This window comes from Monodelphis domestica, chromosome 4 (assembly GCF_027887165.1).
Source record: "Monodelphis domestica isolate mMonDom1 chromosome 4, mMonDom1.pri, whole genome shotgun sequence".
Lineage (NCBI taxonomy): Eukaryota > Metazoa > Chordata > Mammalia > Didelphimorphia > Didelphidae > Monodelphis > Monodelphis domestica.
Genome location: NC_077230.1, coordinates 348,167,752 through 348,288,180, shown reverse-complemented (window position 1 = coordinate 348,288,180; position 120,429 = coordinate 348,167,752). Strand labels below are relative to the sequence as shown.

The 120,429-nt window shown below is 46.7% G+C and overlaps 1 protein-coding gene and 1 long non-coding RNA gene across 3 annotated transcripts; one reads left to right on the top strand and one right to left on the bottom strand.

Annotated features, from left to right (window-relative positions):
* Positions 1–9,705: 9,705 nt before the first annotated feature.
* ARAP1 (ArfGAP with RhoGAP domain, ankyrin repeat and PH domain 1) lies at positions 9,706–119,668 on the bottom strand. 2 transcript variants are annotated; one of them, XM_056795021.1, is made up of 34 exons: positions 119,463–119,612; positions 83,701–83,778; positions 81,231–81,988; positions 59,340–59,485; positions 57,596–57,669; positions 56,706–56,812; positions 56,376–56,531; positions 55,808–55,901; positions 54,886–55,006; positions 54,303–54,505; positions 53,727–53,833; positions 52,867–53,066; positions 50,323–50,408; positions 49,104–49,286; positions 45,574–45,748; positions 43,469–43,603; positions 41,485–41,620; positions 40,664–40,766; positions 39,878–40,073; positions 39,130–39,175; positions 38,360–38,523; positions 38,062–38,274; positions 36,993–37,098; positions 35,751–35,898; positions 34,808–34,894; positions 32,309–32,377; positions 31,219–31,336; positions 26,413–26,526; positions 25,953–26,098; positions 15,727–15,809; positions 14,370–14,420; positions 13,441–13,504; positions 13,102–13,251; positions 9,706–10,743 (listed from the first exon to the last, which is right to left on the bottom strand). In XM_056795021.1, exons 3-34 carry the CDS (start codon positions 81,923–81,925, stop codon positions 10,726–10,728), a joined length of 4,494 nt encoding a protein of 1,497 aa, XP_056650999.1. In that variant the 5' UTR covers positions 81,926–81,988; positions 83,701–83,778; positions 119,463–119,612; the 3' UTR covers positions 9,706–10,725. The 2 variants fall into 2 exon arrangements, 1 of the variants encoding a protein (XP_056650999.1); XR_008911445.1 differs by lacking the exons at positions 9,706–10,743; positions 13,102–13,251; positions 13,441–13,504; positions 14,370–14,420 and having other exon boundaries at positions 25,953–26,094; positions 119,463–119,668.
* LOC103096249 (uncharacterized) lies at positions 19,883–32,981 on the top strand. Its single transcript, XR_008911446.1, has 3 exons — positions 19,883–21,386; positions 29,699–29,888; positions 32,348–32,981. It is a non-coding gene; the product is annotated as an uncharacterized LOC103096249 (long non-coding RNA).
* Positions 119,669–120,429: the final 761 nt, after the last annotated feature.

The following is a 120,429-nucleotide window of genomic DNA, read 5'->3' as shown; positions in this document are numbered from 1 at the left end:
GAGCCAGGCAGAAATAGAGACATAAAATGAGAGATGGGGTGGAAGTAGAGGGAACACACAGCAAAGAGAATTAGAGGAAGATATAAAATAAGGAGAAGCAAAAGGCTGGAGAACCCAAGACTCCAACACAGAGATGTGGACCAAGAGAGACAAAGACAGGAGATGTTATGATAGAGGCAGACAAAAGCCCCTGGCAGTGAGTGGTAGAATTATCAAGACACCCTCTCATCTGTCTCCTTGTCTCTAGGAGGGGGGGGGGGGGAGAAGAGGAGGAAGAGGAAGAGGAGGAGGAGGAGGAGGAGAAAAACAAGGAGGTGGGGGAGAATGAGGAGAAAGAAGGGAGGGGAAGTAGAGGAAGATGAGAAGGGGAGGAAGAGGAAGAGAAAAGGGATAGATAATTGTTAGGGGGGAGGGGAACAAGATCCTTGGATCTCCTAGTACAGTACTTTGTGGGGTGTGTGTGTGTGTGTGTGTGTGAGAGAGAGAGAGAGAGAGAGAGAGAGAGAGAGAGAGAGAGAGAGAGAGAGAGAGAGGATGAGAGAGAGAGAGAGAGAGAAAGAGAGAGAGAGAGAGAGAGAGAGAGAGAGAGAGAGAGAGAGAGAGAGAGAGAGAGAGAGAGAGAGAGAGAGAGAGAGAGAGGGAGAGAGACAGAGACAGAGAGAAAGAGAAAGAGAACTCTAGTACATCTGTGTCTCCAGGGTGATAAGTACAACAGCAAGAAATGGTAACTGGAGCAGAGAAAGTACAGAAATTTCCATGGTCTCGGACATACCAGAGGAAGGAAGGGGTGGGAGTGGGGTTTGGGAAATAGTGTCCACTGCTTGGAGATTATAGTGTTCATAGCTAGAAGGGAGCCTAGAGATAAACCTCTTGGTACCCTCTGGATCAGAGAAAAAGGGGGGAACACTTCCTAGCTGTGTGACCCTGGGCAGGTCACTTAATCCCAGTTGACTATCCCTTAACACTCTTCTGTCTTAGAATTAATATGTAATATCAGTTCTAGGAAAGAAGGTAAGTATTTTTTTAATAAGACCTTTTGTTTGTCCTGAACTCCTTGGTAGTCAAGTGAAGCCTATGGACCCCTTCTCTATTTTGAGAATTTTTTTTTTTGAGAATCTATTTTTTAAATGATTAAAACAAAATACAGAGACTGACAAAGTAATATTAAAATATAGTTATCAAAATGTGTTTTTTAAAACCAAGTTCATAGACGACAAGTTAAGAATCTTTTATGGTATGTGAGAGGGGAAGGGGAGAGGAACAGGAGTTTCCTATTTTCATTTTTTATTCTGGGTAAGTAGGTGCCAGGTTTTGTTGTTTCTAGTTACTGAAGAATTTCAAGTGTTATTGAGTTGTTCCTGATTTGTCCGACTCTTCATGATTCCATTTGGGGTTTTCTTAAGCAAAGATACTGGAATAGTTTGCCATTTCCTTCTCTAACTTATTTTAGAGATGAAGAACAGAGGCAAATAGTTAGGTGACTTATCCAGGGTCACACAGCTAGTAGGTGTCTGAGGCCAGATTTGAACTCAGAAGATGAGTCTATCCACTGCTTCACCTAGCTGCCCTCAACTATTGTTTGTACCCTCTAAATTCAGAGCCCAAGACAGTTGCCCTGTCTCCATTGTCCCCCAGTGGTCTCCTGAAAGCAGAGGATGACCACAGAGAACCTATACTTAAGGACTGGAGTTGTGACTTCTCTTAACTTGGGCTGTGCTTCATGCTGCTTACACTGAATGTGGTTTGAGGTCCAAGACCCAGTTACAAAAATTTCCTAGTTATAGCCCGGAGGGTAGAGTGTATATGGATGAATGGATGGATGGATGGATGGATGGATGTACAGTTGGGTATCTAGGTGAGGTACCCCAGGGAAAAGGTCATGAAAATAGTCTGGGGGTGACTAAGACTCTTAGACCCAGAGAACCCCTAGAGCAGGACCTCTGTGAGTCTGTATTAGAATGGGAACCAACCCCTAGGTCAGTGCCTGACCCAAGAGTAGCCGAAAAGCTTCTTTAGACTCAGTAGGAGAGGCAGCTGGTATGGGGGAAAGTATATTTGACCTACCATTAGGAGAGCTTTGGGTTCAAATTCTGATTCAGCCAGTTACTTAACTATGTGACCAAGAGCAAGTCCTCTTCTGGGAGCCTCAGTTTCCTTAACTGTAATAGATAACACCACTCATTACTGACTTCTAGGGAATGTTGACAAAAATGTGAAGATATAAAGTTAGCAACTATTAAAATATTCTTTATTACTAACTGTATAGCAGAGGGGGCAAGTGCCCATGAACCCCCAAAGGCAAAGTTCCCAAACTACATTACTAAATGAGTTATAAATAGTAGCCTTCGATCCACAGCCAGAGAAAGAACTGTGGGAGTAGAAACACAGAAGAAAAACAACTGCCTGGTCACATGGGTTGAGGATATGATTGGGGATGGAGACTCTAAGCAATCATCCCTAGTGCAAATATCAATAATGTGGAAATCAGTCTAATGGCACATGTAAAACCCAGTGGAATCGTGCATTAGCTATGGAGTTGGAGGGAGGAGGGGAGGGAAAGAACATGAATCATGTAGGCATGGGAAAATTTTCTAAATTAATTAATTAAATAAAAATTTTCAACTAAGAAAAATAAATAAATGAATGAACAAACAAATAAATAGCCTTTGGAGGGGGAGATGGTTTTGTAGCCCCAGGGAGCCACTGTTCTTCTATGGTCCCATTCTAAGTTTATTCTCATCTCAAAGGCCAAGAGTTGTATAAGATTACTCCAGACACTAGATTCACACTAGAAGTCATACCGGGACAGGCTCAGGGCTGGTAGCCAGTGCTGTGGGTGTCTCCTCCTGGAAGGAGGAAGTCAGCTGAGGAAGTTGACAGCTGGAAGGAGTGGAGTGAAAGGGGAGTGAAGAGGAGTGATTGATCAATGGGAAATTTGCTGAGCAACCACCTGGAATCTTTTCATCTCCCAACCAGAGAGACTGGAAATAAGGGTGGATATTCCCTCCATTAATCATCCTGGAAGCAATTGGCTTGGTTTGGCAGCATACCCTAATCTCAATCAGGTCTCAGGCCCTAAGTCTGGTCTCCCCAGAGGCCCTATATGATGTCTCTGCACCAGGTCTCTTCTCATTCCCATAGCCCCCCAGCTCAGCCAAGGCCTCAGCCCCTCCTGCGTGTGAGGCAGACACTAGCCTCCCTGCCTCCAGGGTCACTATCCCTCCCGAATATGGGAAGCCAGTCATGAAACTTAAAGTTGCCTGCCTGTAACTTCCACCAATTGTTCTTCCTTCTGCCCTCTGGGGTCAAACAGAAAAAAGTCTAATTATTCTCCCATATGGAAACCTTTCAAATACTTGAAGACAGCTGAACATTCTCCCTTAATCTTCCCATCTTCAGGCTAAACATCCCCAGTTCTTTCAAATGACCCTCATATGGCAGGGACTCACAGCTGTTCACCAACCTTCTTGCCCTCCTTTGGACACTCTCCAATTTATCAATGTCTTCCCTAAAACTGTGATGTCCTGACCTGATCTTACCAGGGCAGAATCTCTATAACCTGGATACTGTGTCCCCTAGATCACAGCAGCTCCCTTGGATGCCGTATCACACTGTTGATTCCTAAAAAGCTTGCATTTCGCTCAAGCCCCCAGATGTTTCTGAAATGGATGTCTTGGTCATTCCCCTCCATCTTGTAAGCTAAGAGGTTGATTTTTCTGAACTCCTGGAGTAACACTTTGCATCATATTCTTATACGAGTTCACCTTATTAGATTTAACTCAATATTCTGGCCAGGCAAGCTCTGCTGGGACCTTGACTCTTTTCTCCAAAGGATTAACTATCCCTTCCAGCTTGGTGTCATTCAGCTGTTCTTTCTTCATTTTTTGAAAATGGACCAATGGTATCATGGAGTGATGTCTTGTGCTTGAATTGGAGTTAAGTGAGTCAGAGTTGCAGAAAGTCATCAGCCTCACTCTCTCTTCCAGAACCATCTAAGTCCAGTGGCAAAGCAGCAATTAGGATGACAGCAATGGCCCAGGATGCAATGTCTTTGATACCTGACCAAGCTCTGGGTGCTCTACTCTAGCCTGCTTTAGCTGCCTTCATGGTCTTTGGAATGGATTGTTCTCATCTGCCTACTCCATCCACCATTCCCTCCCGGCGTGGTGTCATCTACAATTTTGCTAAGCATACCATTTCTATATGCCTTTCTCTGCGGTCGATAACAATGTTCAGTGGCTCAGCTCCCTGGGCCACTCCTCTTAGGATCACATTAAAAAGGTGGAAATGGAGGCCCAGACAAGTTCAGTTAAGGTATTTTCCCAAGGTCAAACAGGCAGTAAATGGAAGAGTCAAGATTCTAATTCAAGTCCACAGATTATGAAGTCAATGTTTTTATCCAGTGCCTGACACTGCCTCCTCTGGAGCCCTCTTCAAATTTTAGATTAAACCATTAATGACTGCACTTTGGGTCCATTCAACTAGTTTAATTATGTAACAGGTTGGACTATTGTCCAGCTGCCAGTTCTCCATCTCTTCTGCAAGAATACTGAGATATCTCACCACCCAGGCTCTACCTCTCTTTTCAGTCTTTCAACACATTACTATCCTACACTCATTCTATAGTCCAACCATATTCATCTACTTGCTGTTTCTTATATTACACTTCGTGCCTTTGCTCTGACTATCCCCACCCCCACCCCCAGCCCCACCCCCACCCCATGCCTGGAATGCTTTCCTTTTCCCCTCCACATCTTGGAATATCTGATTCAGATTCTAAGACTCACCTCAAATACCACCTCTTGCAGGGTCTTTTCCTAGTCCTCTCAGAAGCCAGTTACATCCTCTCTAAGACTATCTCCCATTTATTCTGTATTTATCTTATATGTACAGATCTAAGGATGGCAAGGTGGCATAGGGGATGGAGTGCCAGATCTGGAGTCAGGAAGATTTATCTTCCTGAGTTCAAATCTGGCCTCAAACAATTAGCAGCTGTGTGACCCTGGGCAAGTCACTTAACTTTGTTAGCCTCAGTTTCTTCATCTGTAAAATGAACTAGAGAAGGAAATGGCAAACCACTCCAGTATCTTTACCAAGAAAACCCCAAGTGAGGTCACAAAGAATTGGACACAACTAAAATGACAACAAAAACAGATCTATACATAGTGGCTCTCCCATTAGGATATGAGCTTCTTGAAGAGAGCAACTGTTTGTTCTCTGTGTTGTTTAGCACAGTGCCTGACATATCGTCAATTGCTGATTATCCAATGCTTGCTAAAATCTAGAAAACAATTACAGCATTCCCTGGCTCTGGTAGCCCTCTTAAAAAAATAAAAATAAAAAAAGGAATCAAGATCATGGCCTGCTCTGAATGAAGCCAGAGGTGCTCTCTGGGATTATTACCCCATTTTCAGGGTTTCATCAGGCACCTTGCTAATGATCTGATCTAGAATCTTCTCAGGGATTGAAGTCAAGCATATTATTTGAAATATTGCAAACTCTCTTCTCTTCCCTTTTTTGAAAATTGGGACACTTACTTTTTCTGGTACCTCTCCTATTTCCCATCATCTTCCAAATATCTTTCAGCAGTGACAACTGATAGGTCTCTTTACAACTGAATATGTAGTCTTTCCAGGCCAGTTAAGTTTGACTAACTTCCTTCTACCAGTGCCCTGCTCCCAGCCGCCATTTTCTACCTCTGTAAATTCCAATTCATCCTTCCTAACCCAAAACAGTCATTGCCTTTTCCAGGAAGCCTTCCCTGAATGTTTAGTTGACAAAATGATTTCTTCTTCCTCTGAGCTCTCCTATTCCTATAAACGGCCCCCCACTTATGACCCTGGTGCCAGACTATCTGTTATTATTGCTATGTGTCACTTCATTAATTAGACTGGAAGGTTCCTTTGGACAGCTCTTAGGTTTACTCTTCTAGGTTTCCTTGAGGGTAAAACATGTCTATCTCTCTAATCCTAGCCCAACCTCTGCACTTAACAGGTATTATCAAATATTTGTTGAATGAATGTTTAGGCAGAGTGACTATGGGGACGGTCAAGACCTCTTCCTGGGTGATCTAGGAAGTCTCCCTGGAAAAGGAAGAATTTCAAGAGCTATTTGAATATAGGCAGGGAGAGAGCTGAGAAGAGAAGAGCTGATGCTTGGCTCTCTCCCTTCCTCCTCAATGGTGATGATAATCCTCCCACCTCTACAGTCAGAAAGGGGCTGGAGGTTAAAGACCGATCATTCACTTTGCCTCTTCCTCTGAGCCCTTTATCCATTTCCCGACACACCCAGGGCAGGCCCATCCTGAGCAATCAATAGATTGTCAAGAAAGAGGAGAAGGAGGAAGAGTCAGAGAGACAGGCATGGACACACTGACATGGAGACAGAGATAGAAACTGGCAGCATTAGACAGAGACACACAGAACAAGACATCGTCACAGGAAAAAGATAGAGACAGGGATAAAGACACACAGAAATGAGGAAACAAAACAGAGCCACAGATGGACAGAGACAGAATAAGAGAAAATGACAAACAAACAAGAGAATGAGGCACAGAGAAGCAGACATAGATATAGGCATATGTTTCCTCCTTTCCATCCTCATGGCCTCCACCCTGCCTAGAAGACCCCTCTTCTTCCTACCTGAAGACTGGAGTCACCTTACAGTCTCCCCCTCCATCCTTCCTTTCCTTGGGGCCAGAATTGCCTTTCCACAGTCCAGCTCCTACCTCATCCTGTTCTTGCTCAGGAACCTATCATGGATCCAACCATTCTGGGTGGCAATTTGGAAATTTGGAACTATGCCCAAAAGGTGCTAAAAGACTGTCTGCCCTTTGATCCAGCCATACCACTACTGGGTTTGTACCCCAAAGATAATAAAGAAAAAGACCTGAATATTCATAGCTGTGCTCTTTGTGGTGGCCAAAAATTGGAAAATGAGGGGATGCCCTTCAATTGGGGAATGGCTGAAGAAATTGTGGTATATGTTGGTGATGGAATACTATTGTGCTCAAAGGAATAATAAAGTGGAGGAATTCCATGTGAGCTGGAATGACCTCTAGGAAGTGATGCAGAGCGAGAGGAGCAGAACCAGGAGAACATTGTACACAGATACACTGTGGTACAATCGAATGTAATGGACTTCTCTACTAGCAGCAATGCAATGATCCAGGACAATTCTGAGGGACTTAAGAGAAAGAACATCATCCACATCCAGAGGAAGAACTGTGGGAGCAGAAACACAGAAGAAAAACAACTGCTTGATCACATGGGTTGATGGGGATATGATTGGGGATGTAGACTCATCCTAGTGCAAATATCAATAATAAGGAACTAGGTCTTGATCAATGACACATATAAAACCCAGTGGAATTGCACACCAGCTATGGGAAGGGGGATTGGAGGAGGGGAGGGAAAAAACACAAATCTTGTAACCATGGAAAAATATTCTAAATTAATTAAATTAAAATTTCCAAAATTGGGGGGGGTGGAGGGGGGAGAACCTACCATGGATCACCTAAAGTCCCCATGACAATGTCTAGATTCCCGAAGTCTGGCATATAAATCTCTCAGCAATCTGGCTCTTCTCTTCTTTCCCCCATTCCCATGCACCATTTCCACTGATTTGGCTAACCTGGAACTTTCCATCCCCCTAGCAATCTCCTGCCCGTCAAATGGTTTGCTCACATTTTGCCCCCTCCTCCACAACTAAAATTCAAGGCCTTCCTTGCATGCCACCTCTGATCCTCCTTTACCCCCACTACTAGAACTAGAAATGTTCTCTCCTTCCTAGAAGCCCGGCCACAATCTTGTCGCCCTTTTCCCTCTCCGATGGATGATCAAATCCCTTCCTGGTTCCCTAACTGGATTGAGTGCTCCTTGAGGATAGGACCCAGGTCAGCTCCTCTATATCCAAGGCCTGGATCTGAGCTGAACCTGGATGAGTCCCCCAAAAACTGGAGGTGAGCAAATAGGAACTTCGTCTACTGTCCCACATTGCCACCTAGTGGACAGCTGGACTCCATTTGGCTAGCTTGGCTTCTTGGGGACTGTAGGGAGGACCTGAACTGGGGCTCCCCAGATTGTGACCACTGCTGTTCTCCGCCACCCTGAAGAGCAGAGCCAGATTCTTCTCGATTTAGCAGAGGAATTCCACCCAGTAAATACTGCAAAGGATAAATACTGCCAAGGACTTCCAGAAGCTGCTTATCTTCCTATCAAGTCAGGGAGAGCTGAAAGGAGGGAATAAAAATCATCCCCCTTACCACATACTGAAGTCAAAACAGCCTGTGTTTGGTGACCTCCAGTGAGGAGCAGCCACGTTGGGAGAGCTCTCTCTAATCCAGTTCTTCCTTAAACCTTCCTCTCTGCAATCTCCACTCATCATTCATGGCTCTACCCTCCAGGGCTAAGCAGAATGAATCGAATCCCTCTTCCCCGTGATAGCCCTTCAAAAACACTTGATGACAGCTTTAATGCTCCACTTCTCTCCTCCAGGCTAACCATCCCCAATTGGGCCTGCCATTAAGGATGGGGAAAGAGCTCTATCCATCTAGAAGGGATCAGTCCATCACGGGCCCCAGGGAGCCCCTAGTCTTAGGGGCTCAATTGGTATAAATCAGGGAAAATGGCACGCCATCATTTCTGGCAAGCTGGGAATGGAACTCGGACCCACCCCCACCCCCCAGGCTCTCAGTCTTTCCCCAGTGGATACCAGACCTCACTCTTATAGGTCATGAAGCTTTGAGAGACCAGGTTTCCAAGGAGGGAGACCCAACACAAGGAGAAGAACAGAGCTGGGCGAGGCAGGGCAGCCTCGGTCCTCAGCTGGATTCCTGGGTCTAGACTCTCCCAGACGTAGGCAAGATCCGGCTGGCCAGGAGCAGTTGAAGGCTTCCTGGAGGAGGCAGAGCCATCACTGTGACATCACTTGATTTGCCCATTACCACCAGCTGAATCATGAGGCAGGTTGCTCCTGATTATTTCTAAGGTCCTCTGTAAATGCTGAGCAAAGAAAGACTCCACGAGGTAACATGGACGATGGAACAGGTGCTGGGTTCACATCCCACCTCTGGGACTTCATACCTGTAAGTAATCCCTCAGCTTCCCTGGCCCTCATTCCCCATCTTCAAAATGAGAGGATTATCCTAGATGGCCTCCATCACTTCCTGCTCTAAATCCAAGATCTCGATAACCCACTGTTTCTGGATTCCAGGTTTTAATGATGACTCTAAAACAACTCTTACCTTCTGTCTTGGGGTCAATTCTAAGGCTAGGTCATTGAAGTTGTGATTTGCCCAGGGTCACACAGCTAAGAACTATCTGAGGCCAGATTGGAACTCAGATCCTCCTGATTCCAGACCTGGTACCCTATCCATTGCCCCTGGCCCTATGACTCTTAAGGCTTGAAATAGTCTGTGCTTTGAAGACTGCACAGCCCTAAAGTAGTCCCAGTGGATATAAATTTGGCCTTGGAGAGAGAAAACTTTGATTCAAGTCCCATCTCTGACATACAATGGATGAGTGACCCTGGGTAAGTCACTTACTTTCGCAGTGCCCTAAGCAATCAGTTCTCTGAGAACTATAAATTGCTAGCAAGGGGCTGATCTGGATTGGTGGTAGGAGTTTTCACACTAGAAGTCCCCCAACCTCCCCACCACCACCACCACCTCCCTCAATGAAATAACAAGTCCAGACTATAAAAGAATGAATGAATCAATCAATCCATTAATAAGATGTTCTATGAGATTCTACAGTCCTGAGGTTCTGGGATACTGAGGTTCTTTGCCTCCATATTTCTAACATTTTCTGGTGTTAGAAGTTCTAAGATTCTCAGGTTTACGGTGGTGCTCTCAGAGCTGGAGGCAAGCAGCACAGGAGAGGGACAATGAAGCTCTGGGCCAGGCAGGCAAGCGGGCGCCTGTCTGACACCTTCCCAGGGAATTTCAGGGGTTTCTCAGAAAGGCTTATTATCCTTGCCTGTCTCCTGGGAAACGCTGAGCTGTATTGACTCAAGGAGTATAATAAGGTCCTTGCCAACGCCTGGAGGCTCAAAATGTCCAGATTAGCGCTGGGCTCTAATCCTAAACTCTGAGACCTTAAACAAATCCCTTTCCTCATTCTGGGCCTCAGTTTCCCCATCTAGAAAAATAGGGGGTTGGACTAGATCATATGTAAGGCCAATCCAGCTTTAATGTTCCACTCGATGGAAGCTGTGGGGGTTCAGTTGTGGGAAAGAGAAGGGTTAAGTCTATTTGCCTCAGTGAGGTGTCACTGATGTCCAAAATCCAGTCCATGGTTTCACTGTTCTCTATGAAACCCCTCTAGACTGTGTGAATCCCTTCCTCTTCCTGGTACTCCATGGTCCCCCAAAACCAGAGTATACCATGCCTAACCAAACACAAACCTCCTAGTCACAGGGTAAAATATACAGATATATTTATATTATTTTTTTAAAAAAGGTCCTGGATGGCAGGGAGAAGGTAGCTGGAGGGCAAAGTGGGAAAAATAGGGGTCTGCCCTCACCCATTCCAATGCCTCGTAGCTAACCCCTGCTACCCAGACACCTAGGAGACTCTTCTTCCCCAACACACACAAAGTCTAGGATAGAGTCTTGATGGAATGAGCAGCTCTAGCTGGGCCTCTCCATGAGGCCAAGCCTCTTTCTTGTAGAGACTGAGAAGATCTGGACCCCCTCATCTCAGGGATGCTAAGGAGAAGCACCTGGTCATGGTGGGCTTTGTGCCTGTGGGAAAGAAGAAACAGGTTATGAGTAGAGAAGGGAGAACTCAGGAAGTGCCCCTTCTTTTCCAAATTAGGGGGTTCAGGGAGACCTGACCATTTGGGAAGAGTCAGACCACAAAGCCTCTGGACTATCTGGAATAAAAGAAGCCTGGAAGACCTGGAAAAGTTAAGAAACCAAAGAACAGAGATAGGACAGGGGTGAGTGGGTATGACTCCCTCCCCTCAACTCTTTTACAAAGAGAGCAAAGTGGATTTTGTAGAGGGGAAGGAGCCTCCTAGTCAGGTAACCTGGGTTCTAGTCTAATTATTCACTCTGTGGTCTTAGCCAAGTCCTCTGGGCTTTGGAAAAATGAGGGATTGGGGGAAAGAGGTAAAGATGGAAAGTTCCAAAATTCCTTCTAGATCTGACATTCTGCATTCTGAAGCCCCTTCTAGTTTTGAAAAATCTATATTCCAGCTCCACTTATCTATGTTCTAAAGTCTCTTCCAGCCTTGACATTCTATGTCCTAAGCTCCCTCCAAGTTCCTCATTCTGTGTTCAAAGGCTCCTCCCAGCTCTGACATTCTATCTTCTAAAGCCCCTTCCAGATCTGGCATTCTCTATTCTAAGAGCCCCCCCAGCTCTAACATTCTCTATTCTAAGATCCCTTCCAGCTCTGACATTCTATCTTCTAAAGCCCCTTCCAGCTCTGACATTCTGTGTTCTAAAAGTCTCTTCCAGCTCTGACATTCTGTCCTAAATCTCCTGGCACCAACTAACTCTGTTCTAAGGTCCTTTTCATATCTTCGTTCTATGTTCTAAGATCTCTTCCAGCTCTAACAGTCTATTGTTAATGTTCGCTAAGGTTCCTTTTAGCATTATCAGGATATATTCTAATGTCCCTCTTGGCTCCAACAGTCTATGTTCTAATGTCCTTCCCAGCTCTGATAGTCTATGTTCTAAACCAGTGATGTCAAACCTTTTAGAGATCGAGTATCCAAACTGCAACCCTCACACTGCATGTGAGCTACCCTCCCTTACCCCAAAATAGGGGAGGGAGGAAGCACTCCCATTGGACTGCTGGGCAGAGGATCAGGTCATATGAGAAATGTCCTCAGGTGTATGTGGAGAGGAGGAAGGGAGCAGCTCCCCTTCAGTGCACACTCTGGCACACGTGCCATAGGTTCGACAACACAGTTCTAGACTATGGATTCATAATCTCTTTTGTATCATGGATTTCTCTTTTGGCAGTCTGAGAAAACCTTGGAACCCCTTCTTCAAATAATGTTTTTTAAATACATAAAATAATAAAATACATCAGATTCTAAAAGGAACCAATTACACTAGAATATGGTTACTCCCCCCAAAAAAATTGTTTTTAAACAAGTTTCTATATCCCAGATGAACCTAAGTTCTAAGGTGCTTCTGAGCTCTGACAGTATGTTTCTAGGACTCATACTTTCCTGTTCTAAATGATCTTTTTTGTCTTTTGATCTAGATCATGTAATCTAAACCCCTCATTTGCAGAGGAGGAAACTAAGGCCCACAGAGTTTAAGTGTCTTACCCACAGTCACACAGCTAGCTAGTAACTAGAGTCAAGTCAAAGAGCAGGGATGGCCATAAAAGATGACATAAATTTGGGGGAAGCACAGCTTAAAAGGACTGGAAAGGATTAAGCAGTTAAGAAAGGATATGGGAGACAAGCATGACCTAATATGGATATGACGACCCTCAATCTTTCCCTTCTTGTCCTTTATCTCTTTCAATACCCTTTACAAAGCAAAACTGCCCCAACTCAGGGTCCTGGTACTTGTCCATGAAACCCAAAAACCCTAGAAGAAAAAGGGGGCAAAATCTTGAGCAGAAACCTGGGGAACAGGCTATTCACACCATAAAGGAATCCACGCCTCATCCTGTCCCTTACTCTGGGCTTGGTTCCCTCCAAGTTGCTGTCAGAAGTTCCAGTGGAGCTAGAGGGACAAACAGGGACTCTACTCTCTCTGGTCTCCCGGGCAGGTGTTGGGGAAAGGGGGGGTCACAGAGGAAGGGACTTGTGAGCCCTGTGGGAATGGCTCCTTGGGCTCAAGGGAGGGGTGGAGAGGGAAGAGAGCTGCAGGTCTGGAAGAGATCCATTTCTTTTGGACCCAGCCCCTACTTTCCACCCAATTTCTTTTAAGGCCTCCTGCCTGATTTTATTTACTCCCAAAATATCTGATTCTTTTGGGCCTTTAGCATGAAGAGGACCTGCACTGGTTTCAGATATCAGGGGGAGAGAAAGAGAACAGATCAGGCCAGGTGAGGAAGGGATCCAAAGCAGCTGCCAGGCCTTTCCCTGGGAGAGGTGGGGAGGGGGCGAGGGGCAATGAGGTTTTACTTACAGACAGGGGATCAGAAGTGAAGGCAGCCACGCTCCTCCTCATCTCATTCTCGCTGCCCCTCAGGGGAATGAGCGACACGCTACCCAGCCTGGACTCAGGTACAGGTCGAACCACCCTTGAGGGCTCGGAAGGCCAGACAGTCCCGCCATGCTGGGGGCAGGCAAGCCAGTAAGGTAGGTCAGTGGACACCAGAAGCCTGCCATCAAACCCCTAGAACCCACGGGCCTGGCCCCTTGGGTCTCCTTTCCTTCCCAGACCTGACTCTATCGCCCTTCCCCAACCTCTCCAAGTTGTCTCCCTCCTGGATCCCCAGCAGCCTCTGCCCTCCTGGCCCAATACCTGCACAAGGAAGAAGGTAGCAAACCACTCTCTGAGCTCCATCTGGGTATCGCAGCAAAGGTACCTAAAGCAAGAAGGGTCTGAGTAGTACATGAGCATGTCTCACTGAAGCCTGGGAAATGGGCAAGCTGGACTCCCCATTCAGAGCCAGATCAAGTCCAAATGCTCTACTTTACAGATAAGCAAACTGAGGCTCATCAAGGAGAAAGAAATCACTCCCGGTCACAAGGGTAGTTAAGTGGCAGGGTCAGGATGTGAGCTTAACTTCTCTAAATCTGAATCTTAGGTTCATAGGATCATAGCTTTAGAGCTGGAAGGAACCTTAAAGGCCACCTAACCAAATCCACTTATATTACCTATGGAGGAAACGAAGGCAGACATGGGTTCAGTGACTTGTCCACAGATGCATTGCTAGTAAGAATCTGAAATTTGATGGGATCTGAATCCAGGCGCTCTGGCTCTAGAGTTTGTGCTCTTTCCATTTTGGCCACACTGTTGTTCCCCTCCCTCCTTAAGTAGACTTTATTTTTTCTATTTTTATTTATTTATTTTTTAGAATATCTTTCCATGTTTCCATAATTCATTTTCTTTCCCTCCCCCTCCCAGAATTGAAAAACAATTCCACTGGGTTGTACAAATGTTGTAATCACTTGATACCTATTTCCACATTATTCATTTTTGCTATAGAGTGATCTTTTAAGGCCAAAACCCCAATTCATATGTTCATATATACAAGTGATAAGTGGTAAGTCATATGGTTTGGGGGTTTTTTTGCATTTCTACTCCCATAGTTCTTTCTCTCAATGTGGATGGCATTGAGTAGGCTGTAGGAGCCAACTACCTTCTACACTCCCTGATCAATAATCTATTATAAGTGTTCCATCCCCATGACTCAGCCCAGGGACCACATCTACTGCCCCACTACTCACCACTGCTGCTTCTCATGCTTCTCTGTCTCATGCACCACAGTGAGACCCCAGCTGTAGGGGGGAGAAAACAGGTGAGGGATCCTGGGCAGGGGCAGGTCTCCCACACCCACGCCTTCATCGCTTAGCAACAGGCAGCATCCTTGCGTTGCCATGGAGATCTCTGGGGAACCCACAGGCAAGCAGATGGGGAACCGCATGCCTTCTCTTCCCTCCATCTGTCACATGTCGGGGGCTGGGAGCCAGGGGACCCACGAGCTATAAGCCCAGAAGTCCTTCCTTGCCAAGGGACACCCCAACCACTTCACCCTTCCTCACCAGGTTTCAAACTAAGCTCATTCTCTCATTCCTGCTTCTGTGATTTCCTCCAACACATCCCACTACCTAGAATGGGCTCCTTGCCCTTTACTGCTCCCCTCCAAATCTCCTCCTTTAGTATCTACCCCAGCCTCCCTATCTCCAAGAAGCCTTCCTCCATCATTCATCAGCCAACATGGATTTCTCCTCTCCTCTCCTCTCCTCTCCTCTCCTCTCCTCTCCTCTCCTCTCCTCTCCTCTCCTCTCCTCTCCTCTCCTCCTCTGACCTGAACTTTCAGACCAGGGATTCCCTGACCACCCCTCCATGCATTAGGAGCTCCAGATGACCGTGTCTCCCTGGCAAGGTGTGCCCTGGGAGGTGCTGAATCTTGTCATTTCTGTCTTCCTAATACCTTTCTCCACTCACACTGGTCACCCTCAGTCCTCATCACTTCATTCTTGGACATATTTAGCACAGTACCTGGTACATTCTAGGCTCCTGTTAATGTTTATTGACTGGCTGACCGGCCTGGACTATTGCAACAGCCCCCAAATTGATCTGATTGCCTGGAGCTTCTCCCCACTCCAATCTACCCTTTACTCACCTGCCAAAGAGCTTTCCCTTTATAAAGTAGAGGCCTGCCTTTGTCACCTCCTTGCCCCTAACACTCAATAACTCTATCAGTTCCCTCTTCCCTCTAGGACCAAATGCATGCACTGGTTTGTCTATCACGCCTGTACCACTCACTCTCCCTCCTTTCTCATCCATGTCTCTTAAAATCTCCTGGATCCTTTCAAGTCGCAGCTCAAATTCCAACCCTCCACCAAAGGCAGGAAGCCTTACCCAGTTCCCCCAGCTGTTAGTGTCTTCCATTCTAAAATCTCTCTCCATCTCTTCTGAATATAACTCGTATACACTTACTGATTTATTTCCATGTTGTCTTCCCAACTTGAATGAAAGCCCCTTGAAAGCAGGGAGTGTTTTTGCATCCCTTTGTAGCCCTGGTGCCCTGTCACACATGCTAAGTGCTTGGTTAATTGATTGACATTTTTCTGGACTTACCAGGTAGGTGGTCGTAACTTCTTCTTCACCCCCAAGTAGATTCTGAGGCTCTTCACAGGCCATTCCTTTTCTGGCTTGTGACTCTGTGAGCAGGGAAGCCAGATAGGGACAGAAGAGGAAAGGGAGAGGAGACAGTGAGAGGACTGCCTCTGGCTGGGCAAGGAAAGGTGAACAATCCATAACACGATTCCACTGGCCTCAAGGTGAAGCGTTCTCCCGCTCCCCCCTAACCAGGCTCCCACTGCACCTTTTCTTGCTTCTCAAATCTGACCTGACCTGAACCCCAAGAGGGCCCACACTGAAAAAGATGAGAACAGTCAGAGCTGGGGGACATCTGGAACATATACAGTCCGAGCTGGGAGGGAGTTTACAACAGGGAATGGCAGAGCTGGAAGGGTCCTTAGAACAGGGAATGTCAGAGCTGGAAGGGTCCTTAGAAAAGGGAATGTCAGAGCTGGAAGGGTCCTTAGAAAAGGGAATGTCAGAGCTGGAAGGGTCCTTAGAACAGGGAATGTCAGAGCTGGAAGGGTCCTTAGAACAGGGAATGTCAGAGCTGGAAGGGTCCTTAGAACAGGGAATGTCAGAGCTGGAAGGGTCCTTAGAACAGGGAATGTCAGAGCTGGGAGAGTCCTTACAACAGGCAATGTCAAAGCTGGAAGGGTCCTAAGAACAGGGAATGTCAGAGCTGGGAGAGTCCTTACAACAGGGAATGTCAGAGCTAGAAGGGTCCTTGGAACAGGGAATGTCAGAGCTGGAAGGGTCCTTAGAACAGGGAATGTCAGAGCTGGAAGGGTCCTTAGAACAGGGAATGTCAGAGCTGGGAGAGTCCTTACAACAGGCAATGTCAAAGCTGGAAGGGTCCTAAGAACAGGGAATGTCAGAGCTGGGAGAGTCCTTACAACAGGGAATGTCAGAGCTAGAAGGGTCCTTGGAACAAGGAATGTCAGAGCTGGAAGGGTCCTTAGAAAAGGGAATGTCAGAGCTGGAAGAGATCTTAGTACAGAGAATATAGAATGTCAGATCTGGAAGATCATTAAGCTTAGCTTCCTTATTTGTTACACCAAGGGGTAAACTAAGCCCCAAAGAAGGAGGGAGGGGGTATTTTATTCACAAATATCAAGTTGGGAGAAACCCAAGTCACCCAGTCAGGTCCCTGCTAAGTTCTGGGCCTGATCCCCTTATTACCTCACTAGTCTTTCCCAGTTCTTCTTGACTTCCAATCCCAAGCCTGCCCCCTCTTCCCTCCAAAACATTTGGCCATCTCCCCATGAAATCTTCTCTGATGAAACTCTGCTTTGTGTCCAGTTGAACACAGATTCCCTAATCAATGGGCTCTTGGCATCCCAGATGGCAACAACCACAGATCTCTGAGTTCTGTTCTTTCTTCTCCCAGGCCTCCCCCTTCCATCTAAGGTTAGGGAAACCTCACATATGGCACCATCAGACAGTCAACTCTCAATGACCTGCAGCCTAACACTCACAACAATGTTAGTGGCCATACTATCAGCTGAAAGAGTTAGTACAGCCATAATTCTAGGGGGAGAGAAGCAGGGGCCACGGCTAATTAAATTATGATAGCTGGCATTCCTACAACATTTTACTATGGTGTCTAAAGCGTACCAATTTAATAATCTTCAGTGACTGTGTGAAGTAGGCAGGGAATTCATGACTTTCCCCCTTTTACAGAAGGGAACACTGACCCCCCCCCCAATTAGGATGAAGTGACAAGCCATGAGGTAGAGGAGCCCTAAATACTCAGGTCTTCTGATTCCAGATTTAGGAACATACCCAATTACCTAATATCTGGATCCTTCCTTTCCCCACTTGGTCATTGTGGAGAATAAATAATGATGGCGACAATAACAATAGTTGGCATTTGTATAATGCTTTAAGGTTTGCAAAGTGCTTTACAAATCTCATTTGATCTTTTAAACTGCCTTGCAAGGTAGGCACCATTATGATCCCCATTTTACAGATGGGGAAACTTAGGCAAACAGAAGTTTAATGAACTTGCCCGGCATCACAGCTACTAAGGATTTGAGACAGAATTTGAACTCTTGTCATCCTAACTCCAGATCCAACATTCCATCTACTACACATCTAAGCCACCTAGAATTGAGGGCTGACTGTGTGAAGGGAAAGGCCCAGCTCTGAGCCTATGAGCAGGGCTCCCAGCTCCTCTTTAGCTCTGCTGGGAACCCATAACAAAAGGAGGGAGACACATCAAAGCTTGCGGTAGGCCAGGCACAGGTCAGGACTTCCTGATGGACAGGGTTGTCGGTTACAGGCTGACTGAAGGAGGCAAGGAGGGTTGGGGGGAGGGAGGAGAGGGGAGGGATGGGCCCCCTACTCTTGGGATCCAGAATGAGGAGAACACAAAGGCTCCCTTTGGCCTCCCCACCTCAATCTGAACTCCCCAAAGGCTGGCTGGTCCCTCCCTTTAGGCAACCTGTGGAAGAGCAGATAGGGCAGACCCACTGAGGTTGGGCAAGGGGAGATAAAACCACTTACAACCAGAAATTGGGGTCAGAGATCAATTTTGTCCCCCCACCCCCACCCCAGCAAGAGCACTTGGGTATGGCTTCTCCAAAGGGAAGAGAGGAAACGAAGAGAAGAAATGGGAGAAAACATTTATTTGGCACCTACTATGTGCTGGACACCATATGAGCACTCTATAAAACATTCTTTCATTTAAGCCTTATAAACACAACCCTGTGAGGTGGGTATTATTAGCATCCCCCCACACTTTTATCAGCTGGGGAAATTGAGGCAAAAGAGATTAAGTGACTTGCCTAGGGTCAAACAGCTAGTAAATGTCTAAGGCCATATTTGAACTCAGGCCCAGCAGCCCAACCAATGGGCCACCTAGTTGAATGGGAAATAATAATTCTCATTTCTGTGGCACTGGGCAGTTTAAGAGCACTTTTGATTTAAGAGCCCTGGGAGAAAAGGAGGGTAAGATTTATTATTCATTTTACAAAAGAGGAAGGTGGCATGGTTTCCCCTGGGTCAATGCAAGATAATCAAAAACAGCAGGGTTAATAGCTCCCATTTCTGTAAGCACTTTCAGGTTGGCACAGCCCTTCCCTGGCACATAAGTACCCTTGATAAATGCTCCTTGGTCCATATTTCTGTGAGGTAGATTGAGCAAACATCATGGAGCCATGGAATCAATCTCAGCTGGAAAGGACCAGCCGGGCCAGGCCAACATGACTCCTTTCTACACGATACCTGACGAGTGGCCTCCAGGCTTTGCCTAAATGCCTCCAGGAGGGAAGGAGAATCCTGCCTGCTGCCTCCCCAGCCCCTGACACTTGTGGGAGCCTCTAAATGAGAGGCACTTTTTCTAGACGTCCAGCCTAAATTGGCTCGCTTCCCCATTTCCGCTTAATGTCCCCAGGGCCCACCAGAACAAGTCTAATTAATCTCTTGTTCCCAAGGACAGCATGCCAAATACTAGAAGGGAGCCATCACGTCCCACCCAAGCCTTCTCTTCTCCTGGATCGGTGACTCGTTCCTTCTACTGACCCCTGTAGGACATGAACTCAAGGCTCTTCCCCCATTCTGAATGCCCTCCTCTCTGATGCTGTCCAGCTTAGTAATGCCCTTCAACCATTGTGATGCCCAGAGCTGAGTACCATACTCCAAATAAAAGGGCAGGTTTCCATCCCCAACTGTACAGTGGGGAAACTGAGGCTCTGAGGGTCATCCCTTGGGAGGGTGGGGGGGAGGCAGCTACTTGGCTTAGTGAACCTGGCTTAGAAAATCCTGACTTTGTCATTTATTCCCTCTGTGGCCCTTCTCCCTGGAGCTCTTTCCTCATCTGTAAAATGAACAGATGGAGGAGCAGCTAAGTGGCTCTGTGGATTAAAAACCCAGGCTCAGAGGGGGATGTCCTGGGTTCAAATGTGGTCCAAGACACTTCTGAGCTGGGTGACCCTGAGCAAGTCACTTGACCCTCATTGCCTGGCCCTTACCTGCCTTGGAATCAATACTCAGTGTTGATTCTAAGCCATAAATTCAGGATTTTTAAAAAGAAAATGAATAAAATGTGCCTTGGGGCTGGGGACAGGAGGAGGGAGATTGACAAGACAAGGGTTTCCAGGGATTGCCAGGTCCCCTTTGTGATATCACTATAGTATACAGAAAGAGCCCCATGCAGTGGGAGGAGCTGGACCCGGGGACCTTCTCCACCACCTTCCATACTTTTTACCATTAAAGGCAGTATATTCCACTTTTGGAGCCAGAGTTTTCCCCAGCCCGGAAAATGGGTTTGTCACTAACAAAGCCTATGTGAGATCTCACGTAGTAGCAAGCATGGAAGAAATTGGGCTGCAGGCTTGGGGAAAAAAATCAGGCCGTGCATTCAGGCCAAACTAGGCTGAGGGCACAGGCTGAAGCCAGACTGTGACCCTGAAAGAAGACAGTCCACACACTGCAACAAGCTGAGCTACAAGCATGGAGGAGGCTGAGCAGAAGGAATGGAGGAAACCCAGCACTGACTTCAGATCCTACTGGACTACCAACATGTCAGGGGCCAGACATCAGGGCTTGGAGAAATCAAATTTGGGGCATGGAAGGAACTCTTGGGGAATCCTGAGTGAAATCAGGCCCGAAGAGTATCTCAAGACTGTGCCAAAGCTTATTAGCAATGCTGGGCATGGAAGAATTCGAGTTTTAGAAGAAAAGAAAGTCGGCGGTATGCTGTCAGATTTCCAGAGGTTCCTTAATCCAACGCTCCTAGTCCACCTCGAGCCTCCAGACCCAAAATTGCTTGTCCAGAGGGAGGCTGAGGGGAAGCTAGATCCATAAATGAAAGCCCTATGCAGGGAGGCTGAAGCCGTATGTAAACCTTGATGTCCAAGTGTCATCACTGTCAACGAAGAGTTAGAAGGTTTGAGCTGGAAGGGTAAAGACAGACAGACGCAGACCCAGAGATGGAGACAGAGTGAGAGAGACAGACAGAAAGAGAGAGAAAAAGAGAGAGACAGGGAGAGCAACAGACCCAGAGATGGAGACACAGAGAGACAGGAAGGGAAGGAGGGAGGAAGGGAGAGAGGAAGAGAGAGAGAGAGACAGAGAGAGGGAGAAGGAAGCTAACTAATGTCCATAGGACAGTGAAAGACCCTTGCCTAAGGGAACAAAATGAGTCAGGGGCAGAGCTGGAAACCAGACCCCAGACTCCTGACTCCCAGCCCAGGATTCCTGCTTAAGCCCAGAAGGAGGACCTCAGAACCTGGGGAGGGGAGAGGTTTGGAGCAACTGTTACCGAGAGCACTTCATGCATAGAAAAGCTTTCTAGCACGGGGAGCTCCCCTAGTCTGGGATAGGCTGGGAAACATTAGTGTCCCAGAATAACTTCAGAAATTCAAGGGTGCCCTAGTCTAAAGATAGATAGATTTACTTTTATATGCATAGCTCAGGCCCCTTCTCTGGTACCCATTGTTTTCTCCCAGGTGAAAAAATGAAAACAAAACAAAACTAGAAAAGCCACATGGCAGAACAGTGGGAGGAACAAAAGAGCAGAAGGGAGCCAAATAGGCATTCAGTCATAATGGCAGGAGAAGAAGGGGAAGGTCATTAAGGAGCCAGTATGACAGACTCCTGAAAATGGGGACAAGGAAAGCTCCAGGGAGCCTAGCTGGGGGCCTTGCTTCGAGGTGAGCTTGGAAAACAGCAAAAATAGTGAAGAATAGAAAGTCGTTAAAGGTGTAATAGAGTCGTCCACTTTATAGAGGAGGAAACTGAGGCCTGGAATGGGGAAGACAGTTGCTCAAGGTGGCACAGTGATTCAAGAGCAGAGCCTATGACTCGAACCCAAGTTTCCTGACACCTCCCCCCCCCCAGCCCAGGGGAGTCTTATTTAGCCCCAGGGCTAAACAGAACAATTTGGTAGAAACCACCAAGATATTGGCTTCATATTTTTTTTTAATGCTTTCTAAGGATGCTCTCTGAAAAAAGCTAGGGAACATAAGCCACTTAAGGCAGAATGCCAAAGTCCAGTGGAGAAAAGGGAAGCTGGTCAGCCATTGAGCCAACTTCTGAGGTCTTGGGGTGGGAGCCTTCCAGAGCAGCTCCACAGGGCTGTGACCCATTGCTATTTCAATGGGACCCCAGAATAGGAAGAGGAGATGAACAGGAAATCAATTGAGAAAAGGAAAAGAAGGAACTTCTATAGACCTCTGGAAATAAGGAAAGCTTCTTTTTCTTTCTCTTTGGACTTTTCATAGTCTGGGGTTCACAGATCTAGAGCTAGAAAGGACCTCAGAGGCTAAGTAGTCTAAACCCCCTCATCCTCATGTGACACAGATAAGGAAACTGAGGCTCGAAGGGGTTAAGGGGGTTAACTCAAGGTCCTTTATAGGCAATAAGCAGCAGAGAAAGAATTTAAACTCAGACAGGTCTTCCTCATTCTTAACTCAGGGAAATGTGCTAATGCTAGCTCATTGTTAAAATTTTAAAATATTCAGTGTGAACATTTACACCTTGGAAATGTGCAAATGTGACAAATCAAGGCTTGATTTATTATTTTGTTGATTTCTAGACTTGAAAAAGGTAGAATTTAAACTCAGGTCTTCCTCACTTTTAACTCAGGGATGTGCTAGCACCAGCTTGAGCCAATTGTTAAATTTCATAATATTCATTATGAGCATCTTGGAAATGCACAAATGCAACAAATCGAGGCCTGATTTATTACTTTGTTGATTTCTAGACTTGAGAAAGTCGTGGAGGAAATATTAAGAATGCAAATTAAATATAAAAAGTGTGTCATGCATAAGACCAGCCGAGTGTTAAATATTTATCAGTATACCCTTGCTCTAATTCATTGCTTTCCAATATATCTGAGAAAATCTGGAATCCATAACCCCATCCTCCCCATCCCTAACCTGATCTGTTTTCAAGCACCCTGAATACTACCAGCCAGAAGTAGTGGGAGGTGATCCTTACTGATGAAAGACAGGAAGGCCCATAAATCAATCAATACACCCTGTTCATGAACCACCTCCCTCCCCTTACCTCTTATTATCTCCGAGTTACTCCAGAGTCATGGAATCTTAGGGTCAAGGACTCCATGGATTTGGAGTGAGGTGACCTCAGAAATATTTTTTAAATCTTTACTTCTATCTTAAAATCAATACTGAGTATTGATTCCAAGAAGGTAAGGGCTAGGCAGCTGGGGTTAAGTGACATACTCAGGGACATACTCAGCTAGGAAGTGTCTGAGATCATATCTGAACCCAGGACATCCTGTCTCCAAGACTGGCTTTCTATTCCACTGAGTCACCCAGCTGCCCCTCCACCTGTTCATTTTACAGACGAAGAAAGAGAACTCCAGGGAGAAGTGACTCGCCTAGCCTCACAAGGAGTAAATTTCAGGAGTCAGGACACTCTAAGCCTCTGACTCTAAATCCAGAACTCTTGAAATAATCATAATAGCAGACCACATTTCTATAGCTTTGCAAAAACACTCCACATAGCTTATTTGAGCCTCACAATAGCCCTATGAAGTAGGCAGCCTGAGTATTGTGATCCTCTCTTACAGATGAGGAAATGGGGGCCCAGAGATGTGCTCATGAGCACACACAAGTGTCATCGAGGTTTTGATTTCGGGTCTCTCGACTCCAAAAACAGCCCTCACACCAGTTACCCCAAGCAGTGGCTCAGAAATAAAAGAATCACAGAACCCTAGGTTTGGAAGAGGAAAAAGACAGAAAACTTTCTTCTTGGAAGAAGCAGAGGACTCTGGGTGTGGACCAGAGCAGACAGTATCAGAGCGTATTATTAATGTTTTAGCTAGCTTAGTTTGTACAAGCCAAAACTGAAGAGATCTTTTCTTTGTTCCAAGGGATGAGTAAGGGATGGGGAGGGATCTATTCGGAAAGGAGGAGGAGGATATAAAAACAAAAGATAGAAATAAGATACAATCATTTGAAAAAATAATCCTAGGCTTCTGGAATCTTCAAATCACAGAGTCTCCGACTGAAAGAATCTTGGATTCTTGGCTCTCAAAGCTAGAAGGGAGCCCTGAGGTCGTCTCCAGTCCATCTTCCCACACACTGTAGGAATGCCCTAGACATAAGCATCCACAGATGTAGCTATCAGTAATAAACATCCTTCAAAAACTGGAAAGGACTGTGTGCATTCTTAAGGGACGACTATATACAAAAAAGGGGGAAGAGAACAAATATTGGTCCAGATGTGCTGCTTGAAGTGGTCTACCTGGAAATGCTAAATTCAGCCTGGGACAATTTGTCCTTTGTGAAGAAGAGAGCTGATGGGGGAGGCGGGGGCAAGGGGCACTGAGAGACACTCACATTGCTAAGATTTTCTTGAAGATGGAGCCAAATCTGACTCCAAGCCTCTGGGAACCTGGAGATGCCACATTAACAGCTGTTTACTTTTGTACCGGTTTCGTGCTTAAGAGAAGTAAGCAAAAGGGAGACAGAACAGGGTTCTTCCTTAGGGGAAAGGAGGGCAGGAGGAGACTCAGGAGCTACACCTCCCAAGAAGAGCAATACCCAACTTTGACAATCAATGTAAGGGGCCTGGGACACCCCAGGAGGTTGGGAAGAATTGCTTTAGGGCCAGAGTAAATGAACTGGCTGACTGCCACTACATCAGGTGGAAACTGATTAAAAAAGACTGAGCAGTGGTTCTGAACACCGGCCCCAAGTCGGGGCTTAGCAAAATCAGCCGATGCTGTTGCTTCCTGGCAGCAGGAAGTCAAGGGAGAGAAAGGCAAGAGCTACAAGGACCAGGGAGTTCAGATGCCCTGGCCAAGGGGAAGAGAAACCACAACCACTTCCTCCTCTTTAAGTCTCCCGGAGAGAATCCCAGGACAATGGAACAAGAGACTCTGAATTCTGCTTATACAGAGAGGTAGGACAGAGGAAAAGAATAACCCCCAAGGGGCCAGGAGCCTGAAAACCAGGAGAAGTGAGGGAGCCTCCCCTCTCTGAAGGCCAACAAGAAGGAGAAAAGGCAGCCTGATGAATGAGAGGGCACCAGGCAGGAACCCAAGAAAGCTGTGCCTTAGAACCGATGAGGTGCCATGAAGAAAAAGCTGGATATAGCCTCAGGAAGACCTGGGTTCAAATCCCAGAAGTGATCCTTTCTGAATGACTTAATGCACTTACAAACTGTATAACCCTAGAGGAGCCATTTAAGCTCTCTAAGCCTCTGTTTCCTCATCTGTAAAATGGGCATGTCTATAATTTACACATATTCTATGTTCACATCACACAGACTGCCTCTGTCTTCATGTAGTAGTGCTGAGAAATGACAGGGAAGGAGGAGAACCAGAGGGCCCCCCACTCTCTGGATCTAGACCTTAGTAGGCAAAAGCCTAGCCAGAACCCAGGCATCTGAGTTGAGAGAGACCATACAGGGAAGAGGGAACTAACCAAGCTCTGACAGTAGGGAGGTAGCAGGCAAGAGGAGCTCTAAGAGCACCCCCTTCGTCTTAAAGATGGGGAAAGTGAGACCCAGAGAAAAGCAAGAGACTTGCCCAAGGTAACACGGTGAGTCTGGGGCAGAGCTGGGACTCAGGTGTCCCAAACTGGAGCTCTGTCCTCCAAACCCCAGCTATCTGAAGGCAGGGAAAATGATCCCAGGAGCCGCCAGGCACAGTTACCGACTGGTGCAAGAGGTGCCAGAGGCTAAGGGAGATATGGCTAAGATAGCTACGGGAAGGGAGATACCGGAAAGAAATAAAGACAGAACTTGGCCAATATCCCTGACAGAAGCTTTTTCCAACTGAGCTGAGCTTCGTGTCCCTGTGAGGCAGCCGAGAGGGAAGGGAGGGGGGTGCCAGGAGAAGCAAGGAGGGGAAGGGAAGAGAGGGAGAGGAGCCACGACCATCATGCTGTGCCCAGACCCTTCCCTGGCCGACTCTTCCCTACGGTGTGTAAGGCAGCACTGCCACAGCAACCGCCAGCCGCCGGAGCTGGCCTAAGGCTGGGTGGCTACTCCCGTTCTCAAGGCCCCCACTGCACAGCTTCCGGTTCTGCTTGACAGAGGAATGGGGGGTTATGGGAGCCGGGGGGGAGCATGCCTGGCCGGGCTTGAACAGACCAGGGGTGAAGGGGATGTGACACATCGGTAACACAGGAGAGCCAAAGGCACAAGGCAGACCTGACAAAACAGCAGCCTGGCCTGACTGAAAAGGAGCCAGTGTGGGGAGTCTGAGTGCAGGGGGCTGGGAGACGTGCTGGCCCATTACTCACTCTGATTTCCTTGAAGAGCCTTAGACAGCTGCCATTGAGCATGAAGTAACGGTCATGGAAGCTGCCTGTGGGGAGGCCCAGGCCCAAGAGGCTTCGATCCTCACGGAACTTCATCATGCCATGCTTGGTGTCCCCCACCTTGCTGGCTGGGGAGGGAGAATGGAGGGGGATGAGGGAAAAGGTTGCATACCCCCCCCAAGACCAGGGGCTCCCTGAGGCTGGAGTTATGACCTCACCCCTACCAAGAGCTGGCAACATGTCTCCCTGAGACTGGGAGCTTCCTGAGGGCAAGGCTATGTCTCCCCAGACATGGTGGCTCCTGAGAGTGAGCTGAATCTCTTCCATGGATGGGAATCACAATACACAGAAGGCCCAGAACCCAGGCCGTATCTGAGAGGGGAAGGGACAGGACCCTGGAGGAGAGGAGGAGAGAGGGTTAAGCAACTAAGGAGCTTCTTACCTAGATACATAAGCATGGCCTCCATGGAGAGGTACTTCTTTACCACCAGATGGCTATCGGTCCCCAGGCTGTGCAAGATAGGGAGAACCTTCTCAGTGTAGTGCAGGGGCCTCTCTGTGGAGAACATCATAATCATCACTGCCAACATCACCAACATGAAACTCTTCTAGCCTCCAACATCTCATGGCCATCACTGGCACAATCATGATCATCTCCATCCCCCCCAATCATGGTGGTCATCACCATTCTCACCACATCTTTGACCATCTCTATATCAATCACTGGCACCATCATTATCTTCTAGTCATCTCCATCACTACCACCATCACAGCAGTCATCATTATTGCAACTAGATCTTTGATCAGCACTTTTACCTCCATCATCTCCATATCAATGACCAGCACCAACACCGTCATCACCGGTGTCACTACTATCACCATCTCTAGCAAGACAATTAACCCCATGCTCATTGTTTCATTCTCGTGATCATCCATCAACATTGGAATCATCACCATCTTCCTCACGTGAAAATATCTAGGAACCATAGGAGGAAAGCCATAGTGGAGAGTATTTGGGTGGGAATCAGAAGAAATATAAGATCCAAAATTGTCATGGGATTCTATACTATAGATCACCCAGGCAGAAGGAAAGAAGAGATGAGGAGTGGGAAATAGATAATAAGCTTGACATGGGGGTATCATGTAGTGATGGGGAACTCTCACTTAGCCAGGAGTTCACTCTGAAGCTAATGAATTCTCGGTTTGTCTCAGTAATAATTTTATCCTTTGGAAGGTAGAAAAAGTAGGGGAAGAGGAACTTTTTTGGGGTCTAATTATAACCAATTAAGAGATGCTGGTTGCTGAAGAAGAAACCACAGGAATCTTGAGGGGAAGTGACCACTTGGTAGGAGAGCCCATCATAGAGAAGAGACAAAAGTTGACTTAAATGTACACCCACCCTAGATTTGGGGAGAGCAGATTTCAAAATCAGAAAAAAGGAGAGGTAGGATCCCATGGTTTAATATCCTTTGGAGAAGGCTGTCCCAGAGGAAGAAAGAAGAATTCAAAAATTAAATTCTAACTATAACAAAAATTAGGAAGTTCATTAAAGAACAATATGGATAGTTTCCATTTAAATTATTAATGTAGGGGGAGCTAGGTAGCTCAGTTGATAGAAAGCCAGGCCTAGAGATGGAGGTCCTGGGTTCAAATCTGGATTCAGACCCTTCTTAACTGTTTGACTCTGGGCAAGTTATTTAACCCCCATTGCCTAGCCCTTACCCAGTTCTGCCTTGGAACCAGTACTTAGTATCAATTCTAAGACAGAAGGTAAGAGTTTAAAAAATAAAACAAAATAAATTACTGAGGTAGGCACTTTCCTTTTAAATGCTGAAGTAGATTGATTGGGGCCAATGATACTAAACCTTGAATTACTAAATGGGATGTACAGTCACTCAAAAAAGTTCACTCTAACTATCTTCATAGAAAAACCAAGTAAATGAAGGAGTTGGATGAATAACTCAAAGAGCTGATCTAGCAATATATTAGACAAAGCAGTTAGAAAATCAATTGGGTCCAGAATTGATAAAGAAGAAGCAAAACAGGCTGAATGGTATATAGGAAATGGTTTAACTCTTCCCACAATCCCAAGCTAACCCCTGAAACAAAAATCCATCTTTTTAACACCAATTTTAACCCTCTCCTGGTGGTGCTATATGGCTTGAAGTCATGGTGTATGTAGACCACAATCTACAAAGCCTTAAAATGGCAGCACAGTCAAAGATCAATGGGAGAGATGTATGGCAGGCGTAAATAGGCTGGCAGCACATTTCCAATAATAACTTGCATATGAGATGTTGTGTAAGAGATACCCAGGAAACCAATGCAAAGTGAAGTCAGCAGAGCCAGGAAAACAATATTCACAATGACTACAGCGATATAAATGGAAAGAACAACCACCACAAAACAATCGAAACTGAATGTTGTGAAACTGAAGAACAAGTTTAGTTAGCCCCAGTGAAGAAATATGAGAAGATCCCCTTCCCCCACTCCTTTGCAGTGGTCCACAAGGGCAGAATGATGCATAAGTCAGATGTTTTTAGGGTGTCAATTGGTTTTGCTGAATTTCTTGTTTCCTTTTTTAATTTAAAAAAATTTATATCTTAAAGAATTTTTTTTAAAATTCTTCATTATAATGAGTCATGGCTCCGTGAATGCTAGTTAGAGGAATACAGGGGGATGTTCAAACAGGCAAAGCATAATAAGAAAGGGAAGTGAACTAGTCACATAGCAAGAGCAAGACAGATGGCCCTGTTCAGGTATCCTTGCAATATTAAAAAAGACCTACCGTAGTAGTTCTTAATGTGTTTTTTGGTGATACAGATTCCTTTGTCAGCCTGATGACCCCTTCTCAGAATAATGCTTTTAGTTACATCAAATAAAGTACATAGGATTACAAAGAAAACCAATTGTATTGAAATGAAAATGTAATTATATTGAAAAAAAGATGTAATTTTTCCCCATCCACGTTCATGGGGCCCCTGAAATCTACCACGGACCCCTTGAGGATTCTCTGTCCTGGAGAGGAAGGCCTCCAACACCATGCAAGTCCTGTTTGCAATATTTATGAGAAGCATGGAAAAGAATTGCAAAGGATGAGAAGGTACAGACAGCTTATGATTTGCAGCACCTCAAAGGCGCTTGAAAGCAAAATAGGTATCCTCAGAAAGCAGTGAGTACCCTCTCAATGGAAGTGCTTGTGATGATTAAGATTCTTTGGAGATTTTATCTTAATTTCATAATTATTTATTAAATAATAAAAGGTGGGCTAGAGAAAAGAGAAAAACCCAAGCCGCATGTGACTGACTGACTCTCTTAGCTACCTCCTCCTCGAGCCAGTGGCACCAGATCAGAGACAGACCCCACACCTCCTCAGTCTATGATTTCAAGGAAAGAACACCACTTCCTCTGCCCTCCACCAATTCATGCTCCTTGTGACCTCAGTGTGACCATGCCATGTTTAGAATGACTGCACAGCACATGTACCGCATCTTCTAGCGTGGTAGACAAGAAGAGGGAGAACTTAACCCATGGCCTCTGAGAAATATGATTCAGAGCTTCAGCCCTAAGGTTTTTTGCTTTAAAATCAAAAAGTTGTTTTAGGGATGCCCAAAAGGGGTTCAGATTAATATTAATTTTCCATGTGCTCAAAGAGAGAATGAATGACCCCTCTGGGAGATGTTGTAGGAAGGATTTTTGGCTCTAACTGTTTACCTTGTCTCTTGCAGGTCTAAGATTCTATGATAACCATCAGCACATATCAACACCCCTTTCCTCCTCTTCACCATCACACCATCACCATCACCATCACCACCATTCTTCATGACCCAGGACATGGTAGTAAGCTCTCCCATGTCTACAGCCCTCATCCCATCACCATCCCAATGCCACAGAGCCCTGTAAGCTGCAACTGCCAAGGTGCATTTTATGGTATCTAGTCTGTAGTTTCTAGGACCTTTCTGAAGATTTGTACAAAGATAGATGATTGCTTTCGAGAATTGTATAACCATTAAGTGTCATCCCTCTTCAGGGGAATGTAAATGCATTAACACCGCTTACCAGAGAATATATACATACATGCATATACATATTTATAGGCAGCTATATTAATAATTGAGGCTGCCCCACCCTGTGGAGAGCTTTATGTATTCTACCACTCCTCTATATAATCTGAATTAACATTCTTACATAAAGTGCCAGGGGAAAAGCTATAAGCACTTCCATCAAAGAGCTTTTGATCCTCACTTGAAAGAACAACCAGAGGCCATTCTCCTGGCAATAGCCAGGCAATTTTAAGACAGAATTCTCTGGGAAGCCTCATGCCCATATTAATTGATTAATCTCCTGTATAACTACATAATTTTAATTGCTTCTGTCTTTCTTTTGTTGTCACCCTAAAATCAGCTGAGATGTTCTTTCATCTCCCCAAGTATAACTCTATTTAAGGATTGAATTCAGCCCAATTGGCCTCATAGTACTTGAGGTCACAGATAAAGTACTCCATGTCTGTCTCCTTTGTTAGTCTACTTTGAGAAGGAGCATTGCAATTTCCTTTTCTCATTCCTCTTAACCAATTACTGTGCTCAATGATCCCAGAGACCAGATATGGAAACAGATAACATACTGGCAACATCTTGTTTGCCACCAGACAACATACGGAACCTCCTGAAAAGGGAAGGGAGGTTAGAGATGGGTCTTTTCCTGTGCAAAAGGGGAAAAACAGAGAGTTGCCATACCATCGCCCCATCCTAGATGAAGATTGGAGAACTCTAGTACCTACCCCACTCTCCTGTCTCTGGGCTTCCAGAGGCCTCAATTAGCTATACAGGATATTATTTAATTAATCTCATTTGCATATGTAAATCTTGTGCATGAGTGTTCTCCTTTTCACTCCTTAGTACAGATGTAGAGGTAACATATAATAACTCTTTAAAGAAGCCTTTGCTTTCCATTTTTTTTAAGTGAACTTACTTTAAAATTCAGACCTGTACTCATTTTATGAAGAATTGAAGGAATTGGAATTAGTGGGAGAAATTAATGAAGTCACCTCATTTTTCAACTCCCAGGTCTCACACTGAGAGCCCTCTTTCAAACTGCTGTACTGAGTGGCCCTGGTTCACACGACCACAGCATGAATCTCTGTAAATGTATGTTTATGTCACCTCTCGATGGTCTAATCCATCCATATTCCGTATGTTTATGTCACCTCTCGCTGGTCTAATCCATCCATATTCCAAAGACCACTTACCTGCCTCTTCCCTTTCATTGACTTCAAAACAAGTCCAATAGTCCTTCTCCTTTATCCTCACATTCCTACGATCTAGGATCTCCATGGTGAGCTCCTGGGCTGTCATGGATGCTGGGATCTGAGGGAAAGAAGCATAACATCAAGAGATAAGACTCTTCTTTCCTAATCCCAGAAGACTACTGTCCCCCAAAGTCTGTGCCACAGCTTGATCCCCGAAAAGAGGGCAAAGGGAAAGTCTAAATCAATCAGGATCCAGACTCCTGTTCAGGTGGCCCCTGATAAGATATAGTGGAAAGAAGATAGGGTGTGTAGTACAAAGTCATGGATTCAAATCCTGCCTCCAAAATTTACTAGCTGTGTGACCTCTCCGGGTCTTTATTTTTTCATCTTTAAAATGAGATAACTGGACAACTAAATAACCTTTAAAGTTATTTCCTGTTCCAAATCTGTGAACCTATCATTGTAGAATTTGACTGGGTCAAGTAGGCTACCTTATTTCATCTTTTTAGGGCCAACCTCCCCAAGGTCCCCTCAGGTATCAAGCATTCATGGGGCCTACAAATCAGATGGCCAGGTTTTGAGCTCCCTTTATTTCATCAACTACCTGCTGATTCTAAATAGGTCATTTCATTTTTGAGCCTCCCCCATCTCTAAAATGATAATATTTTTGCTATCTACTGCATTTTCAATCTTGCAGTGCTATAGAAATGGGAGTCGCCATTGTTGCTAGCTGTATGACTAGAGGTCACTCTGCAAGCCTCACTCATTTGCACCAAAAAAAAAAATGAAAATGCTCAACCTGAGCCTATCCTACCACCTCACCAATCTACTTTGAGAAAAGCACTTGTGTAAATGGAGTTCTCCTTACTATGACTATTTCTTTAAATTCCTCCAGTACCTGGTTCTACAGATGTCCTGTATCTGCTCTCAATACTGATCAGTTCTAGAAAAAAACAGTGTGGAGGTCCCTGGAAGATGGACCTGACAGAGAGGCATCCTGTTTGATAGGCTTGGGATGAATGGGCTCCAGCACCTAGGACAGCTCCAGGAGCAGAGGCCAAGGCTGGGCACTGAGGTTCCTGGGCCTCACCTTAACATGCTGTTCTGTTTCTGTGGCTTTCTTCTCCAGGTAGACGGTGCAGATGAAATCTCCAGCATGCTGTGGAGGGAAGAGAAGGAGTTAGAGAAGGTGAAAGAGGAAAAAAAGGGACAGAAGCCCCCCCTGGAGAACACTCCTCTGGCGACTTCTTTCTACCCTCTGAAACATATATGGAGCAATGAAAGGCTGAGGACAGGGTAGTGTATAGGACACAGCACTGGACTGAGCTGAAAGTCATCTCTCCCACATCAGAACTTCCTCAAGCCTTTCTTTCGGTCCTCTGCTGGCCGTTCTATGAATCGCCAGCACTTTAGCACAATGTCCAGCAAAAAGAATTTAATAGAAGTCTGTAGATAGACTCACTGAACCTTCTTACCCTCTACTGTGGTCCCAGTTACATCCCATTTGCACATGCCTTGATTGCCCCCCTCATTAGGTCCCTGAGGACAGCCTTTATGTCATTTTTCATCGTTCTAGCTCTAAAATCTATGCCCTGATAACCCCTAGGACTCTTCCCATAGGTCTCATCCCCTGAACTATCCCTCTATGGGAATTGCCTTCTCCTGGGAGAGGTCTGAATGGGTTGAGCATGTAGAGTCGAGGGGAAAAATTATAAAGTCGAGCAAAGGGAGATGCTAGTCAACGTGAGGGGAAACAGGGGCCTGGCCAGGACAAGAGGGAGACTGTAGATGAGGCATGATGAGAAATGGGAGTCTGACCAAGGTGAATCTAAGGAAGAGGGTCTGGCAAAGGTAAGGTCAGGAGAGGACAACACTGGGCTAGACACAGGCAGAGAAATTGCCTTGCAATTTGCAATCACCAGTGCAGAAAGCAGAAGGACTGGGGGCAGCTGGGTAGCTCAGTGGATTGAGAGCCGGGTCTAGAGAAAAGGTCCTGGGTTCAAATCTGGCCTCAAGATACTTCCCAGATGTGTGACCCTGGGCAAGTCACTTACCCCCCATTGCCTAGCCCATACCACTCTTCTGCCTTGGAACCAATACTGTATTGATTCCAAGATGGAAGGTATGGGTTTAAGGAAAAAAAAAAAGCAGAAGGATGCTTCCTCAGGTTGTTTGATGCCCCTCCAATTAATCTACCCCTCCCCCCATCTCTCAGCAGGTACTCAGCTTGAATTAGAGGAATGCCAAGTAAAAGAGAAATTGAATTTGTCCTATTTGGCTGCAGATAAGGAGTATTAGGGGAAAGCACAGAGAGGCAGATGTAAGGCACAGAGCACCAATGTCAAGAACAACTTCTTAATAATCAAAGATGTCAAGGGGGCATCTAGGTGGCTCAGTGGATTGAGAGCCAGGTCCAGAGACAAGGCCTTGGGTTCAAATCTGGATTCAGACACTTCCTCACTGTGTGACCACTTAATCCCTATTGCCTAGCCCTTATTACTACTCTCCCAACTTGCAACCAATGCCCAGTAATAATTCTAAGACAGAAAGGTAAGGGTTTAAAAATCATCATCATCATCATCAAAAATGTCCCAAAATAAAAGTGTTTCAGGAGAGGTAGTGAGCTCCCCATCTCTACAGGTCTTCATGACCACTTAGTGTTGGAAAGTTTGCAAACAGATTTGAGTTCAAAGCTTTATGACCAAAGGACAATAACAATATCTCTCTAAAACTGTTTCCTCCTCTGCAGAAGATTTATATTACCTATTTCAGTTTCTTTGTGAGAAAAGAGTAGTATCACTCTGAAGGTGAGTTACTCATTTAGTGTTGCTCTGCAGGGAGGGAGACTAGAGTGGATGCCCTCTGGGGTTCCTTTGAACTGGGAGGTTCAATGATTCCTGAGCTCTCTGCTGCATCTGAGGTTCTGGGTCCCTCCCTCTTTCCAACTCCAGGCCTCGGTGGCCTCTCTCTGGGTACCAGTGGACAGATCCCAGGCTCTGCTCTGGCCCCTCAGCATCTCTGCCACACGAAGTAGCTTGGGGGCTGGACTCCCAGTCAGAAGACCTGGCTTTGACACTACCCAATTCAAAATGCCCCTTCTGCAGCACGCACACAAATGGGGAGATTATTCCCCATTTGCATTGTTTCCATAGATTTCATTTGTGCGTAGTCACTTGCATGTGGCCTCTCCCGAGCTCCTTGAGGGCAGGGACTCCATTCTTGTCTTTTGTTGTATCCCCAGCACTTAGCTCAAAGCCTGGCCCATAAACCCTTCCTGAATGCAGGGTGACTATCAGTGAGCTGGCTGACTCAAAGGCAGGGTCTGCCTTTCATTTTGGTACTTCAGTAGCCCCCGTCCCTAACAAAGCATAGGCTCTACGAATGCTTATTCATGAAGGAAAGAAGGAAAGAACTTCAGGAACTAAAGGGACCAGTGGCAGCTGGCTAGACAGAAGGGTGTGTCCCTCTTCAGTGGTTGGACAGCCGGTGCCCAAAGGCCACGCCAGGCAGAAAGAGAATGAGGCCAAACCCAGGGAAGGATGGAGCTTGGTTGGAGCCAGTGGGCTGCTCAGGGCTCTGGCTGCCTTACCTGTGTGCCACTGGCCGAGCCCGCCACCCTCATCTTGACGATGGCTGTGATCTCCTCCCGCTGCTTTCTCAGCTCCTCCTCATCCACCTGAGGGGAGATGGGAGGGAACAAAGAATTAAGGGGGTAGGGGTGGGGGAGTATATTGCCTGTGATGGGGTAAGGTGGCTGTTCTAGCTACCTTCTCCCAAATTCCCCACCAGAATCTCATAGGAAGTTACTAGAGGGAGCCTTGGGGAGATCCTTTCCTTTTGTGGACCTCAGTTACCCCAGTTATGAAATGAAGAGTCTGGACTAGATTCTCTCTTTTTTTTTTCCTACAAAGGGCTCTATATGTGTATAATCTGGATGGAGCCGACTTTTCACAGCCATGCCATCTCGGATAGAAGACTAGAGTATGCCCAGGGTCCCAGCCAGGGATAATATTCCACAGTCTTAGTTTCTCATAGAAGATCATAGATTTAGAGCTAGGAGAGGCCTTCAGAGACCATCTAGCCCTCATTTTACCACAGGAGAGGGCACCCTGATTTGCCCATGGTCAGAGTTACTAAGAAGCAGAGCCAGGATGAGGACGTGGGACTCTAACCCCAAATGCTACACTCTCTCCGCTAATCCACACATGTTGCCTCCTCTTCTGTTCTAAGGTCTCTTCCAGCTCTGACATTTTATGTCCATGTTCTAAGGGGCTTGAGAAAACATCTCCTCTGATTCCCTCTTTTTATAAAGGGGAAAACCAAAGATAAAAGAAGGGAAGCGGCTTATACCAGGTCACCCAGTGAATCAAAAGTAGAACAAGCTCTAGAAATGAGGTCTCCTGACTCCCACTCCAGAGAAATCTCCATTATACAGGGCTAGTCCCTTTCTGGTCCTGGGCTTGGGACCCCTTGGGACATGAATTCCATGATTCCCAGGTTTTTCCATTGCCATCACCATTCCTGAAACATACACTGAACACTCGGACATAGTGATCGATGAGGTCCTCCACTACTCGGCCAGCCTTGTAGTCCTGACCATCTGTCTGGAAAAGCGTAGGTCCAAATACAATTGCCAAGTTGTGGGTATTCATCTGATTGGTTTCCGAGAAGCACTGTACACTGTAAAGGGTAGGAAGACCTTAATTCAGGGTCCCCCTTCCCCTAATCGAATAAGCCCCTTAGATCCCTTTTTCCCAGAATACCCAGGGATATTTAAAGACCCCTTAGATGAGAGAACCACCCCAGATAGTTCTTGGCCTGGAATCAAAGAGAGGGAAACCTTTCCCAAGCGGAGGGAGCGGGGCCCCAGATCCTCTGATCTTTCTCAAGGGGAGGGAGTGGGTCCCCAGATCCTCTGCCCTTTCTCAAGGGGAGGGAGTGGAGCCCCAGATCCTCTGACCTTTCCCAAGGGGAGAGAGTGGGTCCCCAGATCCTCTGGCCTTTCTTAAGGGGAAGGAGTGGAGCTCCAGATCCTCTGACCTTTCCCAAGGGGAGGGAGTGGGTCCCCAGATCCTCTGCCCTTTCTCAAGGGGAGGGAGTGGGTCCCCAGATCCTCTGCCCTTTCTCAAGGGGAGGGAGTGGGTCCCCAGATCCTCTGCCCTTTCTCAAGGGGAGGGAGTGGAGCCCCAGATCCTCTGACCTTTTCCAAGGGGAGAGAGTGGGTCCCCAGATCCTCTGGCCTTTCTTAAGGGGAAGGAGTGGAGCTCCAGATCCTCTGACCTTTCCCAAGGGGAGGGAGTGGAGCCCCAGATCCTCTGCCCTTTCTCAAGGGGAGGGAGTGGGTCCCCAGATCCTCTGACCTTTCCCAAGGGGAGGGAGTGGGTCCCCATATTCTCTGGCCTTTCCCAAGGGGAGAGAGTGGGTCCCCAGATCCTCTGGCCTTTCTTAAGGGGAAGGAGTGGAGCTCCAGATCCTCTGACCTTTCCCAAGGGGAGGGAGTGGGTCCCCAGATCCTCTGCCCTTTCTCAAAGGGAGGGAGTGGGTCCCCAGATCCTCTGACCTTTCCCAAGGGGAGAGAGTGGGTCCCCATATTCTCTGGCCTTTCCCAAGGGGAGGGAGTGGGGCCCCAGATCCTCTGACCTTTCCCAAGAGTAGGGAGTAGGGGCCCAGATCCCCTGACCTGTGGCCTAAAGTTCCATAGATGGGATAGACCAGCATGGGAGGTGAGGGGGAGATGGGGGAGATGGAGAAATGATGTCTTCTTTGGGTCTCACCAGTACAGGTGGCTGATGAGGGCCTTCACTGTGGCCCGGTTGACAGGGGGCAAGAGCCCCAAGAGTTCCTGGTACCTCGAAATCTTTTCTTCCTCATTCTCAATTGCTGGGGAACAGGAAATAGGAAGGTATGAGATCTGGGCCCTCCAGGGCCTATGACCCCTTTAGTTTCTTTTTCAACCCCAGCCAGCTTTTCCCGGCCCAGATTCCCCCAGCACCCACCCTGGGCCTTTGCACAACAAATACAAGAGACTGGTGGGGAGGTGAGGACAGGAGTTGTTCTGTCCAGTGCCACATGGGACTGAGAATCTAGATGGAGTAGGAAATAAGGGAAAGGACTGGGGAGGGGAGGGGGCGGGATAGGGAAAGGGAAGGAACTAGGGAAGTTGGTCATTTGGCCAGAGCCATTCGGTTACTCAGATGTCAGGTGGTGCTGTCAGGCCGTTGGGCAGCTGGTCAATCAGTTGACCAGTCCTTCTATCAGTCAGTCAATTAATTTATTAGTTAGCATGTCTATCTGTTCATCTATCAGTCACAGAATTAGAGTGAGAAGGGATCACAGCAGCCAACTAGTCCAATCTACAGCTGAAAAGGAATCTCGTCTACAACACACTGGAAAAGGTCAGTTGGCCTTTGTTTGAAGACCTCCAGAGAGGGGCAGCCATTGCCTCCTGAAGCAGCTCCTTCCATGCTGGAACAGTTCTAATCATTAATAGGTTTTGTTTATCTCAAGCCTAAACTTATCATTTTGAAATTCCATCTTACCCACCCCACAATGTTCTTAGTTCTGTTTTTTGGGGTCAAACAGGGCAGCCCTTCTGAAAATAGCTCTCAGGACCCCCCTAAGTCTTCTCTCTCAGACCAAACATCCAAGCCCTTCAGCATGATATCTCAAGACTCTTTGCTATCCTGGCCTGTCAGCAGGCCTATTTTTCAGTCAGTCCTTCTAACAGTTCACTCTTGATTTGGCCATTTCTCCTGCCTACCAACAGTCTATCATCCGTCCGTCTGTCTGCCCATCTATCTGTCTGTCAGCTGGTCAGCCCACAAGTCCACTCGACAGCAGCACCTGCTGTTTCAAGCCAAGCACAGCGCTGAGTCCGGGTGAAGAGCCCATCAGGCAGGTCACGCAGGAAGCGCTTGAGGGCAGACGAGACATCATCCACGTGTTGCTCCCCCTCCTTGAGGCGCACGGAGCGAGCATCTCGGCGCAGGCTCTCCAGCACCCGCTGCGTCTTTGACGTCTGCCCACACTTACGATAGATGCCCTCTGAGGTCAATCCTAGACGAGAAGGGAGGAGGCATCAGGGGAAGGGGGTAAGCCAGCCATGGCCAGTCACAGCCCGGGCCCCAGATGCTCCACTCACCACACTGGGTGATGTAGTCTATACATCGGTAGACGATGACAGGGATGTCAGAGTCCCCCAGTTGCTGCTCAGACAGAGTGTCCCCAGAACTTGCTGCTGCCTTCTGGATGGCGCCCAGCCATCCCGTGAAGTCCAGCTTCCTTTCCCCCTGAATATACAGGGTCCTGGGCCCAATGCCCAGGCAGCGTCACCTCCAGGAAGCCCAGTGGGATTCACCCTCCCTATCCCATCCACAGGGCTCTTCTATTTTTATATTGTCAGAAAGAAGGATCCTTAGCGGGTTATCCAATCCAACCCCATCCTTTTAGAGAAGTTAAAACTGGGGTTCAGAGAGGAGAAGGGACTTCCCCAAGTTCACAGGAGCTAATGGTAAATTGGGAATAGAACCGAGTGCTCCCATTTCCCAGGCCAGGGACCAGAATCACAGTCTCCAGGGAGGAAGGATCTGAGTGGGAATCAACAGCCTCTGTTTAAGTGGGAAGGAGGCAGCCTGCTCTCCTCTGGGTCAGTTCTAATCAATAGGGAGCTTTCCCTGACATCAGAGCCTCCCTACGACCTCCTCTCCCCATTGCTCCTACTTCTGCCCTCTGGTGCCAAGCCAAGGTACACTCTATGTTGGGAATTCTTCATAACCCCCTTTATGGAAACTCTGGAATGCTGCTTTTCCCTCCCAAGAGTCCTCAAGACTCCGGAATCGTCCCGCCCCAAGATGCCCCCTGCAGACACAACAGCTGGTGTCTTCCCTCTCCCACGTGGGTCCCCGTTCTCACCTTCCCCTCTCCACCAGGACCAGGACTTCCTTGTCCCCCTCGATGGCTGGGGAAAGAGAGGATGGGCTCAGATACATGCACATCTGCAGCCACCTCCCCCCCAAACTCCTCCCTTCCCCCTCCTGAGTAGGCAGGCTCCTACAGAGCTGGCGTGGGACACATGCACGATGGATCATGCCATGGCAGGGCTCATGTGTGGTCCTCCAGCTATGCACGGGAATAGAAGACACAGAAGGGCCCGGGGAGCCTTCAATTTGTCCCACCCACGCCTGGAGAAAAGGGGGACGGAAGGAGTGACTGACTTGCAAGGAGAGGATCGGAGAGGATCCAGGGGCAAAGAAGGTCACTCAGGCCACGTCCCCAAGCAAAGTCCTGCAGGGGAAATTAGGGATCCGAAGCCCAGGGCTCTGAACGGAGAACCCAGAAGCTGCTGGGGAACCATCTCATCCAACCTCCTCCTGCCTTTATTTTACAAAGCCCCAGGGAGGGGAAGTGACTTATTTAAAGTCACAGCGTCGTTGAGCAACCTTCTGAAGAAAGGATGAAGGGAGCAGCTGGGTGGCTCAGTGGATTGAGAGTCAAACCCAGAGACGGAGGTCCTGGGATTAAATCTGGCTTCAGACATTTCCCAGCTGTGTCTTCTGCCTTAGACCTAATACCTAGTATTGATTCTAAGACAGAAGGTGAGGGTTTAAAAAGAAGGGAACGAGCAGGGCTGAGTCAGGGAGCACAAAGGGGTTCTGCCTACATAGCTCTTGCAGCTTTCGGAGCTGTAGGGCCTCCTCGCTGGGGCTCTCCTCAAATACTGCTCGGAGCTCGGAGCCAGTTAATGCAAACCAACCCTCCTGGGTCCGCTGCAGGCTAAGGCCAGCCTTATAGGAGAGGCGGCCCAAACGCTCAAAGTCCCTGCACAGCAGCTCTTCCGCATGGATGGGCACAAAAGCCTGTGGGGATGAAGGGGTACAGGAAATAGTAGTCAACTCTGGAAGCCCCCCGCCTCCAGGTCCTGGAAACCTGACCTCTCCTAGGCCTTCTTGCAGCATTCCTCACCAGCTAGGGGCCCAAGGCAACACAGCATCAGTGTTTGGAAAGAACAGCCTGATCTCAACCTCCTTCACTGTAATCTTCCCTTATCCTGTTCCTCAGTCTCTCTATCCGCCTCCCCATCAGGTTTCCTCCTGGATGCTTCAGCCCTAGCTAGCTCCCACATTCATAGATGGTGTGGAAAAGCAGACAGGAGAGGATTCAATGAAACAAAGGCCTAAAAAGAGTCAAGGCTGTAGGTAGTCTGAAATGAGAAGGAAAGTCATCAGCTAGACCTTAGCCCTTGTTCCCCTGCCCTTCTCAGCCCCACTCTGCAAATCCATATTGGGCCAAGTCTTGCCTCCTCTAGGAAGCCCTCCCTGACTGCTTCAGCAAAAAGGATATTGCCTCTCCTTGAGCAACTCTAGCCATTTGAAGACATGAATGGACAGATCTAGGAAGGGTCCACCATGGCCTGCCACACTTCCTGACTCCCACCAAACATACCCACCTTAGCAATACATTTGACCCACTCTCGAGCCAGGTCTGGGCTCTCCGATCCAAACAGGTACATTCTCTCAGTCTCTGTGTATACTTCAAAGGTACTGTCAAAACTGGAGAGAAAAAGGGACAAAGAGATGGGAGAGAAGAAAGGCAAAGGGCCATCCAGTCCCCCTGTCCTCCCCAACTTCACAGCTCACCCCTTATCTGCTTCCTTCTTTATTGCCTACCAGCCTCAAGGACCTCTCTTCATCTCCTCTATCAGTCCCTATCACCCCAAAATCTGTCTTCTCCCCAAATCTCTCTCTCAACTCCTCTTCCTACAGGAAGTCTTCCTTGGTTCCACCCACCCAGGCTCTCCTCAGCACTGAGGAATCTGTACACAATTCCCTTGTTCTCATGCCTTGTCAGAGAGGATGGAGTGAAGGAGATTGGGGGAGAGTGTTGGGGGGAAAGCAGGGAGTGACACTTTGTAGAATGTTCATTAGATCCTAAGGCAATTCCTAGCTCATAGAACGCATCTTAGGACAAAGAATTTTAGAATCCCAGGAAACAGAGGGATTGGGGTGGGGGTAACTGGCCAAGGTTACATGGAGGCAGAACTGGAACTAGAACCCAGGGCTCCTACAAGGTTCCTGACAACATAGAGAAGGAATGGAGAGGGACCACTCCACTGATATAACTCAGAGATAAAGAGGTCGGGGATTGGTGAAAAGAAGGTTCAAGGGAAGGGAGAGGACACGACAGCAGCCCTGTAACAGATGGGATGGGCCTCGTGAGAGTGCAGGGGCTGGGCTGGACTAGACTGGAAGAGGGAGAGAGGGGGCTCACCCATGGGCGTCAGGTGGGGGAATAGCCAAGCACACGATCTCACTGGCTCGGATCTCCCCATTGGGCACGACAGCCCTCTCATTCTCATAGTAACTCAGGACACCATCGCTGAGAACACACCAGCGTCGGCTGAACTCTGTCCAAGGCAAGGGGATAGGAGGAAGGAGAGAAGTTGAGATCTTCAGGGCTTGCCTTTACTACATCCAGATTACATTCTAGGTCTACCACCTTTTCCCTCCCCATGCCCCATGTTGGAGAGGCTTCAATGGCCCTACACCTCCTCTCTTGGCAGAATGCAGGGATAACTGGCTTCTTCCAGGAAGTTCTCCATTGCTGACTCTGATGATCATATCTGAAGCTCCCTTGACTTCACCAGCTCACAATACTCTACAAGGGGGCTCCATCATCAACTTACCTGGCTAAGACTATGGAGACCTTGAGGGTGGAGGCCAGATTCTCTTTCTTCCCCACCCCCCAGGACTCCCAGAAAATGGCAGAGGGAGTATTCCACCCACAGAAATAAAGGCTTATTGTATCACTTGACCCCCCAATGCCTAGCCCTTCCCACTCTTCTACCTTGGAGCCAATGCACAGTATTGATTCCAAGACTGAAGATAAGGGTTTAAAAATAAATAACTGAATAAATAATAAATAAATAAATGAATGAATGAATAAACAAATAAATGAATGAATAAAATAAATGAGCAAACAAATAAATAAATAAGGGAATGAATGAATGAATGAATGAATGAATGAATGAATGAATGAAGGTTGGTTATTTTACCCACCACCTAAGGATCTGCCTAATTGGTAGGAAGAGTTCAGGTTTCCTTCTCCAAAGACTCCTGAGGGTTTTATAAGGGAATGAAAGGATAATCTGGGGTCCTTTCAATGGGCTGAGCCTTATAGTTAGCCCTGAGTTGCCGTGGCTAGCATTCATATTGGTCTAATCAGCCACAGCTGGACACACTGTACACTGACCACAACAGAGTGATGTTACTTTGGTCCTCTTGGAGTACAGATGGCAACAAGCTCCCATAGCTGGTGGCCCCCTCTTTTACCAGGCAAATATCACCATGTCCATTAACAAACCTTACATTTAACATTCCAGTTAAATGAAATGAATCTACCCCCAAATGTTCATGTTTTTAAACCCTCACCTTTTGTCTTGGCATCAGTACTAAGTATTTGTTCCAAACTCCAGAAGAGCGGTGAGGGTTAGACAACAGGGGTTAAATGGTTCGCCCAGGATCACAAAACTAGGAGGTATCTGAGGCCAGATTTGAACCCAGGTCCTTCCAACTCCAGGCCTAGCTCTCCATCCATTGAGCCACCTAACTCCCCCAAAACATTCATTCATTCATTAAAGAAATATCTGTTAAGCATTTGCTACATGCCAGGCCCTGAAACTGCAAATATAAGAAATAAAACACTCCCTGCCCTCAAGGAACTGACAATTCTATTTGGGGAAACACATGCACATAGTTAAGTATATAGGAAACATGAGTCAGTCCAAGATATTTTTTTTTTGGGTGGAGGGTAAATTAAACAAGCAACCAAGAGAATTAGGTCTTGTGTAAGAGAGAGAACTTGAATTCAGCTCTCCCACCACCATGCTTTTGCTCAGGATGTCTCCTATGGCCAGAATGTCCTCCTTCTTCACTGACCAAATTCCCACTCATCCTTGAAAATTCAACTCACACTCCACCTACGACAAGAGACCCTTCCTGACCTCTCCTGTCTACAACATTCCTGCCTTCTCCGGCCTCACCCAGCCCTTTCTCTATCGAGCCCTTCTTTGGTTGTCTGGGGCATCAGTTCCTACAGATGGGTCTTCTCTATCCACCAGACTGTGAGCTCTTCAAGGGGAAGAGCCATGCTTTCTTTACAGCCACGACACATTCCTAATGAGCCTACTGTTCAATGAATGATTCGTGAGCTCGGGCAGAGGCAGTGGCTGCCAGGAGGGAGGGAGGGCACGCACCTTCTCGGGAACGGCGCTCCTGTAGGGGCTTGGCGACAGAGGCTGTCTTGAAGAGGAAGCCGCTATGGCTCACAGTGGGCTGAATGACGGAGTAATGCTTCTCCCCGATGCTGACCGAGTCCAGCCGAGGCATCTCTGGGGAGAGGAGTGCAAAGGTGAGGAAGGGAGCAAACGGGGTGATTGGTCAGGGAGAGAATTCTACAAGGAGGGGCAGGGTCCCCCCAACTCCCCGCCCACCACAAACACCAACGGAGCCACTGTTCACCCCAGCCCCTCCGTTATCAAGCGTGCTGAGGCTGGATGAAAATCTAAGCTCTGCTACAAGCAGACCCCTGTGACCTTGGCCAAGTCTCTCTGGGCTGCACTTTGCTCTTTTGTCACACATGAGGAGGGCTGGACTGGGGGATCCCCAGAAGTCCTCAGAGCTCCGACTTTCTGAGTCTGAGAGTCTAAGCAGAGTTGACAAATGGGGCCTCGCAGATGCCCTCCTGACATTCTCCAGGCCCTGGGCAGGGCAGGACTCTCCCCTTTAGACCTCACCCAGAATTCTGTCCACAACACTTCTCTGATGCATCCAACATGGAAGATGGTGAATGAGAGTAGTGTGTATAGATGCATGTGGGTAGGTGTGGGAGAGAGACAGAGACAGAGACAGAGAAACAGAGAGAGAGACAGAGACAGAGAGACAGAGATAGTGAGACAGAAACAGAGAGACAGACAGACAGACAGACAGACAGACATAGTGAGACAGAAACAGAGAGAGAGACAGAGACAGAGAGACAGAGATAGTGAGACAGAAACAGAGAAAGACAGAGAGACAGAGAGACAGACAGACAGACAGACAGACAGACAGACAGACAGAGATAGTGAGACAGAAACAGAGAAAGACAGAGAGACACAGAGAGAGGAGAGGTGGAAGTGAGGGGAACTGGGGTCTTACTCTTCCCCCAAAATGTAAGCTCCACAAAGCTAGGAACTATATCTGAGCCAACTACTTTATCTCCTCTAATGCCAAGTGCTGTGTGTTGCCTCAGCAGACACTTAATCAGCTTTGACTGACTGACTGACTGACTGACTGACTGACTTGGTTGGCTGGCTGAAGTTCCCTGGCTCTCAGAGACCCTGTGATTCAGCACGGGTGGGCTAGTTGGTCTCTAGGTTGGCCAACCCCAACACACTCTGTGGTCCCACCACCTGGTCCTGCTCTTCTCCTCCCAGAGGAAGGCACACTCAATCTAGGCTGTATCTGCCGAGGCTTCTGGGTGGGTGGTGGCTGCGTGTGGCTCCTGAGTGGGTGGTCTTTCCCTTGCAAGGGCTCCAAGAAGTCACTACCCCAGAGACCTACTGACCAACAGTAGAAGGGGAGCCCAGGCCCTGACCCCAATGTCCTCATAGTCTTTAATTCCCTTTGGGATGGTCTTGTCAGTTCATGCTTGGAAGGACCTCACAAATTATAGCTGGGCAATATAGTGGCTAGAGTTCTGCGCCTGGAGACAGGAAGATCTGAGTTCAAACCCAGTTTTAGACACTTACTAGCTATGTGTCTCTGGCTAAGTCATTCGCCTATAAAATGGGGATAATAATAGCACCGTAGGGTTATTATGGGAATCACATGAGATAATAGTCATAAAGTGCGTAGCAGCATGCCTGACACACAGTAGGTGCTTCATAATGCTATCACATTCGTCCAGGTAGGCAGGAAGTTTTCCTGGGAGCAAGGGTCATCCCCCATCTGAGACTTGGAACTCCCTGAGGCCTCAGTTATTCCTCACTCCACTCCTAGGGTCCCTGAGCCTGGGGAATGGCCAGGACCCAAACCCTCAAGTTCCCCCAGCCCCTGCAATGGACCCGAATGAAATCAGCGACTGCTGCTGTGGACCAAGACCCCCGGAGCCCCAGGCACTAATACTGACACGGCTCCTCCAGTTCTTCTGATGGTCTCTATCTCTACATCTCTCCCTCGAATGCACATAACAACACAAAATACAATCACACCCAAACACACCTAGAATCAGAGACACAAATGCTGACAGAGACACACAGACTGGCCCTGTACACACATCGCCCCCACCACATGTGTGGGTGGCCGGTCCCATCCCCCTTACCCGTGGTCTGGTTGTTCCTGAGAAACTCCATCTGCAGCCTCTGGCCAGCCTGCCTGGCCACGGCCAAGGGTGTGGGGGCTGCGGGGTCCCCTGAGAAGCAGTTGATGGCTGCCCCGCAGCCCAGCAGAGCCTGCGTCTCTTCGAGGTCAGTAGTGGTGACAGCCACACAAAGGGCCTGGGAGGTGAGATTGAGTTGGGTCAGGCCCAGGAGAGAGGGGAGAGGATTCTCTCCCTTCCCCCTCAAGCCTCCCCAGCGATAGCAATGGCCTCCAGACCCAGGCACAGGGAGCAAAGAAAGGAAGGAGGAAGGGGGCATTGGGGATTGGGGGGAGAGAGGAGGAGAGAGGAAGAAGAGAGAAGGGAAAGAGACAGGAGAGAGGAGAGATACAGGGAGAGACTCTTGGGGACAGGAAAAAAAGCAGGGAACAATCAGTCAACAAGCATTGAACTTAATCAGTCAACAAACAAGCATTTAAGAGTTTACTATGTACCTGGCATGGTGGGTATACAAAAAAGGAACAAAAACAGGGAAAATGGGGACAGGGAAAGAGAAAGCTAAAGAGCTGGAAGAGAGACGGGAACGGAGAACACCCAGGGAAGTAGGGAGAAGGACATAGTGGGAAACAGAGGCAAGGAGAGAGAGGGGAGCAGAGCAAGAGACACAAAGGCAGTCTCTGAGGTAGAAGGGGCAAAGGGAGAAACAGAAAAAGGAAAGAGATGGGGAGGGAGGGAAGCAGACAGAGATGGGAAGAAGGTAGGGGTGAGAGAAACAAACAGTAAAGTGGAGGAGAGAGAGACCAAGGAAAAGAGACGACCAGGGAAAAGGAGAGAGAAGGGGGGAAGGAGACGGTTTGATTGAAAGGAGCCTGGGAAGAGGGGAAGAGAAGACAGACAGATCCAGGGATGGGGGGGAGAAGGAAAGGTCTGGAGAAGTGGAAGAAAGGGAATGAGACAGAAAGGAAGGAAGGAAGGAAGAGGCAGAAAAGAGAGGAGGAAAGAGAAAGAGTGACTAGAGAGGGAAAAGAAGGAGAGAAGTAGGGGGAGAGGCAGAGGTGAGAACGTGGGGCCGGGTCAGAGTCACAGGTCAGATCCCAGCTTCACCCTGAGGCTTGGGGCCCCTCAGGACAGCTGTTTCCTGGGTCTAGGTCCCTGGGATGTGGCCGCATCCAGTTTTAGCTCAGTCTCTGTCTCAATCTCTCTGGGCCTTGGGAAGGGGAGGGAAAGAAAGGGCTGAAAGAAGGCGGGATGATTCTACAATAAAGTCCTCCCATATGTGAATTCCTCACCGCCCGCCCGCTGGCCCCTCCAATGGGAGCCGCCTGGCCTGGCCCAGGCTGCCTGAACCTAGCCAATTCCTTCACCCTGAGCAGGCCTGGCTGGGGAGCCAGACTCGTGGGTCCCTCCAGCTCAGAGGTGGCTCCGCTTTGTTTTAGGACTGGTCTGGGGTGGGGCGGCTCAGATTGGGAGGGATGTTTCACCAGAGGTGAAACTGGGGTAAAACTCCTGCCTCTGGACACGTGTAAAAACACACACACACACACACTGAACAACCCACGGAGCAAGTATGCATACTGAGGGAGGGACAGGAGTTAGGACAAGGTGTCCAGCCTCCTTTTCCGCGGCAGAGATGACGAGTTCATCCCAGCGCTTGAATGGCTCAAAGAAGTGTCCAAAGTCGCTTGTGCCCTACCTATCATTCCATGGGGAGGGAATCCCTGAGGCCCCACAAAGCCTTGCTTTTGGAGGGGAGAGGGCAGGAGAGGAGGAGAGGAGGGGGCCTGGGGGAGCTGGTTCGGAGCAGCCCAGCTGGTTTCCATGAGCCCGGCAGGAAATAGCACCGGGCGTCAGGCCTGCTCCCTTTGGCAGGACATAGCGGCAAGAAGGGAGGGTGCAAGACAGAGGAGAGAAGGGAGGGGAGCAGCTGGTGGAGTGGACTAGGGGACAGGAGATTTGCCTTAGAACAGAATCATTAGATTAGAAAACACAATCACAAAACACTGGGGCTGGGAAGGGCCTTAGAACCCAGAATGTCAGAACTGGGAGGGACCTTAGAACCCAGAATGTCAGAACTGGGAGGGACCTTAGAACCCAGAATGTCAGAGCTGGGAGAGACCTTAGAACCCAGAAGGTCAGAATTGGGAGAGACCTTAGAACCCAGAATGTCAGAGCTGGGAGGGACCTTAGAACCCAGAATGTCAGAACTGGGAGGGACCTTAGAACCCAGAATGTCAGAGCTGGGAGAGACCTTAGAACCCAGAATGTCAGAATTGGGAGAGACCTTAGAACCCAGAATGTCAGAGCTGGGAGGGACCTTAGAACCCAGAATGTCAGAGCTGGGAGAGACCTTAGGACCCAGAAGGTCAGAATTGGGAGAGACCTTAGAACCCAGAATGTCAGAGCTGGGAGGGACCTTAGAACCCAGAATGTCAGAACTGGGAGGGACCTTAGGACCCAGAATGTCAGAGCTGGGAGGGACCTTAGAACCCAGAATGTCAGAACTGGGAGGGACCTTAGGACCCAGAATGTCAGAGCTGGGAGAGACCTTAGAACCCAGAATGTCAGAGCTGGGAGAGACCTTAGAACCCAGAAGGTCAGAACTGGGAGGGACCTTAGGACCCAGAATGTCAGAACTGGGAGGGACTTTAGAACCCAGAATGTCAGAACTGGGAGGGACCTTAGGACCCAGAATGTCAGAACTGGGAGGGACCTTAGAACCCAGAATGTCAGAACTGGGAGGGACCTGAGGACCCAGAATGTCAGAACTGGGAGGGACCTTAGAACCCAGAATATCAGAACTGGGAGGGACCTTAGGACCCAGAATGTCAGAACTGGGAGGGACCTGAGGACCCAGAATGTCAGAACTGGGAGGGACCTTAGAACCCAGAATGTCAGAACTGGGAGGGACCTTAGGACCCAGAATGTCAGAACTGGGAGGGACCTTAGGACCCAGAATGTCAGAACTGGGAGGGACCTTAGAACCCAGAATGTCAGAACTGGGAGGGACCTTAGAACCCAGAATGTCAGAACTGGGAGGGACCTTAGAACTCAGAATGTCAGAACTGGGGGGATCTAAGAACCCAGAATGCAGAGCTAGAAGGGCCTTAAAACACACAATGTCAGAATTGGAAAAGGCCTCACTCAGAACATAAGAATATCAGAACTAGATCGGCAAGTCCTTTCAATTTTAGAGTGGATAAACTGAGGCCCAGAACCCCTGACCCAGGAGGCCAGAGTTCTTCCCATGGAATCATTATACTAACCCTAAACCTTCTAGTCTTGGTTCTGATGTTCATTCTCTATGCAGCCTTCTCTTTACCTTGGTCTCCCCACATATAAAATGAAGGCAACAGATTAAATTGATGTCCTATTGCCCCTTAGACAAACTGTGTTCTAAGGACCCTGGTTATAATCCTAGCTCTGCTCCTATGACCTGGGGCAAGTGTCTTCTCAGGAACAGCCCAATGGTTTAAGACAGCCAGCCCAGATGTCTTAAGGATGCCACCTCTCCCAACACACACCCTCAAGCTGACCTTATCAAGCTCTTCTTGCTTGCCGAAGAAACGGTGATAACGGCGGTACTTGCCCTCACGGTACTTGGCTTCCAGGTGGTGCCGCCGGTCCCCAGGGCTGCTGTTGGGGTGCAGCGCTTCACTAGGAGGGACATTGGCTGCCCAGAACCGCTTCCCAGCTTCATTCCCCAGATGATGGAAGAGCTGAGAATACAAAATTTGGAGATCGGGAGTTAACACTGGCAGCATCCATGCCCCTTCCTGATGTTCCATGCCCTCCTCTCCAGAAAGGGAATATGAAGTCAAAGCCTGGGGAGGACCTAGCTTAAGTCAATACTTAATCTTGCTCCCAACCTAGTCTGGAACCTGGACTCGGTCCTTTAGGCAAAGGCAGATCAATATTCAATTCAAGAAGTGGACAGACGGGCAGACATTTAAAAAGCAGACAACCAGATAGGTGTTTGAAGAAGCATCTAAGTGGTTCAGTGGACAGTCAGGCCTGGAGATGAGAGATTCTGGGTTCAAATCTGACCTCAGAAACTTCCTAGCTGGGTGACCCTGGGCAAGTCACTTAACCCCATTTGCCTGGCCCTTACCACTCTTCCGCCTTAGAACCAATACTTATATTCATTCTAAGCCAGAAGGTAAGGGTTAAAAACAAAAACAAGACAGATGGATATGTAGAAGAGATGGACGGACATACATACATCCATTTAGGAAACATGTGAGAACAGGACAGATAAATACACAGACATCCAGAGAGTAAATAGAAATGAGTATTTAGGGAGTGGATAAGCATCAAGGGAACAGAAAGACAGGCATTTATTGGGGAGGGACAGGGGAGCCTCTAGCCGCCAGCCCTACCCCACCCAACATCTGGAACATTACATTCCTGAGGTTCTCGCAGCTTGGGGAGGGGGCGGGGGGAGCATCTGTCTGTCTCCTGAGGAGGAGGGCGGGATTTTGGAAGCGAGCCCTCTACCCCAGCTCCCCAACCCAAGATACACACACCCCAGTGATTTCCGGCCAAACATTCCTGCCTGGGCCCAGGAGGGTCACTCTAAGGGGCTGAGCCAGGGAGGGGGCTTCCTCTGTCTCCAGGCTCAGCCGCCCCTTGGTTTGCATTTTCTTTGATCTTGAGAGAAGGGGGTGTGGAATTGAGGGTAGTCAAGAGTCCATCCCCACTCTGCAAAAACCAAGAATTCTGGGAAAAGGGAAAGAGAAAGAACAGCGTCCCCACCTCAATCAGATCCTCCGTCCACACCTTCCGGTCCATCTTCAAGCTCCGGACTTTGGAGACAGACGGTCCCAGCCATCGGTGCTCCCCTGGAGACAGAGGGATACAGGGGTGCCGAGTGAAACAGCTGGCCAGGTATGGAACCTGTCCTTTCCCCATTCCCCTATTCCCCCAAGCATCCACCTTTCTCATACACTGCCCTGGCCCCAGTGAGACACACGTCCAGGGGCAAGAGATGGATTGTAAGGGGCAGAGGGGCAGGGCAGAGAAATAAGGAAAAGAGGAAGATGGGCAAAGAAGAAAAGCAGTCCGGTCCAATGGAAGGAGCCTGGGAACCAAGGGATCGGGGTTCTAGGCAAGAAAGGCAGTTTTAGACTGGACATAAGAAAAAGCTTCCCAACAAACTGAATTCGTTGTTTTTTTCATCTTGCAGAATTCCCTCCCTCCTAACCTGCCTAGTTCTGACATGGGCACTGCCATTCTTCCAGTCAGGACTACGTTCACAAACATGACTTTCCACTCTCACTCAATCCGATCCCTTTGACAGATCTTATAGGTTCCACATTAACACGTCTCACATCCATCCTCTTCTCTCCCCTCACAATGCCATTACCCTAGCTAGGTCAGGCCCCCATCAGCTCCCACCTCCACTATTGCAAAAGCTCCTCATTGGTCTCTCTGCTCCAAGTCTCTCCCAACACTCCAGTTTCCTCCACATAGATGCCTTAAACCCAGATATGATTATGTCACTCCCCTGCTCAAAAACCTTCAGTGGCTCCCTATGGCTTAAGATCAAATACAAAGTTCTCTGTTTAGTATCTGAAACTCTGAATCTGACTCTAAACCCTCTCTCCTGGCTAACTGCATACTATTCCTCACCCACCTCCCTATGCACACTACATACAAACTAACCATTTCCCATAAAGCAAATTCTCCCTCCCACCTTCATGTTTTTGCTCAGGTTGACCTCTGCCTGATATGCTTCCCTTCATCACCTCCACCTTTTGGAATCCCTAACCCCCTTCAAGGTCCAGCTCAGGTAGTTAAGATGCTAATACTTAGGATTATTGCTAATGAGCTGCCTTCCCATGACTACTAATCTTGTATGTTTCTTTTACTTACTGATTTGAGAAAATGTTGCACCCCACCTATAACATTAGCTTCTAGAAGCAGGGACAGTCCCATTTTGGTCGCTGAATCCTCGGGGTCCAGGTGCTAGCATTGTAGCTGCCATTTAAAGTATACTTTTAGAGTTTAGAGGCTAATGAATCCAACCCCTTCATTTTACATATGAAGAAGTGGAGGCACCAAGAGATTAAGTGATTTGTCCCCAGACAATCTCTAATAAGTGTCCAGGGTAGGATTTGAACCCAAGTTTTCCTCACTTTAACTCCAGTGCACCATTCACTAAAACTGGTTTCCTCTCTTAGGATTCCCAAGTCCTTTCAGGGCTCTCAGCTCAAGAGTGCCTCGCACAAAAGGCTGTTTGGGCTCTTCTAGTTATAAGCATCCCATCATCAATAGCCCCACCTGACCCCTGCACTGAAATTACTTTGTACTTAATTAGCATAGATTTAGTATATGCTTGTCAGCACATGTGCTCTTTCCTCCTAGAAGAATATAAGCACATCCCAGGCAACAATATTCTTGTCTTCATTTCCTCAATGGCCAACGTTGTGCCTGGTGCTGAGTAAACACTTAAGAAATGCTAGATGAATTGAATTGAATAAAATGTTTTATAAGGAAAGTCCTGCTCAATTAGGGACTGGACTAAGCAATCACTGTGCATTTCTTAAGCTATTACACATTAGTCACTGTGTTTGGCACCAGGAATACAAAGACAAAAATTATATTTACTGGCCTCTCAGCTTCCTTCCAGTTCTAAGATGAGCCATCTGGAGGCTTGTGGTCCCTTAAGACCTCCTGGTCTTTTTCACAAGCACTACCATCTAGCCATATCTCCTTGCCTAAACTCAGCTCAGCATCTATACAGTTTGACACTTTTATCTGATGGCACTCCCCTTCCTAAAGTCCATATTACAACCCAAATGAAGGACATATCATCTCCCACGTTCAGTCTCATGCCTACTCTTGGCAGGTCCTCTTCCTTCTGAGTCTCTGAATCATACTAGAAGAATCCCCACTGTCATTCTCAGAGATCTTTAGCCTCTACAAAACCCTTGCCTCACAACAACCTTCCATGACAGTTATGGGATAGCCTCATTTCTATTTAAAGATAAAGAAATTAAGGCTCAGAGCGTCTTGCCCAAAGTCACACCAGTGATGGGTGGATGTTCAAATCCCAGATCTCTTGACTCTGAAGTCCACCCTGCATTCTGCTACCTTCTCAAGACGGCCCTTCTCCAGGAAGCCACCCCAGGAGCACACCAGCCTCCCGATTTGTAGAGGGATGGGCAAGTGTCAAGTCCCCGCACATCTCACTTTTTTAAATAAAGATATTTTATTTTTACCAATTACATTTAATAACAAAGTTCTGAATAAGTTCTGGCAAGCAACTCGTTCTGGATCGCACATGTAGTACCATACCTGCACATCTCTTGCAAATCACAAGGCAGAGGTTGATGGAGGCCCAGTCTGGATGGGTGGCCCCACAGTCGGCGCAGAGTCGGTTAGGAGCATCAGCCCAGATCTGCTCGGCCACATCCATGGTGGACAGGGCCTCTGCAATGGCGCCCTGCATGGCCTCCAGCCACTCTTCCTTCTCTGACTCTGACTCGGCTGAGAAACTAGGAAGATCTGAGTGGTGAGCAAGGCTTGGAGGAGATAATGGGGGACACAGCCTGAAGAAAGGGGCACGGCAGCAACAGAATGGCCCAGGGTGAGGCAGCGAGGTAAGCAGCCCATGGGCTGTGGAAGGTAGAGGCAACGGGAATGATATGGGAAGAACTCGGCCGGAAGAGGTGACAAGCAAAGAATGGAGAAAGTAAGACATCCTGACTTGTCCAACAGTAGAGTGGACAGAGATGGGACAGTCGAATGGCCCGATGATGATGCAATAAATGGGTAGTAAGAGATAGGGGAGGAGCTAGTTAAGGAACCAAAGAATGGAGAAAGAGAGGGGGTTGGTTATCCCAAGATGGTGGGATCAGATTGAAGGAGGAGACAAATGGCTTCAGAAAGGAGGAGGTGATGGATAGGGTGGTCCAAAGTATAAAGAACTAGACTGAGGGAGAGGAGTCGTCTGAGAACAGAGGTCCTGGAAGGGCCTGAGATGGAGAAGGTGGGAGGAATCTGGGACTGGGTAACAAGAACAGCCTAAAAAAGGTGGGGGACGAGGTCAGAGGGAGACAGGGAAGGGAACTGAGGGAGCTTAAACATGGGGGACAGGGCTGAGAAAAGCAAGTGGCTCTTTTTCTCCAGCAGAACTGGGAGTCAGAGGAGCTCACCTGAAGATCCGATAAGGAGTAGTGAGATCAAAGCTTCTCCGATCTGAGTCTTTCACATTGCCCACATTCATATCGATGGACGTGATGCCTATCCCCAACTGGTATTCCTGGGGAAAAGATGGAGCTAGGATTAAGAGTTCTAGGTTAGCACACAAGGGGGATGAGGGGGCATGGGATGGGAGAAGAAGAAGATGAGGGTACAGGGAAGATCTGGATATTGGAAGGGATGAGGGTGCTGTGGATTTTTAAAATTAATAATCAATAACTATTATATTTTAACTATTTTATTAATAATAAAGCAAAATTACTGCCTGAACTCAGCCCAGTCACAGGTCAAAGAGAGCACAAGAGGGAGGAGTTACCGCCACTTAAGTACAATCATGAAAAACTGGAGGATGCAGGAAAAGGGAATTTTGGGAAATCCTAAGGGACTTCTGGGGGATGAAGCCCAAAGGTTCAAAATCTCCATCTATACAGTGTGGAGGGAGAGATGATGGTCCAGGGAGATAAGGGATGAGTATGAAAGGAGGATGCTGGCTCCCAAGTCTTGGGCTCCTTCTCAGGACTCATGCCCACCTCTAAGTTCTTATACAGCAGCACCTTATCGCCAGCCACCACCACATAGAGCTTGTTCTTCACTCCCCGAAGCTCCAGACTGCCGGCACGGTCAGGGATCCCAGGACAGTGAGGCTCCAGAAGGTTGGCCCTTGACAGCCGGGCCCGGACCCGCTGCTCCTCCACTGCCTGCTGAAGGGCCTGCATCCAGTCCTTCCGCTCTGCTACAAGGGGTGAGGGGAAGAGAAGGTCTGACACTGAGATCCAGGCTCATCTCCTCTCCCTTTCCCTCCACCAAGCCATGACCCTCAGCCCTTTCCTAGCCTGCTCAGTGACCACTTCTGCCAGGAAGCCCTACTGGATTAACTCCCAACTCTGATCAGGTCTTTATTCTCCATCCCTTAAATTGTCCATGCTCCTTCAGCTCAGTGTGGCTCGTGTGATAGATGGGGGTCTGTCTCCCCTTCAGCATGGGCTAGAATGGGGTAGGGGGTGGGGAGCAATGCTAGGAGAAAGGCTGTGCCTCCTTCTTAGGCTGGTGGGGGGAGGCCTTTTCCTGACTCTCAATGCACCTTCCTCAGCTCTCCGCTATCCCCCCCCTCACCATCACTCTCAGCACGGAAGACAAAGGTCCGGTTGTGTGTGATGACTTCAAACTTCTGGTCGCTGATACCAGAAACTCGAGAGATGGAGGAGACGGGGATGAAACGCTTGGAATAAGCATCCTAGAGCATCAGAAAAGAAGGAGGAAAGGGAGAGCAGGCACCAGGGGTGGGTCCCTCAGAGATCTGGCTCTCCAAGGCCCAACCCTCCAGAGCTCCCCTAAAATGGCTTCTCTTTCCTTATCCCTTCCCTCTCTGTAGGGCCAAAGAACGAATTGGGGTTCAGCATGACTATCTGGAGCTAAGGGTCAATTCCTACTCCAGGGTCAAGATCAGGTTTCAGTATATGATCAGAATAGAATGGGATACGGTTGGGAATAAGCATTTTTATAGTGCCTACTTTGTGCCTAGCACTGAGCTGAGTGCCTTTTTTTCTTTTAATCCTTACCTTCTATCTTAGAATCAAAACTAAATATTGGTTCCAAGGCAGAAGAGTGGTAAGGACTAGGGAATTTGGGTTAATTGACTCGCCCAGGGTCACACATCTAGGAGGTACCTAAGACCACATTTGAACTCAGGATCTCATGTCTCCATCCACTGAGCCACCTAGCTGTCCTGGGCAAAGTGCTTTTTACAAATAGTTTCTCATTCGATCCTTACAACAGCTTTGCTAGGTGGGTGCTGTTATTATCCCCATTTTAGAGTTAAGGAAACCAAGGCAGATGGAGGTGAAGTGACTTGCCCAAGGTCACATAGCTAGGAAATGTCTGAGGCCAGATTTGAACTTGGAACTTCCTGCCTCCAGTCCCAGCACACCTTATAATCAAGGGATTAAATCTCATGCTGGGAATAGAGCCTCTGTCCAATGCCTGGGTCAAGACCCAGTGAGGGATAAGGGTTCTGTCAGGGGTCAAGGGCTCTTACCTTGTCACTGTCAAAGTACCGCAGGTAATCAGAATCCAGCCTGACCCACCGCTTCTGATAGATGTACGATCTGGGGGTGTAGGATATGTGGGGCCTTAGGGAAAGAAAGCCAGAGGCAGAGTTAGGCTTCCAGGGTTCACAGCTCAAGGACCAATGGGCAGGTTTCACGGGGTAGAGAGCAGGACCAGTCGGACCCGGGAGGCCTGCTTTGCCAGCTCTCTGGAGGGGCAGGTGGCCTTCAACTGAAGAGATCTCACACTGGGGGGAGGAAGAGGTACTCAGTAACCCAGGAGGCAGGACTCTGACTCTGAGGGCCGGGGAAGGCCAGGATGGTGGGGATTGCCTACAGGAAGCTGGGACGGGGGGCATCTTCCTGGAGGCAGGGGATTGGCCCCAGAGCCCATGAAGAAGAGATCTTTAAGCACCATCCACAGGAAATTCCTGAGCCCTATTCAAAGGAGATCTTGAAGCTAGAAATGACCAACAGCACATTCTCCAAACACTATGAACAAGGGATCATGGGAGGAGGAAGCAGAGGAACAGGAGAGACACTGGGGTCATCACTCACCCCTGAGGTGGGTTCTTGTCCAGCCAGCCGGCCTTGATGACAGGTGTGGAGGGAGCTGAGGTCCAGGGCGGCCCCTCCATAGGATTCAAAGGGAGCTCTGGGGCTGGGGTGTTGCTGAGTCTTGGGGATCTCAGACCAACATCATCCCATATGCCGCTGGGAAAACACAGGGCCAGCATAAGGAAGGGGCAAGAAAAGCCTCCCCCATTGAAGGAGGAATTGGGGGGGAGGTCTGGGTATTTGGAGAGGAAACTGGGAGGGAGGGAAAAGACAGCCTGGAGGAGACTGCTCCCCTCGGAGAGCTCCTGAAAGAAGGGTCTCAGCTCTTACTTGGGAATGTCCTCATAGTCGTGGGGGTCCTCTGCAAGCTCGTCGCCTTCACTCAGCAGACTGTTCACGCTCACAGTCCTCGGGACATCTCGCAGGGACGGCTCCTCCTGCCCCCCACCAGGGACCCCGATCAGGCTCTCCCCTCCCTGCCTCATTTCAGCTAGTTCCTCCCTTTCCCCAAAGGAGTCACGGCCAGTTTCACACTTGCTCCCGCTTCCCTCCATCACCCCACTCACAGCACCCCCCCCCCCCGACATAGACACAGACACAACCTGCCCACAGAGTCTCGCCTCACTGGCCTTCCTCCACACTTCCATGGCGGGGTTGAGCCCAGGAAGGAATGGGGAAGCCCTGGGGAATCACTGCTGATTTTAATGGTGCCCCGGATCTCCCATGCACCCCCAAGGGAGCCAAGGAAAGGAAGGTCCTCTCTGCTCAGACCTGCCGGGTGAGGGTGAGCCTGCCCAGGCTCCTGAATGAGGAGGGGGCACAAGGGACAGTCTCTGATCAGCACCCTCCAGCTTTGGCATCCCCAGACTATGAGCTGCAACGTGGCATGCATTGTGTCCCTCCCAGGACCGCTGCACAAGGCGCTACTGTACATACAGCAAGCGAGTCTTCAGTGCAGGCGGTATAGGGTCCTGCAGTTAAGCTGTGCTGGGGCCCAGGGGCCTCCCCTGCCACCTAATGAGGGCTAAGGGCTGGAGCCACTGCACCCTCCCACCTTTTCCCTGGGGTCCCCACTCCGTGGGCTGGACAAGCAGATGAGAGACAGACTACCCTGTGGAGATGGGCAGACACGGACAGACAGTCAGCCCCAAGGGACAGACATTTAGCCTTCATGGTGACAGATGGCTGGGGCCCACCCCATCCCACCCCTCGGTCCCCACCTTGTTGACCATCACTGGGGTGGGGCCTGGGGCTGGTGGTCCTTCTTCAGGGAGCTCATCATAGTCTGAATTGTCTGAGGGAGAGACACAGGAGTGAAGCCTGGAGGGGAAGGGGGACCTGAGGCTGCTACCCCTCTAGGTCTGGCTGCTTCACGCCCTCCCCCAGGGAACAGACCCCGCAGCAATGGTTCAAAGCGATTCTAAGTCCTCTCAGAAACCCAGGGTTGATTTAAGCAATGTCTTGGGGACTAGTGGGGGGTTGGAGGGGGCAGAATGATTGATGTCAGAAGTAGCAGCTATAAGAGCACTACAACCAGGGCCAAAAACCTGGGTTCGAATCCAGACTCTGCTACTTTCTAGCTCTCTGACCTTAAGAGAAGTCATTTCCCTTTGGAAGCTTGTCTCTATAAAACGAGGGGGCTACATGTTATCTCAAGTCCCTTCATGCTCTAAATCCTACAGTCTTAGGAAATGTCTCCATTGCCCCAAGTTGTCCTCATCTTGCCCTTTTGGAGTAAAAGCAGAGTGGGGAAGGAAATGCTATTTTTAACAGGCAGTGTGAGAGGGAGGGAGGGTGTTCAGCCCACTCTTGGTGTCATCACAGCTAGCAGCATCCTGTTGGGAGGGAGGGAGAAGCCCATCGGGTCACAGTAGAATATCCAGGGCTGCTGGAAGGGGGACACCATGAGTGGGGCCAGAAAGGTATCCTGTGCCTTGGCTGGAGTGTGTGGCCACAGGTGCTAGCGGTCATCCAGTGACCACTGGAAGAAACTGATGAGAACACTTACAAGGTGGAACTTGTCCAGAAGGGCAAATGGGACAGAGAGAGAACTAGGGCTCAAGCTAGAGGAAGTCTGGGCGAAAAAACAGAGAAGTTTTTAGCCTGGACAAGAGAAGATTTGAGGTGGAGCACAATAGCTATTCAAAGAACAGTTACAGAGAGACATGGGCAAGTTGTGTCGGTCCCGAGGGGACAGAACTCAGAACAATGCGGGGAAGTCACAGGGAGGGAAATTTGGCTAAATAAAGGGAAATAAAACTTCTTAATATCAGTTTGTCCCACAATGGAGTGGGCTGCCCTAGGAGGGAATACAATTCCTGCCATTGCAAAGGCTTGGGAGGGGAACCCTAGGAGGGGCTGGGTTTCTACTCCAAGGGCTGACAGATGGCCCAGGATAGCCAAATACCTTTTAATTGTACAGTCAATGAACACGGGATGGGGGAAATTATTTCTCAGCTAGGCCTCTAGAAATAATGGTCCAGACCTTGTATTCAGGTCTTAACAGAAGCCAAGCTGGGGGCCCAATGGAAAATAAGCCTCTGGTTAGTGGAAATCAAGCAGTTAGCCAAATGGAAACCAGGCAGCGGGCCCAGAAGAAATTAGACTGGAGATCTAGAGTTGAAACACTGGTGCAAATTTCAGAGCTAAGGGAGATGCAACACTGGGCTGTGACAAGCTTCTAGCATTAGGTGTGCTCAGGGAAAGTTCAAAAATGAATATCAGCCCCAGGCTAGGTTTGGTATCTCCAGAGATGACAAGACCCCAAGGGAAAGCTTAAAGAAAACTGCAAAGAAACTCTTTGGGAGGAATTCTTCAAGACTAAAGGATCCCCCAAAGATTTCCCTAAGTTCATCTAGGTGATCCCTAGAGCTCCTCTCTACAATACTCATGGAAAGCAGTCAAAGGCTATTACTTAACCCTAAGAAACTCTGGCTCAGGAATTACGAGAGACAGAAGACTCACCAAACTCAGGCAGCAGACGAGAGGGCTTTGGGGGGATTTCTGGGGTGCAGAGAGGAAGGGGAGGGGGCTGGGAGGGAATCCGGGGGACAGGGGATGGAGGTGTGTCCAGCTCTGGCTCTGGTGACTTCTCTTCTTCTGCAAGGAGGCTAGAGGAAAGGAAGAAGCAATGAGCCAAATAGACTTATGGGGGCCCCCCCTCATACCAGGCCCCTTGAACCTCCAAGGGCATTCCAGAATGACAGGACAATGTTAGAAGAAGGGTCACCCCACCAGGCTGTCCATTCTCGTGAGTAGCTCTTTGCCATCCCCCACTCCCATTGCTGTCTAATCTTCCTCTTAGTCTCTGCCTCCACGTTCCCAGCTCCGACCCAAGTCTAGGTCTCTCCTCCTATTGCCTGGACAACTGTAGCAACTTCCTCACCTTTCTCCTCTAACAAAGACACACAGAGATCCAAGGAGATCGAGGGAGATAGGGACCCATAATAATATCATAAAAGGAGAGAAAACCATAGATTTAGGAAATTTGGAGAATATCTATTCCAATCCCCTTATTCATGGATTTAACAAGTATTTACTAAATGCCTGTTCTGTGCTAAGCAAATACAAAAATGAAACAATGTCTGCCTGCAAGGAGCTTACATTCCATGGGAGGGAAACAATGTATAAACTGAAAAGTAAAGTGTATAAAAATATTGTGAAATTAGAAAAGCTTGAACCCTTGGGCTTCATCTCCCAGAATTCTTTTCTCTTCGTCAACATAGCTTCTTACGTATTGTTTATGAATTCTGTAACTCTGCAATCGCAGCTGTGTTGACTCCCTCTTTTCTCTAGCTTTTATTTTCCTTTACTTCAAGTTACTATTATTAATAAATCTTATTAAATATAATATTTGGGGTATTTGGATATTAAATCTTAATCTTACAACATATAAAATAGATACCAAGGAATACCAATCTAAAGTAATTTTGATCAACTGGGAGGTGGGGAACAAGACTAGCTTCCCCTGGGCAGTGGCCCTTGAGCTAAATTTTGAAGAGAGCTGGAAGGTTCTACCAGAAATAGGCACGGAGGTGGTCAGCCATACCCATAAGGTAAGTACAGAGCCTAGCACATAGCTGGTGCTTAATAAATGAGCCTCGAGCCAGGATTCATCTTCCTGAGTTCAAATCTGGCCTCAGACACTTACTAGTTGTGTGACCATGTGCAAGTCACTTCACCCTCAGTTTGCCTCAGTTTCCTCATACATAAAATATGGTGGAGAAGGAAATAGCAAAGTACTCTAGTACATTTGCAAATAAAACCCCAAATGGGTTGGATACAACCGAACAAAAACAACAATAAATGCTTCCCTTCCCCCCACCTAATCCAGACATGGGGGACATCTTTTGCACAAATACAAAGGGAGGGAATGGAATGTCATAGATCAACAGGGATGTGCTGGTAAATGTTTAACCACCTGCTCCACTTTTTTTAAAAACCCTTATCTTCCTTCTTAGAATCAATGTGAGGAGGCTTTGTACCATTCTCCTTGAACCTCCAAGGACATCCCAGAATGGAAGGGCAATAGTAGAAGGATCAGCCCACCCAGCTGTCCATTCTCATGAGTAATTAAGGCAGAAGAGTGGTATGGGCTAGGCAATGAAGGATGAGTGACTTGCCCAGGGTCACACAGCTAATAAGTATCTGAGGTCAACAGCACACTTTTTTTTCCCCTTAAACCCTTACCTTCTGTCTTGGAGTCAATACAGTGTATTGGATCCAAAGCAGAAGAGCAGTAAGGACTAGGCAATGGGGGTTAAGTGACTTGCCCAGGGTCACACAGCTAGGAAGTATCTGAGACCAGATTTGAACCCAGGACCTCCCATCTCTAAGTCTGGCTCGAAATCCACTGAGGCACCAAGCTGCCCCCCAACAGTACACTTTTAAAGTTGAACCTATTATACACATTGTCTCCATCACTTTCAGTCTAGACAATCAATAAAACTATACATCAAGTCCTGAATTTGTAGCAAATTCTGAGGTGTAAATGCTCACACTGAAAATTTAACAATTGGCTCTTCCAAGCTGGAAGAAGTTGGCTCTAGCACACCCCTAGGTACAATGAACACTGGAATGTAATACATGGGAAGGACAGTTAAGTTCAGTAAGTCTAGAAAAGTCATCTGGAGCCAGACAGTGATGCCGGGTTATCTTTAAAAGTGAAATAAATCCGTTTGTCTTTACCTTTGAGGTAAAAGGGAGTCATTGGAGCTGCTTCTGAGCAGAGGAATGGCCTGGTGTGTCAGACCAGCAGCTAAGAGGAAGAAGTATCAAAGAGGGGAGACCAATTATCAAGGCTATTGCAATAATCCTGGTGAGGGGTGATCTTAGAGAGGAGCTATACGAGTAGAAAGAAAGAAAACCGAGAGATATTGTACAGGTGGAATTAACAAGGAAGCAGCTAGTAGGTGGCACAGTGGGCCTGGAGACAGGAAGACTAATTTTCCTGAGTTCATATCTGGCCTCCAACACTTACTAGCTGCCTGATCCTGGGCCAGTCACTTCACCCTGTTTGCCTCAGTTTCCTCATCTATAAAATGAGCTGGAGAAAGAAAGGGAAGACCATTCTAGTATCTTTGCAAAGAAAACCCAAATGGAGTCACAGAGTCAGGCACAACCAAAACAACTGAACAACAACTAACAAGACTTGCCAATTGGCTATAAGGGAGAGAGGAGGAGGAAGAGTTGAAGATGACTCCTAGGTTTCCAACCTGGATGGCTGGTGCTCTCAACAAAATGAGATTGGGAAGAGAAAAGGGAAAGGGGAAAGATAATGAGTTCTGTTTTGGACATGTTGAGCTTGAGAGACCAATGCAGCATCCAACTGGAGATATACCATGCCCAAATGGAAAGAAATCTGGGTAGAGTGTCAGAGTTCGAAACTCCTCTTTACCACTGCATTTCTGTGTGACCTTGGGCAAATCAATTAACCCTTCTGGGTCTCTGTTCATCTGTAAAATTGGACTAGATGGCTTCTGTACTTCCTCCCTTCCTTAAATTAAACATGTCATGATCTTCAGATTTTGACAATACTGACCACTCTCTCCTGGAGATCTTCTCTCCTGCCTTGGTGCTCTGTCTCTTGGTTCTTCCCCTACCCTTCTTGAGGCATTTAAGTGGTACAGTGGCTAGAATGATGAGCCTGAAAAGTCTGCCTTCAAGTCAGGAGTTGGGCACTTACTAGATGTGTGATCCTAGACAAGTCACTTCACCTCTGCCTCAGTTTCCTTATCTATGAGCAGGGGTAATAATAGCACCCACCTACCTAGTAGGGTTGCTGTGAAGATCAGAAGAGATATTTGTAAGGTGCTTAGCACACAGTAGGCACTTAATGAATTCTTGTTTCCTTCCTTCCTTTTTCATTTTCCTTTACTGAACCATCCTCTATCTCCTATACCTTTAAAATAATGCCCTGATTTCAGCTGTTCTGGTATCTCTTCTCTTCTCTCTCAACTCTTCCTTGATGATCTCAGCAGCTCACATGGATTCAATTATCATTCCTAACCCAACACCTCTTCTCCAAACTTCCCAATTTTTGATGAGAGCAACACCATTTTCCTCCCATTAATCCAGTGTTATTTCAGAGTTGTTTGTCATTCTTCCTTTGCCCTCTACATCCAATCAGCTTGCAAGTCTTTCTGATTCTACCTCAATACTATCTCTTGTATCCAACAGGGGGATCTCCTAATCTCTACTCACCCAGTCACCATCCCAGAAATCCTTTCCCTCTCTTCTGGACTAAAGCAATAATCTCTCCTTGCTTTCAGTCTCTCTTTCTTTTCCAATCTATCCTGACTTCATTACTCCTCTTCTCAAAAAACCTTCAGTCACACCTGACTTTCCTATTGGATAAAATACAAAATCCTTAGATTTCTCTTCCTCCTCAATGAACCTAAGTTTAGAGCTATGTGCTAAAGAGACATCAAGAAAAGCATGTGAATTTCTTGGCAGTGCTCTGAAACTTGACCCCAAACCCAATGTAGTATTACAGCAGAAACAAAGGGTAGACAAAGGAATAATGAATCAAATATGTCTGTCATCACCATGAGGTTCTTTTAGGAAAATTCATGGAACTCTGGGTTTCCAGGAAGCGCATTCTGAAAACTGCTTTGGTTTCTCCCAGTTCCCAGTAGCCCAACCCAAGTCAAAGAGATCTTTGGCCAGGCAGCTAGTGTGCATTAAGAGTTCTACTCTTGGGGGCAGCTGGGTAGCCGAGTGGATTGAGAGCCAGGCCTAGAGATGGGAGGTCCTACGTTCAAATCGGGCCTCAGACACTTCCCAGCTGTGTGACCCTGGGCAAGTCACTTGACCCCCATTGCCCAGCCCTTACCACTCTTCTGCCTTGGAGCCAATACACAGTATTGACTCCAAGATGGAAGGTAAGGGTTTAAAAAAAAAAAAGAGTTCTACTCTTGTCCTTGCCAACGCCACTTGAGTAAGTCAACAAGATCTTCCTAGCCAAGGATGATCGCCAATCTCACCAGAAAACTTCTCTGATCACCCCCCCTCCTTGGGGAAGCCTTGGCCAACAACCTTCCTGTCAGCAAACTTTGCTGACTGCAAAGTGGAGAAAGGGGAAACAGAGATAGCTCAGCTCCCAATATGGTTTCCTTAAGGGAAAATTACAGATGTGAAGCCTATCTATGATCTCAGCCCATCCTGGCTTGTTCCTGCCTGCTTTCCCTATCTCCCCTCTATCTCCTTGCAGCCCAGAAATGGAATGGCCATTGACTTCCTCCCTGCTGCACTCCTGGAGGCCTTCCTGGGCTTAAGGTGTAAAGTGTGAAGGAGATAAAGTCCCATCTCCATTCAGCAAAGACAAATCTGGAGTTTTCTCAAGAAACTTTGACCAGGAAGTTAGGGGAAAGGAATCAGAGTGCCATAGCACTCTCATCTCCTAGTCTCTCTCCTAGTCCAATCTTTTTGAGGAAGAAATTGTGACTCAGAATGAGAGAGGGTATTACCCAAGACCATGAGAGGAGTTAAGAAGCCCAGGAAGAGGTAGTCCACCCCATCCCCAAGCAAAACTACCTTCATAGACAATCGGCCATCCAGTCATTACTGGATATTATTTTCTCCTACTTTTACTCTACTTTAAAATAGTTCTCATTTTTAAGGTTTTATTTATATCAAGTAGAAATCTGCTTCCCTACAACTTCCCCATATTCGTTGCTTGTAGTTCTGCCTTCTGGGGCTGAGCAGAATAATGTTCCTCCACGTGACAGATTTGTAGATACTCAAAGATTGCTATCACATTTCCCAAAGATTTCTCTCTAATAGGACCAACACCCTCGGGTTTTTCTGTTGATCTTCCTAGGCACAGTGTCTCATTCCTTCCTCATCAGGGCTGCCCTGCTCTGGACATAATCCAATACTCCAATAAAGAGTCTACCACTAGGGCAACCAAGGCCTGTACCTAGGCCAGCTTTGTCTGAGCTAGACGCTAGACAAGCTTTCTAGCTCATAGCCTGAGGGAGGTAGGGGTTGATGGGAGAATAAAATGAATAATAAATATCAGAGAGAGGTAGCATTACAAGATGAAGAAAAAGCTGATCTCAGAGCCAAAAAGACTCAAGTTCAAATCCCACTTCTAACATGGTGGACTGATGAAAGACTATGAATAATAAATATCAGAGAGAGGCAGCATTACAAGATGAAGAGAAAGCCAGTCTCAGAGTCAGGAAGCCCTGAGTTCAAGTCCTGCCTCTGACACAAATTGGTTGTGACCCTAGGTAAATCACTTAACCTCTCAGTGTGCTAGACAACTCCTGAAGACTCTAAGTTGCAGAGAATATAATGACCTACAGAGGAAGTTTCTACACTGGGAATTTCCTATAAAAATGAATAATAGCTCTTACTCTGGTTCTTCCCTTTAACAGAGTTCCTATGCCTTGGGTACTTTCTGGTAGAACAAAAATGATTAGCTGCATTTTACAAAGAGAAAACTGAGGTCTAAAAAGGGTCATAGAATCATCTATCTGGAACCAAAGGGGGCCCCCAACATCATCTGATCCAAAGTTCTCAATTAAGGCATGCTCAGCACTCAGCATGATTTCCTTAAGGGAAGATTAGAGAGGTGAAGCCTATCAACCATCTCAGCTTGTCCTGGTTTGTTCCTGCCTGCTCTCTCTAACTCCCCTCTAATTCCCTGGGGCCCAGAAATGGAGTAGCCATTGACCACTTCCCCAGCTGCAATTCCTGGGGACTTTCCTCATCACAGAGTATATAAGGTGTAAAGAAGGCAGAAGACAAAGTCCCACCTCCATTCTGAAGAGACAAACCTGGAGTTTTCAAAAGGAACGTTGACCAGGAAGTTAAGGGGAAGGAATCACAGAATGCCTTAATTAGATGGAATGAAAATGAGGAAATTTATCCTCAGAGAGACTAACGGGCTTCCCCCAGGTCACACGGGTATGAGGTGGGATTTGAACCCAGGTCCTCTGACTCCCAAGCCAGGAATCTCTTACCTGCATCAAGATCATGCTCTTAGGAAGTGTGAGAATTAAAGCTTAAATTTGGTTCTCTCTCTTCTCATGACACCATATTAGGGAATCCATAAGACCACTGAGAATTGACTTCCTGGTCTCATTAGGGGGGAGGCTCCTAGATGGTTCCCCCTGCTTCAACTGCTCAGTTTGAGGTGGGGTCACCGGCCTGCCCTTACAGCTGGTTCTACAAGCCCTACAGAGCCCCACACTTGCAGCGGCAGACCTCTGCTGCTGGATGGCATTGCCTTGCCTCAAATATCAACCTGGGTTCCATTGATCCCATCCCCAGAAAACCCTACTTTCCTTTTTCCTTTTTTGTTTTAAATCCAGCTAATAACAAAGTCCTTTTAATTATACGTCCATAGTACCTTCCACACTTGTTCCTCCCGTTACCTCGCCAATATGTGCCCCATCACTACTTGCCTCAATTATTGCATTAACTTCCCAGTATGTCTTCCCACCACTTCTTTCTCCCCAAACCAAACCACCCCCACCAACTCCCTACCCATCCTTTTTCTTTCTTCTATACACTGCAGACTAATTCCTTCATTTTCTATAGCTCCATTCACAACTGCTCAAAAAGGTTCAATGGTCTGTTTCTTGCCACATAAAATTCAAACTTTTGTGTTCTCCTTCACAGAGAACGAGCGCATGGTACAATCAAGAGCACTGGACCTGGAGTCCAGACAAACATGGGTTCAAATCTCGATTCCAACACTTATTGGTTTTATGAGTATAAGCAAGGAACAACCTGAGCCTCAGTTTCCTCATCTATGAAACGAAGACAACAGTTTTGTTGGAGCTCTTGTTTTTCTCACTCTGAAAGACAGGGGAGGGGGGAGCGAGCTCTCTGGTCATTGTCAGAAACGAGACTAGGCTGGCCTTTCTTGACTTACTCAGTACTTATGGAATACACACGGGTCTGGTCTCGATGGGGATATGATTGGGGATGTCGACTCTAGTGTAAATATCAGTAATATGGAAATAGGTCTTGATCAATGACACGTAAAACCCAGTGGAATTGCTCGTTGGCTATGGGAGGGGAGTGGGGAAGAACATGAATCATGTAACCATGGGAAAATATTCTAAATTAATTAATTAAATAAAAGTTTTCAATTAAAAGAAAAGAAAAAGAACTTATGGAACAGCCCAGACCACAGGATCCCCTGGGGAAGAGACCTTCCCAAATCCTGGAGATTCTCATAGCTTTCTACTAGGTCTTCTTCTCTCTCCACTTCAAATCATCTTTCACACAATATCAAAATGATCTCCCTAACATATAGGCACGACAACATCGCTCTTCCCTTCAAAAACCTTCAGTTGCTCCCTACTGACCATTACTGTTGTTTGTTTTTTCAGTCTTGTCTCACTCTGTGACCATGTTGCGGATTTTCTTGACAAAGATGGTTTGCCATTTCCTTCTCCAGTTCATTTTCCAAATGAGGCAAACAGGATGAAGTGACTTGCCCAGGATCACACAGCTAGCAATTGTCTGAGGCCAGATGTGAACTTAGCAAGATGAGTCTTCTTGACTCCCTTCCACTGTACCACCTAGCTGTCCCCCCTCTCCCCCCCCCACATCTAGCTGACTGACTACTGAGTCAAGTTCAAATACCTCCAGCTGGCATTCACTTCCCTCTACAAGCTCATCATTGCAACATCTGTTGTTCCTTTCTACAACCTTTATTTATACATTGGCCAGACTAGACTCTTGCCCCATGAACCCAACTGCTATCCAGCCTCTAAACATTTGCTCACGCTGTGCCCTACACTAGGAATGCCTTACTTGACAGAATCCTATCCATCATTTCAGTATTCACTCAAAAGGGCCCCCTCAGGAGTGACATTGCAATTGTTTGAACCTCTGTAGTTCAATTACTGAAAAGTGTCTGGCAGCTACCTATGTCAGTGTTTTCTCCCCACCCAAGATCTTGAGCTCCCTAAGGGCTGGGGCCAGGGCTCATCTGCAATCAGCATCTCTCCAGCACTGAACTCTGCCCACACTCACCAGAAATTATTCTTTCCAAAGTCACCAGTGCCTTCTTCATCAACAAATCTAACGGCCTTTGCTCACTTTCCACTTTTTAGACTTCTCCAGAACATCCAGCCCCTGCTCTTACAGGACACACTTCTATTCCTTTCCAGTCTCGCTGTTCATTGCTTTTGGCCACACTCTACAGGAGAGTCCAATATGATATAATACTCCATCTCCCACCTCCATGCCTTTGTATGGGATGTCCTCGATGCCTGGAATGTTCTTCCTCTTCACCTCAAGAATCTCATTTCCTTCAAAATTCAGCTCAAGAACCATCTCCTTCAGGGAACTTTTCCTTTTTATCACTAGTCTCCCTTTAACCTCCCTTTTACACAGCAGCCAAGTAATCCCAAGCCCAAGTCTGCTGATGTCTTTCCCCTGCTTCAGAATCATTATTGCCTACATGGTAAAATTCAAAATCAAAGTCTAGCATTCAAGGCCCCCCAGTCTGACTCTAACTTCCCTTTGCAGCCTCATATCGCACAAGACTGGACAAAGGGCCCTCTACCATGTCCAGGGGATTATCCCAGCTGTCCCTGAGGTCTGGAATGCCCTCTTTCCTCATCTCTGCCTGCTGAAGACTTTCTTCCTCTGGGGCTCAGCTCGGGACCCACCTAAGCCAGGAAAACTTCCCAATGGGTCTCTTCCCCCTCCAATTTCCCTGGGCCATTTTGTCTTGTTTTCTCCTCTACGTTCATCACATAGAACACTATTATGTACAGACCTGTTAGACTATGAGCTGCTTCCTGAGGGCAGCGTTTATGCTGCTGCTGTTGCTATCATTCAGCCACTTTTCTGTCCTGCCCTACTCTCCCTTGCCCCGTTTGGGGTTTTCTTGGCAAAGACACTGGAGCGGTTGGCCGTTTCCTTCTCCAGCTCATTTTACAGATGAGAAACAGAGGCAAACAAGGTTAAGTGACTTGTCCAGGGTCACACAGTCTGCCTCCAGGCCCCACACTCTATCTGCCGGGCCACCCCACTGCCCCCTCCGTTTTGTCATGTCTTTGCCAAGCGGAGGAACTTCCAGGTAGCCGGTGCCTGACAGGTATCTTTACCCGACACCATCTCCCTCCAGGTCTGTAACGAGAGACCTCTGAGCGCCCAGGACACCCCCGGAGCACGGTGCAACTGGAGGCTGAGATCAGCCTGGGGAGGGGGCGCTATCCTAGCCCGCTGGCGTGGTCTCCACGAGAAGCCACTGGCCTAGCAAGAGGGACGCCCATGCCCTCCGCCTGGGGCCTGGGGAAGTCAGTGATTCGTGGGCTGCCGCTCAAAGATGCCTTCGTCATCTCTGCATCCATCTAGAACTCCCAACTACGTTCGGACTCGTGGGCAGACGAGCCCTGACCCGCAGGGCCCTGCTGGTTTTAGCTGGAAGCGCAGATAAAAGCAGATAACATTTTTAGAATGCTTTAGGGTTGACAAAGCACTTTACTCTCAGTTGATGCTCACAACAAATCCCTGGGAAGATATCATGGCTTCCACTTTACAGAGGAGGGGACATGAGTCCAGGTCACACCGCTGGTGTCCAAAGCAGGATCCGAACCCAGGCATCCCTCCCTCCAGGCCCAGCACTCCATCTGCCGGGACAAAGAGCCACCGAGGAGAAGAGCCCTCAATGTCTGACCCCCGGGTCTCCTTGATCCCCTGACCCAGGGTCCCTACTTCCTCAATCCTGTTCTTCCTCCTCCCTCGTCTCTCTGTCTGAGTTCTAGCCTGTTTCCTCTGAGCTGGGTCTGAACCAGCCCCAGCCCTTCCCCAGCATCACAAGACTCAAGAGGTCATCAGGTTTCTCCCCAGGCGAGGCTCCCAGCTGGGGTTCTCTAGCGGCCTTAATTCAAGATCCCAGGGAGGCCCCAGGGCCAGAACACTGACCTTGGGTCAGGGAAACCAGGATCCAAATCGCCGCTCCCCACTTTAATTACTGGGGGATCACGGGCAAGTCACTTCATCCTACTCTGGAAAATGGGAATGAGGATAATAAAAATGCTTGCCTACCACAAAGGGTTGCTTTGGGCCTCAAATGAAGGTTAATTCCTTTAGATAAGCATTTGTGAAGCTCCTGCTCCACATCAGGCACACAGTGTGTGTAAAGCACTTGGCAAACTTGGCCACCCCATGGAAATATCAGTTGCTGTGCAATCTCCTTCCCTCCTGCTGTGAGAGGCAAAGTCTTCCTCCCTGTGTTTCCCTGACGATCTCCATCCCTGATATCTCCAGCCCCTCCTGCCCACACCATTTGATTGGCCTCATCCTATCTCTCCTCTGCCACATACAGAGTAAAGAGAGGCAGAAGGATACAAAGAGATGAAGATAGAGACACTCAAAGATGCAAAGAAAAAGAGGAGCAAAAAAACAGAAGCAAAGAGAGTTCAAGTCTCCTCCTTTCCCTCCTCCATCTCAGCTTTCTTCTCTGAAAGAGAGGCAGTCACCTCCTCACTGACCTTTCTGTACTTGGAGTCAAGGTTATCTTCCTGCAACTTGTCATTTCCTAAGCTCAAGAACCTGCAATGGCTCCCTATGACCCCCAGGGAGTCCAAACTCCTCGCTGTGTTCCCAGGAGTCTTTCTTCAGTCTCTCTTCTCCATCCTCATCTCTCCTAGCTCTCAGCTACATATTCCTTCATCTCCTACCTCAGCCAGACCAGGCATCTCCCCACTCTCTCCCCACATAAGCTGAGCTCATTCCAACAACAAATGTCCTATGTGGAAAGCTCTCCAAACATCTCTCCACATCCCTCAAGATACAGCTCAGCCTCTCCATCTTCCAAAAGCCTTTCTTGTCCAGCTAGCCCCTAGGGACCAATCTCCGTTGGAAAGCCCCTTAGGAGTCTGAACCCCTTTCCCCAAGCATTTTCATCAATCAATCTACAGCAACACTTTTCCTCACTGACAACAACCAGAACCATCACAAAGTAAGAGAAGGGGGGGTGGGGGGGTGCCTCAGGATCACTCCAGGAGAGATTTCTGGAGGTCTTCAAGCAGAGCCTGGACAGGCACTTGGCAGGCTATTTGAGAAAGGCTTCCTGACCAGTTCCAGATGACCTTCTTCCAGGTCTAAGTCTGTATCACAAGTGGGGACAACCTTTAGTCTCAGGCCCCATCAGGACCACCTCTGGCCCCAGCACATGTAACTCTCCTGTGGTTGTTTTCTACCCCAAGTGGTCTAGTACCCAAAACACTGAATTAATCTGTTTCAAAATCAGTCCCTGCCTAAAGGAACAACAATCAAGCCATGCTTCCCCAAAGTTGTCCTAGTTACCAGCCCCTGAAAAAGGTTATGGGGAAGGTGCCAGCCACATGGAACCTCATCCTCAGACCCAGGCTGCCCTGATAAAACCACACAGAGCCCCTGAGGTTCAGGTGGTGAGATATCCAAGTGATCATAGGGGGCAGTTCCTCAAGAGCTCAGGAACTACAACTTGGGGGTCAGAGGTGGGGTGGGAAAGAAGAAATACTTCATCCCTTCCTATACTAGCTGCCTCCATGTTGAAACCAGCATTTCCCAAAGGACAGGAAGAGAAGGAGAAACACTACCAGATATAGAATTGTATAGCAAGAAAGACCTAGAGAGACAGGGGGGAGAAGGAAATTGAGAGAGGAAAAGAGAGAGGAAATGATAAGAGGGAGAAAGAGAAGGGGGGGAGAAGGAAGAGCAAATGGAAGAAAGAAGGGCAGAGGGAAAAAGAGAGAAGAGGGAGGAAGAAAAGAGAGGGAGAGAGAGAGATGGAGAAGCAGAAGAAAAAAGGAAAAAGAAATCAACTCAATGAGAAGGCCAGAGACTAGAAGTCAAAAGAGACCTAAAGAAAAGAGAAAGTAACAATGAGGAAGACAATGAAAAAGTGAGAGCATAGGAAACATGGAGAGAAGAGAAAAAAAAAAAGACAGGAAAATTTGGAAATGAAGAAAGAATTGACTAGAGGAGAGGAAGAAAATGTAGGAGAAATGAGAGGCAGTGAGAGAGAGGGGGACTCAGGAACAAGACCCACACTGATCCTCTGAAGCCAGCCCCATCCCAGACTCCCCTGATCACTCCGGCAGGGGGGCTGACCAGCTGACACCACTCCCGCTCACCCTCAAGTCGTATCCTCTTCGTCCTCCTCTTTTTTTCTCTGGCCAGCTGTGTCTACCAGAATTTGTGATGTCTGCATATGTTGGTGTGTGTTTGTGGTGTGGTGTCTGTCTGTGTGTGTCTATGGGGCCGTTCTGTGTGTGTTTATATCAGTGAGTGCTCAAGGCTGAGGTTTCAGGTAACGTAACTGTGAATGTCCATCTGTTTTCTCTGTGGGTATAGGTGCCTTGTGTTTGTGTCTGTCTCTATGCCCAGTCCAATGCTCCGCCTGCTTCCTGCTCCCCGCCTCTCCCCCTCCACCGCTTGATACTTCCTGAAAACATGATCCCACAAAGAGAAAATGAAAAAAGCCACCCAGAATCCCCTGGGGCAGACACTTCCTCCCAGCCTCCCCAGACTGCATGCCCTCCAAAATCTTTCATTCCCTCACCTCCATCCCCAATCATGTGTCACCCTTTATTGCCAAAGCTGGCTCAAGATAGGAGAAGAGAGGCTGGGGATGTCCCTCCCTCCCCCAGCTCAGTCCTGTGGCATTTAGAGGGACTCCCCCTCCAAGAGACCCAAAATCTGCCCCAGAACGGCCCTAGCAACAAGTGACCATCTACCTGATAACCTCTGATTGGCCAGGGAAGGACAAGGCTTTCCAGAGGGACTGGGAGATCATTTAGAATTTAAGAGCATCTAAACTAACTCCCTCTCTATACGGAGAGGGAAACAAAGTCCAGAGGAAGGAAGCAACTAACCAGAACCAGAACACAATTCCCCAAGCTCCCCAACCCCAAGAGCTCCCTACCCTATCACACCATCCCACTTCCCCAGGTCACCTCTGCCTTCCTCCCAGAACCAGACAGAGGCCAGGGACTGGCTGAGCCAAAGGCAGCCCCAAGAGAAGAGGAGGAGCTTTCTGACATGCAAGGAGACCCTCCATCCAATGGGAAAAGCATCCTGGGTTTTAAGTCTAGCTCTCCCGGGACATGCCCTGAAATCTTGGGCTAGACCTTTCATGTCTGGGCCTCAGGTTCCTCCTTTGTAAAAATGAGGGGTTTGAGCTAGATGGTCTCTAAGGTCCTGCCTAGCTCAGTCATTCTGTGTGAGTAGAGAGTGATTCTATAAACCTGGACACACACACACACACACACACACACACACACACACAGAGGGTCCCCGATCTGCAGGCACCTCCAGGCTGAGCTCAGAGCCGGGGGATATCTGAGGCTACTGCCCCAAGGTGTTACCCCAAGTTTACTTCAGCACCTATTGTCACAGCAAACACACAGATGGACACATATGCCAGCACAGATGGGCAAACAGTGAAACCCAGATGGAGAGCGACCCTCCCCTTCTCCACACCTCCCCCTACACAGAGAGTGGGCAAACACAGACACACAATCACAGATTTTCAGAACTGCCTTAGGAGTGACCTCACAGCCAATGAAGTCACAGAATTGGCAGGAACTTCAAAGGGCATCTCATCGATCCCAGCTATAATCTCTCCTCCACCCACCCCCCAACCCACAAATGGCCACCAGCCCTCTGCAGGAAGAAATCTGGGAGCAGAGGCAGAATCTTACTGATGCAACCCCCTCTGGTACTAGATGGCCCTTGCTACTGAGAAGAGAGGGAGGGAGGGGAGGGAGGGAGGGGAGGGAGGGAGGGAGGGAGGGAGGGAGGGAGGGAGGGAGGGAGGGAGGGAGGGAAGGAAGGAAGGAAGGAAGGAAGGAAGGAAGGAAGGAAGGAAGGAAGGAAGGAAGGAAGGAAGGAAGGAAGGAAGGAAGGAAGGAAGGAAGGAAGGAAGGAAGGAAGGAAGGAAGGAAGGAAGGAAGGAAGGAAGGAAGGAAGGAAGGAAGGAAGGAAGGAAGGAAGGAAGGAAGGAAGGAAGGAAGGATGGAAGGGAGGGAGGGAGGGAGGGAGGGAGGGAGGGAGGGAGGGAGGGAGGGAGGGAGGGAGGGAAGGAGGGAAGGAGGGAAGGAGGGAAGGAGGAAGGAGCAAGGGAGGGAGGAGCAAGGGAGGAAGAGTGTACTTATTAAAGCACTTAGTATGTGCCAGGCAATAGGCTACGCACATTATAAATAAGGTCTCATTTGATCTTTGCAACAGGTGGAATAGATACATGCTATTGTCATCCCCACTTTACAGTTGAGGAAACTGAGGGAGATAAAGGTGACATGACTTGCCCAGGTTAAAAGAGCTAGTAAGTGTCATCTGAGGACAGATTTGAACTCAAGTCTTCCTGACTCCAGGCTCAGAATTCTATCTACTGTGCCACCTGGCTGCTTCAAGTCCAAGATGATGCTAAGGGCTCTCAAAAGGCTCTTTTCTGAGGTCTACACCAGCTCCACAAGGAAATCCAAATAGCACCTCCAATTCAACATGTCCAAAGTTGAAGCCATTAAACAACCCCCAAACCTGTATCCCCTTCCGACATTATTATTTCTAAAGTTCCACCATTCCTCTACAACCCTGTGGTTAAATGGAGGAGGGAAGGCCTGAGATCAAATCGTGTCTGAAATCCCTATTGGTTGTGTAATCCTAGGCAAGTCAATGAACCTCTATGAGACTCCATTTGTTGTTCTGTAAAACAGGAACAATTAGCACATACCTCACAGGCTTATCGTTGAGGATCAAATGAGACAAAGTATATCAAGGGCTTTGCAGACTTTTATCCTCATTGTTAGTATTCTCTTCTTTTAAACATGATAATGTAGGCAGGTGGATGCATGACTCTGAATGGCCAAGCTGAGATCCTAGGATGGGACCATTAGAACTGAAATGGACCACGGAGGCCACCAAGTCCAACTCTCTTGCTTTACAGATGAAGGAGGTCTCCAGTGGAATGCCGCAGGGATCTGCACTTTGTCCTACGTAGTTTAACATTTTTATCTGTGATTTGAAGGAAGGCCTTGGATTCCATTTGCAGATGACACAAAACTATAAAGGGCAGCTAACACACTGCATGACAGAATGAGTATCCAGAAAGATCTTCTTGACAGGTTAGAATGATCGGCCACTAGGATGCACTGTGGAGAGAGGTCTGGGCTTGAAGTCAGGAAAATCTGAGTCAAATCCAGCCTCATGCACTTACTAGCCACATGACCCTGAGCAAGTCATTTCATCTCCATCTGCCTAGTTTCCTCAGCTGTAAAATGAGGACCATAATAGCACCTACCTCGGAGATTTGATGTCAGAATCAAATGGCTTATTTGCAAAGTATTTGGCAAACCTTCATGACAAGATAAAATATAAGTGGATAAACATAAAATGCCTGCTCTTGGACTCCAAAATCAACTCTGGTGTATTTCATGAGGTCATTGATGTGTAGAACTGGAAGGAACCCTAGAGGTCACCCCCTCCCCATTTTACAGATGAGGAAACGGAGACCCTGGAAGGTGAAGGTCCCCCAGGCACAGGGGCAGGAACCCTAAGAGGCCAGGCCTCTGATTGCAGAGCCAACAGTCTTTCACCAGAATAGACGGGAGGAACGGGGTCAGCAACAGTTTGTACAAAAAGATGCAGGCGGAGATGGGGGGATCAGTGGGACGAATTAAGCGGACAAGCTAACCAAGTGGACCTTGGCGGCTGAAAGAGGCAATTCCATCCTTGGATGAACTGGGAGAAGCAGAATGTGGAGGAGGAAGTGATGGGCCCACCTTTCACTCCCCTAACAAGCACCATCTCAACAAGGATCCTCTAGCTGCAGCCTGCTCCAATCTGAGACACGCCTAATGGTTAGCAGGGTTTTTTCTCTGCCTCTAGTTCTGCCCTATGGGGCCAAACTGAGCAAGTCTAACCCCCCTTCCCTGTGAGGGATTTTCAAAAATGTCAAAGACAGTTCAAGTCTCCATCTAAGTCTTATGTTCAAGCCAGACACCCAGGGGCAGTTTGATGGTTCAGGAGACAGAGATTCAGGCCTGGAGATAGAAGGTTTGGGGTTCAAATGTGGTCTGCTAGCTTTGTGACTGTAGGCAAGTCACTTAATCCCAATTGCCTAGCCTTATGGCTCTTCTGCCTTGGAACCAATACTTGGGAGCAATTCTAAGATGGAAAGTAAGGGTTTTTTAATTTATTAATTTTAGTCATTTATTATATTACATTAATTATATATTATATAAATATGTTGTATATTAATTAATATAATTTTAATTTTTTTTTAATTAGCAAAAATCCATTTTATGGATTCCCCCAGCCACAATTGGGGGGGGGGGGGGGGAGGGAATTGATTCTAAGACAGAAAGCAATGGTTTTAAAAAGTAAATGAACAAAATACATATCCCCAGTGCCTTTAAATGGCATGGTCTCCAATCTCCTTCCTACCTCCACTGGCCCCTTTGGGCACACAACAGCTTGTCAATGTCCTTGCCAACAAGTGAACGTCACTTTCCCAATGGGGTCTGGGAATTTCTGTTTACACCATCATGGCGCCATCTTCCTTTCACATCTGTTTAACAGAATTGACCACAAATGGCCTTCATTGAGCTATGCTCCATCCCATAGGATAGCAAAGGATTTACCGCTGGGAAGGGAATCTTCGACTCAATCTCCTCGTTTTACAGATGAGGAAATGGAGGCCCCCCAAAAGGGAAGTGAGCTGGCCAAGATCACCCAGCTGATAAGGGGCAGGGCCAGGATTGCTGGGGTCAGACTACAGAGGCAGTATTGTATTCTATTCTGGGTGGAGCCCTTCAGAAGACCATTGACAGGCTGGAGCGTGTCCGAGAGGAGGGTGACCTGGACAGGGTGGCAACTTTGGAATATATATAGGAAGACTGGTTTGGTTTGAAAAATTGGGAATGTTTAGTCTAGAGAAGAGAGGCCTTAGGGCTGGGGGAGACGGGTGGCTGATTCAAAAGTCTGGAGGTCCGTCATGTCCCTGAAGGCATCTGCCTTACTTGGTTTTAGAAAGCAGAAATAGAAGCAATGGGTAGAAATTGCTGAGCAGCAAACTTAAGGCTCGATGTGAGGAAAAACCATCCTATAAAGCAGAGCTGTTCAAGAGGGGAAAGGGAAGTCTCTGTTTTCCTTGGAGGCAGCTAAGTGGCAGGCAGAGCACTGGGCCTGGAGTCAGCAAGACCCGAGTTCAAATTTGAGTTTAGACTACTAGCTGTGTGTGACCATGGGCAAGTCACTCAATCACTGCTGAGGAAACAGCTAGGTAGCTCAGTGGATAGAGCACTGGGCCTAGAGTTGGGAGGACTCATCTTCCTGAGTTCAAATCTGGCCTCAGATACTTCCTACCTAGGTGACCCTAGTCAAGTCACTTAATCCTTTTTTGCCTTAATACACTGAAGAAGTTTGCTTTAAAGCACTTAATGCACCTCTTCTACATTCCTAGTCTTCTTTCACCCAACTCTCCTCCATGAACTCAATGATCTAGTGATGCTGGCTTTCTTGCTGTTCTCCTCACAGAACACTGCCTCTCCGCAACTCTTCCTGTGCACCGGCTGACTCCTATAGCTGAAAAGCTCTCCTCCTTCTCCATTCATTCCAAGTTTCCCTGACTTCCTGCAAGGGGCAGCTAAGTGGCACAGTGCATAGAGTACCGGGCCTACAGTCAAGAGGACCTGTTTTCAAAGCTGACCTCAGCTATTTCCTAGCTGTGTGGCCCTGGGCAAGTCACTTAACCCCCATTGCCTAGCCCTTTTCACTTTTCTACCTTGCAACTAAAACAGAAGGGAAAGGAGCCGCTGGGTGGCTCAGTGGATTGAGAGTCAGACATAGAGATTCGGGGAGGTCCTAAGTTCAAATTTGGCCTCAGACACTTCTCAGCTGTATGACCCTGGGCAAGTCACTTAACCCCCATTGCCTAGCCCTTACCACTCTTCTGCCTCAGAACCATAGAATTTAGTGATTCTGAGATGGAAGCTAAGGGGTTTTTTAAAAATAATTAATTCATAGTAAAACAGAAGGGAAGAGTTGAGAGTGTGGGGAAGGGAAGGAGGGAGGGAGGGGGGAGAAAGGAGAGAAAAAAACAGAAAGACTAGAAGACAAAAGAAAACGAGAGAGTGGGGAGGAGAGAGAGTGAGGAGAGAGGAGTATAAAGATTCTGAAAGGGCTCAGGGAAAATAAGGAGAGAAGAAAAGGAGGAAGAGACAAAAATAGAAAAAAGAAATGGAGAGAAACAGCCAGCCATTCCTCTGAGGTTATAAGATCTAGCCTCCATCCCTCCTGCTATCTGTCATTCCTGCCCATCATTCCCAGTAGATTTGGAAGAGATAATGCAGTAGCTCTGGAAAGACCCTGTCTCCTATTTCAACCTTCCCTCCAACCCAAATCAAAACACCTGGAGACCATCTCCCTGTCTGAAAATATGTCCTTGCTCCCTCATCTTCTCCATAGTATCCTCAGAGTCCAGCTCAAGCCCTGCCTCCTCCAGGCAGCCTTCCCAGAACCAGACCATAGAAATCATCCCTTTCTAAGGGCTCTTGTCCAGTCTAGTTTGGTTCTCTGGTTTCTCTGGTTCTTCCAGTTTGTTTGTTCCCTGAGGTGAGCCTTGTCTCTTGGGCCAGGTTGGAAAGTACCCCAAAGTCCAGCTGGGTCTCCCTGCCCATGGTGGCCCCTAGGGTGAGCAATTGAGGAAAGCAGGCTTAATGGAATCTTGCAATTGGCTAGGGAAGTGTTAGACCAAAGATGTGCCACTAGAGGGAAGCACAGAATAAAAGACAAGACTGGATCCCTCCTGTCAGAGAGGACTCCAGAAGCCTGGGTCCCTGCTCTCCCAGTATACAAAAAGGCAAAAAGGTTGTCTGAGTCCCCCAAGAGCTAGCATCCTAAGGAGAGAGACAATGAGCAAAGAATTATGCAGATACATATGAGCTATATAACTGGAGGTCGGTGGTATCAAGCTGAATCTAGGAGAAATCCAGGGCCAAGGGAACCTACTGTCCTCCAGACTCCAAGTCTGGGCTCCCAACATTCCCTCTACCTAAGCTTAGCAGTGATCTTGGCCCAGGCCCCAACAAGAGCCACTTTGCCCAGTGTTCAGTCAGTCCCCATGCTAGCCTTGTTCTTGCCTTCCCTGCCCACTCTCTGTAGCCTTCTCCTCCTTTCCAGCCTCACGGGCCTCATTCCCCAAGGCAGAAATCCCCTCACCGCCTCTCCACTAGCAGTCTCTGCCCTCCAGACACAAAGAAAGCAAAGGAAGGCAGAGCCAGAGCATGAGAGAGAGGGAGAGAGAGAGAGAGAGAGAGAGAGAGAGAGAGAGAGAGAGAGAGAGAAAGAGAGAGAAGGGGAAGGGGGGGGCAGAAGGAGAGGGGGAGAGAGAGGGAGAGGGAGAGACAGACAGACAGTGAGAAATGGAGAGAGAGACAGACAAAAAGAGAAGAGACGCAGGGAAGAATGAAAAGAGGGACATACAAAATGAGAAAAAGAGAGAATGAAAAAATAGAGGGGAAGAGAGAAACAGCTCAAAAGGGAGAGATTAAGAGATGAGAAAAATAGAGAAATAAAGAAAAACAGAAAGCCACAAAGACAGTCAGAGAAAAAGAGAGTGAAGCAAACGTTTATTCCCTTCTCTCCATCCCCAGCTGGCTGATCCCATGGCCCCTCCCAAAACTATCCTTTCTACCCCCGAAAGATGCACAGTACTTTCTCGTCCTCCAGCCTCTTGTACACAGGGGCCATGAGCGTCTTTCATAACCCACTTATGACCACATCCATCCCCTTCTTTGAGCCTGCTATGGCTCACCACTACCCACAAAAGACTGTAAGAGGAAATATTAATATACGGGAAAACATTGGGCCTGCCCCCATCAAACCAAGGGTGCAGTTCCACCAGATTTTAACAAATCAGTCATAGTGTTGTTGTGCTCATTCTACATGCCAATGGGTACTTCAGACATCAGTGAATGACCTATGAATCAGAAGAGGGACCCTCTAGTCTAACTGATACCTGCATAAGAATCTCTTCCACCCTTATCAAGTGGCCATCCCGGCTTTCCTGAAAACCTCAAAACCTCCCAAGGGAGCCCATTCGCCTTTGAATCTCTCTGAATGTTAGGAACTTTGTTGCTATACCAAGGCCTTTGCCTTTCTGTATTTTCCTGTACCCGTTATTCCTAGTTCTCTCCCCTACTTCTAGGGTCAAGCAGAACAAGTCTGATTCTTCCTCTTTTTTTTTTTAAACCCTTACCTTCTGTCTTGGAGTCAATACTGAGTATTGGTTCTAAGGCAGAAGAGCAGTCAGTGTGTTGTTAAGTGACTTGCCCAGGCTCACACAGCTAGGAAGTGTCTGAGGCCAAATTTGAACCCAGGACATGTCCTTTCTGGACCTGACTCTCAGTCTCCACTGAGCCACCTAGTTGCTCCAGTTCTTTCAACAAATTCTCATGAGTCAGGGTCTCAAGACCCTTCACAATCCTGGCTGCCTTTCTCTTTCAGTACTGTAGGGATAGTCAGAATAGGGCAGAGGACAACAGCACCAGCTCCACTTCCTAATCCTGGATCTGATGCTTCTCTTAATAAAACCTGGCATCACTTCTACTTTCTTGACCACCATATCATACTGCTGACTTAAAACTCCTAGAACTAGGCCAATTGCTATCTAGACATTCTTTCCCCACCTATGGTTGATAGGGTTCATTTTTTAAAGCCAAATATAAAAATTTACATTATTGAGGATAGCTGGATGGCTCAGTGGATTGAGAGCCAGACCCCAAAATAGGAAGTCCTAGGCTCTAATGTGACATCAGATACTTCCCAGCTGTGTGACCCTGGGCAAGTCACTTAACCCCTATTGCCTAGCCCTTACCTGCTCTTCTGCCTTAGAACCAATACACAGTATTAATTCTATGATGGAAGGTAAGGGTTTAAAAATAAAAAGGTAATGAGACTCATTTAAAGTACCTTAAAAAAAAACTAAACATAGTTTAGAATCAAGGCTGCCCCCACTTATCTCTTTAGCTGCAACTCTCCCTACTCCCCCAATTGGACCCTCATCTCCAGCTGGACTGGGTTCTGTGTCTACCCAGAATTCCCCATCTCAAAGTTTTGGTCCCCACTTCCTCTCTACCAGAAGTATTCTCCCACCCCCATTTTTACCTACTGAAATCCTGTTTGGTTTTCATAGTCCAAATTCAGGTATTGCTTTCTTTAAGAAACAATTCCTACCTAGAATTGATCCGAGTCCCCAAAACCCTAAGCCATGGCTTTGTCAGTCTAAAAACTCAATAAGGCTGTGGGCCATGTCTGCCCTCGGACAGCCCCGAGGTCAGACATTTTCCATGGCCATCCCCCCACTCCCAATACCCCCATCTCATCTCTTACCTCACCAGAGGCTTGGGCGGGCCAGATCGAGGTGGAATGCAGGGTGCTCTGGCCTCCACATGGTGCCGTTTGGCAGGCAGTGGGGGCAGCATTGGGTCCCTGGATGGGCCAGGATCCAGAAGACCAAAGGGGGTAGGAGGTCGGCAGCTTCTTCGGGGAGGGATAGGTGGGGCAAAAGCTGAAGAGGGAACTAAGACAGGGGGTTGTACTGGGGCTGGAACTTGGACTGGTGCTGGGGTTAAGTATGGGACTGAGACTGAGGCTAGAGCTGGAGCTGGGGCTAGAGTTGGGGCTAGGACTGGGCCTGGAGCTAGGCTTGGGGCTGGGACCAGGGATAGGTCTAGGGAAGGGTCTGGAGTTGGGACTGGGGCTGGGGCTAAAGTAGGGGCTGGGGCAGAACGAAAGACATAGCGTTTGGCAGGTACAGGGCGAGGAGGCCCCCGAGGGGCAGGAGCAGGGGGAGGCCCACGAAGCTCCTCAGAGGCAGTGGCATAGGCTCGTTGGAGGCCAGATAAGATTCGTCGGCGATGTCCAGGCATCGTGACACCCATGTTGAGAAGTTGTCCATCACTCAGGCCCCGGCAATCAGCTGCCCACACTAGCCCATATTGTTCAAAGTGCCCAGCATACTGTTCCAGATGCAATGCCCGTAGCCATTCAGCCACAGGCAACATAGCCCCTACCTCCTCCGCCATGACCAGGAGGGCAGCAGGGGCACTAGCAGATCAACTGGAATCTCAGCTCATCGCCATCAACACCTAGAACCAGACACATCCATACAAAGAGAAGCCAGAACCAGGTTAGAGGGCAGAAGGGTCTTTGGAAGTGGGAGTGAGGGACAGAGCCAAGAACAATGCCGTGTACCCCTTACTACATGGCAAAGGGAGCCCCATGACACCGAATAATCTGACAGAGAGCAGAAACAGAAAAAAAGGGACAAAGAGACATCCAAAAAGAGAAACAGAGAAATTATAATGACCCCACTTGCTTCTTCACAGAAGTTGGAGACCATGGAACTTTTTGAAAAATATTATTTAGAATTACTGATCTTTTCTTATTCTTCCCCTTTTAACAAATTTTTTATTATAATGGACAGCTCTCTGGAAGGACTTTCATGAACTGATACAGAGTGAAATAAGCAGAACCAAAAAAACATTGTACATAGTAACCACAATATGGTGGAATGATCAACTGTGATAGACTTAGCTACTCTCATTCAACACAATGATCCAGGACAAGACTGAAGGCTTTAGGACAAAGAATGCTGGCCACCTCAGAGAAAGAGCTGTTGGGATCAGACGCAGATCAAAGCATATGATTTTTTCACTTATTTGAGTTTACGTTTTGGGAGTTTGGTTTTAGAAGATTACTCACAAAAATGAACATTTTTTTTAAAGGGGCAGCTCTCTGAGTAGAGGGGGATACTGTGGGGAAAGTAGCTACATAAAATAAAATTTTATTTTTCAAAAACAAAGGCAGAGACAGACACAAAGGCAACACAGAGGTAGAAAAGAGATCTGAGGAAAGATAAACATAAGGGAAAGAAAGAGCAGGGGGTAGCTAGGTGGCTCAGTAAATAGAAAACCTGGCCTGGAGACAGGAAGTCCCAGATTCAAATCTGGCCTTACACACTTATTGCCTAGGTCTTACCACTCTTCCGCTTTGCAAGCAATACTTAGTATCACTTCTGAAATAAAAGGTAAGGATTTTATTTTACATATAATATTTATATCTATCTATAAAATAGCGATAGATAGATAGATAGATAGATAGATAGATAGATAGATAGATAGATAGATAGATGGATGGATGGATGGATGGATGGATGGACGGACAGGTATCCCTTCTACATTTTTACTTTCCTCCTAGTGGTTTTGATGTATTATAGGTCAGCATAAGAAATTAAATGGGAATGCTTTGGAAGCTTTGCAGAAGTCACTGACAACACAAGAAGGCCAGCAGACAACACAGAAAAAGTTTAGAAACAAATATAGTCTATGATCAAATATTTAACCTAAATTTTAAAATAAGGTACTGTGAACACCCTATAAAAGAAAAAGAAAAAATTCAACTTCTTCTCTGGTATACAGGAAGAGCCAAAACATTTTGCCCAGATTTTCCAGATTTGTGGAGATGTTTTGCCTCTAATCGGCAATGAGGAAGGGATAGCTGTGTGTGTGTGTGTGTGTGTGTGTGTGTGTGTGTGTGTGTGTGTGTGTGTGTGTCTATAGACATACACAAAGAGTCAGACAGGGAGGCTTAAGGCAGGCTCAGACAATCAAACAAAGAGACAGAGATCAAAGCCCTCTTTCTGGAAAGCCTCCTCCCAGGAGCTCCCATCCTCCCATCCTCCCATCCTCCCTCTGCCAACCCCTTTTCCCCAAACCTGTGCAGAAAACAACCTCTCCCTCCTACTTCCCACAAGTACCACCCCCTAGATTCCCAAACGTCATTCCCCACCACCACTTACCAGGCTACTGAGGATGACTGGATACTTCCTGGGGCAGGGACTACCCAAGGAGGCTCCCCATGGCCTCAGAGTTGGGAACTGCAAAGACAGAGGCCAAGAAAGACTTTTGAGTGAGGGCAGTGAGGCAGGACCTGACCAAGAATCCCTTCTACAACTGGCCAAACACATGGTCATCTGGCCAGGCCTTGCAGACTTTCAGCATAAGAAAAAACCCATACCTCCAAGGCTACCCATTCCACTTGAAGATGGCTTTCACTGGTGGCAACTTTTTAATTACCTCCACTCTTCCTAGGCAATCCCTACTGGGGACAAGCAGAACAAGTGTAACCCCCTTCCCATGTGGCAGTCCTCCAAACAGTTGAAGAACAAGATCTGGATCTTCACCAAATCTTCTCTTTTCATATTACACAAACTTGAGGTCTTGTACCACTTAGATGCCCTCCCACTTAAACTGTGATGTTCCAACCTGAGCACAGGCCGCTAGTTGTAGGTCAGACAAGAGCAGTCTGGATGCATACTGAGCAATAAAGGCCCACCCTACCCTCTCCCTGAGGCTTCACACTTGAGCGCATCTAGTCAGAGCTAATCCAATGCCACTCTGCCAGGGTGGACCTTAAAGAGAAGCCAAGGGCAGCAGGAATGGAATATGGGCTCATCCTGAGCTAAGACCTTGGGGGCAAGGAAATGGTAGTGATCCAGCACTAAACACAACATGTGCAAAACAATATACATCCACCAGAGCCACAATGGGAGTAAAGCACCCAACGCTTTGTCTCAGGAAGCCAACATCCAAGAACTGTCCTTCCTTCCCTACAGTGTTCTCTCTCTAAGACTGTAGGTCTTCCTCAGGCCTGCAATGAACAGTACAACTTGCCCTCTTGTCCAGTCACTTGGCCCCTATTCCCAAGGACCCATCATTAGGTTTCTCCTTCCAGGATCTATCTTCCTCCCAACCATGACAAGGATATTGGGGCCATTCCCTCTGGGATAAATCTACCAATTTTTTCCAAGCCCAGTCATCCCACTGGTTAAACTGAGCTCTGCCCTACCTTCCCTACAGCTGGATTTTTTTGACCCAGGAAAAAATTCCTAGTTATTCTTCAGTCATCAACTATCTTAAAGAGGCAGCGTATGATACAGTGGCAAAAATATTGAATTTAGGGGGTCAGAAGACAACAGTTCAGGTCCTGGCACTGTAATTTATTGGCTATATACATATTAACTACAAAATATATACATACATATATATATTTTATAGTTAATATGTATATATTTGTAGTTAATATGTATATATATATACATATATATAATAGCTTGTCCAAGTCTCTCTGCTTCTCTGGAACTCAGTTTCCCCATCAGTAAAATGAGTACAATAGTACCTATCTCCACTGCCCATCTCACAGAGTTGCTATGATAAAAATACTCTTTGGAAACCTTACAAGTGTGATAAGAAACTTGTTCTTAATTTAATTATTAATAATAATACTTACTATATGTTATAGAGGCATCTAAGTGAGAGAATGGCTAGAATATTCAACCTAAGTTCAAATCTGGCCTCAGATCTTAACTAGCTGTGTGACCCTGGGCAAGTCACTTAATCCCCATTGCCCACCCCTTAACACTCTTCTGCCTTAGAATTGATACTTATTATAATTATAATTATTATAATAATTGATATTATTATATCTTAGTATCTTATTTATATCTTAGCATTTTATTATTATAGCTTAGTATCTTATATTTTAATATCTTATAATTATATCTTAGTATCTTATTATAGCTTAGCATATTATTATCTTAGTACCTTATATCTTAGTTTCTTATCATTATTATATCTTAGTATCTTATTATTATAACTTAGTATCTTATTATTATTATATTTTAGTATCTGCTTATAATTATATCTTAGTATCTATTATTATTATAGCTTGGTATCTCTTAGTATCTTACTATTATAACTTAATATCTGCTTATAATTATATCGTAGTAGCTCATTATTATATCTTAGTATCTCTTAGTATCATTAGTATATCTTAGCATCTTATATCTTAGTATCTATTATTATTATTATAGTTTAGTATCTTCTTATTACTATCCAGAAACAATTCTAAAATAGAAAGTAGGGATTAAAAAAAGACATCTCAGGATCCTCATCATCCCAAGGCAAAACGATGAGCATTTATTAAACATCTACGATGTGCCAGGCACTGTGCTTGCTAAGGAACCAGACCCAAAGGAAGGTAAAAGCCAGTCCCTGCCTTCACAGAGCTCAGTCTAATGGAAGAGACAACATGGAGAAAACTATGGACAAACAAGCTAGAGACAAGGTTAATTGGTGATCATCAAAAAAGGAAGGCATCAGGGGAAACCTCACTACCATTATAATAGCTGACATTTAAACCAGAATATAATGTGCCAGAGCCCTTGGAAAGTGCTACAATAGCTTTGGATCCTCACTACAAGAGGGGAAAAGTAGGGACTACAATTATTGCCATTTTACGGCAGAGGACACAGCTGGTCCATGGTCACATATCTAGTGAGTACCAAAATTCAATCCCAGGTTTTCCTGAGTTCAAGTCCATTGTGCCATGATCTATATGGAAAAGTGTAAAAGGAGAGACTAAGATGCAATCTCTCTCTAAACTGCTATTTCCCACACTATTCTCCATCATCTCCTACCTCCACACATTTGCACTGGCTATTTCCCATACCTGGAAAGTTCCCCCTCCTTACCTCAAACTCCTAGCACCTAGCTCCTCTGATTTCCTTTAAGATTCAACTCTCCCCATCTTGAGGATGCCTTCTCCAGCTCCCCGGATGTTAAATGTCCTTTTGATCTAAGATTACCTTCTATTTTCACAGTAAAATCTTGTAGGTATGTTATTACTTGCACTGTCTCCTTGTAAGCTCCTTGAAGGCCTCCTTCTGTATCCCCAGCACTTAGCACATAGTGTCTGGCACATATTACTTGCTTAATAAATGTTGATTGACTGATGTATCGATAGTACCTGGCATAGAGGCACTTATTTAATGTTTATTAATTAACTGATGAATCTTTTAGGTATGTCGGATTTTTTTACATTTTTAAAAGTCTCCCCCATTAGAATGTGGGGTCCCTGAGGGCAGAGATTGACTACATCTTTGCCTTTCCATGTATTCTCAACACTTAGCAAATACTAAGACCAATGCTTAATCAGTGTTCGTTAACTGATTGCCTGAGCTCCATTCCCTTCACTGAGCCCTATCCTCCCCACCCAATACTGAAAAGAGGTCCTTCTTGGCCCACGCATCAAAGGCCCCCAAATCAAAGGCCCCCAACATCCACTGTTGTTGTTGTTGCTATTTAGTCTTTTCAACCGTGCCCAACTCTTCATGACCCTATTTGGAGTTTTCTTGGCAAAGATACTGGAGCGGTTTGCCATTTCCTTCTCCAGCTCATTTTACAGGTGAACAGGGTGAACCCATGCTCAAGGGTTACCCACCTTGTAAGTGTCTGAGGTCAGATTTGAGCTCAGATCTTCCTAACTCCAGGTTCGGCACTCTATCCACTTTGTCACCCAACTGCCCTCCCTCTCCATAACATCCACGCAGCCCCCCATTTCCACATATACACAGCCCCCCTGCCTGTGACAATCAGCACCAGAAATCCTGTTGGGGAGAGTATGGTCTTACCCTTGCCCTTCCCCCTCCTTTAAGCCCAGGAAATGTTGAGGAAACACATTTGCATAGAGCTTTTTGTGTGTGACTCAGGTCTGTCACAACTTTGGAGTGTCTAGAACTTCTTCAAATCCCAGGCCGTCTCCCTAGATTTTCCTCAGGGCTCAGTTCACTCCCACCCAGAGCGTCCCTGCTGCACTTGGATCCTAGAGTAAGGAGCCAGACCAGTGGGGACCGAGAGCTAGAAGGGGAGGGAAAACTAGCTGGAGACTCACTGGAGGAAGAGAGAAGGAAGGGGGCTGGAGTTCCCAGGATCCTAGACTCAGAAATGAAAGGCATTTCAGAAGTCTTCCTTCTGGTCCAGCTCCTTCATTATGGAGATGAGGACACTGGGGCCCTGGGAAGCTAAGCCCAAGGTCTCAGTTACAAAGCAGCAGAGGTAGGATTTGAACCCTGGTCTTCTAATTCCAGAGACAATGCCTGCTCTAACCCCTACTCACTGCCTCTGACCTCAGATGCCCCAAGGCAACACAGTACCCAGGGTCTTCCAGACCCTGACATCATAAGCCCCAGCCCCCAAAACAATCCCAAAGTCATGGATTCAGGTCTCTGGAGCCAGGTGCCCCTGGGTTCAAGGCTTGGCAAGGACTAAGATAAAAATACAATAAGAATGCCATCTCTATATCAAGGCCCTTCCCCTACCATATTTTTTGTCATCGTTGTTCAATCGTTTTTCCCCCAACACTTCCTAACCCCATTTGGGGTTTTCTTGGCGGAGATACTAGAGCAGTTTGCCATGTCTTTCTCCAGCTCATTTTACAGATGAAGAAACTGAGGCAAACAGAGTGAAGTGACTTGCCCCAGAGTCAGGCAGCTGTCTAAGGCCATATTTGAACTCAGAAAAATTAGTCTTCCCAACTTCAGACCCAGGACTTCATCCACTGTGCCATCTAGCTGCCCACATACCAGATAGCACCCCATAAACACACACTCCAGGACCCCCAATGCTCAATCTCCCATAACACGCACACCGCAGACCCACACGGAAGGGTAACAAGCCACAAATCCACACCTACATACATCCTGCTGGTGGATCACACACCCCTCTCCAGCATGCTCTATGACAGCAGCAACAGACACCCCTGACCCCCGCCAGGAACAACCACAATGCAGCACACACACATACCTCCAATGACTACACTAACACACAAACACACAACTCCGGCATAGATCCCCCCCCCTCCTCCACAGACCCAGCACACAACCGTGAATTCTAACAATGCCCCCAACCCCAGCACAGCGAGGGTCCAAGCACCAATACTCATACTGCCCCCTAACAAACACCCAGGCCTCAGCACCCACAATTTACACACAGATCACACAATCAGAACCCAAAGCGGCAACAGCTCACAAAAACCTGAGAGCCTGCCTACACCTAGAACTCCACACCACAATTACCCTCCACTTCCTCCCCAGGCCTTCCTCTGAGCCCTGAGGGCGATTCCCTTGCCCCCCACTGCTACCTGTGGGCAGTGAGGCAGAGCCCCAGCTCAGGCCTCTCCACCTGCTCCAGCCCCAGATGAGGAAGCAGTCTATGGGGGAGGGAGGGAAGGAGGAAGCGAAAGGCTCATTGAGCCCAGCCCAGAAAGCTTCCCCCACCCTCAGGCTCAGCTTCCCCCTGCCAGAGTCGCTAGGGAAATGGCCCTGCTGATCTCTGGTCATTCTCCAGAATTCCCAAATACTCCCAGAGCTTTACCCTGAAAAACTGAACTGCCCCTTCCTCTTTTTCACATTCCCTGCAGAGTTCTGCCCATTCCTATCACACCGTCCAGAGATTTCTGCCTTGCCCTCCCTGTACACCATAGGCCCCAGAGATTTCTGTCTGCCCCTGCCTTCCCCTTCTTCTCAGTCATATTACCTGGAGATTTCCATCCACCCCATCACAGAACCCTCTCACATGGACACGGAGCAACCAGAGGGAGTCTCCACTCACCCATTTTGTCCCCCAAGACTGTGGTACAGAAAAATGCCTTAGACTTAAAGGCTGGATTTGAATCAAGACCCTGGGGTCCACTCAGTCGTAAGCATCAATTAAGCAGTTATTATATACAGATATAGAGAAAGGCAAAAATATAGTCTCAGTCTCTGCCCTCAAGGAACTCCCATTCTCAAAGGAGAGCCAACAAGGCCAAAAATGCACATAAAAGATCTCTATATTCACAGTAACTTCAGAGAAAAGGCAGGCCAAGATGACATCCAAGCCACTAAAAGGTAGGGCAGCTTTACACTGAGGAAGGCACCGAATGCCAGGTTAAGGAGTTTCAACTTTTCTAAGTAGGCTGTTAATAGGCATCTGTTATTAAAGCAGGAGTGACACTGGCCAGATTTACAAATAAGGAAGATTCATGTGGAGGATGAATGGGGGTGGGGGATAGGGGAGAGGAAAATAAAGGAAAGGTGGGAAAACCTATAAGGAGGATGATGACAGTGGAAATAGTAGAGAGAGAAAGGGATACAAAAGGGCTCAGACGGAGAAACTACTACAGATAAGCTATTGTCGGAGCAACCATGGCTGATACACAAGGTGGTGGGACCCAGTGGGGGCTCGAGACACACCTGAGAAATAGAGGACATCTCAGGCTCGTCCACATGATCACACAGATTTAGACACATGGTGGGTCTAATGCATATTATCATCTGAATTCAGACATTGTTTTACAAGCTTTTTTTATTTAAACCCTCACCTTCCAAAAAGGGAGGTAAAGTGAAATTTCTTCCTCATCATAACTGTTGAAAGTGCTATTTCCTTCCTTCCTTCTTTCCTTTCATTCTTTCTTTATATTTCTTGTTTTCCTTTTCTTTTCTTATTGAATCATGTAAGACTATGTTTCCATTACTTAGGAGTCATTTGCTATGATTGATAGTTTTTAGTGACTTGTGAAATTTTACTAAGCCATATATGTGTTTGCTGCATTATAACTTTCTTTTGTTAACAAATTATATATTCCTTTTAAAAAAGCCCTCACCTTCCATCTTAGAATCAATACTGGTTATTGATTCCATGGCAGAAGAGCAGTAAGGGCCAGGCAATAGGGGTTAGGGACTTGCCCAGGGTCACACAGCTGGGAAGTGTCTGAATACAGATTTGAATCCAGGACCTCCAGTCTCCAAGCCTAGATCTCAATGCCCCCTACTACATGCTTTTATCAGAGGACTTTGGATATGGGGGAACATTTCATGTTGAGATTACTGATATCTGTTATACCTCCGTGGAAACCACAGAAACCTAGCAGGCCACCAAGAGACTCCCACTGACTCCCATCAGGCTGTCATCAGGAGATAGAATCCTCTCTCACTATTTTGCGGTTCACTTATCGCATCTTCGCCATATTGAGGGTTTTTTAAAATATATATTTAATTCTGGGTTGCTGTATTGGTTGATGGAATGAAAGGTGGACCAACCACAGTGCTGTGCTCTGTGTCCTGGGCACGGATTGGCTCATTGTTCATAAGAGTGTGGGAATGGTTCATAGGAGAGTGGGAAGGGTTTATAAAGCCTTAAAATCTACATAATATAATGCCTCATGGATTTCCACCTATCACTGGGGGGAGGGGGGTTTCTGGAGCATAACTCCCACAATAGGTGAGGGATCCCTGTACCGGCTGCTAGACAAAAGCACAAAAGGGTGGATCCAAGAACCACTTGAATATTCAAATGGTTCCACCCAAATCTGTGTGCTGGAAGGTCTCCAGTGGAATACTCCAGGGATCCCGGCTGGGCCCTGGGCAGTTTCCTATTTTTATCACTGACTAAGATAAAGATGCAGTGGGCACGCTCATCCAATGCAGAGATGATTCAGAGCTGGGAGGAAGAGCTAGCGTGTGGAATGAGAGGTCGGGGTTCCACTAGCCCTACCCTAGTTAAAGCTCTTGTCAACATCCATTTCGGGGTTAGTTAATGCTAAACAATGGAGAGAGAAATGTTGGGCTGAATCTAATAAGCTGAAATTTAATAAGTTGGAGAAAGTCCAGAAGATAGCAATTAGGGTGATGAAGAACCTCAGATTTCTGCCCCCTTAGAAGGACTTGTTGAAGAAAATGTGAATGTTCATCTTGGAGAAGGAAAAGCTTTCTTCAAGTATCTGAAGAGGAAAAAGGATTAGGCATACCTGAAAAAATCAGTAGAGGTAGCCATTCCCTTTGATGAGAAAGGGATTATTGTTCATTTTTCGCATTTATACAGTATTTTAAAGTGTGTAAAGTACTTTGCATATTTTACCTAATTTTATGCTCATTGGGACCTTGTAGAGGAGTTATTACCTCCCTTTTACAGATGAGAAACTGAGGCAGAACATTGACTTGCCCGGGGTCACAGAGCTAATAAATTTCTGAAATTAATTCAGTTCTTCCTGCCTTCATCCAATGTGACAACCACTTGGCTGCCTTGGTGATTCCAACCAGGGCTGTCTAATTCAAATAGAAATGAGGGCCACCAACCTATACATAAAAATCTCTAAGAGAAAATATTGACTTAGAAAGCCACATATTAAAATCATCTGTGTTTTATTATTTTTATTTAATATTTCCCAATTACATTTTTTTTGCAAAGGCAAGGTAAAGGGAGTTAAATGACTTTCCCAGGGTCCCACGGCTAGGAAGTGTCTGAAACTAGATTTGAACCCAGGTCCTCCCAATTCCAGACCTGGCTCTATCAATTGGGCCACCTAACTGCTCTCCAAATTTCATCTTAATTTGGGGGTTTAGGAGTACAGGACAAAGCAGAAGCCCATGTTTGACACATCTGATTTAGACCTAGACAGGAGGTCTTGGGTTCACATGTGGCCTCAGACACTTCCCAGATGTGTGACCCTGGGCAAGTCACTTGACCCCAATTGCCTAGTCCTTACCTCTCTTCTGCTTTGTTACCAATTCTTAATAATGATTCTCCTATAGAAGGTAAGGATTTTTTTAAATGAGCATTTAATAACAAGGGAGAGAATGAAAGGCAAGTTTGTTATATGACTCTTTCTGCATTGAAATGAGTTCTTTGAAATCTAAATACATACTAATGTTAGGGGGCAGCTGGATAGCTCAGTGGATTGAGAGCCAGGCCTAGAGAGGGGAGGTCCTAGGTTCAAATCTTGCCTCAGACACTTCCCAGCTGTGTGACCCTGGGCAAGTCACTTGACCCCCATTGCCTAGCCCTTACCACTCTTCTGCCTTGGAGCCAATACACACTATTGACTCCAAGACAGAAGGTAAGGGTTTAAAAAAATTAAAAAATAAAAATAAATACATACTAACAAAGTTTAGTTGGTTGTTTCAATATTATGTTTTTAACAAAATATTTTGTTTTCAGAAAAGAACGAATGCTAGACACGCTCTTCTTAGTCCCAGAAAACAGAAATCAGAGAAATAGGGCAGCTTTGGAGAGGCAGGAAAGACTTCCTAGGGTTCCAAGGTAGAGGGGCATCTCAGCAGGTAATGAAGTCTCCTAGCTGGATTTGGGTGACCACTTGCCGAGGATTCAATAGAAAAGATTCTCACTCATGTCCCCACTAGCAACGTTCCCAAAAGGCGCGTGCTGCTGTGATGGGTGATGCCCATCCTACCTCTGGAAGATGACCACTACCTAGCACGGCCGCCAGGAGATCAAAGACAGTCCTGCTACAGGGAGGTGTAACTCCTGTTACAGCGAGGGAGATGGCGATACCTGCCATGAAAGCAAGAGGCCCTCTCTTCCCCAAGGAGTTGGGCATCTGAAGGGAGACAGGTTGGCATAAACATGCCAAGGACAACCTGGGCACCGCAGATTTTGCATTAGGATCCTGCAAAGGGGGAAGGAGCAAAAAAGGAGGAATTTCAAGACATGAGGGGGAGGGAGAGAAAGTCTAGTTCCTTCTCCCAACCCAGTCCAGAGCCAAAGGAGGAACAGGGCCAGGAGAAGAAGATAACGATTCCAGCCAACAGAGAACCAGTCCCTGGCCTGCAACAAAGAGGCCCAAGAGAAGAGGGACAAGGCCAGGTTTCTTAGCAGTCTCTCCCCAAAAGGGGAACCCAACTGTGGCCAAGGCTGGGACCGGAAGGCAGACAGAGGGTTCTTATCTTATTCTGAACTGACTTCATTCTGTGACCTCAGAAAGACTCCCCCATTTATAAAAATAACAAGAGTGGGGAGGGGAAGGACACTCAGGGGGAACAAATGGGGTAAAAGAACATCACTAAAAACAAAACAAAACAAAAAAAAAACAAAGAAACCAGAATTGCTGTTTCTAAAGCCATAAAGTACAGGCACAGGCACAGGCCTTGGTCCTTCCAGCCTGGATAATTACTGATAACAGAGGCTGCTCACCAGCTTTACTGGGCTACAGTTGGCTTCTCTCCAACACTCCTGGACATGAAGCTAGTCACCTTCCTAAGGCCCCTGTTTGACCACTGACTCTCCTCAACTCAAGAAACTGTCATGGCTCCCTACTGTCCACAGGAGAAAGGCAAGGCTCCCCAACCTGGCATAGTAAGCACCGATATCCCACCCTCAAGTCTAGCCCTACATCCTCTCTTAATTTGCCTTCAGTCATTGCTCAGGTTCTCTCTCCACCTCACAAGCAATCTGTAAGGGTCTTGTCCCTCTTCCCATCACATCCTCCCCCATCTGTCACAGCTCAGCTCAAGCCTGGACTACTCCAGGGAGCCCTCTGGTATCTCTCCCTTCTCTGAGCCCCCTGGGCCCTTAGAGGCTGCATTAAATTCATTCTCCATTTCTGGTGGGTTTGTCTTATCTGCCTAAACAAAAGCTGAGGGAAGTATATTATTCTCTAGAAACTCCCAAATTAGCAGACATGGAAGCTGCCACTAAGGGGTATGCCATTAGAACTTGGAAGAAAGCTGAAAAGAGTCAGAGGAAGTCTAGTATCATCCACATCCCAAAACAGGAATCTCCTCCATGATCTCCTATAGAGCCAATCCCTTCCACCTAGGGACAGCTCAGATTTCTAATTGATGTTAAGGGATGGTTCTCTAGGAGGGATAAGGAGAAGTCTAATTTAAATTTTATATAAAAACAAAAAGTACTAAAACCTTTTTCCAAAGTTCCAATTGATGTGAAAGTTGCCTTCCTGTAAAACTCCCTTCTTCCCTGAACCTCCAACTGGTCCCAGTGCTGCCCAGCCACACCAACTCTGCCCCTTTATCATTTTTCCTATCATCTGAGAGATGAACGTCTCAGCAAGGCACATCAAGAATCTTGAGGTTATTGTTTTTAAGCAAAGAAAGCAGATGTGTGGGGAGCTGACGTCTCTGTGATACTATGCTGTGATCACATATTTAAAGACCTGCTACCGCAGGAGACAGGAATTAGACTTGCTCTGTCTGGCCTCAGAAGGAAGAACTGGAAGTAAAAGAAGGAAATCTCAGAGTAGAAGGTTCCACTGGTTAGAACAGAAAGCTTCATAATAATTAAGACTGTCCAAAAGTGGACAGGATTGCCTTAAAGTCCCCGTCACTAGAAGCTGGATTACTTTATGTCCCAGATCCCCAGTGAGGTGCCTTCTAGCTTTAACACAGTATCCGCAGGTGATCACCTATTCCCTCCATCTGGCTGGGTGGTCTACAGAAATTACCACAATATTGCTGTGGTTTCAGCCTTCTTTTATCCTCCCTCCTTTCCTTCAACAATAATTTATTGCTCCTCACCTGCATCCTTTTTTACATCTTTCCACTGTCTGGTTCGTGGATTTCATCAAATGAAGTGATTTCCAAGTCATCAATTCCATTTTACCAAGGTTTGGTGATATCTCTGAGGTTCAAAGGAGACACTTAGGTGACTCAGTGAATAGAGTGCTGAGCCTGAAGTCAAGAAGACCCAAGTTAAAATATAATTGCAGGCACTTGCTAGCTGGATGTCCCTGGGAAAGTCACTTAGCCTGTTTGTCTCAGATCCCTCATCTGTAAAATGAGCTGGAAAAGGAAATGGTAAACCACTTCAGTGTCTCTGCTAGGAAAACCCCAAATGGGGTCACAAAGAGTCAAAGATGATAGAACAACAACTGATGTTGAAATTGCTTCCTCCTACTATAAGTTCTCTATTTCTTCCTGTTTGACCATTGTCAAAAATTGTTTCTATATGTAACTAGAAAAATAAAAAAATAGAAATCTTACAAAAATAACTTAATAAAAAAATAACATTCAACAAGTTCCTTGGGGACACCAAGAAGATTTGATCCTGGGACACCCAGCTAGTATATATATGTCAGCAGGAAGGCTAAAACCCAGGCTACAACATACTACTGACTCTGATAATCACAATATTTAAATATGACAAACATCCATGATTTCTTTATTGTTGCTGCTCTCTTCACTGACTCAATTCAATAAGCAATTATAAAAAAAAAAAACCTTCCTTTCACTTTCTATCTTACTAACACCTCTAAGACAGAAGGGTGAGGGCTAGGCAAACAGGGTAAAGTGATTTTCCCAGGATCGTACAGCTAGGAAGTATCTGAGGTCAAATTTGAACCCAGGACCTCTTGATCTGTTACTTTATTTACTGAGCCTAATACTCAAATCAAAAATAAAAACCAATTCTGATCTCAAGGAGCTTACAATGTACCGGGGAGAAACAATATGTACACAGAGAAATAAATCCAAGATATATACAAAGTGTCTGTGATAGAAGAGAAATCACTAACAACTGGGAAGAACAGGAAAGGCCTAGGGTAGAAGAGCATCCCAGGCTTATAAAAAGGCCAAGAGATGGAAAATGGGATGTCAAGTGTTGGGTATATACATTACTCCATACCCATAATCTCTTACCTCTGTAAAGAATGGTGGGAGGTGCATTTTTCTCACCTCCTCCAAGGAAAAGCTTCTTGGTCCTTATAATTATCCACCCTTCAATTTCTTTTTAGATCTTTCCTTAACAGATGGTTCTTAATGAGCATCAGTAGCAAAAAAATAATAAATCTGTCCCCTGGGGCCAAACTTCTGCTGACGAACATCTTAGCACTGAGCAAGGCTGGTTCTTGGATGACAAGCATACCTTCCAGTCCTGGCCCTGCTCATAGAAACCTGGGATTAGAGAACCAAAGATTTTAGAGCTCTGTGAGCTCCCATCCAGGTGGGGTCTGCCAGAATTTGGTTGTACCAATAGTACAGCCTTAAGGAATGCAGAAGCTAAGTGACTTATTATTGGATGAAAGACTTGGCTACTCTGATCAATACAATAATGTAAGAAAATTCCAAAGGACTTAGGAAAAAATGCTACCCACCTCCAGAGAGACCTAATGAACTCTGAATTCAGATTGAAGTATAATTTTCTCATTTTATTTTTTCTATCTCATATTTTTTTTAATTTAATATTGAGATGGTTTCCATTATTTCACATGAGAATTGATATTTTGCTTGCCTTCTCAGTGGGTGGGAGAGGCCTTGGAAAAGAGGGAGAAATTTTGAAACTCAAATTTAAAAAAAGAATATTTAAAATATTTTTTAAAAAGAATGCCAGTTTGATCAAGGACACATGAAACTGTACCGTCAGCTATGGGAAGGGTGGGGGTAGGGAAGGAGGGAAATAATATGATTCTTGTAACCAAGGAATAATGTTTTAAATTGACTAAATAAATTAATTTAAATTTTTTAAATTTAAAAAAAATTTTTTTTAATTTTTAAAAAAGAATGCCAGATTATTTCCATCCTACAAAAAGACACTCATGAGGCCCCATATTAAAACTGGGCCAAAGGCACAGCTAGGTAGCTCAGTGGATAGAGCACCAGTCCCAGAATCTGGAGGACTTGGGCTCAAATCTGACCTCAGACAATTCCAAGCTCTGTGTCCCTGGGCAAGTCATTTAACTTCATTTGCCTAGCCACTGCCCTTCTGTCTCAGTCTTTTTGCTAAGACAGAAAATAAGGACTTAAAATTTTAAACAAATTTTAAAATTTAAATTTAATGAAATTTAATAAGTAAAACTTAATGAATTTAATAAAAAATTAAAATTAAAATTTTAAGTTTAATTTAAAATTTAAATTTAAAACAACAATAACAATCTTCCTTTTATGGAGTAGCTAGATGGATACTTCGTAGCTGTGTGAATATGGGCAAGTATTGCCCCCTCTTTGAAGATCTGGAAACTGAAGCAATTCTAGCCCTTACCATTCTTCTACCTTGGAACTAATACTTAGCATCAAGTCTAAGATGGAAGGTAAGAGTTTTTTGTTTTTTTTTAACTGGGCCAAATGCTGGGTTTATGCCCCAAAGAGATAATAAGGAAAAAGACTTGTACAAGAATTTTTATAGCTGCACTATTTGTGGTGGCCAAAAATTGGAAAATGAGGGGATGCCCTTCAGTTGGGGAACGGCTGAACAAATTGTGGTATATGTTGGTGATGGAATACTATTGTGCTAAAAGGAATAATAAAGTGGAAGAATTCCATGGGAACTGGAACCTCCAGGAATTGATGCAGAGTGAGAGAAGTAGAACCAGGAGAACATTGTACACAGAAACTGATACACTGTGGTACAATCAAATGTAATGGACTTCTCCATTAGTGGCAATGCAGTGATCCAGAACAACTTGGAGGGATCTATGGGAAAAAACACTATCCACATTCAGAGGAAAAACTATGGGAGTAAAAACACCGAAGGAAAACAACTGCTTGATTACATGGGTCATGGGGATATGGCTGGGGATGTAGACTCTAAATGAACATCCTAATACAAACATCAACAACATGGAAATAGGTTCTGATCAAGGACACATTTGTAAAACCCAGTGGAATTGTGCGTCAGCTATGGGAAGGGTGGGGGGAGGGAAGGAAGGGAAAGAATATGATTCTTGTAACCAAGGAATAATGTTCTAAATTGACTAAATAAAATTTACCCAAAAAAATAATTAAAAATAAAAAATAAAAACTGGGTCAAAAAAATAAGTAGAGCCAGGAGATCATTATACATAGTATCTGCAATATTGTGGAATGATAAAACCTAACAGACTTTGCTACTAACAGCAATACAATGATCCAAGACAATTTTCAGGAACTTATAAAGAATGCTCTCCACCTCCAGAGAAAAAACTGTTGGAGTAAGAATGCAGATGAAAACACATGAGTTATCACTTATTTATTTGAGTATATGATTTGGGATTTGGGTTTTACAAGATTATTCACTTACAAAAATAAGTAATATGAATTTTTAAATGGGCCAAAATCAGCACTAATTCAGGAGGTCATGCTATTTGAACCTTTGCCAAGGCAGGATGGAGTAGAAAAAGATGCTGGACTGGGAACCTGGATATTTGGCTTCTAGTCCTGGCTCTCCCATCGACTGTTGTGTAGTAGCCTTGGGCAAGTCTCTTTTCTCTGTGCTCCTCAGTTTCCTCTTCTCTAAAATAAGGAATTTGTCTGAAGAACTTGGATCAGTGCAACAACCCACCATGACTCCAGGGGCCTGATGAGGAGACATACTGCCCAAGGCCTGTCAGAGAGGTGATGCAATCAGAGGTAGAACAAAGGAGAGATTTGGGGTCACAGTTAATATGGGAATCTGTCTGGCTCAACTGTACATACTTGTTACAAAAATTTTGTTATTTCTTTCATTGAGGGAAGGGAAGTTAAGGGGAAGAGAAGATAAATGTATGTTAGGGGTTTTTTTAAGTTTTTAAGTTGAAAAACTATGAAAAGGGAGGAGGAGCTGACAGTCTTGACCCCAGAGAACAGATATTAAAACATAGTTCAGAATTGAGGTGGGGGACTTCTGATGCTGAATGCTGCAAACCATAACAGACGTGGTTGCCTCTATTGGCTGGTTTTGTCTAACTTTTTTCTGACTTACAAGGTAAAAGTTCAAGGGGAGAGAGTATTTCAAGAATGGTAACATAAAATGAAAACGTATTGATAAAACTTCAAAAAGACAGGATGAGGTAATTGAACTGAATGACCTATTATATATATATAAATAATTATTTTTTGTTCAGTCATTTCAGTCATGTCCTATTCTTCCTGATCTCATTTGGGGTTTTTTTGGCCAAAGATCCTGGAGTGGTCTGTCATTTCCTTCTCCAAAACTGAGGCACAGTTAATGGATTTGCCCAGAGTCACAGTTCCTGAGACCAGATTTTAACTTAGGAAGAGGAGTCTTCCTAATTCCATACACCTATGAGATATTATATATAATATATATATATAAAGAATTCTATCACTTAATCAGAAAGCTTTAATTCTAGCAATAAATTGGGCTGGGAGTGAGAGGTTGGGGCAATGTGGTACAAGGAAAAGAGCCTTGGCTCTGGAGTTGAGACACAGGGTTCAATTCCTGACTTTAACATTCACTATAGATATCTAACCTTGGATGAATCACTTCATTGTCTCTCAGTCTCAGTTTCCTTATCTGTAAAATGTGAAGGTTGGACTAGATGGCCTCTAAGGTCCATTCCAGCTCTGGACCATTCATTCCATATTCTAGTTCCCATTCAAAGGAGATTTGCATTTTAACAGGTCTTTGCCCTAATTAAAGATCAGAGCTGTCCCAAAACAGTAAGTAATCAGCCTCCAATCCCTAGAGATCTTCAAGCAAGGCTGGATGGAATCCTATAACTCAGATGCCTGCTCAGATAGAGTTTCCAGCTCCAAGGTTCTCTGGCTGTGAATCTAAATTCCAAAGCTCTAAATTCTATGGTTCTATAGTCCCAAGGTTCCCAGTTCTGAGGTTCTCAGATTTTGAATCTAAATTCCAAAGGTTCTGTCTGTGCTTCTATAATCCTAAGATTCTATGAGTTCTCGTTTTCATTCCTCCTACCATCCAACCCATGTAAAATGCAGTGCTTGGAGAGAAAAAGGGTACAGACTCCCAAGTCCACTGGAGCACAGAAGCCCAAAACTTCGTATTAAGCAAAGTATCCCTGATAAAGCCTTGGAAAATCCCTCTGATAAGGTGCCTGGAAAACACCTTATGGGGTAAAGAGAAATCTTCTGGGCTATAGGAGTCATCTGGGGACAAATTAGCTCCTTTCCCATCTGTCCTCCTAAAAGCCCAGGCAGGCAGTATTCCCCTGCCTTTGAAGATCTGGAAACTGAGGCAATGAGACTAGGGTCACATTGCAAATCAGTGGCAGGGCAAGGACTAACACCTAAACCTGCTTCCTGACTCTATTCAGCAACCCTATCCTCTCACCCCAAGCCCCTGTCTCTGCCTATTCAGTTTGACAATATCCATCAGTTAGTCCACTTTCTTCCTGATGTGTTACTGTACTATCCAGGTCTGCCCTTCCCTCTTCAGATCTCCCTGATTTGCTGAGGCCTTGACCCTTGGCAAATAATAAAGGGTTCCCATTTCTCAAAGTTTCCAAAGTGCCTTCCACATAATAAACAAAAAAAAGGAGGTTCTCTATGTCTGTATTATTAATCCAGTTTACAAAAGTGGGAACCACCATCTTCTAATCACTCAGGTTCACAAATTCTATGCCAGAACTGACTCTACCTTCTCCCTTTCCCCCACATCCAACCACCTGCCAAGTCCACCTCTGCACCACCCCTTTTAGCTGGCCCTTTTCTTCACTCACTCAACCACGACCCTAACTTTGGCCCTCACCCTTTTGGCCTGGATTTTTGCTAGTCTCCTCCTTCCAATCCTTTCCACCTCCAATCTTTAATCTACAATGTCCCTCTCCTTTCCTGCTATTTCTATTCTCTGTGGAGAATAGAGAATTACAGAACAATGACTAGGAAGGGAGGGGAGATTAGCTGCCCAGAGACATGTTGCAATAATCCAGGGGAGAGGCAATAAGGACCTGTACTCTTAGAGTGAATGTAGTCTAAGTAGAGAAAGGGACAGATGCAAGAGTTGTTGAGGAAGCAAAACTGAAAAGATTTGGCAACTGACTGGATATGGACAATGAAGGAAAGTGCAAAGCCAAGGAAATCTTGTAGGTGGTAAACCTGGCAACTGAATGATGCCAAGACAAGCTGCTAAAGGGTACATGACTTAAGATGTAAAAGACAGTTACAAAAACAAATTAGAGGAACGTGGAAGAAATGAATTGTTAGTTCTATGAAAAGGAGAAGAGTTCATGATAAAGCAAGAAATAGAAAGTTTCATAGGAGATCAAATGGTCAGTTTTGATTATGCAAAATTGAAAAGTTTTTATACATACAAAACTAAAATGAAAAGAAATTAGAAGTAAATTCTAATTGGTAAATGGGGGAAAAAACCTTTGGAGCAAGTTTCTTTGATAAAAGTCTCATTTCCAAGATATATAGGAACCTGATTCAAATTTATAAGAACAAAAGCCATTCCCCAAATGATAAATAGTCAAAGGGTATAAATGGGCAATATTTCAAAGAAGAAATTCAAGTTGTCAATAGTCACATAAAAAATCTCTAAATCACCAATAATTCAAGAAATTCAAATTAAAGCAATTCTGGGGTATTACTTTAGACTCATCAGTTTGGCAAAGTTGACAAAAAAAAGGGAAAATTATAAATGCCAGAGGAATTTTGGGGAAATGGATACATTAATTCACTGTTGATACAACTTTGAAGTGGTCCAGTCATTCTGGAATGCAATTTGTGACTATGTACAAAAAGTTATTAAATTATGCATGTCTTTTGACGTAGTGATATCATGACTAAGTCTATACTTCCAATGAGATCAAAGAAAAAGGAAAAAGACTCAAAAGTACAAAAGCATTTATAGTAGCTCTTTTAGTGATAGCAAAGAAGTGGAAACTGAGGGGGTGCCCAGCAAATGGAAAATAGTTGAACAAATTATCATATACTGAGTGTGATGGAATACTATTGTGCCATAAGAAATGATGAATGGAATCTGGCCTCAGACACTTCCTAGCTACGTGACCTTGGGCAAGTCACTTAATCCGCACTGCCTAGCCCTTAACACTATTCTGCCTGGGAACCAATGCATAGTATTGATTCTAAGGTGGAAGATAAGGGTTTAAAGATAAAACAGAAAAAATGTTTTTCTAAAAGAAATGATAAACAGGGTGACTTTGGGAAGAAATCTGAGAAAACTTGTATGAATTGATATAAAATGAAGTGAGGAGAACCCAGAGAGCAACTTACATAAGGGGAACAATAGTGCAAAAACAACTTTGAAACATTTCAGACCTCTAATAAATGCAGTGACCAACCCAAATTCCAGAGGTCTGATGAGGAAGCCTGCTCCCCACCTCCTGACTAAGGAATGATGGACTCAGGGCAAAATAAGACATAATTTCTTGGACATGGTTAATTTGGAATTTTGTTGCCTCATTATGCATAATTATAAGAATTTGTGGTTTCTTTTTTAAATGGGGGAGGGACAGAAAGGGAAAATAAATGTTTATTTATTGAAAAAAAACAAATTAAATTTTTTTTTCTGAGAGGCCTGCTTCCAGAATATCAAGTTGGAGATGTCTGGCAGGCAAATAGAGATGTAAGACAAGCTCAGGCGAGAAAGGTAAGAACTAGATTGGTAGATTTGAGAGTAATCTGCAATGAAATAACAGCTAAACTCATCAGACCTGATGAGATCACAGGGACAGTGTAGGGAGGAGTTCTTAATCTTTTTTTAGTATCTCAGGGCAGTCAGGTGAAGCCTATGGACCCTTTCTCAGGATGTTTTAAAATGCAAAAGATAAAATATATAAGATGAGGAAGGAAAGCAATTATATTTAAATATAGTTATCAAATGAAATATTTTTACCTTTCCTGACTCCAGGTTAAGACCCTTAGAATAGAAAGAGAAGTGATAGCCTAGGAAAAAAAGTTCTGAAGACAACATGTGGATGGTGACCTTGTAAGAGGAGAGGAATTGGGCCAAGAGGCAAGAGGAGAACCAGGAGAGGACAGAGTTGGGAAAAACCAGGAAAGAATGGTTCATAGTGTCGAGAAGGATGAGGTGAGAGGGGAAATGCTATTCATTCATTAGATTGGGGGGAGAGGGAGAGACAGAGACAGAGACAGAGACAGAGAGGAGAGGAGAGGAGAGAGAGATTAGTAAGACATTAAAAAAGAGCAGTTTTAGTCAAATGGTAGGGACAGACACCAGATTGCAAAGGGTTGAGAAGTGAGTGGGAGATGGAAAGCCAAGTCAACAAGCATATACAGCCTTTTTTCCCTTGAAATCTGGCTATGGGAGAGAGAAGAGATACAAGATGATGGTAGGGTCAAATGAAGAGGGTGGGGGTTGGGTTTGTCTGTTTTTTAAAGGATGGGGAAGTTCTGGGCATGTTCATAGGCATCAGATAAGGAGACCAGAAGCCCAGATAAGAAGAGGCTGAAACTTACCAAGAAAAAGAGAGGAAGAGATCAAGGACTGGTATAAGTAAGCACTACTACCTCGACTTCTTAAGCCTGGAGACAAGGAGGAAGAGTGGGGAATGGTGTCATTTAAAGTGTGTCATTGGAGGGGACGGAAGGGGAGCTCTCAATTGGAGGCCTCCATTTCTTTCAGTGAAGGGTCTAAGAAGGTCTTCCACTGAGTGGAGAGGATTAAGGAGTGGCAAAAGCCTTGAGAAAAAAAATATCTGGGATAAACACTGGGAGGAGGGCAATGATGTGTCAATCATGCAAAACATTTGGGGGCATGTGGATGCCTCAGTGGATTGAGAGCCAGACCCAAAGATGGGAGGTCCTGGGTTCAAATGTATCCTCAGACACTTCCCAGCTGCGTGACTCTGGACAAGTCACTTGACCCCCATTGCCTAGCCCTTACCACTCTTCTGCCTTGGAACCAATACACAGTATTGTATCCAATGTCTTGGTATCCAAGACAGAAGGTAAGGTAAACCCTTAAAAAAATCATGCAAAACATTTCCATATTGTTCACTGTTGTAAGAGAATATTCATATAAAATCAAAACCCTTTAGTCTTTATTTTAATAAAAATACAAACTAATGTGAAAAAATTTCTGTTTTCATCTGCAGTACTACTCCAACAGTTCTTTCTCTGGAGGTAGATAGATAGTCCCTCAGAATTGCCTGGATCAATGTATTACTGATTGTAGCTAAGTCTATCACATTTGATCATTCCACAGTATTGCTGTTACTGTGTACAATGATCTCCTGGTTCTGCTTATTTCACTCTGCATCAGTTCATGTATGCCTTTCTGGTTCTTTATGAAATCATCCTGTTCATCATTTCCTACAGCACCACCATATACCACAATTTATTCAGCCATTCCCCAATTAATGGACATCCAATTCTTTGCCACCTCCAAAAGAACTGCTAGAAATATTTTTGTACAAACAGGTCCTTCCCCCATTTTTTTAAATCTCTTTGGGATACAGACCTAGTAGAAGCCCTAGCTTTAATGGGAATAAGGAAAGGCTTCTTCCAAAATTTAAGCAGGATTTAAGCTGAGATTTGAAGGAAGCTGGAATGGAGAAAAGGCAGAGATAAAGAGGAAGAGCACTCCAGAAAAGGGGGATAGCCAAAGAAAATGTCTAGTGCCGAGAGATGGAATTTCTTGTCCCAAGAACAGCAAGGCAGCCAGTGTCATTGTATTTTAGAGTATACAGAATATATAATAAGATATAAAAAGACTAGAAGGGGGCACAACTAGGCAGAGCTCAGTGGATAGAGCTAGGCCTGGAAACAGGAGGTCCTACATTCAAATGTGACCTCAGACACTTCCTAGCCGTGTGAGCCTGAGCAAGTAAGTCACTTAACCCCAACTGCCTGGCCCTTACTACTCTTCTACCTTGGATCCAATACTTAGTCTAGATTCTAAGACAGACAGTAAGGGTTAAAAAAAAAACTAGAAAAGGGAGAAGGATATCAAGTTATAAAAGTTTTAAAACCAGATAATTTTATATTTGATATTGAGGACACAGGAAGTCACCAGAGTTCAATGAACAGGGAAATGATATAGTCAGGCCTGCATTTTAAGAAGATCATGTTGATAGCTGAGAGGGGATGGACCAGAATGGAGAAAGCCTTGTGGCAGGCAACCCCACCAGCAGGTTATTGCAATAGGCCAGGCGGGAGGTGATAAAGGCAGTATCAGAAGAGATTATACAAGAGATGTTGCCAAGACAGAATCAGCAACACTTGGCAACCCCAGATTTGGATATGGGAGAGGGGAGGGGAGAGTTGAACAATACCGTGGCTGCAAGTCTAGGTAACTGAGAGGATGCCCTCAACAACAACAGAAAAGTTGAGAAAAGGGGTAAGTTGTGGGGGAAGAGAAGTTAATGAGTCCAATTTTGTACATGTTACGTTTGAGATGTCTCTAGGACAACCAATTAGAAGCCGACAGACAGTGGGAGAAGCAAGGCTGGAGGTCAGGAGAGAGGCTGGCACAAGGTAAAGAGACTGGAATAATCTGCACAGAGATAAAAATGGAAACTATGGGAGCTGATGAGATCACCCAGTGAAACAGTAAAGAGAAAAGGGTACAGGAGAGAGAAGGCCTTGGAGGACTGAGAAGGAGAGGTAGGAAGAGAACCAGGAGGGAGGAGTGCCCTAAAAACCTGAGAAAAGAGACTCTCAAGCTGGAGAGAGTGATCAGCAGTGCCAAAGACTGCAAAGAGACCAGAGAGAAGGAGGACTGTTCAAAGGCATTAGATTTAGCAATTAGGAGGTAATTTGGTCTCTAAGGAAGAGAATGAGAGGAAAAGAAGTGAAGGCATCAGTTGCACACAGTCTTCTCAATAAAAAGGAAGTGAGAGATGGGACTAAGGACAGCCAGACCAAGAGAAGGAGGAAACTTGGCCATGCTTGTGGGCAATTGGGAAGCAGTCGGTGGAGAGGGAGAGCTAAAGATTAGAGATGGCAACCTGCTAGAAGATTCAGGTTGGAATGGGATTGTTTGTGCATATAGAAGGGTTTCCCTTGGCATGGAAGAAGTCCATCTCTTCCTGTGAGACAAGAGTGAAGGGGAAGAGCGTGTCAGAAAGAATCTGAGTGATGAGAGATGAGGAGGAGGGGAGAAGAGGGAACTCCCATCAAATAGCATCCATTATATTTTTCAGGCAGGTTCTCAGCCAGGGTCTTGGTTAAATGGGCAGACAAAGTGGGAATTAGAGACTTCCAAGATTACCTAGTATATACTATTGAAAGAGAAGGCAAGGCCTCCCCCAAGGTCACACCATTTGGCCAGGGCTGGAGTAGAAACTAGAACTCACGAGTCTAATCACAAAGTCAGGATCCCTCATGCCACCTTGGCTCTTGGCCCTCATCCAGAGTGAGGATGATGAAGGCTCCTGGTCTGGGCTATTCCCCACCCCCAGAAACCCAAACTAAGAATATCAGCCACAACTGTTCCAGTTTCTCCCTGGCTCCCTCAAGCCTATCCTGCTACCACCAGGGACCCCGGGGATGGCAAAAGTAGGTTTTGAGGTCAAGGACTAGAGCAGGTAATGGTGCCATTACTGGGGCCCTTGTCCCTGATGAGAGGCAGCCACAGACCAAAAAGCCCTGGTTTTCTGAATCAGAAGACTGAGGCTCCAGAACCAGCTTGGTTGCTCATATGATCCTGGGCCAGTCATTTCCTTTCTCTAAGTCTGTTTCCTTCTCTGCAAAATGGTTCCATTACCTATTTTAGGGAATCACTGTAAAGATAAAATAAAGTCCTTGAAGCATATTGTTAAGTCTCAGAGTGGTATATAAATGTTGCTCTTGTTATTATTATGATGATTCAGATTCCTAGTATCAAAATAGGGGCTATTATTATTATTGCTATCCTTTTTATTAGATATATGCCCTGTCAAGAACCACCCATGAATGGCTCCCTCCAACTTCACCTTCTTCTACCTCCCACTGGAGAGACCCTGAGAATGGCATGAACTGTGTCTGATAGAATATAAGCTCCCCAATGGCAGGCATTTTGGTCTTTATATTTATTCCCAGACAGAGGGCACACAGTAGACATTTAATAAATGCTTGTTGGCTAGTTAGTCCTCCAAGGCAAAAACATACCCCCTGAGCCTTAGGTCCACTCCCCATGGAGGTTTCAACAAATTATTGTCTCTTGCCACAGACAGACAGAAGCTGGTTTTATCCCCAGCCTGAGACCAGACTCTGGTCTTTACTCTTCCTTTCCACCAGCTTCCAGGCCACCATCTTGAAAGATGGAGAAACAAAGGGGAGGGGAAGAAGGTGAAATTCACAACATAATGGAATGTAGGAACTGAAAGAGAACATGGGACATGGGCTGTCAGAACTGGAAGGGTCCCTAGAACACAAAATGTAAGGGCTACATAGTACCTGAAATCAATCATTCAACAAACAATGATTAAGCACCTACTGAATGCCAGGCACTATAATAAGTGCTAGAGAAACAAAAGTAAAAGTGGACCAGTTCTTGCTTTCAAGGGGTTTATATTCTACCAATTAATCAATGTGGGAACCAGAAGGAACCTCAGCAATCATTCAGGCTACCATCTTCATTGCAAAGATAAGGAATGGGGAAGGGATCAGGCAAGGTCACACAATAATGAAGCTGAAACCTTCCTCCAATTCCTGTCTCTGCTCATTCAGCTCCATCATGTTGCCTCTCTTCTGGACCCCAAACCTACTACTTTCATTGTCACTTTCATATTAATATAATAATAGCTAGCATTAGTATGGAATTTTACAACTATTCATTGGATCTTCCCAATAATCCTGGGAAGAAGGTTCTATTATTATCCCCATTTTATTGGTGAGTAAACTGAGGCTGAGGTGGGGGAAAGGTGCTATTATCCCTATTTCATAGGTGAGTAAACTGAGGCTGAGGTGGAGGGAAAGGTTCTATTATTATTATCCCTATTTCATGGGTGAGTAAACTGAGGCTGAGGTGGAGGGAAAGGTTCATGGGTGAGTAAACTGAGGCTGAGGTGGAGGGAAAGGTTCTATTATTATTATCCCTATTTCATGGGTGAGTAAACTGAGGCTGAGATGGGGGGAAAGGTGCTATTATCCATATTTTGTAGGTGAATAAACTGAGGCTGAGGTGGGGGAAAGGTGCTATTAATATCCTTATTTCATAGGTGAGTAAACTGAAACTGAAGAGGGATGAGGTTGCTATTATTATCCCCATTTTATTGATAAATAAACTGAGGCTAAAAGGGTTATATGACTTACCCTTGGGTCACAGAGCTGGTAAGGGTCTGAGGCAGGATGTGAACTCAGTCCAAAATCTAAGGGAATCTCGGTTCTGTGTTCATAGTGTGGAGTCCAAGCCAGGAGGGAAATAACTGCCCATGGGGCAATATTACAAAAACAATAATAATATAAGGGTAAGTTGTTCTCCTTCATGCTCAGAGAAGACCAAACTGTCATTACTATGTTGGATCAATGGACATTGTGTCCAACTGTAGCTAAAAACAATAACAATAATCCCAATAGTAACATTTCTATATCACTTTAAGGTGTGCAAAGTACTTTACAGATATTATCTCATTTGATTAACAACCCTATAAATTAGATACTAGTATTATTATTTCCGTTTTGCAGATGAGGAAACTGAGTCAGGCAGAGGTGAAGTGACTTGCCCAGGGTCACACATCTATAACACATCTGAAGCAGGCTTTGTTCTCAAGTCAGCATGACACTAATTCCAGCACTGAAGCCCACTGGACCACCTGACTCCAGTCCCCAGATTTCAGGGCATCTCCCCAGGGAAGAGGCAAGTCAGAGAACAATCTTATAACGCCGCCTACAAAAGCCAAGCCACAGAGGCAAGCGTGTTGGGGGAGTCATTCTGGGATACGAACGCTCGGCTTCTAACAGTGCAGGAGCCAGAAGGCAGAGCGGGAAGGGGGTGGGCCCTTCCTTCTTTCCCAGTGTCCCCCTGGCCTGGAGACCCATTCTTTCCTACAGGACTTCTAGACAATGTCCTCTCTCCTCAGCCACAATCTCACCAATCTTGTCCAACTAGTTTTCACCCACATCCTCCCCCCAAGAGGGGAGAAGCCGGGAAGAGGTCCTTGAAACAAGCCCTTGGATTACAGCCTAAAAGACTGAAAGGGGCCAAAAAGACCAGTTAAAATAACACCTTTATTTTACAGATGGAGAAATGAAGGCCCAGAGAGGGAAAGGGACATAGCCAAGGCATGAAAAGTCAGTGGCAGAGCTAAGGCTCGAACCAGGTCCAAGACCCAGAGGAGGGAGCTGTGCTCAATAGCTCCTATTTTTAATAAAGATTTACCATCTTCAAGGTACTTTTCTAATCAGAGCCCTAAGGGATAGGCAAGCAGTACAAAAACTATTATTCCCTACAAAGAATTCAGAGTCTAAGGAAGATTTATACCAACTGATATAGAGTGAAATAAAAAGAACTGGGGGAAGCTAGGTGGCTCAGAGTCAGACCTGAAGAGAGGAGATTTTAAATCTAGTCTCACACTTCCTAGCTGTGTGGCCCTGGGCAAGTCACTTAACCCCCATTGTCCAGTTCTTACCACTCTTCTGGCAGGAAGGGGTGGGGCGGAGAGAATGGGAGAGAAAGAAAGAAGGAAAGAAAGAAGAAAGAAAGAAAGAAAGAAAGAAAGAAAGAAAGAAAGAAAGAAAGAAAGAAAGAAAGAAAGAAAGAAAGAAAGAAGAAAGAAAGAAAGAAAGAAAGAAAGAAAGAAAGAAAGAAAGAAAGAAAGAAAGAAAGAAAGAAAGAAAGAAAGGAAAGAAAGAAAGAAAGAAAGAAAGAAGAAAGAAAGGAAAGAAAGGAAGAAAGAAAGAAAGAAAGAAGAAGAAAGAAAGAAAGAAAGAAAGAAAGAAAGAAAGAAAGAAAGAAAGAAAGAAAGAAAGAAAGAAAGAAAGAAAAGAAAGAAAGAAAGAAAGAAAGAAAGAAAGAAAGAAAGAAAGAAAGAAAGAAAGAAAGAAAGAAAGAAAGAGAAAGAAAGAATCGAACAAGCAACCAGGAAATCAATATTCATAATAACTATAACAAACAATGAAAAAAAGAAACTGACTGCCAGTCAGTTGTAATAGTCAAGCTTCATCTTAAAGATGAGCCAAGAAAATGTACCAACTTCCTCTCTTCTTTGCAACAAGTTGGGGGACTAGGGTTGCAGAACACGGCATACACTATCAGACTGGTTGCTGGTTGGTTGGTTAATTTTACTGAACAGCTTTTTCACTTTCTTTCTTTTTTGTTCTCTGTTACAGGGAATGCCTGGCTAAGTAAAGGAAGAGAAGGAAGGGATATATTCAAAAATGAAAATGAGCTGAAACAAAAATCAGAAACAGTTAAACATTTAAACATAAGGAATAAATAAAATGACTAAAGACAAAGATACAATAGAGAAAAAAAGAATTCTTTATTCCCATTATCCATATTGGGAAAATAGAATCTGAAGAGGGAAAGTAGAATATAACAATAAACATATGAAGTGCCTACTATGTGCAGTGCTTTGTATTGGGCACTAAGAAGATAAGTCTTGTTCCATCCCTCCGTGGAGTGCCTAGTCTAGGAAGAGGAATGGTGATGCAGAGTAATGGCATGACTGGGTATTTACAATCAGTAAATAAGAATTTGTTAACTGCCTACTATGTGCTAGGGACCTCTCCTAATCACCAGAGACACAAAGAAAGGCAAAAATAGGGTCTTGGCCTTCAAATCTCTCCCAATCTAATGGGGGAGACATGAAAGCCCCTATTCACACAAGAGTTATCAATTAGTCAATCAATCAGCATGTACAGTATAAATAGGTGATAATCTCAGAAGGAAAACATTAGGGGTGAAGGGAGGTGGGGAGAGACGGGGAGGACGACAACTAGGAAAGGCCTCTTGCAAAAGGCAGAATTTGAACTGAATCTTGAAGGAAGTCAGAAGATAGAGGCCAGGGAAAAGGGCATTTCTGTGAAAGAGATGGAGTCAGGAATCCAGGTGAGCAAGAAGAAACAAGTCACTGGGACTCTGTACGTAGTGAGGAAGAAGACAGAAAGGTAGAAAAGAACCAGCTTGTGAAAAGGATCTTTAAAAGTCAAAGGAAAGGATCAGCTAAGTGGTCGATGGACAGAGAGCCAAAACTGGAGATGAAAGGTCTTGGGTTCAAATTTGGTCTCAGAAACTTCCTAACTGTGACCCTGGGCAAATTACTCCCCACCCCTTAATGCTCTTCTGCCTTGCAGCCAATACTTAGTATCACTTCTAAGAGAGAAGGAAAGGGTTTTTACCAAAAGAGTCAAACAAAGTAACAGATATTTAATCCTGGAGAAAAAAGGGAGCCACTGGAGGTGATTGAGTAGGGGAATCAGAGCTTCATTTTAGGAAGATCACTTTGGCAACTAAAAGGAAGATGGGCTGGAAGGAGAGAGCCTGGAGCCAGAAAAACCAACCAGCAGGCTATTGCAAAAGTCCAGACACAAGGAGATAAGGGCTCGGACCAGTGAGTAGGAAGGCAGTGGTATGGTGGAGAAATTGAAAAAGGAGAGTGGAAGTGGGAAAACTATTAATGAAGGGCTATTGCAATAGTCCTGGAAGGACGAAGGACCAGAGTTCTAGAGCTAGGAAGCATCTCAGAAGCCTCCCATTTTACATATAAGGAAACTGAGTCCAGACCCCCTATTTTGTACATGTAGAAAATTAAGTCCAAGAAGGTTGTGACCTACCCAAGATTACACAAAGGGTCAGTGTCAGAGGCAGGATTTGAATACACATCCTTTGACAAAAACCTTTCCATTGCACCATGCCAACCTCTCATGGGAAAGTAAGAAACTTGTGCTTTTTATGTAGCAGTGGGATCAGAGTGATCCCCAGAGGCAGAATTGCCAAGGAAAAGTAAACGAATTAAATATGAAATATTGAAGAAAAGAGAAGAATCTAAAATGGCCCCAAAAGTTGTCTTGAAGTCAGGAAAACTAACCTTCTTGAGTTCAAATCTGACCCTGGACACCTACTACCTGTGTGACCCCGGGCAAGTCACTTAATCTTGTTTGCCTCAGTTTCTTCATCTGGAAAACAAGCTAGAGAAGGAAATGGCAAACCACTCTAGAAACTTTGCCAAGAAAACTCCACACAAGGTCACAAAGAATCGGACACAACTGAAACAGCTGAACAACAAAAACATGGCCAGGATCACGTTATTTAACCATGTCACTGCCTCAGCTTCCTCATCTATAAAATCGAGGAGTTGTCCTACAGGGCCTTTAAGAGCTCTTTCTTCAAGTTTTAAATCTATGATCTTATAACCTATCCCCATCAAGCCCTCACCTCCAGTCTTGCTTCTTTCTCAGCAAAGGATTTCACCTCCTCCAGCAAAGAAGACTCAGGACTCCTGAAATGAATGCTTCTATCCTCCCTCCTCAAAACCTCAAAAGATCTCCTGATCTTCCTCTGGCCGGCCTCTCCTCTCCACACAGGATAAGTGTGAAAGCCACCAAGGCTAACTGCTGCTGGGCCCCGATCCACCAACCATCCACTTGCTCCCTCTCTCCTTCATTATCAATCTCTCTCTACTAGAGGGCCACATAGAACTGTGCCTATAAAACACTGTTCTTAGAGTCATTAAAACCTGGGTTCAAATACTACCTCTGACATTTACTGTGTAGCCCTCAGCAACCTAGTGAAACTTTCTGAGCCTCAGTTTCCTCAGCTGTAAAATGGGGATCATAACAACACTACCTCATGGGGTTCGTGTGAGGATCCAATAAGATAATACAAGTAAAGTGCTCTGCCAGGCTTAAAGGACTGCATAAATGTGAGCTATTATCAGAATTGGCACCTTCTCCTCTACCTACAAATAAGCTTGAAACTTCTCAGGTTAAACCAGTGAGGAGTGATCAGACAGGTTGGAGGACCAGCAGGGTCCTTCTGCCTCCATCCCCTCCCTGGAACACCTTTCACGCACTTTCACACACACTTTCAACCCTTCTGTCCCATCTCTCTCTTCCCCCATGTGGCCCAAGCCTCTGGAAAGAAAAGTCTACACTTGTTGCTCCTACTTCCACCACTTCCTGCTTCTCTACTTTTCACCACCCACTCATTCCTAAACATCTTGCAGGCAGATTTTTATAAACTTTAACTCTACTGAAACCACTCTCTCAAAGGATGCCAAAGATGTCCCAGTTGCTAAACCTAATTAATGCCCTTCCTTCAGTCCTTCCCCCTTGATTTCCGTGCAGTGTCTGGCACTCCTGACCACCTTTTCCCTCTCATACCATCTCCTGAGGCACCATACTCTCTCCTGGTCCTCCTCTAGCCTGTCTCACCACTTCTCACCGATCCATCTTCTTGCTCTAGCTGTCCATGTGTAGGTGCCTCCAACTCCAGCTCCATCCTGCTCTGCTGACAACACTCTCAGTGATCTCATCCACTGTCATGCAGTCAATGATTACACCATGCAGATGATCCATAAATTCATTTGCTGGCCCTGATCATTCCCCTATCTGCTAGTTCTCCATTTTCAAAAGGCTGAAAGCCATCCTGACCTCAAAATCAGCATATCGCTAAAGCTTACGCCATCTTCTCCCACTTCCCAAGTTTAATTCTTCCCTCTTCCTCACCCCCACATCTGATTGCCCAATCTTATTGATTGCCCAAATGTTGATTCTCCCTTATCAGGCCTTCCACTTTCATCTCCTTCTCTTCTCTTCCCCCCTCCCATCCATCCTCCACACTCTTGCTGGAATAATCTTCCTAATACACAGATATGACCATGTCACCCCCTCTCAGAAACTTGTCAATGGTCCTCCAGTGAACAAAGTGTAAAACTCCTTAGTCTGGCACTTGAGGGCCTCCACTTGGCTCCAAGCTACCTGGCTAGCCTTCCTCACACTACTGCTATTTGCATAGTCTGTGTTCTAGCCAAAATGGGTTGCTTATGTTCCACCAGTTCTCTCTCTCTCTCCCTCCCTCTCCCTCCCCTTTCTCTGTCCTCCTCTCTCTCTTCCCCCTCTTTCCTTCCCCCGACTCTTTCTCCTGCTCTCTCATTCTCTCTCAATCTCTCTCATTTTCTTACCCACCCTCCACCTCTATCTCTCTCTCTTTCCCCTTTCTCCCCCTCTCTCATTCTCTTTCTCAATCACTCTCCCTTACTCTCTCCTCTCCTCTCTCTTCCCCCCACCCTTTCTCCCCCTCTCATTCTCTCAATCTCTCTCCCTCACTCTCTCCTCTCCTCTCTCTCTCCCTCCCTCTCTCTTCCCCCCTTTCCTTCCCCCCACCCTTTCTCCCCCTCTCTCATTCCCTCACCCCCCATTCTCTCTCCACCCCTCTCATTCTCTGCCCCCCCTTATGTCACCTCACCCTCCAATTCTGCCAAGGTCTATCTCTCCCTTCCTTCAAAGCCTAGCTTAGGTGATATCTCTGTCCAAGAATCCTTTCCCATCTGGCCTCTAGCTCCAGAGAGACTTGATCTCTTCCTACACAATGGTTACAACAATGTAAATGGGAAGAACAAAAAAACACAACACAACACTTGAAACTGAACACTGTAATTATATGACCTGGCTTGGCCCAGGAGGGAAAAAAGTGACAAACTTCCACCTCCCTCTCTCCTTTGCAGAGACAGAGAACCCTGGTTCAAAATATTGCATACAATGGCAAACTAGCCTGGTATTTGTTCGTTTTAGTGGACTCTATTTTCCCTCTTATTATAGTAGCGTACTGAAACTCTGAAAAGCTGAGGAATTCCTGAACTGCAAGACCAGCCCCTTCCACAAATAGCAGTATTAGTCCTTGGGTGGTGCTCCAAGCACCAGAGGGGTTCAACAAATGTTTGTTGTTAGTAATGAATCTACCTGATGGTTTGGAAGGAGGGTTGCAAATTATAAAAATCCCTATTATTTCTGACCATGAAATAAAATGTAATTGTTTCCTGATTTAAAATAAAGAAGGAAAGAAAGAAAGAAAGAAAGAAAGAAAGAAAGAAAGAAAGAAAGAAAGAAAGAAAGAAAGAAAGAAAGAAAGAAAGAAAGAAAGAAAGAAAGAAAGAAAGAAAGAAAGAAAGAAAGAAAGAAAGAAAGAAAGAAAGAAAGAAAGAAAGAAAGAAAGAAAGAAAGAAAGAAAGAAGGAGGGAGGGAGGGAGGGAGGGAGGGAGGGAGGGAGGGAGGGAGGGAGGGAGGGAGGGAGGGAGGGAGGGAGGAAGGAAGGAAGGAAGGAAGGAAGGAAGGAAGGAAGGAAGGAAGGAAGGAAGGAAGGAAGGAAGGAAGGAAGGAAGGAAGGAAGGAAGGAAGGAAGGAAGGAAGGAAGGAAGGAAGGAAGGAAGGAAGGAAAAGAATCCCTCCCACCTTACATTTCTCATTGACCTCTTCATGACTCTCACTGATCTCACTCTCCCTGGTAATGCAGAGATTTCTGTACATAAAACAGGCATTTTTGTATATGATGCATTTCCTATAATGGTGCAAGCCCCCTGACAATGTCATTTTGTCTATGAGGATAAAAAATATTAGGCACACAGTTGGTGCCTTAAAAAATGCAGGAAGAACTCAGAGGCAGAGAGCTATGGGTACTCCATCTCTGATTCTCCATTCTCACCCTGGACAGAGGAAGGAAGCTGCTTTTCACACTCTACCTATAATTCGTCACCTTGAGGCCTCAAGTGGCATGAGGTAAGCAGAGGCCCAGAGAAACCACAACACCCATGCCCTCTCCCTGACAACAATTTCAGGGGGATCCCAAGCGGGTAAGCTCTGGAAACTACGATTAAAGCCACAATCCATTAAGAAGTGTTATTTGGACTAGATCACCAGGCCTAAGATGGGAAGTCCAGGGTTTAAATCTGGTCTCTGACACTTCCCAGATGTGTGACTTTGGGCAAGTCACTTAACCCCACTGCCTAGCCCTTACCACTCTTCTGCCTTGGAACCAATACTTAGCATTGAGTCTAAGACAGAAGGTAATCTCGACCTCAGACACTTAGCTGCGAGACCCTAGGTGAGTCACTTACTCTAACTGCCAAGCCCTTGCCACTCTTCTTCCTTAGAATCTATACTTAGTAGGCAGAGGGAAGAGTAAAGTAACTAGAAAGAAAAGAAAAGCTGCCTGAAGTGGACAATCCCTTAAAAGGTAACTACAGCTTCTGTGCCCACTTAGCTGAGGAACAGACATCTGTGGCCAAAGTGAAGAAATCGGCAGACTAGCCCTTGGTCTCCGCCCCCTCAGTGCCCACAAAGGAGGCCCCAGAGCACCTAAGGGTGGAGGGGCAGGAACCCACAGGCCAGCCTTCTTCCCTACCCTGAACAAGTGGAGAAGATTCGCACCCTGAGATTCCAGCTGGCAGGACCTACAAAGGGATTAGAGGGATTCTGCCTGGCAGAACTAAAAGGAGTGAGAAGACAGAAACAATATGAAGAAGCTCGCTATAAGGGAAAATATTGCAACAAGAACTGTTATCACAAAGTGGAATGGGCTGCCTTAACAGGTAATGAACTCCCTGTCAAAGGGGGCATCCATCCAAGACTAAGCAACCACTTGCTGTTGATCCGTAGGGGAGATTCCTGCTGTGATGCAGAAGGTACAAGCCGGTGCGAGTCTCCTTCCAGCTCACACATTCAGGGAGATCTTCCAGCCTGTCTTCATCCTTTTGCAGAGGAAATGAGGCTTAAGGAGAGGAAGTGACTTCTGCAAGGCCTCCCGCAGAAAGGCTGGGACAGCGCGGAGGCGAGGTAGGACCCTGGTTTCCTAGCTCGGACTTGGCTGACTCAATTTCCTCATCTGAAAAATAGGGGTAAGCGCACCCTGCTGGACCACGGCCCTCACCAGCGACCTGCGAGATGAGGTGCCAGTCAGGTCGGCTGACCTGTCAATGCACCCTTGTTAGATGCTTTCCAAGTGCCAGGCCCTGTGTGCTAAGGGCTGGGGACTCAAAGAAAGGCCAGGACAATCCCGCCTTCAAGGAGCGCATAGTCTAACGGGGAAACACCAAAAAATCACTACCTATAAAGACAGGTCCAGAGGAGATACTGAAGGGGATCTCAAAGGGCAGCTTCTCACGGAGAGCTACCTGCCAGTCGGGCCTCTCCTCGGCCCAGACCTCTGGGCCGCTCCAAGCTCTCCTCTCCAAGGCCTGGAAGCGTGGAGGGAGACCAGGGAGGGCCAGCTCCTTCAGACCAAGGGATCACTGCGGCCAGAGACCATGGCTTCCCTTCAGACCAGGGCCCCAAGGGTTAAGAGGCCTGGGTGAGAAAGGAAGGAGTCAGCCCCCTGTGGTGACGGGCGGCTGTGTCCTGAGGTCAGCGGCTGGACGGGCCAGGAGCCCAGCTCCCCTTCCCCCTCCCCCTCTCTCAGGAACAGAAGCCACTTGTTCCCTGGGCCTGGACTGCTTGGAGCTCCGGGTCCCCCCAGGGTCGGGGGGAGGGGGCCTTGAACTCAGCCCAGAAACTCCCCCTCCCCTCTGGCTGGCTCTCGGTGGGCCTTCTTTTCCCTAGGGCCCTAAGCCTCCTGGGGGAACAGGGCTTGGGCTCCCCGGGGTCCCTGCTAGGCAGGGCCGCTCAGTGCCATCATGAGCTAATCTCCTGGAGATGGGACAGTCCATGGGGGGCGGGGAGCCAAGGGGGTGGCTAGGGTGGAAGGCAGAGAATGCAGAAAGAGTCAGATGCACGTCCAGGCCCACAGGGTAGGTCGGGACGGCCTCCGCTCCCCCCACTCTCCCCAAGGATCGCCACGATGGGGGAGATGGGAGGAGAAGTAAAGAGAGCGTGGTCTAGGAAGAAGATGGAATTCTCATGGAGGAGCAGTTGGACCTACATGATGAGGGCTCTGGTTCGAAGGGTTGGGAGGACTCCAAGGAAAGGATCCAAGTGGACCCGGGAGGTGAGGGGAGCCTCCTGGAGGGAAGTGCTTGTACTGAGTCTGGAGGAGGGATGAGGAGACTTTGCAGGGCAGGAAACAGCTTGGGCAAAGGTGCAGAAGGGCAAAAGTCCATGGACAGGGACTCGGAGGAACAGAGGGCTGGAGAGGAAGGATGGGCCAGACCTTTGGAAGCCTGGAATTTTGGGCCAAGAAGTCTGGCTTAGATCTTTTCCTAGCCTTGGAGCCCCTCAGCAAGCTTGAGGTGACTCCCAGTAATCACCAGCTGATAATAGAGCATCTTATTGAACCCGAGTCCGTGGGGATCTAACCATTATGGTTCCCATTTCTAGAGCACTTAAGGATGAGGTATACAAGCTTTCCTCACAACTCTAAAAGGTAGGCGGTACAGGCATTACGGACCCCCCATTTTCCAGATGATGAAACTGAGGCCCTGGACTGCCAAGCACTTTAGCCCAAGTCGCATGGCCAGGAAGGGTCAGGGGCCGGGACTTTACCCAAGCTCTCCAGACCCAGGTCTGGGATCTTTCTCCAGTCACACAGGCTCCTAAAGCCCGACTTGCTGGGCTGCCTGCTTTTTTGCATTTTCTAACCACTCAGGGCCCTCCAGTGCCTGGCTGGGGATCTCCCCCGACCCTATTCCCAGCTAAGCCTGCCCATGCCTGACCCGAAGCCCCCTCCATCAGAGAAAAGAGCCTCTGCGGACCCAGCGAGGCCTGTGTCAGGGCCAACAGTCACCCCAATCCCGGTAGCTCACTGGGCCCCCCTCCAGCGGGCTCCTCTAAGACACCTCCCCAAGCCCCCTCCAATCTGAGCCGCTCAGTCCCGAGTTGAGCCCAGAGCTTCCCGGCTCAGTGGCCTGCTCACCGACTCCTAGGGAGCAAACACCCGCGGCTCCGCAGCCCTTCGGCCGGCCCACAAGCTCCTAACCCCTCACGAAGAGGAGCAGACGCTGCGCATCTCCCTCCCCCCCGGCACAGAAGGAGCCCGGACCCTCGGAGTCGGAAGGCCACTTGGCGATCAGAGACTAACCATCTCACTTTGCAGATGAAGAAGCTGAGACCCAAAGGGGACGGCTGATTTACTCCCAGCCCGTACCTAGAGTTAGGATCCAAGCCTGGGGTAGAATCCAAGTGGCCTGGCTTCCCCATCCCCATCCAGGGCTCCCCGAGCCCCGCGCCCCGCAGTCCTGGGACACTGCCTCCAGGAAGCCCTTCTAGCCCAGGCTGGCCAGAGCCTGCCTCTCAGCCCCACCGTCTTGGGCTCCCGAGCCCAACCCGAGCACAGTTGCCTCAGAGGCAGGGGGCGGGATAAAACGACCAGTGAGAAGGGCGCATGAGTTAAAGGTGATCTCCCAGAGCTCTGGGACTCTTCGAGAGGGAGACGGGACTCTCAGTTTATCGATCGGGGAAATGGGGGAGCCGGTGGTCGGGGAAACATACTGACTGACCTGGCTCCCGTGCAGCGCGGACCCAGGCGTCCGAACTCTCCCAGCGCCTCCGCTGACTTGCGGCAGCCCGGGCCCCCCGAGCTTCCGCCCGCCCCACGTGACGCCCCCGGGGAGGGGCCCGGCCAGGGCCGGGGCTGGGCAGGGGGTGGGGGGAGGCCGGGCCCGCCTCCTCTGGGTCTGGCTGTGTCGTCTGCGGAGCCGGTCTGGGCTGAGTCTCTATTTCACTGTCTTGTCTCTGCCTGTACCCGTTGGCTGGCTGGCTCTTCGCGGTGAGATGGAGACAAAGCGTTAGCCAGTGGAACCGAGGGCTTGAGTTCGAATGTCCGTGGCCTCGGGGACTTAGTCTTCGGGTTACCGTGGAATAGTTCCCGCCCCCTCTCTGAGCCAAAACAAGAGCTGGTCCCCAGGCTCCCGAGAGCTCCCTTTGCCGCTCTAAATCTGTTTCCTCCTTCCCCCGGGATCGCTCCGTCCTAAACCCTGAGGCCGCGGTAGCCAACAAAGTTCTTTCCCGGGGCTTCCTCCCCTGCCCCTTTGCCACCTCGCCTGCCCTTTTACCCACACCCCGCCCCATCACCTACTCCGCAATCCAGCCGCACTGGTCCCACTGGCCTCCTTGCCGTTCCCCCCACGCAGTCGCCCCATCTCCGGCGTCCGCGAAATTGACGGGGCAGCCCCCTATGCCTGGCACGACCTCCCTCCTCATCTCTGCCCCCTGGCTTCCGTCAAGTCCCGGTTAAAACCCCACCTTCTTGCAAGAAGCTTTCCCCAGCGTCTCACACGAGAGCCCTCCCTCTGGAGGTAGCTCCAGTCGGGAAGCCGCCGGCTAAGGCTCCTCAGTGGACTTGTGCCCACGTTGGGTCGCCCACTTTTTCTTGGCGTCCCTCACGCTTAGCACAAGCCTGGCACACATTGAAAACGGGAAACCCCAAATCGAGTTTATAAATGTCTGTCTTGTCTTGACTAGGTC

Bases quoted from the DNA above. Each gene is read 5' to 3' on its own strand.
- ARAP1 (XM_056795021.1), bottom strand. From the start codon at position 81,925: ATGGCGGAGGAGGTAGGGGCTATGTTGCCTGTGGCTGAATGGCTACGG. The intron at 56,532-56,705 runs GTAAGAGCTGAG...GTGTTTTCCCAG, and splicing joins GACTATGAGGACATTCCCAA to CGGCATATGGGATGATGTTG. The intron at 45,749-49,103 runs GTCAGCTTGAGG...CTCACCTCCCAG, and splicing joins AGCAAGAAGAGCTTGATAAG to GCCCTTTGTGTGGCTGTCAC.